At 33.0% G+C, this 144,179-nt stretch overlaps 6 protein-coding genes and 1 pseudogene across 15 annotated transcripts in view; 2 read left to right on the forward strand and 5 right to left on the reverse strand.

The window, feature by feature from the left end:
- Positions 1-12,458: 12,458 nt before the first annotated feature.
- Positions 12,459-21,970, reverse strand: LOC148606664 (transport and Golgi organization protein 2 homolog). 2 transcript variants are annotated; one of them, XM_088544166.1, is made up of 8 exons: positions 21,834-21,970; positions 20,128-20,286; positions 18,299-18,415; positions 17,593-17,707; positions 15,923-15,993; positions 15,097-15,253; positions 13,511-13,630; positions 12,459-12,983 (listed from the first exon to the last, which is right to left on the reverse strand). In XM_088544166.1, the coding sequence occupies exons 2-8, from the start codon at positions 20,264-20,266 to the stop codon at positions 12,845-12,847; spliced, it is 858 nt and encodes a 285-aa protein (XP_088400292.1). In that variant the 5' UTR covers positions 20,267-20,286; positions 21,834-21,970; the 3' UTR covers positions 12,459-12,844. The 2 variants fall into 2 exon arrangements, with proteins under 2 accessions (XP_088400292.1, XP_088400293.1); XM_088544167.1 differs by having other exon boundaries at positions 21,778-21,868.
- Positions 21,971-23,031: 1,061 nt separating this feature from the next.
- Positions 23,032-32,801, reverse strand: LOC148606665 (uncharacterized; annotated as a pseudogene). Its single transcript, XR_015914980.1, has 3 exons — positions 32,738-32,801; positions 30,882-30,918; positions 23,032-26,556 (listed from the first exon to the last, which is right to left on the reverse strand). The product of XR_015914980.1 is annotated as an uncharacterized LOC148606665 (transcript).
- A 3,742-nt stretch (positions 32,802-36,543) lies between these two features.
- LOC148606666 (large ribosomal subunit protein uL18m-like) lies at positions 36,544-44,724 on the reverse strand. 2 transcript variants are annotated; one of them, XM_088544169.1, is made up of 6 exons: positions 44,569-44,724; positions 42,578-42,665; positions 41,638-41,715; positions 40,087-40,200; positions 38,578-38,692; positions 36,544-37,001 (listed from the first exon to the last, which is right to left on the reverse strand). In XM_088544169.1, the coding sequence occupies exons 1-6, from the start codon at positions 44,633-44,635 to the stop codon at positions 36,843-36,845; spliced, it is 621 nt and encodes a 206-aa protein (XP_088400295.1). In that variant the 5' UTR covers positions 44,636-44,724; the 3' UTR covers positions 36,544-36,842. The 2 variants fall into 2 exon arrangements, with proteins under 2 accessions (XP_088400295.1, XP_088400294.1); XM_088544168.1 differs by lacking the exon at positions 44,569-44,724 and adding an exon at positions 44,377-44,506.
- Positions 44,725-44,911: 187 nt separating this feature from the next.
- Positions 44,912-91,271, forward strand: LOC148606667 (notchless protein homolog 1-like). 2 transcript variants are annotated; one of them, XM_088544156.1, is made up of 14 exons: positions 44,912-44,954; positions 45,747-45,890; positions 46,749-46,903; positions 47,521-47,821; positions 49,724-49,800; positions 50,129-50,226; positions 50,902-50,938; positions 51,465-51,620; positions 52,231-52,366; positions 81,875-81,921; positions 82,698-82,900; positions 83,664-83,823; positions 85,212-85,282; positions 91,199-91,271. In XM_088544156.1, exons 3-14 carry the CDS (start codon positions 46,751-46,753, stop codon positions 91,209-91,211), a joined length of 1,452 nt encoding a protein of 483 aa, XP_088400282.1. In that variant the 5' UTR covers positions 44,912-44,954; positions 45,747-45,890; positions 46,749-46,750; the 3' UTR covers positions 91,212-91,271. The 2 variants fall into 2 exon arrangements, with proteins under 2 accessions (XP_088400282.1, XP_088400283.1); XM_088544157.1 differs by lacking the exon at positions 45,747-45,890.
- On the reverse strand, positions 56,230-64,820 carry LOC148606668 (uncharacterized). Of its 3 annotated transcripts, XM_088544155.1 has the most exons (3): positions 62,819-62,916; positions 59,641-60,466; positions 59,186-59,345 (listed from the first exon to the last, which is right to left on the reverse strand). In XM_088544155.1, exons 1-3 carry the CDS (start codon positions 62,833-62,835, stop codon positions 59,325-59,327), a joined length of 864 nt encoding a protein of 287 aa, XP_088400281.1. In that variant the 5' UTR covers positions 62,836-62,916; the 3' UTR covers positions 59,186-59,324. The 3 variants fall into 3 exon arrangements, with proteins under 3 accessions (XP_088400280.1, XP_088400279.1, XP_088400281.1); XM_088544154.1 differs by lacking the exon at positions 62,819-62,916 and adding an exon at positions 64,700-64,820 and having other exon boundaries at positions 56,230-60,466; XM_088544153.1 differs by having other exon boundaries at positions 56,230-60,466.
- LOC148606669 (uncharacterized) lies at positions 72,442-79,857 on the reverse strand. 4 transcript variants are annotated; one of them, XM_088544159.1, is made up of 4 exons: positions 79,768-79,857; positions 78,045-78,092; positions 75,881-75,948; positions 72,442-74,471 (listed from the first exon to the last, which is right to left on the reverse strand). In XM_088544159.1, the coding sequence occupies exon 4, from the start codon at positions 74,454-74,456 to the stop codon at positions 73,155-73,157; it is 1,302 nt and encodes a 433-aa protein (XP_088400285.1). In that variant the 5' UTR covers positions 74,457-74,471; positions 75,881-75,948; positions 78,045-78,092; positions 79,768-79,857; the 3' UTR covers positions 72,442-73,154. The 4 variants fall into 4 exon arrangements, with proteins under 4 accessions (XP_088400285.1, XP_088400284.1, XP_088400287.1 ...); XM_088544158.1 differs by lacking the exon at positions 79,768-79,857 and adding an exon at positions 78,861-79,122; XM_088544161.1 differs by lacking the exon at positions 75,881-75,948 and having other exon boundaries at positions 79,768-79,851.
- A 10,297-nt stretch (positions 91,272-101,568) lies between the features above and the next one.
- LOC148606670 (uncharacterized) overlaps positions 101,569-144,179 on the forward strand; it is a 65,356-nt gene continuing 22,745 nt past the window's right edge. The window contains exons 1-2 of the mRNA XM_088544459.1: positions 101,569-101,928; positions 137,661-137,774. Of these exons, the coding sequence (XP_088400585.1) occupies positions 101,734-101,928; positions 137,661-137,774 (309 nt within the window). The 5' untranslated portion in view covers positions 101,569-101,733. The remainder of the gene's footprint in view (positions 101,929-137,660; positions 137,775-144,179) is intronic.

Raw genomic sequence — 144,179 nt, forward strand, 5'->3', positions numbered from 1 at the left:
GCAATGCTTTTGCGCAAAAACATCTATTAGTTGTACCACAAACAATATGGAGAAAACGCACAACTTTTACACCCGAGACTTACAGTTTTGTATGAGTACAAATCGTTAACGGTTACCTGAACGAAAACAAAATAATCAGTATTTAGTGCAATTGTAATATGATATTGGAAAATTGGCGCAAATGCATATAACGCCCTTTTTTTCATTTTAATTGAGATATTTAGCGATTATACTTGAAATAGATTGCCTATCATTTTTTATTCTTTATTTTCATTGGGCAGCGTTTATGTACTAGTGTACTTGGCGCAGATTATATAAAATTATGCTTTTGCATGAAATGTAAAAGAAGCATTAACTTAAAAATTGTTGCATTGATTGTTGCCCTTCGTAATTTATTTAATTTGTTTTGTCTTTCTCGTCTGAATGATTGATGCATTTAATTGGTTTATTTTTGTTTATTTTTTTCTTCCTACTTCTTATTTTAGCGATTTATGGGCACATCATTAACGTATATATATAAAGACTATATCTGACTGAACGATAAACAAAACTCGCGTCAGTTCAACCCCTTTATTGAGTTAAGCCATATTCTAATCTCGGGTATTGATAAAATTCAAGCAAGGGTTCCTATGAGTGCCTCATCCCGCAAGCAGGGTCGAAGCGTCTCCAAAATTTTTGTTGGGAGCAATGGACTGGTATCATGGACATAAAGTGAATGCTTATGCGCTACGATTTGAAGCGGGAACCAGATCAACAAAGATTTATTTTTATCAATAACTCGGCCTTGCCAGCCACACTATAAAACGTAATTTTTTCTCATTCAATTCAACTCTACACATTAACGTACTCCCAAATAGAGAAGAGAAACGCTGTCGGACCCACATGGGGTCTGGGAATAGGCCAGAGCGTCATCAAAGCAGCCCAGTCTGTAGTAGGACATACTCTGACCGAGTTCTTTGGTCAGCTACAGTTGCGATCACTTCTAACCTCTCTTCGATCCTGTCAGGATTCGCTGTCATAGAACAGTTCTAAACTGTTAGAAACTGTTCTGACCCGCGACACACCTTGTCAGAGTCTGTCAGGACTTTAGACAAGCTCTATCATAATCTGCCATGGGTCCTGACACCCTCCTGTCTGGAACTGCTCTAGGTAGAACAGATACGTGGATTAGAAGTGTTCCTGACAGATTCTGACAGTCATTAGCTCGAGAATACTTCTCTGACCGAATTACATACAGTACGTGTATGTGATTACGGAAAAAAGGCGTATTAGTACGACGTGAAGGAAGCCTTGCTATGTTTAAACTTGATTTTTTTTTTCAATTTATTACCCGATTTTTATGTATAGCATGCAGTACCAACAAAAAATATTGCCTGCCGTACGTGCTACGCCCCTGACAATTTTAAACAATTAATACAGAAATTTTAGACCTTTATGGAACTTTAAAGTGCTCACACTCATATACATTTTGTAAGAAGAAGATATTTTTTAAAGAATTCTGACTCCAACAAATGTGTCACAGCCACCCACATTGTAGTTATATTGAAAAAGATAGCATTTATGTCATTAATTTTAGACCCTCGTGGAAATAAAAAGTGTACGCACTCATACATTTGGCAAGAATATGACATTTTTTTAAAGAATTTTACTCAAATTAAATTGTCACAGCCACTATATGATAGTTAAATTGAAAACTTTAGCATTTTAGTCATTAATTTTTTACCCTCATGCTACTTTGAAGTGTGCGCACTCATACATTTTGCAGTAAAATGACATTATTAAAGAATGTTGACTCAAAATAATATGTCGCAGCCACCACATGATAGTTATATTGAAAAATTTAGCATTTTCGTCATCAATTTCAGGCCCTCATGGAAATAAAAAGTGCTTGCACTCACACATTTTACAAGAATATGACATTTTAAAAGATTTTTTTCTCAAATTAATGTGTCAGGGCCACTATATGATAGTTATAGTGAACAATTTAGCATTTTAGTCATTCATTTTAGACCCTCAAAGCAAGTGTGGGCACTCATACATATGCTGGAATATGACATTTTTGAGAACTTTTTACTGAAATAAAGATGTCACTGTCACTTATATGAAACTCACATTTTTAATTTCTACATTTTCTACATATAAGATCTAGACCATGTCGGGAAACCGGAAGTCTTCAAACTCATAGACTTAAACTTGGTCAATCTTAAACTACGTGTGAATTACCAAACATCTGAAAGTTATCTGTTATGACCTTTTCACTTAGAACAGAAACATAGACCTTTAATTTTATAGAAAAAAAATTGATTTAATTAATATCAGTTGTATGAGAGAATGTAAACAAAAATTATAAATGAAAACAATGATATTTTTGAACGATGAGCGACTGGACCGTGATCGACGAAAATTGGAACATAAACAACGACCGAGTTACTGTGCGATGATAATCACGACGAGCTCTATAAATAAAATTGGAAATTCAATGTAAATTTTGAAATAAAGATTTTTTTTTCTAATCGGGTTAGCTAATTTACATTAGTCACACGGTTTCAATAATTAAACGTGGACTTCCTGTTCTAAATTACGTCACATGGAATAGAAAGATTTAGTGTCAGGAACTGCCCTGGGCTATGACAGTTTAAAACAGCTTTTCGTAGTTTCTTTGTCATGACCCAGGACAGTTTCTGTCAGAGTCTGTCAGGCAATAGGGGAACATGTGTCCTGACCCAGGACAGCCTCTGTCAGACCCTGTCAGGATCTGTCAGGATTTCTGTTCTATCTGCTGTCGTAGAACAGAAATCCTGACAGATTCTTACAGAATTTAAGAGAGGTTAGAAGTGATCGCAACTGTATCCCTAAGGCTGGGCTCCGCTACCAACACTAGTTGGTTCTACTAGCCACAAACATCGACCATTAGAGGCCTACATTGGTATTCAAGTCGTTAAAAACCCCAATCACCACGATTTCATTCGATAGAAACATGTACATTGCTGTCGTAAAAAAGATTTTTACGAAGAAAGATTAAACATATTTGTTAAGCAATTTCTCTGAACAGTTCCATACACGACGCGGTTGTGTTGTAGGCAGAATCTGGTAGATTTATTGCGATTATTAGTCGCTTGTATGGTTTAACTGGTAAAAATGCATTGTGTACGTCCGGTGCTTGTACCACTAGCATTTATACAATGTGGTGAACTTCTTCGCTACATTATTCCATAATAATATAGATCAATGTAACATGATTAATATTTTGGTTTAGTTGCACATGAAGGTGTACGCCAGTGTACCAGAAAATTAACTTTCGAAATTCCAATTATTTCAGATATCTTACTATAACGTCTTACTGTTTTGCGATTTTACAGTGTAAACATCTTATATTTATCTTGGTATACTTAATCATTGGCTTGCGAAATACGTGTATGGTTAAATTGCACACTGCTACCGCTGTTGATTTTATATTTCCTCAAACAAATGGAATAATAGTAATACGTTACAATGCAATACCCACAAAGTTCTAATTCGGGTCGACTTACATGAATATCAAGGAATATAAATAAAGAGCATGAGAATGACTCTTTTTACTTTATTATTCGTATCGTTCATAAATACAAAAATACCAGTTTACATGTATTTATTGTAAATTTCGATATGCTGTACAAGTGTTTCAAGGAGTAACCTCTCATCAGCAGCATATCTTTCATATATACAATACAATGTACTTCGTGACTGTGTATGGATTTAAAACTATACTGATGAAATGACTTCTTAAGATTGTTTCAGTGCCCCATCAATAACTAAATACGTACATTGTTTTTATTTCAAGCAAATAAAGTGTTATTGTATTTATAATTCTGTTCGAGAAATCCCACTTAAATACGCCATTATTGTTGCTAATAGCCAAGTATTGATCAATGCTGCTCGTTATGGTTTTTTCTTGTTTCTCTGTTAAAGGAGAAGACCAAATTATTGTGCAAGTCATAAATATCGAAACTAATCTTATTCTCTACATCAGAGTTCCAAACTGTTGTATTCAGTGTGTACCTGATATGATAAGCTTTCAGATGATACCCAGTTTGCATATACTGGCTAAATCAAAAAAAATATACAATGCATCCTAAGAATTACTTTGTTTTTTACGGACTACTTTCTGGTATGTGCAGGCGACTGGTTCCCCTTAATAGTGGTATTATACCTTTACATTTAAATGATTTGTCCAAAAAACGAAGAACCCAGAATGCATTTCGGCGTTACTTCGGATATATCGGGTTTATTTTACGCGAACAACGTACAAACCGAGAAGTTGATCAAGCAGACGATTCTCACCGGAGTTCGACGGGAACTTACGAGCTTCGTTTGTAAACAAATCGTCCCGTAGAAACCAACATGGCGGATATTAGTACGAATTAAGCCAATAAGCGACTCGTTGTTACCAACACGTCATGCATATATGCGAACTGTCTTCAGATTAAATAAAAGAGAGAAAACTCTAGCGGTAAGACCCGACGGTTTAAAAAGTAGAGCATCAATTCGAAAATGTGCTGTATGTGACGTCGAGTATAATCGAGATTTATTATTTGGAAATTTGAATTGCACCAGCCTATGGGCGCCACCATGATTGGTTGAGCCGTGAGGTCACGAAGTCGGTTTGTAAAGTAAAAATAAATAGGTAATGAATTACGATGTGCGAAGGAACCGCAAATTTAGGACTTTTCCTCTATAATTTCAAATGCAAAGGTGGTCTTTCCCTTTAATAGAAATCCAAATTTCTCACGAAATTGAATATAAACAGACCTCGGGTAGGAACGACAACTTTCAAAGAATTTACACGGGAAATTGGGCGTAAATGTGATTTTTGTTCAAACTAAGCAACAATCGAAATTTGGCTTGTTTACAATATCACGACCGGTTCATTTAATGCTGAATTAAAATGATATCAGAATGGAACAATTCGAATTTTTGCCACAAGTGGAAGTCGTTTTGTAATACATTGCTACGACCGGGCCAGTCTTTATAAATACATGTGTAGCATAAACATAGATTGGAAGCAAAAATCTTGCTGTTCTATATCTATGTAACGCAGAGTATTTTTTTAGGGTAAAGTTGGCGTCATTATTACATCTTAAAAAATACCAATGATAATCTGAAAGTCACAATAAGAAGTTTTAGAGATTGTTAATCGTCAGGCTATAAAATAAAAAAAAGATTTTTGTATAGGTAGTAAAAATATATATGCTTCGTGCTTTAATTTCAAAGAAACAAACCAGCGTCTCTTTTGAAAAGAGATGAGTACATCAAAATAACATAACATATAAGACTTAATATATCTACGCACACTCCCAAAATTAAATTTTTTCCACAGTTATTTACTGCAATATTTAAAGACACCTACAGTAAATGACTTTGCATGGCACACTATTTTCAAAAACATATCCATTACAAGTTATTTTCTTTACTGCAAGATATTGCATTAAAATATTTCAGTTGTTTGTAATATGACAACTGCGCAAAAACATATCTATCATTTTATTTCCGTTTGCCACAAAAAGACCTAGTGTTTGGTTATGCAGAAGCGTCAACATCATGGACCTATTGAATTATCATTTCAGTTTTTAATTTTTATCGATATTGTACTCCACTTGCGACGGTGCCAAAATGTATCGAATTAGAACTTTCATTCATTTCTAAAAGGCTTCCTTCCCGTCGTACGAATCACGCCTTTTTTGTTTTGTTTTGTTTTGTTTTGTTTTGTTTGTTTGTTTGTTTGTTTTTTGTTGTTTTTTTTTTTTTTTTTTTTTTTGGGGGGGGGGGTTATCATTTGGTTTTTTTTCCTTTTAACAGTCATATTATGGGCATATATCTATTGACTTTAAGGATGTTTGCTGCTCTCTCTGAGAAAACAAAGATATCAAAGGGTTGTAAAATCTTTTAAATATTTCATGCTAGAACAATAAGAATTGAAAAATGATGGGTCGGTATACTCTTTACGAGATATTAGCATTTGAAAAATGTGTCGGGAAAAAGATTTCTCTTTATTTTCCATAGGTTTTGTCCATAAACCAAAAGAAGAAATTTCATAGAAAAAAAATCAAAAACATTTCAAGGCGTGTTTAATATATTAAATTAAGAAAAGAAAGTAGGGTCACTGGAAAATTATATCAATTCTATGAAACGAATAAAACCAGAGGAGTCCGAAAATCTGACAAAAAGTGATTGAACATGTGCAGCGATCATCTTAAAGTAAAGTTCCAAACATATTTTACCGTAGGCAATTTCATTCTTGAAGAACATCAGTAAACCTCGTTAATTTGTCTAGGATGTGCATTTCAATGATATTTTAAATCAATGAGCAGGGGCGTAAGTCAGGTGAATGTGGAGCTCGAGGAATTGATTCAATATAGTATCGAATTTGATCTTAGATCGGTTAGAATTGTAAAAACGTTAGGTTAAAAATGAGGATAAAAATATGGCAAAATTGGCAAATTTAGTGGGTCGGTGCAATACAACATAAATTACCAGTTAAATTGCTTCTAAGTCTGACATGTTTTCAAGCTACATCACAGCATAACGTTTCAGAGTTTGGTTTGCTAAATTCGATAAAGATATAATTTTCAATAAGACAGATAAGTAAAATTCTACTGTAATTACATCATAACATATACAAATTTATTCATGTATATCTTAAGTCTTAAAATATTTTGACTATGTACCAAACCCCACCGACCAAACGATGATTGTTCCGACGCAGTCGCCACGAGTTTGCTTTTTACCCGTTGACCTTAAAGACGCTCTTCAATGGAAGCGCAGATCACCTGATCACAATTATTTTTTTTGTATCCCGATTGGCCAAATACTGATAACTTAGTGGCGTTCGAAAAAGACTGTATCGAATATTGAAACTGTCATGTGTTATTACCTGGATGAAATGTAAAAAAATTATAAGTTAAAAAACAAATTTAACTGCGTCGGCCATCTTTTTTTTTAAGATTGTACTTGTTTCCTGTCGTTCTGTATATGTTATACGTTCTAAGTTATCTTTGTATATATATATATATATATATATAGAAACATAACACTTAACCAAATAAAAAACTCTTGCTAAGTGCCACTTTCATTCACAATCTTTTTTGTTTGAGTCTAAAAATGGAACATCAGAATAAGAAAGTAAAATTATCCGTAACTACAAGTTAATATTGAAATTGGATACGAAAGAGAGTTGTGTTGGTTTATGGCATACATAGTAACAACATATTAATATTAAAATTTGATATGAAAGTAAATATATACATTAATGATTTTTATAAAGACTGCAACATAAATGTCTACTTTTACATCTTTTTTCAGCAACTACTTCACTGTACCTGTGTATAATGTTGTTTTATGAATAGCTTCAGCCTGCCTTGTGGAGTGAGGGTTTTCTCGTCGTTCATTGAAGACGAATGGCTGGCCTCTAGCTAACAATTTTCATCGTGATGGTGTTATCTTTTTGACATACGCACAATATCCATTCTCTTCATATTTCGCTGACTTATGGTTAAATATCAAATTAACGAAGAAACACACCCTCTATACATAATTATTAATTATAAACTATATAGTCTCTGTAAGAGTCAGGCAGTGTGAAACATGATTTGAAGAAATTTATAAGTTTAATTTGACAATTCGCACCAACAGAATCAAAGAAGAGATTTTCCATACCACTTTTTAATTGAGTTATAATAGAATTGAAATGTACTGGTAATGAACTTTTCAAGTATTTTTCAATGGCAGATAAATCTGTCAAAAACCTTAATTTTCAAAGATTCTGTTGAAAATTATTTCTGACCATATCCGGTGATGCAAAGATCAAATAATGGAATTATGGTCTTTTCAATTAGAGAAAGCATTCTTGAGTGATATCATATTATCAGATTGGTTGGTTTCGACATGCATGTTTCTGATATTTCTCATTTTGTCTGATTCTTGAAAAACAACTTACATTTAGAAAATGCGCTTTGTTTTAGAAAAAAACACATGTTTTAAAACAGTCAACTCAACAACTACAATAACAGGCGAAGGTACCTTAAGTCAAGAACAATAAGATGAAAAGGATTAAAGCTTTCTGGATTTCTTGTAACATTTTCTTCTATAAACTGTTGACATGATAAACCACTAGATATGTATTGTCTGACGAATTGACCTAACAAGGAAAAGAACATACAAAAATTGTAGAAAACTTAGAGAAAGAAGAAAAATAAATTGACCATACATTCATGACTTTTAATGTACTGTGGAAGTACTATTGTTCGTGGCATAACCAGTTTTCGTCGTTTTCGTGGGTAGGCCAAACCACAAAATTTGCTTCCCAACGAAAAGGAAATTTTCATAGATGTGTTAACTGAAAATCTCGAAACCACGAATTCAAGAATCCACGAACTTGTGTTCCACGAAAATTTGTATCCATCAGTTAAAGTACTTTCAAAGTATGTGTCTTATATAGTTTGAATCTTAGTTAGTTTGCATGTAAAGTAGTATAACATTATCAATTGACATGGATGATAACTCCAACAAACATTTCATGTACTTGGTGCAGATGCTCCTATATTTTTTCTAACATGTCTAGGTACTAAACATCAATGAATCGGGTTATGGGCAGCGGATAGGAAATCCAAGCAACCCAATTCATTTTTAATGAACAGTATACTTAAGATCGAGTACCGACATCATGTTCCACTGATTTTTACTGATCGTCATCACTCAGTCCGCTTGTTTTACAGATGCATATGTAAAATTAATAGCCTTCCGTTTAAAACAGATGGTCATCGATAAAAACTTTGCAGACATCTACGTTAAATTAATAGACATTTATGTAAAATTAGTACTAGATGCCGACCAAATGTGGTCTATAGTCAAGCGACACTAAATGGCTGCAAAGACAGTTAACAATTGTGTAGGTAAGACGTTCCAATCACAGACGGATAAACACAGATACTACTGTATTTTTGTACAGGAAATTGAATATTTTTGGCCGGGTCACTAATATCATATAAAAATGCACTCGTGCTGATGTGACAGATCAATTATACTAACTAACCTCTCCCACGCCTTGTCGTATCATAATTACCAAATATATTGAGAAGAACCGCTACTTTACCGGCTTTAGAAACTCCTAACAATGTGCCCCCGTTCTGTTTCGAAAATAAATCTTGTCCTGAAACATTTAGTGGTAAATAAACCTGGTTTATCGCAGGAAAAAAAAAGTAAGACGATTCCTTAAGAAAAGTCCTATTCACACATATACGACAAATGTCCGCCAATGTTTGGTTGAAAAAAAACTACGAGAAAAAGAACTTATTATATATGACATTTGTGTTTTTTTGTTTGTTTGTCTATGGTCTTCTTTAGCTTTTTAATTCTGAGTCCAAGCTTTTTTCTGTTCTGTAAATCTTTTTTTTTATTTTATGCAACAATAACTGACAAACTTGCAAATATTATTTACTAGTATTTCTGTATTAAAAGTGCCAGAACATAAGTACCACTTAAATATACTCCATTATCTGACCATGATAGTGGTTTTGTGGGTCTACTCCAGAATTCGTCCCGATTATTGGCGATAATAATACGATATTTCCCTTCAAATCGATCATCACTTAAGTACATAAACAATAAGCACATCGGTAAGTAAACTGTAAACACTTTTATCCGTAGTCTGACTGAAAACAAAAAAAAAGTGCAATTCGTGTACTTGATTTCTTAGATTGTTCGGAATTACCGAACCCGGACCGGACTTATTTTATTGATCATGTGACTGTATCAGACAGGCCCGCAAAAATTGGCCAGAAAGAGTAATCAAGGGAACCAAGGTGATAGCGGTAATCAAAAGAATGTAATCCAGGGACAAAGACCAGACGGCATCCATAAGAACTTTAAAGTTATAATTCCAATTTATGAAGCGTGGTTCACGGACCTTTAGAAAAGGATATTACGCAGAGATTCGTTTTCGATAATGGTTAAATCTCCCGTAACGACGTGACCAGAAGGACCATATTTGAATGGAGAGATTTTGCAAGAACAGTCAGGTGGTTTAGCCTTGAAGTCCTCAATCTCCAGGTTCTGCAATAGCCTTTTATGATTGAAAATGTTGGATGCAATGAGTGAAGTATAGGAATATGAAATAATTGGTATGGATTTGTCTTTGGAATATGGGGGAATTTTGTTGGTAACGTTTTTGTGATGGAGGATGTTAGCCAAATTAATTACATCTATACCTTTGTTGACAAACGGTAATGGAAGAAATGATCGTTTTCCTTCATCTTGACTTTTCACACAAACTGGTTTAAAGAGTCTGTGGAAACCAATATCCAAAATGATGGCAACAAGTCTGTATAATGATGAGGTGGGGTCAAAAACAGGAGTGTCAAGACTTGTTTTGTAAAGGGAGTGTAGTAGAGTGTGAGGTATAGAATAAAGTTTGGTGCTAATGTGATGAAGTCCAAGAGGTTTTTGTATGAAAGGAAGGAGACCATCTATGGAGACACCATGTAACTTAGGTGATGTATGGTGGCGATGGCCATGACTCCTTTCCCGTCTTGAATTTTTGTCAAATAAATTCATCACATTTATGCTATTGTTATATTGGCTGGAAAGGTTTCCTATACTTTTGATGTTGTCATTGCATCCGTAAGGTATTGCAATACCTAGTCTGCGTATCCAGTACTCCTCTCTTTCCCTACGATAGTTTTTACTTAGAACGGGACTGTTTGTAGGATGGTAATTTTTTTTTCTAAAATACGAACTTTCATGGAGAGGATTGAATGATCTTGTTGATTAATGTGTTGATTAATCCCGAACGATGACCGCATATTCTTTTATAAAATCGTTCTTGCGTTTCTCCGACATATATTAAACCACATGAGTTGCATTCTAATCCATGTATTAAGTTTGTTGATTTGCAACTTAAGTCATCGTGACTTCTTGTATGGAAGGTTTTGTAAAGTAACTGGAGAGGTAAGGGTCGGTTATAAGAATGTTGAATGTTTTGCAATTTTTAATACCACATTTTGATATGGTACAATGTGGTTCGTCATCGTTGTAGTCAAGTATTTCGTTTAAAGTGGTGAAAAATGGTTTGATAATTTTAACTTTACAAAAAAATTTGTGTACTGGAATAGATGGTCTGCAGACTGAACGTGTGATTGGCTACTTTTATTTGAATTGGTCGGGGCAGTTTCCATACCAGATGTGAGCGTGCTAAGATTCTAAGATTCCCATCTGGGGAAACCACATACTTACAAGAAAACAGTGTCCGATCTGCTGTCAGGTTCGGACCTTTTTATACTGGATGACGTCCGAGCCAGTTATTCTTTCATTCCTCTTGTTAAAACCATTAATTTAACGATTATATTACTGGGTTGATAATACCTTCGGGGACAAAATCCACCAGCAGAAGTATCGACCCAGTGGTGTAAAAGAGTAATCAAGGGAACCAAGGTTATAGCGGTAATCAAAAGAATGTAATCCAGGGACAAAGACCAGACATGGAAAACAAACATACACAACAAAGAACATAAAGTAACTAAAACCATACATACAAAGTAACAAAAGCAAATGGACAACTCGGACTCCACTAAAAACAGGGAGCATGGACCAGGTGCACCGGTAGGGTAAGCATCCTCTGCTTTTCTAGAAACACCCGCCGAGTTGCTCATAAAAAGTCAAGTCCGGGGTAGACAAACGAGGAAAGGAAAACTATGACCCGTTGAATAAATCAGGTTACAGTATTTGTGCAAAATTGGTCGTAAGTTATGACGTCGCAATATTTTGATCAAATATGACGTCATGACTAAAGACTAATATTACACTTTCTTTGTTCACCTTACAACCATTTCAAATTTGATCAAATGATAGGGTACAATTAAAGGATCAAACACGGAGAGAAATATTTGGACAGTACTTAAGGATGCACTGTCAGTTTTCATGTTGCAGATTGATGCACCATAACGATCCACGAGTTCATGAAGACGACCATTAAACTTCTGTAGTGATGACATCAATCAGGTATATTTTATTTTTAAATATTGGCATAAATGGTGAGCCTGTGGTAAAACAATGATAAACAGGAGTTTTCATGTTTTTTTTTCGATTCATATAGGGCAATTACGGTCCTTTTTTACTTTATCGTGACCTATTTACGGTAACCTTAGACCAGTCATATTTGTCTATATTTGGCTCTATACTTTACGTTCTGTCAGTCGAAATGGTCGCTAGTTTAACTTAGTGCCTTGTATTATTTATAATGAAGAAGAGGCAAACTAAGTAAAGCGATGTTATGTATGGCAATAGTTATTGCATTATAAGGTCACAGTGTTCACACATGGACAGGTACAACCTTTCATTCATTGACAATTTAGTGTTTGTTTCCATGCATGACGACGCACGTGGTAAGTACTACCGTGTACATGTGTAAGTAACTTTATGCAATATAATAAAATATAACGTTTAATATTTTTATCAAAATACAAATTTGGTTTTCATTCACGCTACTGAAATGAATGAAAACAGCTGATACACATCGGAATGCTACGTGTGTCTATTTACATGATTTAAGGTGTGCAGTAATTTAAACACACACACACAAGCCACGTCCAGTAAGTTGCAGCAATCGAAAATCAACCGATGCTGTGGTCTCAAAATCTTGTAAGGAAAACATTAAAATCAAACAAAATTTCGATTTCTAAAATACTAGTAGTTGGAATGTCTCTACCTAAGGTTTTTGTATTGAAATCATTTCTATACTGATGATAATAATGATGAAAAATTGGAATTAAATTATTAATCACAAATGTCTACTTCTAAAGAAACACCAAAGCGTCTATCCCTCTCCAGAACTGAATTTAAACTGGAAGGAGTTTGTTTCCCACTCAATGTTGTCAGGGTCTATTGGTGTCTTCATTGTTTTCTCTATGAATTCACAATTACCATCATAATCAACTAGCACTATGGAATGTGTTCTGAAATTATAAATTGTGTTTACATGTACAAGTTAGATCTGACCACAGTATTTTTAAGTTGATATCTCATTTTGGTCAACATGGTATATGTTGAGGTATTCCATGGGGAGAATGAATGTATTATTGAGTGAATTTGATGATGTTATGTTTGTTGTTTCCATCCAATTTTTTTCCTTAAATTAAAGGAGGTGGTTACGACCTCGTTTAACTAGTTTACCCATGTATATTTCATGCGTCTATCCGTCTGTGTGTCCTTATATTTTTTTTAGTTTGATTTTGAAGAATTGTTATTGTTCTGTTATGCTGATTTTATCATAAGGCCTTCAAGAGCTTACTTTAATGTGTGTTTACACTTGCTTAAGACTTTAGCTGATATCAGAAAGTATTAACTAGTGTGTATTTAAGTTATACGCTGGTTGGTTTGTAACATTTCATCATATCTATTTTTCCAATTGTATTTTTGAGGAATACATCTATTTACAATGTATTTATTTATTGCTGTCGATCATTTAACTAGCATATTATACCTAGTCCCAAAATCAAGTTTTGGCGAGCAAACAAACGGAGAACTTCGTTCTGAAATTAAATCTTCCTCCTCCATATTTGCCAAAGCTGCCTGTTGCCGTAACTGCTTATCATCTGGATATCTGTAAAAACATCAGACAATGTTTAGACAGGTATGACACGAAAAGTTACAGTGGCTATGGTTCAAAATTATTCAGGAAGAGTAGGCAGGGTTGACATTTCAATATTAATGTGATCAACGCATTACAGGCGCGTAGCTGAGACCAAATTGAAGTGTAGGCAAAATTATGGCAGGGGGTCTGGGGCGGAGCCCTGGTAGGGAGTCCAGGGGGCCGAAGCCCCCCAAAGCTCCGGGGAGATAGCGTTTTAGAGCATCATTTATGCCTCTCCTGAATGTATTTTATCTCAAAAAAAACAAAATGGAAAATTAAGTGCAGGCAAAAGCTTTTTTGCCTAACGGCAGCTACGCGCCTCCGTTAAGCTTTAGATAAGATAGGGTTCGTTATGTTGTGTTGATGATTGTATAGTAATAAAAATTCAATGTCTTACACTTAAAACAAATCTTCAAAACTAAATATAGCATTTACGTGCTCCAAAAAATTCAAATTTCCGTAAAACAGAAAATTGATATCGAACTGACAATTGTTGAAACACACAAAATGTATGGTCCTTCGCTATGAAGGTACATATAATTAAATATAATAGAAACAGCTGGGATAACTGAGAGGGAACTGAAACCCACACACATCGTATCTAATCCCTAACGCAGATTTTATTGTTCCAATGCTGAATTCACGGTTTATTCTAACGCCGGTGTTTGTTAAAATGTAGAATTTTAAATAATTTTCCACTAAGTGAGTTTCTCGTCATAACGATTTAAGTAAAAAAATCTTTGATATTCATTTAATTTGTTTGAAGCAAGTATAATCACTGTCTGTGTGTATTTGTTTTTGTTTTTGGATGCCCCTCTTGAAAGTGAGAAAATTTACGAATTTTTTACCTATAAGATACAAATGTATATTTTTTAATCTATTAATATAAATCACGCTGATGATTTTGTTATATAAAACACCTTTGTCGTGAATATAACCGGCTAACTTAAGCCGTGCTGTATTATTAGTAATCAAAACGTCACGCCTGCAATATCTCAACATATGGATGTCAGAAAACATTGTTTAAAAGGAAGCCAAAAAAGATTGAAGTCATCACTACAGAAGATTTATGGTCATCATCATGAACTCGTAGATCGCTACGGTATATCCATCTGCGCCATGAAAACTGATTTATTCCACGTGTCATAGCTTTCTTTTCCTCTTTTGTCTACCCCAAACTCGGCCGGTGTTTCTAGAAAAGCAGAGGACGCTTACCCTACCGGTGCTCCTGGTCCATGCTCCCAGTTTTTAGTTGAGTCCAAGTTGCTCATTTGCTTTTGTTGCGTTGTATGTATGATTTTAGTTACTTTATGTTCTTTATTGTGATTGTCTGTTTTCCATGTCTGGTCTTTGTCCCTGGATTACATTCTTTTGATTACCGCTATAACCTTGGTTCCCTTGATTACTTTTTGATGCAGATATATGAATACATGTACCTTGTTTTGTCTTTAAGAAGATTGATCAGTTCCTCCACGAGTTCTGTTTTATGTTCAGTATTATTATATCGCCGTACAATGTTCTCAAATCGGTCTTTGTTCCGTTCGGACTTTTGCCAAGTTGTACCTGGTGCTGCATTATCGCAGATAAAGACGCCTATAAGATATGTACACCAAATCATTAATGTATAGACATAGAACTTCAACTTTATTTTCGATAGGGACTGGGATTATGCCATTAATTTGCGCAAAAAAAGTATTTAGCCATGATGGCCCACATGACAACCTTATCCCATCATTAAATCTTGCCCTGACCCGGGGTATAACAATGCCCATTTTGGAAGTAGTCCTAGGGTAAGGCATACAACTCTTATAAATCATTAGAACGTTTGTAATTTGTAACACCCACTCGGTGGGTGTTCAAAGAAAACATGCCCCCAGTTTTAGTGGCGTTCGAGTTGCTCTTTTACTTTTATTCTTTGTATGTATTATTTTAGTTACTGTATGTTCATTGTTGTGTTTGTCTGTTTTCCATGTCTGGTCTTTGTCTCTGAATTACATTCTTTTGATTTCCGCTAGAATCTTGGTTCCTTGATTACTCTTGTATTCAGCATTGGACATCAATCATGTAAGCATCCAAGTACAACGTTACTTGGATTGATTTCATTCTGTTTCAAATGAAAGCTTGATAGGCTTCGGTGAAATTGAATATGATACAATAATATCACTGATTTCAAGTTATATCCCTTACCCTAGGTCTACCTCCTTAAAGTCAAATATTTCTAGTATATTTGTATAATGCAACTTATTATGCAAGACAACTTACCAGCTAAATTACTTCTAAGACTGACTTGTTTCCCAGAAAAATCACAGCATAAAGATTCTGATTTCGACGAGCTAAATTACATAGATTGCAATTTTAAAAAGTTCCGTTCTTTAAAACCATGAAAAAAAGTGATTCATGCATACATCAAGCACAAATACATTTTGACTAATTAAGCATTTACAAAGGATATAGAGCAATGTGTTTTTTATTTCAATAAACCAACCCAGAAAATGAAAAATGCAATATGTCCCTTTTCATTTCTCTTGCTTTACAGTGTAACGAAATGATATTGCAGACATTATTTTAAGAACGGTTTATTTAATACAAAACAATAATCAAAACAACTTCCAACAGAAAATGCAACAACGTACAAGAAGCTTTCAAGAGCCTGAATAGCTCACCTGGTTTAATACCTTAAAAAAACTGACAGGCAAAAACCTACAAAAGGGCCAAACACCTTACACCATGACACTGAACATTTAAACATTAATCATCGCTCTACTTATGTTCACTGAATAACATGCTAAAATTTAAAATCATTAAAACCGAAATGATCATTTTTTTCCCCAAATTTACAACAATCATAAATCTTTACATAATACTTTACATATACATTTTTTTTAATTTACTAAATCATCAATCTGCTGTTGTTTTGTTCATAACATACAAAAAAAACAGGAAAAATAGCCAAAACAAGATTTTCTGGGGTCATAATTCCGAGAAATGTCAACAGATTTTTCTGAAATTTGCCCAAAAATAGTTATCGAAATACTGAACATTTTATCAATTTACAATAATCATCAATCTGATTTCGTTTTCAAAATAATAGGCAAAAACTGATAAAAACGTCAAAAATAACACTACCAAGTGCTAAAAGAGTCAACAGATTTTTTCTGACATTTGCACCAAAAAAAGATATTGAAATACTGAACATTTTATCAATTTACAATAATCACCAATTTGCAGTTGTTTTCTAAATAATAGGCAAAAAACTGTCAAAAAAGGTAGAATTAGCAAAAATGTCAGTAACTCCAAAATTTGTAAATCGATCAATTGAAATTTTCAGTGAACCAAAAAACCTAAGATGTTTCAGATTTCCTTTATCAGTTATTGTTTTTGAGATATAAACAACAATCTATGGTGATACTCCTATGTTCTATTTTTAACAACAGCGGCAATGTTGTTTGGGAAAAGAACCATGATAGCGGATACAATTCAGGGGCTGATCCAGGGTTTGAGTTTGGGGGTGCGTTAATTGAATTAAATGCCGTGCAAAGCAAGGCAAAAAATATTATGGGGGGTGAAACATGTGAATTTTTTTTTCTTACCGATTTAGCGGGGGGGCGTACGCCCGGTGCGCCAGTCCTTGGATCCGCACCTGCAATTTTAGGAGAAACCATGCCAAGGATGACTGTAAATAAGTTTTTTCAAATTATATTCAGTGGTTTCAGACGAGATTTTTAAAAGAAAAGTTAACCACGACAGACGCAAAGAGATGACAAAAGCTTGCATGGCCTTTTATGCCAGGTGAGGTAAAAAAATAATTTTGTATAGTGAAACACCATTTTTAATTAAGTAATATTTAAATCATGTTTATTTATGATCCCCATAAAATATTTTGCAACGAAAAAAATCCTTAAAATTCAAATTCTCTTCTCCTCTACCTGTACCTGAGATCTAGCAGAATGAGATGGAAAGCGTTGAAGTTTTCTGGATTTTTCACATTTTCTTCTGCAAACTGTTGACCAGATATATCATTAGATATGTATTCTCTGACGAGTGGACCTAAAAGTAAGACTATAGATTGATTGATCGTGGTTTGGAGTACTACCATGGATGATTTGTTAATTCCAGGACAAAACGTTCAATCAATCGAGCACACACTGTTTGTACAAGACCGATGCGCTGAGCCAGAAATGGGTCGTGAGCGCGTAGCTATGCAATCAATGCAGCCTGTCCTATGGTGTGAGAGTTTCCTCGTCGTTCATTCGAGATCCATGAGTGGCCTTGACCTGATATTTTTCATCCCGTTGGGTTTGTATCTTCAGTTTTTAGCAGAGTCCGAGGACGTTTACCCAACCGGTGCACCTGGTCCATGCTCCAAGTTTTTAGTGGAGTCCGAGTTGCTCATTTACTTTTGTTACTTTGTATGTATTATTTTAACTACTTTATGTTCTTTGTTGTAATTGTCAGTTTTCCATGTCTGGTGTTTGTCCCTGGATTACATTCTTTTGATTTCCACAAGAATCTTGGTTCCCTTGATTACTCTATGACATATCCACCAAGTCAATTCTATTTATGATAATATTTGTCTGTTTTTGGTATCGTAGTGTCATATGATTTCTGGGATTTGAAAGGTTAACTTTACAGTCCTACCTCTTCCCTGCCTAGTTGTGTCAAGGATGCCAAGAATATTGAGAAGGACGCCTATTTTACCGGCTTTGGAAACTCCTAACCATGTACCGCCTTCCCGTCCAGGAAACAAATCTTGTCCTGAAAGGAAAAGTGTGACGCAGGGAACTCGTAGACCCAAAACATAAAAAGTTTGCAAGAAAAACAATTCTTTGGCAAATTTCACACGAAAAGAAAACACTTGTGTTCTGCGACAAATATCTACAAATGCTTCTACTTCTGCTATGGACATTTTTTCCAATTGACCACAGGTGAGGCTTTGTTTATCTACTATTTTAAGGACGAACACTTCTTGCCAGGCCGTGTAGAATAAGGTTTTCTCAACGAAATATGATTCTTTTTTCTTAGTTATCTCCTGACAGACAAAAAAAACTTATCCTGTCATGGATGATATAAAATTACAGTCCAAGGAATAACCAAGCTCTAGCTCTTACTGAATCTTAACCAATCCAAAAAAATGTGCAAGGACCTGACCAGATCAAACCTCCTGTTCTCAAAGAACTAGCCATTGGTATACATGTACAAGCGATTCTTTGTCTTATTTATGAAAAATCTCTACATTCTGGTTAAGTACCCTCTGACTGGAATACAACACGTCTCTCCAATTTACAAGAAATCCTGAAAATTATAGACCAATATCTTTGACATGCGTTTGCTGCAAAATCTTAGGGCATTATTTAGTTAGTGCCATCATGAACAATTATGAAGACGAAAACAATATTTTATATCTATTTTAACACGGCTTATGGCGACAAAGCTCTGGTGAAACATAACTTTTATTTTAAATTTTATTGACGATGTAACTACAATTTTTGAAAATTCTTTTCAAACAGACATATAATTAAGTATAATTAATCATGGATTTCATTTAGGCATTTGATGAAGTCAGTCACAATCTACTACCTCTCAAGTAAAAAAAAACTATGGTTTACAATGCAAAACTAATAAATGGATACATAGCTTCCTATCTTATCGTACTCAAGCAGTTGTCCTCGAAGCTGTAATATCCGCCTTTGTTGGCGTCACAGTCAGTGGTACCCACATACCTCAAGATTCTGTACTGCGACCCAGTCTGTATTATTTTATATTAATGATATGCCAGTAGGCCTGAAGTCCACATAACGTTTATTCGCCGATGAAACCATCGCCTATCGGCGACTGTAAGACACTGCCAACTGATTTAGATTAACTAGGAGAATGAGAGCAAAAAAGACACATGGCATTCCACGCTGACAAATGTAATGTCTTTCGATTTCTAGTAACAAAAACCCTCATGTGAACAACCTATGCAATAAAGCCACCAATACATTAATCTTTCTTAAAATTTAAACATCCGTTCACCAAGGTAAAGGTGCAGGCATATGAATCGCTAGTCAGGTTATCACTAGAATTTGCCTGCTCTGTATGGGAGCCCATACACTGTAAATGTCATAAACAAAATAAAAATAGTACAAAGGCGTGCAGCTAGGATTGTGACCAAGAGACATCACAATACATCTATAGTGTGTCCAGAATGATACAACATCAAAATTGGTGAAGCCTAGCTCATAGAAGATCAGACAAAAGATTAATAATGTTATATAAAATCAATTACTTCCTAGTTGACATCACTAAAACTGACCGGTTAATTCCACCTCTCAGACAGTCCAGAAACATACACTCATTGTCCTCCCAAATTCCTCAGTGTCTGATATGATTTCATGTATTTCGTTTTATAAATTGTTCCAATTGGATATTTGGACAAATCTATCATTTTAAATCACTACATTACATGTATCTGCCAAAAACCGTACCACTCAAAAATACTCCATCTTCCGACCATGACAGTGGTTTTGTAGGTCTACTCCAAACTTCGTCCCGGTTATCGGCGATGATTAGACGATATTTTCCTGGAGTTCGTTCATCATTCAAATACATAAACAATAAACACATTTTTCTTTTTGGTAGATTATCTGCGATCAGAAAAAAAAAAACGATTTTTTTAAAAATGTAAATAGCGTGAACATAATTATATAAAAAGGCTTGGGCCAACTTTCCCGGTATTTAGTTCATTGAAACGTATAAGTACTAACAAGTAAATGATGTCAGAGTTTTAGAGCTAGGGTGGACTCAAAACCCTGACTTGGGAGGATGGTCTTGACTTGGTACTGGCATTTCAAACGAAATAGTGGGTTAAATCTTATCAAGCATTTAAATACGTCACGAATCAAATGATATATTTGGTTGATTTGGAAACACCTGGAAAACTGGTGTAACAACACGAACTTTTAAATACTGGTATACGAACTTTCCTGGGATAAAATATGACTAATCGATTATCGAAAGTGAGGAGTGCCGTTTTAATGATAACATTTATACCAAAAAATAAGAACATAAAAAAACATTTCCGGGTCAGACTCGAACCAAAAACCTCCGCATTATTGCAGAGTACGATTGTCAAATCAGGTAGGCTACGGACATTAGTAATATGGTCGTAATAAGAGACATAACGTTAAACTGTTTTGGTGTGTTTTTTTTTTTTTTTTTTTTTTTTTTTTTTGCCTTTTTCAGCGAAAAGCACATTTCCAACTATTTTGTGCTTATAGAAAATGTTTTTCTTATAAATCACACTACGCAAAAAATCCTAAACTGTGATGGTTGGGGAGGTGCTTCTATGGGTTGCGGATGTACATCTTTGGGAATTCCCGACTAATAGTGTTCTATTTAGACAATAAATGTCGAAAATGCATTTTCAACGATTTTTGTTGCAAATTTTTGTACTTTTCATCTATCCATATTTTCACAAATTTGCATTTCTAGGACCAATAAGAGTTTTTTCTAAAGACTCAAATAAAAATTCCGGACTTTTCGAAATTGGTCCCATTTATGGTCAGAATCCTGGGGAAAATGGCCTAGGTCATTTAATAGAATTTCCAGACTTGGTTTGAATGTGGTGGAAAGGGATTTCAACCTCTTATGTTGTATACTAAGGAGTAAACCAAAATTTATGTATCTTCCTGTATCTCCGGGAAGAGAATGGTTTTGCCATGCCCCACTTTTTTCGGAATGTTTTAACGGTCTTCTACAGGAATAACTTTATACTTATCAATGTCTATTAGTGGATCATCAAATAAAAATCAGAATTAAAACCCTGTAACTTGATTAGACAAATTTTATATCAAATAATTACAAAAGTATTTTTTTCATATCCAATTCGTTTTATAGGGAAGTCAGTAACTCGAACAAAAAATTCAGTTGGCCTCTCTGAACAACATGTTTTGGACTTTATTGTGATTTATTGTGTTCGTATTGTTTTTGGTATCTAGATGTTGTATTATGATCAGTCATATATGTATATATATATAGTAAACAACCAGTAAAAATTTAAACACAATTTAAACTTAAAAGAAATAAATAAGAGTGTATAAGCATAAGGTCTGAATAACCGAAATTAAATAACATACGTCATACGGCACATCAGCATTTTGATCATGTTCTTTACTAAATTGAGTAAACTTACTTTCACTTTCGGATAACGCAAGTACATAGTAAAGGTAAAACCAATACGGAGAAATGAAATAATTATTTCCGGATATCTCCTTAACAAGTAATATAATATACAGTTTCTTTCGGTTAGTCTTCCCCGTAAATCAAAAATCAATCGAATATATTTATTCTCTCGAAAGGGTTAACATATGGTACTAGTGTGCACATATTTATTTTTAAATAAATCGTTGAGGGGGACAATTGCCTGATCGATAGACGGAAGATCATATATAGCTAAATGACAGATACGTTCTATAAATTGTAATGTAGTGCATTCTTACGAAGTTGACTTATATTTTTAAAATTATATTTCTAATCCATGTACATTTTTTATCAGATAGGAAATTAAAATTGATGTAGTGCACCTAATATTCATTCCATAACGCATGTTTATGGACAAAAACTAATTTCCTCGAGGACTAATACTGCAAACAGCCTTGAGTTGCTTAGAAGGGTAGGGATTGTCGTCGGAGCTACACGAATATTTCTTGTACCGTTAAATTTCTTACAAACAAGCTATTGGGTCATACTACATGACATCACGTACGGCGTCACGAAATAAATGTGATGGTGGGGTCACCCTCTTCATTTGGTATCGTACATGTACATATGCGCAACTCGGCGGTATTTACCATTGGTCAGTGCACCTGGTCCATTTTAATTTCTTTTTAGTGTGTATTTCTAGTTTACTCTTCAAGGACGACGTCAAGATGCAGATTACGTTTTTTTTTACGTATGTATTTTATTGGTCTACTCACATGTTCCATACATTTGCATTTACTTTCAAACAACTTAATTTTAGATTTAGCAGTACTTTCACTGTATGTGTTTTTCTTTTAATTTCAAGTTCTGTTTTGACATTGTCTTCGTTAGTACATATATAACTCAAATTTGATACATTTTGGGATTTAGTTAATACTTCAAAAAGTTGATCCAGGCATTTCATTTTTTTTTAAATGAAAAGGAGCCGTGTACAGCACTTTCACCACCACTAAAACCACACATCCACACAATACTGATGGTTCAAAATTTCATTTAAATTTCGTTTCCATTTTTTTTTTTGGTTTCGTTTCATTTCGTTTTTATTTTGTTTCTTAAAATGTAATCTTGACAATCTACAGAATGTGTTTTAGGTTTAAACGTAGCCAATCACGTGGAACCAAAGGCATTGATACTTCTATTTATGTATTTTATTTTTTCCTTGACAATCATTTATGTAACTAAGGGTAACAACAAAATAACTGAACACTAATCTGATTCATAATCAATTCAAGTTCAAAATAAATCAGGCAAAATAGATATTACACCATTGGATCAGCTTGCAATTGTTTTGTTTGTTTGTTGGGGTTTAACGTCCGAGCAGCAATATTTCAGCTATATTCAGACAATGAACATGAAATGGATGACAAAATGAACATGAAATGAAACAAAAAGGATGGGTCACAAGGATAATAGGGTCGACAAATTTTTGATTGCCACTGGAAAAAGGGGGTATGGGTAAGTTCCGGCAATTTAGCCTCCTGTGGCGGAGCGCAAAGGTTCCTACTCCTATCGAATACCACAGCAGGATTCTTTAACGTGCGAGGAACGTGGCATCTTTCCCAACACGGTGCACCACTATGGTTTGCGGTCAGGTTTTCCGTATTATAGCCTGACAACCCCAGCATGTAACACGCCAGGGGTACCCCATTCCACCACCTGGGGCACACTTCCCAGTTGCTCTGTGGGCAGAGCGCCTAGCCCCCGGCTAGGTTTCTGAGCACTATTTAGTCGCCTTATACGACAAGCTTAGCGCTGCTGCAGGCCTATTCTTTTGACACCCGGACCTGCTCGGGGCGCTTGCAATTGTACCACAATGGTCTTGACTCATCCTCCCAAGTCAGGGTTTTAGAGCGAGGGTGGACTCAAAACCCTGACTTGGGAGGATGGTCTTGACTTGGTACAGGCATTTCAAACGAAATGGTGGGTTAAATCTAAGTTTTACAGCATTTAACCTCCCTCTTCCATTGCGGCCTGACTTTACCAGTAGAGATTAAAAAGCACGTGCATATTATTGTTATAATCGGTAAATCAGCGGTCACAGCAGCACAAAGAACAATATATAAATGTAAAATGTTATTTCAATCGCAAACTGTTAACATGGGCAGTGCTTTTATACGAAATAATCGATTTGATACATTTTAAAATCCATCCACTAGATCTCTTTAGCGATGGAAGTACTTTCAACCGGATGTCCTTTTGATCGACACGTTTGATGGTTATAAGACTCAGAATTTAAGTCACATGACTTCCGAGTAAAAATATTTTTTATGATTTTTACCCGTCGAGTAACCCAATCGTAATCCTTTAACTTTTGACACGTGAAGATGAAATGGTTGATGCGGAACAGGACAACCTTTAACATTTTCACATTTTAAATACAATGTATGTCCAATAATTCATCACAAAACTTCCGGTCCATATTTATACGCGTTCTAATGATGTCAACTCAATAAATCAACTGCATGAGACTTTTTAATCACCAGGTCGAGTGGTATAGAAATTCGTCAAAAATTGGAAAAACAAACATTCAACATCAAATTTTAAATAAAATCTATGTTACCCCTTTTGGCCCCTTTTAGCAGAATGGTGTGGACCAGTGCCCCAATTTTTGATAGTAAATATGTAACAATTATAGTATATCAAAACTTCATGACATTTAGTTCACTACAACAGTTACCACACGGAAACAAATAATTAACAACGACGGTCCACGACGATGGCAACAACATGAATATAAATACGACAGCATTTTTTCGGTATCGATGGTATAACAAATTCTGTCAAGCTTCAGTGTTCAAGGCATTACTCAGGCATACCACTAAAGTCACAATTTATAAATTAACAAATTTTGTCTATAGTCAATATATTGTTCACAATTTGTACATGCAATTTTTCTCTAAGGTCAAAATAGTCAGCAGCAGATTAACCGTTACCGGAAGTCGTCACATTGAAAATAGAAGCAGATCTGCTTTGGTTAGCGACTATCAATTGTCCCGTTGAAACATTATAATACAGGGCTTGTGGACTATCCACACCATTGATATGAGACAACACTTGAGTGATGGAAGATCCGTCTGGTGAGATCCTGACCACATTATTTGACTTCCAACCTGCTACGTACAAACTACCGGTTCCATCCACAGTGACACCTAGCGGAAAAGATAAAACTGTCTGATCCTGAATTTGCCAATGCACCTTTCCCTCGAGGTCACAGCATGTAACAGTGTGCTTGTTTTTATTTGTAAAATACATTTTCTGACCGGATATTGCAAGATATGAGCATCCTGATATCAGGTTCTGCTTACGGTTAGGCGCTAAATTGACTTTACTAAAGAGCTCTGAACAGAGGTCTAACATCAACAACCCATATTCTCTGGAGCAATACCATAGTTTGTTATTTTTGTACGCAACGCCATCGCTTGGGCCATAGTTGTTGAACTGTTTAATAAATTTCATTGTATTCAAATCTAACAACTGGATCTTTCCTCCTGTATGTCCTGACGTCAACGCTACAGTCGTTCTGTCATCTACTGACACGACATCGAATGTTGGAATTTTCGACAAAACTTGATGTTTATTTGAACCGTCACCATTCATGACAGTGATAACGCCGTCTTCATAACTTGTGAAGACAAGTCGTCCGTCAAGTAACATTGTACATCCTGTGACGTCATTGCCTTCTGTACTCACCACACGTTTCAGTTTCAGTGTTGCTCTGTCGCAATTTATTGGAGTTGGAATGCCTGGTACCTGAAGCATAATTTGGGCCTGTTTATTTTTTTTGCATGAAGTATACACTTGGCATGGATTCAACGCCACTGTTATATCTCCAAGTTCTTTAATGGACGTCTCAAAATTTGTTAATGCGGGGTTAAGTTTCCACGTCAACGATGTTTGTCTCAAATCATCAGATTTCAAGTTTGTTGACATACTGCTCCTGGTGAGAGATTTCATGTTGAAAATGCCTGAGTCCCAAAAATGTCGTAAGATTTGATGGATATTCTTTTAATATCTTCAAGTTATCTTTGATTTCCGTGACAACTGTTTCTGACTGCTTTACCTTTCCAAGTACTAAATTACATTTTGCTCTTTCTGAAATTTTGTGTGCTGCTGTCTCATGTAGTATCACCTCTTCTAATCGATCTAGATGATTGCAGATGTTCAGTTTGGCCATTTGAATGTCCTTTACAATGCTGCGTTCATTTTTGTCCAGGCTTGAAATGTTTTCCTCTCGGTCTTTCAGGATTTTAGAAATGTTTTCAGCCAGTTCCACAGCCGTCTGCTCCAGTTCAAAAAATGAAGATGAAGACTTGACATTTTTGACAACTTCGTCGAGGTCTGATAACTCTTTGCAATCCTTGTGGGCAGCTAAAATGCAACATTTGCAGCAAGGAACCTCGTGTTTGTTGCAATATAGCTGAAACATTTGACCATGTTCGTCACAATTCTGGGATATATCAGTTATAACCTTTGGTAGCTCTTTGTAGTTTTCAACAGGAACTGTCACATGATGACGCGTTGCCTTGGAAATGCTATGGTGATCGCTGCATTCATAACACATTCCTTCCTCACATTCGAAACACCATAGCGTGGAGGGTATTGATTTATTCCGAACATCGCATATTCCACAAATTCTCCAGTTGCTCGTCATAGATCTGAAATGGCATTAGGAAAGTAGAAATTAATTGTTTGATTGATCATGTGAACTCGCATGCAGCTCATTCATAAAACTTAACTTTTCGATCATTTTGCCAAAATAGAAAATGAAATATTAACTTCAGTGGGTCAATACAAACTGCATGAACCTCAACACAAAGATCGTGAACTGGAGGGTTTGGAAGCTTAAGGGCAAATATGTTATAATTTGTTTTGAAATGTTCAAAACAGATTTGGTCACTCAAACTGGCCTTTTCTGAGCTATATTTTACGATTCTGATCTGATCTTGCATAAATAAACAAAAAATGCGTAAACTATATTCCTGATTTTAAAAAATAAAAGCATCTCGCTGAATAAAATTACTTTAGTGTAAAGAACTATCGTTCCCGTGACTGTTATCTATACATATTTATAACAATTCTAATCATTGAAAGTGAAAATAGATATGGTATTTTGGCGTGGCCAGCAGTGCATTGCCATATGTGTAGGTCATGATCATGCTTAGAACCGCACGGAAACTAAACCAGGTACATGTGTACCTGTATACCTATATTCCAATTTTATTCGCTCACTCTTTACCTATGTATAGTCGGCGTCACATAAATAACATACTGTTAAAATTTGAATAAAAATATTTTCTACGACTTTATTGACACCTACCGTCGTTTAAATTGTCTTAAATGACTTGCTCATTCGTTTAGCCAAACGGCTTCTCCCTAAACATTGAATCGTTAAATTCCGGTCAGATTTTAATTCTAGGTGGCAATATTTACATTGTAAAAAGTCGGCCATGTTTACAGTGATCGGGTTGCTAGGAGATGTTGTTTACGTTTAAATGGTTTGTCCAAAAACCGAAGAACCCAGAATGCAATTCGGCGTTATTTCGGATATCTCGGATTTATTTTACGCGAACAACGTATAATACCGAGAAGTTGATCAAGCAGACGATTGTCACCGGAGTTCGACGGGAACTTACGCACTTCGTTTGTAAACAAATCGTCCCGTAAAAACCAACATGGCGGATATTAGTATGGGATTTTCCCGTAAGGATTTGTTACGCATGATTTAAGCTAATAAGCGACTTGTTTTTGAGAAGCTGTTTGGCTAAACGAATGAGCAAGTCATTTAAGACAATTTAAACGACGGTTGGTGTCAATAAAGTCGTAGAAAATATTTTTATTCAAATTTTAACAGTATGTTATTTATGTGACGCCGAGTATAGTATATATACATCACGATGTCCATCTTTACAATATGATTTCGTGAAAAATCTTAACGTTTAAATAACGTATTGTTTTAAACACCTTTTAACTCCAATACCAAGATAGCATAATATTATTATGAGTTCTTGACGTGTGCAAGTATTCTCGTCAATTACTCCAAGGCTTACCTTAATACCGCGTACAAAAGGAACAAAATGTAACCGGATATCGCTTTTTATTTATATAGCAGGATAAAATCGGTAGGTAAATATGAACTTGTACCTCAATCAATACGTGAAAAAAATATGCATCATACACACTCGCGTTAATCATTTGCTTTATGAAATTTCTTAGTTGTGCACTATATTGCTTTTTAAATATTTTTAAACGTTTGTCAACAATGCCGTATCTCCTTATCCACCTACATACATGTACATCCATATATGCAGTGCTTATAGTAGATGATATAACTCTGGAATACGAAACGAAGTAAAATTTTATCCGAGACGGAGTCGAGATTAATATATTTTTCACGGGTAGGTCCAGAAATTCATTTACATGTATACAGGAAATTCTTTCGGGCTACGACCTGCTGAATTTTGCCAAAATTTTGCATAAAGTCTGTGAAAAAAAATGTATGTTATATGACTTGTATTATATATCTCTGATAAAATAGACAAAAAAAATCAACGGAAGGGAATCCATAAGCCAGCCGAACAACAAAGTATCTCCGTGACCCCGAATTCCTTTGATCCAATCTGCACTGAACAATGGGAAGATAACCCCGATTGTGGGCGCTTTTAATACCTGCATGCCTCAGAAAATCATTTAGTTAAAGTATTAATAATGAAATAACTTAAACGGTTATTTCAAGTAAAATTTATGAAAAGAATAGTTGAAATTCATTGGACCAATGAGCGATGAGATCGAAATAAAATTACTCTCTCGGAAAACGAGATTTCCCTTGTTTACTTTTATTATCCAATGAAAAAAACTGACAGAATCGCATTTAACACGTCATAATTAAAGATAGAGGGGTTTTCTCTGTAGATTGACCAATGATCGTTGACCATCTAAGGGGATTAACTGTTTCAAAGTCGGGATCACCGTTTTATGCCAACTTTTGAGACCACCGACATGTGCATGTAGCTGTCAGTGACAAAATCAAGCGCTATCTCGCCAAAATACTTGTTGATACGCACAACAAATGGTAAAATTGAGACCAGAGCATGTTTATTGAAGGTTAGTTATGCCGCGCTAACATATCTTGTGCATTATTTTTGATGGGATTAGTCATGAAATGGTTCAAGCCCTCCCCCCATTTTCCCACGCGTATGAAAGAAACTTCTCTCTGATCATATAACACACAATCTACGTTGAAACAGCGAACATTGTGTTTGGCATGGTGTAAACACTCATTCTTATCACCAGTTTACACCACGTATACACATATATTTTCCCAAAATGCAAATTGGGTTGCCTCAACTAACTTACAAGTCATGCAGAGTGGTCCATAACTTTAGTGTCTTTATTCTTTCTGCTTACATACAGGAGTTTGAAATATACTATAAAAATCCTTGCATACATTATTTTAATGAACAAATAATGAATTATTAATTTGTGAGTGTAGCTGTATATATCTATAAAAAATAGTCATTCTAATTCTCCTTCACCAATGATTTTTTTTTAATATAGAAATGAAATTCTATGAAAATACCTATTTCTCACATTAGAGATTATGATATTTGGAAATGCAGAATCACAGGTGCAGTCATTTTTTTTATTTCACACATATACCTGTATTTTGTTCTTATTTGTACATTTATTTAATTCTGGTATCAGTTATAAAAAATATAAAAAAAATATATAAAAATCCTCCATTCTTCAAAAATATTACATATAGTATTTTGTCAAATATTTGGGTGAGTTTATTGTATAAAATTGGTTATTAATTTTCAAAGGTAAAGAAGAAGTGAAATTTGTTTTGCTAAACATCAAAATTGTGTCATATTCAAATGATACCCTCTTATAATGAAATTAGGCGTACAAGTGAAAATACAGTGTGTTATAACTTCAGGTTATGTAAATTATAATTCCTGTTCTAAATAGTAAGGTGATATGTTGGTACATTTCTTTTTGCTTTCAATCCTTTAAATTATTACAAAAACAATTTTATTTAGAATAAGTGATCTTACTGTTTTAATAATGAAATGGTGTATTTTTCATTGAAATAAAATTCATGGAAAGAACAAAGTATTTTCACTCAATATATTAAAGGTAGCAAGGATTTTTATTATCTAAAAAAATCACTGAGGAAAGAAAAATGAACACTTGTAACAATTACTATAATTTTTAAAGTTTATTTATTTATAAGATGGTAGTTCACCAATTCTTTATGTCTAAATTTATTTATTTTTTTTTTTTATTTCAATAGGCAGCAAAACATATACTTACCAAGTTTTGAAAATATATCAAATCTATCAAAACTGAACCCTAACATTATTTCAGCAACAAATCAGTAGAACTATAGATTCATCATACTTACTTTTTAGATAAATATTATTTCAAATACATGCACAGTACATGTATTTTCCAATATTTTTTATTATGTTATGGCAATGATTAAAATCTTAAGACACATGGAATGGTATGATGATAGTCTGAAGCAAGAGAGGGTGTTCTATTTTTTCCTTCAAGTACATGTAGCCATAGACATTTAATACTTACTACTGACAGATCTTTTCCTGATAACTTGTTGCCAGAAAATAATTAACATGGAATATATTTAAATTTTCTGTGTTCAAATTGCGGAAACTCAATGAATTTGACAACCATACCAGTATTTCATCTAGTTTTGTAGTGCTAGTGGGTAAAGCTACCATTAAAATAGCAACAATATTTTTTTTATTTTAGTTTGTATGAGAACAAACCTACACGTAAGTAGAACCCATTACAGTCCCATATGTACCAAATTGATTTCATGGCAGTGAATTTTGAAATAAAAAATATATTCCTACATGTTTCTGTTTATAAATTTATTTAAAATTATAGTATATATTTTTTTGTGTAATATAAAGAGGTGAGGCGTCAAAATGCAACAAGTACTTATTATTTTACTTACCAAATTTTACTGACACTTCCGAACACAGTTGCCGCCCCTGTCAAAAATGAAATTTTAAATAAGCTGACAGAATAGACCCTTTTGTGCTAACTGTGGGGTAGTCGATGAGGATGCGTAAAGCATGCTCAATATACATTTCTGCGAGGAAAATCTTTTGTTTTACACAAGCCCTACCTCGCAGAAGTGTATATTGAGCATGCTCACCAACTTACCACAAAAGGGTCTATTGCATTTTACACCACTTCGCAAGTAAAAACATTCACTGCAGCTCAGAAATACATCGGTCCTTCATTGTATGAAGATACTGTTATTTTTATTTCGCTAGGTGGCGAATTTTTGACTAGGGGTTAGTCTGGAAAAAGCTGACAGAATCTCTTCTGTGAGATATTTTGGCTTTTTTATTGTTATATTTTAATGATAAAATGAACAGAGATTCGCAGCATATCGGTTTATTTTGCCAATGTAATCGATGAAGCTCTAACGAGTTGATTTTTCTGTGCATGTATTGGCAGTGAAAAAATATCGCCATTCTCGGGTCATGTGTCACATGACTTTTGCCGATTGGTGTCGCCAATTTATTGACTTTGCTTTCCGGCTGTAAGCCATGATAAGGAATAACGTTTTATTTTTTTCAGTCTATTTGAAATAACTTCAATGCCTGTGGTGCACACTTGAAAATAACCTGCTACAGAAATGTTTTTACGTTTTATAATAATTCTAATCATAAGATTCTTAATGCTTATAGCCGTTTTTGATTGGTCGAGAACGTCTTTGCCAGAAAGTTCATACTTGCATGAACTTCACCAGATTGTTCATAAATAGTTCAAAAGAGTGTAGCAACAACCTAAAAGGCATAATATAGTCGTAGAATAGTTTATTACGTCCACATTGATTTTACCGGTACAGTTCAGGTATAAGCAGTATCACATTACATATCCCTGATGGGGTGTACGCAAAACATGGATGCTATAAAAATATAGTGCATTTTCTTTTTGCCTCTCTACAAACTAATGTTTTGTCAAAAGATATGAACAATGACTTATAAAATAGCGCAAACATCACACTGTAAGATGAAAAACTTCTCAAAAAGAAAATCTAACAAAATAACATAAAAAGGTTGGTATCATGAGTGCAAAACGAAAGTGAAAGTAGAGAAAATGGCTATTTATAGTTCAAGACTACTTTTCTGTCCGATCTTCGTGGACTCACCCTATTTTCTTTGCGGGAAATTATTTTTTCACATGTCCTTAGAAATGCTACATAAGTGACCGTTTTATTGAATAAATTTACATTTTTTTTAAATACTAAAATATGCACTTTACTATAGACGTCTAAAATAATTAATACGATACTGACTACTGAGACCTAGTTCAAGGTACCAGTATCGTATTGCATATCCCTGAGCAGGTGTACGTTAAAACATGGATGTTATAAAAATATAGTGCATTTTCTTTTTGCCTCTCTACAAACTAATATTTTGTCAAAAGATATGAACAATAACTTATAAAATAGAGCAAACATCACACTGTAAGATGAAGAACTTTTTAAAAAGAAAATCTAACATAATATCATAAAAATGTTCCACTGAAAAGGTTGGTTTGGTGAGTACAAAACGAAAGTGAAAGTAGGGAAAATAGCTATTTATAGTTCGAGACTACTTTTCTGTCCGATCTTCGTGGACTCACCCTATTTTCTTTGCGGGAAATTATTTTTTCACATGTCCTTAGAAATGCTACATAAGTGAAAGTTTTATTGAATCAATTTACATATTTTTTTAAAAATCCTAAAAATATGCACTTCACTATAGAAGTCTATGGGAAAATTAATACGATACTGAGACCTCAAGGTTTGCTTACAGAGAGTAATTTTCAGCTCGGGGAAAGAAACTTATAAATGCTTAAAATGTAACTACAGGTAAACTCGCCCCAAAATTAAATTGTCCCGGAACTAGATTCTATTAATACAGTTACCGGTACAACACATTGAAAAAAAATTTCCAAATGTCGGAATAGAATTATAAGAAATAATCAGCTATTTTAACGATGGAAAAAAGCAGTTTAATCCTGTATTAAACCATACTGCCTATGAAATACCCCAAAATAAGCACCCTGTGAATCTTACCCACTACATGGTATATGCTCTTTTAAAATGCATGCGTGTGTATGATTTAGCAAGATGACAGAAAAAAATGTTCCCTGTAGTTGGTATGATCTACTGCTTGAGTCACTGATTCTTCACAAGCTCTGCAGCTAATGACTGATTGACTCAGATAATGTGTCTCTGAGTAGTGTGCTTACCTGGTTGGTTTGTTGTTTGTGCGAGCTAGCACATTTTAAAATTGGGCTCAGCATGTCAGACTAGTACAAAACAGGTTCTGTTTGATAAATCGAAAGTTCTCATCACGAAAAGCATAACATATCCACAAAAAAAGTTTAACTACCATCAATCAATAATCCATATTGTCTTGTAAGCTGTTCATGTCCTGAATCAAATTTCCATTAAAAAAAAAAAAGGTCACCATGGTTGGAAAGTCCATTACCGTCAAACCTTTTCGTAAGTGAGCAAAATCATTGTCACATGAGACAGAGGGTCTTTATATACAGTTTAATTTCAAACATTACACTACATTAGAATATTTTAAGTACAAGTCTTTGTAAGAATCATGCAAATTCTCTAACATGTCACACACCCCCAAAAAGGCTAAACATTTTTAGTTTTGTTATTAAGTTGTTTTGTGAGTCTATATGATGAAATATATTATTATTCATTCCGATCTGTCTGCTTTTAGGAGTTAATTGAAATTTTAATAGTTTCAAATGTGTTTCAGTGTAGTTTACTGAGGTATCTCCCTTAATTATGAATTTTATAGTGCATTTTTTAATTAATATCTTCTATGAACAGAGGTTACATGAAAATCCTCATATTAACACCTGTTTACTGTAACATCTTAAACAAAATATCAAAAATAAAAATATGAAGGCTTTTCAACCATGAATCACATTTTGCATAATTCTTAGCTGGAATGCTACTTAACATGTGTGGCCAGTAATAAAACTTTGACTACATACTGTTCTCTTGCTATGCATAAGTGTATGAACCAATTGAAATGTAAAATTTCTAACAAACTGTAAGTTCCTATTGAATGCTCAAGCTTAGTCTTTTAAAATATTAAAAAATTCTACTAACAAAAGATAACCAGTAATAATATTCAATATTTCATTGTCACATTTTAGAACATAAAACCTATGACTGTACAAGTTCAAATAAAACATTTCATAGTATAATGGTAACCAAGTTTTCAGCTAGGATCTGAAAGCAAAATGGTGTCAAGGGCAAAAAAATGAAAACAGGTAGGAAACCATATATACAGTGAAACCTGCCTAAACCAGACCTAGAACAAACCTAAAACCTGCCTCAAACAACTAGAACAAACCAAAAACTGCCTAAACCAGAAATAGTACAAACCTAAAACTTGCCTAAAACAGAACTAGAAAAAACCAAAAACTGCCTAAACCAGAAATAGTACAAACCTAAAACCTTCCTAAACCAGACCTAGAACAAACCTAAAACTGCCTGAACAAGATATAGTACAAACCCAAAACCTGCCTAAACCAGACCTAGAACAAACCTAAAACCTGCCTAAAACAACTAGAACAAACCAAAAACTGCCTAAACCAGAAATAGTACAAACCTAAAACCTGCCTAAACCAGATCTAGAACAAACATAAAACCTGTCTAAACCAAACCTCGAACGAACCAAAAACCTACCTAAACCCGACCTAGTACAAACCAAAAGCCTGCCTAAACCAGACCTACAACAAACCCAAAACCTGCCTAAACCAGACCTAGAACAAACCTAAAACTGCCTAAACCAGATATAGTACAAACCAAAAACCTGCCTAAACCAGACAAATTGTGCCCCTTTACTAGCTGACCTATTCCTTCACTCTTATGAGGCTGACTTTATAGCTGATCTGATCAGAAAGAAAAAATATTGTTTAGCTAGATCCTTCAATCTTAGTTTCCGCTATATAGATGACGTGTTATCTTTAAACAATCCTAATTTCGGGGATTTGATACATCGCATCTACACAAAAGAACTTGAGATAAAGGATATTACAGACACTGTGAAGTCAGCCTCATATCTTGACCTACACTTACAAATCGATGGTAAAGGAAAACTACTGACCAAACTTTATACAAACGTGATGACTTTTCATTCAGAATTGTCAACTTTCCTTTCATCTGTGGCAACATCCCTTCAACTCCTGTGTATGGAGTGTTCATATCCAGCTCATACGTTGTGCCAGAGCTTGCCGAAACTACGCAGACTTTTTGAATCGCTAGAACTCTAACAAATAGGCTTCTGGAACAGGGTTATGTTGCTACAAGAATGAAGTCATCACTACAGAAGTTTCATGGTCGTCATCATGAACTCGTGGATCGTTATGGTGTATCCATCAGCACCATGAAAACTGATTTATTCAACGGGTCATAGTTTTCCTTTCCTCATTTGTCCACCCCGGACTTGACTTTTTATGAGCAACTCGGCGGGTGTTTCTAGAAAAGCAGAGGACGCTTACCCTACCGGTGCACCTGGTCCATGCTCCCAGTTTTTAGTGGAGTCCCAGTTGCTCATTTACTTTTGTTACTTTATATGTATGATTTTAGTTACTTTATGTTCTTTGTTGTGTATGTCTGTTTTCCATGTCTGGTCTTTGTCCCTGGATTACATTCTTTTGATTACCGCTATAACCTTGGTTCCCAAATCACACAACTTAAATGCATAGTAGACTGAATCTCTTAAATGACTTCAGGAAGTGATTGGGATTACTATGTTTCCTGCACCAATGTCAAATTTTGTCAATAAAAATGGCATATTATGGTACTAATTATGATTCAAAATCAATCCCTTACATATCAGCTATAAGATAATTGACCACCGCTTTAGTGTGTTTCTTTCATGTATGCAATTAATCAAGTGTGTGTGTGTGTGTTTGTGGCACCAGTTAATGAGGGTTTATGTTTTGCAAATATGTTCTATCATGGAACAAATGAAAAAAGTTTCACAAAAATTGGTAGCATCAATTTTGAGCTATTGTGCATGTGTAAATGACAGATAATATACCACAATATGTCTGGACTTAAAAAAAAGACAGGGGTATAAAAAAACACACCTCATTTAAAAACAATATATAGCATAGGTTTCCTTTTTACCACATTAAGCTTTAGTTATTACTTGTAGATTTTCCAAATGTCCCATTAATTTGCCTTATAAAAGGAGGCCATTGTCCGATTGTCAAAATTTTAATCCAGACACTGGGTCTATAATTTGTAGCTTAGATAGATGTTTGCCAGCTCCAAGCAGTGGCATACATTCGCTTCCTCTTACTAACCACTGCATGCAGACAGGCCATTCGAAATTCTCGGGCATAATACAAATCATATGTCGTTAAAACAATCAGATAGCATCACATAAAATTATTCAATTTTTCCTGAATTTGCAAGATTCTTGCATTTTCTGAGAGGGCTGGCTGCAGCGTCTTAGAGTGAATTTCGAATGCCTGACACTGTTCTGGAACTTGAGATGTTTGTTTTACGCATGCTCCAAACCGCGTTGTACATGTATGCGTTTAGTCTTTTCATATAAAAATACAAATAATTTTCAAATCAAATAATATTTTAATTAAGTCTAATCTTTGCATTACAATAGGCCAACATAATAAATATCCTGGATTCTAATCCCCTCCCAACCCAATTTATTAACCCTCCTAGAAAAATTTTATTTTGATTTTTATCCCAATTTACCCCATCAATTTCTTACAAAATGATAGAATTTTTTACTGAAATTGTCAATTAAAAAATAAAAGATAAAACTCGCCTTCAAACCCTAATTTTGAAATTAGGCTGGAAAAGAATCTAGGATTTTTTTTATGATGGCCATAGCTGTAACAACTGTATTCAAAATTGATAGTCATCTTTCATTGGTTGGTCTTTATTTTCATCACCAAGTCTCTTTGGATTCTCATAATCAATTCCAGGCCTGTATGGAGCCTCAATTACATCTGGTTCTTCAAGCTTAACACATCCATCTTCTATGGCCTTTAAAAAGGCTTCAACCTGTTAAGGAAAAAGGCCACATGAATAAAATTACTGGTAAATACAAAGATAATTGATATGGCTACCATAATGATATCGTGTCAAAGAGACAACAACCCAACCATGATGAAAGATGAAAGATCTATTTCAAACAAGGCTGTGGTAATCAAAATGAACAGTCAAAATCAAAAGTTTATTTTATAGTGGGATATTGAAAGGAAACACAGTAAATATCGCAGGAAGCCATAAAAGGGCAAGATATGACGGTCTGTTGAAACATTCAATACTGGCTTTATTCTGTTTATTGACGATGTACAGGTAATTTGAGGCAAACAATACACTGGAAATTGCCTTTTGTTTTAGTAACATGACAGTAGCCTGAGACGTACAACATATCATGCAGTAAGTATCATGACAGTAGCTTGAGATGAAGAATATATCATGCAGTAAGAATAATGGAAAAAGGATAAATTTACTAATAAAAACAATTCACAGCAGTAAAAAAGTCCAGTGATTGTTTAATAAGTAATCTTCATTTAGGCCAAATAAAAAAAATATGTGTGGTTCCAGTCTTCTCTTTGAATAAAATAGGGTCGGTGGTTAGGAACTTTTTATTTTTTAATTTTTTTTTTTTAAACAACTCACATGGTGGTATTGAAATGTCACTAAATTCTACAAGATGAATTCATGTGTTTAAAGAAACATCAATTACCATAGCTGTTCACTAGAACATCACAATAGACAAAAAATGAAAGATACACTGTATTGGCTGAAAAAAAAAAAAAAAAAAAAAAACTTCATTTTTCATCTTTCAAGGGCAATAACTCTTACAAGGAGTTCTCTGACAACATTGATCCCATGGAGATTTTAGTAGGCCTTACAATTATCTCAGCTATTGAAAGAATTTTTGATAAATCTAGCAATTTTGGAGATATAATATGTGAAAAACTACTGTCTGACCTCCTACGTTCTATTTTTAGTAATGGCAGCCATGTTTTTTGATGGATCAAAAATCCCCAAATCAGTTCTATGCAGAATACTCCAAGAAACTATCATACCAAGCTTGGTTCTAGTTGGTCAGGTAGTGTCAGAGGAGAAAATTTTGGAAAGCAATAACATTAAAACTGGCAAAAAAAGTCGAAAAAGTGCAATTACTCCATGGCTTAACAAATTAAAATGAATTCATACACACAGATAGATCTCATCAACACTTTTACCCAGTCAGAATTTGGCTAAACCTTTACAGTTTTGGAGATATATATGAAAAACTACTGTCTGATGGCTATGGTCCATTTTTAGTAAAGGCAGCCATGTTTTTCAATGGATCAAAAATCCCCACACCAGCTCTATGCAGGATATCCCAAGAATCATTCAAACACAGTTTGGTTCCAATTGGTCGAGTAGTGTCAGAGGAGAAGAGTTTTGAAAAATTGTTAACGACAACAACGACGAACATGATGACGAAAGACAACAAGGAAGGACACCAAGTGATGACAAAAGCTCACATGGCCTTTGACCAGGTGAGCTAAAAATACCAACCTATTTTCATTCTAATAACAATGTTTTTTGTTTTAGCCTGTATATCAATTAAATTTACCGATTCTGTCATTGAAGTGTCATTCCTGTCAAAAAACACATTGGTTATTCCTGCCTGAAGACATCTCTCAGCTAACACTGCTCCTATATTCTGGGCAGCTGATACATCTTTAGTGCTGAAATAGATTAAAAATCAAATTTTGTACTGGGTACTTAATTGCAACACATCCATATCAGTCTATCAAGATGATAATGTCTGATTTTCCTTTAACTAACAGAAAATAGTCTTTGTTAACACAGTACAGTGAAACCAGCCTTAACAGAACCAATTATGGACTTTAAAATGTGTTTGGTTAATAAGATAGGTACTTGCTTTATAACATTTGAAATTACATTTAAATTGATATATATACATTTGTATATCATTTATGCAGAACTTATGATATACAGAAAACACACTGAATACATTAACATAGATACATGATTGTTGATGAAGACAAATTAAACCACAATTAATAGTTTTGAACTATAAATATTAAGAAGATAATGAAAGTATCGAAGAATCCAGCTTATCGTTAACAACCCTGATGTACTGACACAGTTTTCAAAGTCTGGATTATATTTTTTATTCATTATAGCTTTGAATTTGATTAAATTGCAACTTTTAATCATTTTGTTATTAATATATATTCATTTCTGTCTGCATGTTAGGCAATGCGTTAAATTATGTAATGGTATTCGTCCCAAATTGATAAAGTGTCCGGTTTAGACTGGTTTCTAGTTGATAATGGTTTGGTTTATATAAGTTTCACTTTATTTAATTGTCATTGCCTGACAAACACTGCTTAGGTCATATTTTTTTTTTAAAAATATACCAATCCACCTGCCTTAAATTTTCTCAAACTGGAAAATTAATTGAAAAAAAATGTGTTCACCTCCCACCTTATTATGATATTGAATAACAGATAGTTGATGCATTAAATATGGGTAGAAAAAAAGTTGCACAAACTGTAATGTTAAAACTGCTTAGAAAGTTGGAACGATTTCCATAAAGTTTTCAGTTCAGTGTATTACATGAGGAAAATTAATGTGTCAGCCTCTGTAAGAATCAGGCAGTGGGTGAAACATGATATGAAAAAATCCATCATTTTGATTGTGTAGTTTGACTATTTGTTGGATCAAAACCAGAGAAAACAGACAAGATTTTCCATGACATATTAGTACATTGAGTCATAAGTTCATTGAAATGCACTGAAAGTGAACATTTCAAGGGCAGATAACTATGTCAAAAACCTCATTTTTCTAACATGCTATTGAAAAATTTCTAAGCAAAGCAAGTGATGCAGAGATAAAAAAATGGTCTTTTCAAATGGAGAAAGCATCTTTGAGTGAAATTACATAGTCAGATTAGTGGGGTTTTAGACAGGTTTCATTGTACAATGCAAAATATATTGACCTTGACATTTAAAGGTTATGACATAAAAATGAGTGAATTATTGATTGTTGGGGTTTTAACGCCCAAGAGCAATATTTCAGCTATATTCAGGCGAGAAAAAAAACACCAGAATACCTGTAAAGATGTCTTTTAATGGCCCATTCCTTAGTAGATGCTGACACAACTGTGACACCAGTCCAGTGGACCACTTTACCAATAATGTTCCTTTGACTTTTCTCCAAGATCAATCTGAAATAAACCAGTGAGCTTGTTGTGATTTTAGTTATTGAGTTATTGAGTTACTGTCTTCACTTGGCATCTTTTGTTACTATAAACCATAGATGATATGTAAGGTTATACTGATTAGCCGACAAAACATGGCTTTAATGTCTATTAATTGAAAAAAATTAAAAAAAAACAAGGGTAAAATAATTTACTTCAAGTCATAAAATCAAGTTATAAACTTAAAAACTAAAAACGTAAAATTAGAGGCCACATTCCATCTTTGGCTTGATGGGTACTTTAAAATTTTCTAGATCTGTTGCATCAAGTTTTTTTTTAAATCCTTGAGCCTTGCAAAGCTGAAAATAACATTTTAAATATAAAGTTTTTATTTTTGTATCTTTTGACATTAAAATCATTGGATGTATTTCTTGATATTAATTCACACTCTAGTTTTAATCAGTGCAAGTTATTATCAATCAAGACAAACTAAAACTATCTTGTTGAATTTTAACCAAGTATAAAGGGAAGAGGGGCAGAAAAAAACTCCTATACCTCCCAATCCTGGAAAAACTGGGTTAAAGTATATATTATGTACCGGTATTGAAGACTAGTATTGTCCACTTGGTCCATAATCCCAGTATATAGTGGAGCCCAAGTTGCTCATTTACTTTTGTTACTTAGTATGTATTATTTTTGTTATTTCATGTTCTTTGTTGTGTGTGTCTGTTTTCCATGTCTAGTCTTTGTCCCTGAACTACATTTTGTTTATTTGTGGTAGAATCTTGGTTCCCTTGATCACTCTTTCAAGAAATATATTCACAGCAGTTTCATTTGCATTTCAAGTCTGATTGCAAAATTAGTGAAAACAAAACTGTTGTGAAAATTTCCCCATTTACAATAAGTTTCTCACAATGCTTAGTCAGATTGACGTAAAGTTTTTTTATGCTTTCTTTAAGTTTTCTGAATAAATTGTCCATATAGGTTCAATAGCTTAGCACAGTCAGTATTAACCTTTCATATTGTGTGTACATATGTGTACATTTTCTTAAATGTAGGAATCAATTAATATTTATAAACATTTCAAGAACATAATAGTCAAATAATGGATGCTTACTGGATTTTACTCACTTACCATGCAATGGGTACTCCTGGCAAAAAGCAAGACATGTTTACCCGTCCAGAGCATCCGAGATGTCACTCTTTTTTTTTTTTTTAAATTTATTCATGGAGTACAAATTATAAGTGCTTTGGCTTATTCTGTGTTGTCTTTTTTTCTTTATCTTCAGATTTTATATACTGGGGTACATTTGTATAACTGTATTTTATTCTGTTGTCTACATTGTGTATGTAGATTGTTGCATTTTCCTGCTTTCACATTTGAATTTTGATCTCTTTGAATTGTCTTTCGGTTTTGATGTTTTGGTATTTTTTTTGCTGATAGATCAATAAATCTTTACTTACTTGTTGTAGTATTCCTTATTAGGACTCTGGAATTTCCATCCAAGTCTTTTCCTGGCTAGTCCCATTTGCTCCAAATTCCTTTAAAAAAGAAAAAGGGAGCATTTAATTGAATATTAATTAAAATACAAATTTTGATAAATTTGCAGAAGTATGGAAGATCATATAAAAGCAGTCATCTGGAAGATATTTGCTCTTGTTCAACTGTCTAAATTTATGTTCAAAATCATGACCTTTCACATTTGAACTACATGTAGAAAAAAAGCATGTAGAGAGTGTATAACTACAAGTAAACACTCCAGCAAAAACTCTAAAAAAAAAACTGGTGTAAGATTCCATGTCTTCAAGCAATGTAGTATACATGTATATAACTATATTTTTTATCTCATGGAAGTTGTCTTTTTGACATTTTCACCATATCAATTTTCATCACTGGTATTTAATCTGCAAGGTGTAAATGACCAAAGAAATAAAGGTAAATTTGTACTTTATTCTTTTCATTTATAAAACAAATTTTTTTCCATGAATATACAAATTTAGTTCAAAGGGAAAAGAAAATTATAAAAATATCATATATGTTACTTTTTAAGGAGATATATAAGTTTTTTTTTAATATGTAGGAATTGTGCATAAATTAGTGAGTAAATCAATAGAATTTTCCAGTAAAGATGGTAACATTCATGTATTTGATGGTATGAACAGTGATGTCAGATATCAGTATCATGTACATTGTACATATTCTGCAATGGTCTACATGTATACTGCATGTATATCTGCAGAATTAAAGTGATTACATGTATACTGCATGTATATCTACAGAATTAAAGTGATATATATATATATATATATATATATATATCACTTTAATATATATTTCAGTGTTAGTCTGTAAGAATTGGGCAGTAGGTGAAACATGGTATGAAGTAACAATATAATAACCTACCTTGGGTTCCTGTTTGTAAAGTCTGGGTTGACTACATAGTCTTTATTGGCATCTGAGAAACCATTGTTCGAGGAAGAAAATAGACGTCCTTGAAATAAAAGAATACCAAGATACATGTAGTATCATAACTTATATATAAAACAAGAATACACATGTAGTTACAAAGGTAAAGACCCAACTACATTTGTGTATACATGTACATTTGTATGTGAAAGACAGGGCATTCACATTTCTAGAATGTCTACAAAGACTATGACATCTGGCATACACGCATGAACATGAAGATTGAGGAAATGACATAATGATTTTCAAGGAAGCATAATTTAGAAAAATTTTAAAATAAAATTCACCAATGAAAGTTCAAGTTTATACGCAATATTCCTGATTGCACACTATCCAGTGCATTGATATGAAATACTGATCATGATAACAAATACATCAACACATAAACATGTACATTGTAAGTCATGCAATTAACGATTGCAGTCTTGCATTTTAGAATTCACAGACCATTAACAAAGTGTTGTATGATAATCAAGTGATGCCCCATATGATCATTTTCTTTTTACTAACAGTGCCTAATTCTTGCATTTTGTGAGATGACTATGGTATCTGTAGTGTTTAAAGTGAGTTTCCAATGTCAAGATGCTGTTTGAAGCTAGCTGCAAATACATGTATGTACATGTAACTCTGAAGGTAACACGCTCTCTTTTAATTAGGGCATTTTTAAGACCATTAGGTTGCACGGAATAAAAAGAGCCACCTTAGTACCAAAGATCTGTAATTCAATTTAACATACAGGTATGTGGAGTTAAATGTACATATTCATAACTACGTGTAGTATGAAGCTAGTCCAAATAATTATGCTATAGGCTTATTCTAATTTCGCATGGTTGCCCTTCATTAGTGAGGCATAAATATTAAACTAAACTAGAGGCTGAATAGTTCACCTGGTCAAAAATAGTCTTTTCCTAAGCTTTCTAAAGCTGGACTCTTGACTTTACTGTACTAGAACATCTTAGTTATCTACCCAGTTAATGTCTCTAAGTCACTTTTTGACTCCTCATGGGTACTTACTCTGACATTGGTCAACAGATCTTTTTTGAAAATTTCAATATCAGTTGGTCTAACAATGCTGATCAATTTTACTCTTCCAGTATTTAGCTCAACCCATTTATGTACAAATTATTTCCAAAAAATCTTAAATTTGACCCCCTATGGTCTATTTTAGTAACATTGGCCTTGGTTTTTGCCAGATCAAAATTCCCCATACATAAATTGTTAAGGACATTGTAAGGTACAGTGTACCTTCATGCCAAGTTTGATTACAATACATCCAGTAGAGGAGAAGATTTTCAAAGTTGGAAATACAAAATTTCTGGAAAAAAGAACATTCATCCATCAATGGATCTTTCCAAAATTTTTTAAATAGGTCCAATTCATCATTCTAAACAATTTTACTCCTTGCCAGATTTTAGCTAAACCCTATTTTTGAGTTAAAATTCTGCAATTTGACCCCTTTGATCTACAGCCCAGCCACTAGTAGGACATACTCTGAGTTCTTTGGTCAGGTATCCCGAAGGCTGGGCTACTAAAAAAACAGCTACTAACACAAATCCCATAAGGAGCAGTCATGTGAGATCTGCAAAGATAGTCAAAACTGTAAAAACCAACAATCAGAATGATGTGTCTGTCCATGTGAGACCCAACACTGGATAGTCAAGGATGTTAAAAACCCTCACTGGCCTCAGTCAATGAAATGTGTACAAGTGTAACCATATAATTGGTTATGACCATACCTATTATTGGCGTTAAAACTTTTACACGTGTGAATGTATATTCGATTTTGCACACATATTTCTTGCAATATACCAATGTATGGTCAAGCCAGTCAAGGCCCAACTCCCAAGCCATGCTCTCCCGTTTCCCGATATCAATTACTACTTAACGTTACCTCCCTTTTTTAATTTGGAGAAAAAGTTTATTCTTACCAACGCATCTGCATGTTAGAGCTTCTGAAAACAGTGGTAATCGGATTCTTAAAGCTAGGAAATTCATTTCTTTTTTGACCTAATGACAGTCAGGGTTAATTTCAGAAAGGGGAACGAAATTAACGTAAATTGTGAATAGATGTCCGAGTATTGTACGACGAATATAAAAAGAAGTAAATGTTATCTCATCTGTTCATTCTGTTATTTCTAATCTTATGTTATATCTATTTTATGTTTATTTATTCTTATTTATTCAACCAGTCAAATCATGTATATTGTAAAATCCCGGAATATGAACGTTGACCAACCATCACTCTAATTTTCTTATCGCCTTCAACACAGGAAGCACGTGTTGCAATATTTTCCAAAACAAACACATTTGACAGGTGAAAAATTTAGTTTTTTTTACATGTACACAAACGTGTGAGACAGAAGATTTCCATAAGCTTGATGATACTTATTTTTTACACACGAATGTTACTTAGACGTTTCTGCATTTAAATTGATTGATCTTTTATTTACCGATGCTACCAACATCTGCTGTTCTCTGTACTACAGTAGGCAGTTTGAAAGAGCAGATCACCACATCTGCTCTGTCACAAATTTTCTAAACAGCAAGACATGTACAAAGTTTAAAAAGAACAAAAATCAAAAACAAAATCTAACAAAATCACTTTTGATTGAAAAATATTTTCACTGTATATAAATTATAATATTAAACACTTATTGTAAAAGTTCTTTTTAAATTTATGTGGTAGCCACCCATGCAAACGTCACATATTGTCAGTATAACAATGGAGTGTGAAAATATGAAGATAAATAGATACTCATGGCATGGACACAGGGATTCATAATCCTTTTGGGATTCAGCGCTGAAAATATTTTTTTTGACCACCATCAAAACAAAAAAAAAATATCTCCAGCACCAAATATCAAAAGAGATTAAGTGATTCAGTGTCTGAAAACTGAAGTGCTGTCATTACATAATAAATCAGGAAATATCATTGGACACTGCGTCCCTAAATGGACTAGTCCTCAAGCTGCTATACAATGTATACATACTGTACATGTATGTGCATGCTGATGTTTCATATCATACATATGTAGATCTGTAATTATAGAGATGCACAACTGTAGCACAGACCTGTGGTTAAAGAGATGCACATAATTTATTTTAGATTATTTCATCAAAAGGTGGAAAAAGCCTAATGAGAAAAGTGGAAAGGTTACGGAATAAATTTGGCTAATTAACAAGTTTCTTGTCTCTTTAATCAAGTGTTAACCAACCAAATAAGGGTTAGTTTGAGAACGACGGAAATCAGGTAAAACTTGCATTGTGTAATAATTCTAATCATAAGAATTTTCATGCTTATAGCGGTTTTTGATTGGTCAAGATCATCTTTACCAGAAAGTTCATACTTGCATGTACTTTGCCAGATTGTACGTACATGCACGAACGCCGGTCAACTTGAAACCAATATGGCGGCTGTGTAATTTCAAAGAGTGTGGCAACAAACTAAATGGCATAATATAGCCATAAGAATGGTTTATTACATCCACATTGATTTTTACGGTACAGTTTGTTTACCAAGAGTAATTTTCAGCTCTGGGAAAGAAACTTATAATATCTAACTACAAGTAAATTCGCCCCAGAATTAAATTGTCCCAGAACCAGATTCTATAAATACACTTACCGGTTCAACACATTTAAAAAAAAATATAATTCTCAAGTGTTGGGATAGAATGATAAGGATTAAACAGCTATTTTCAGTCATTCATGCATGTATGAACAGATCTTGGAGCTCCCCTTTGGCTATTTTTGTAATGTTTGGGAGAGGAGAGATCCGTTCATACATGCATGAACGACCACAAATAGCTGTTTAATCCTATAGTGACAATAAAACATCCAACACTTGTTGTCCTCAGTGTTTGGACTATCCGAAAAACTACTCCTCCTGCTTGGGACGTAAGGATATAACAATATATATATTTCCTGCCTTATCCCACATTTTCATACTACATGTATATTGTGCTATGTTGTAAATCAGTCAATGTAGATTCTTTGTTATCTACTTATAATGTAAGTTCAGTGTAATGTGATATTATTTTTTTCATTCATGTTATGTATTATGCCCTCACGGGTTCATTCATATAAATAATAAAAAGTTGTTCTTCTATAGAGATGACAACTGACAGTGAACAGGAACCTGGAGACAGGAGAATCCTTGTCCAGTTCAAAAGTGAGACAGGAGAAGTTACTGGCAGTCCTTTTGATATACCAGTTGATATAAACACAGAGAAACTAGGACTGGTCTGCAATGCACTGCTATCTAATGTAGGTACATGTACATAATTACATTGAAGCTGTGGTCTGTAAAATTGTCACATACACATTTTGAATTGCTTGTTTGTTTAAGTTCAGTTTTTTATGGTAAAAACAGTATTTTAAATACTGTTTTGTTATCTAAATTTACTGAATTTTATACGTGCATATATAGTTTATAATTTAAAAGTGTAGTTTTCTCTATTAATTTTACATTTGTCTCTCTTTATATAAATATCTCAAAATGTTTAAAGAAATGTGTGTGTATTTCTGATTATCTGTTTGAGAGTCTTTCTGATTCTTGCATTGAATAAGTTTATTTCAGGATCTGTTGATAAATAAACACCAAAAAAACTTGCCATCTTTCTGAACATTAACCTTTTTATTTGGCATGTTGGTGAAAAAAAAACAGTAGATATATAATTTAAGTTTTCTTATTCACAGGTATTCCCTGTTCTCATAAAAAGAAATTTGCATGTAAATATTCAAAAATGAAAAGCAAATAGGAATATTAACTAAATGGGTGAACATATTTGGTTATTTCAGATTTTTACAATTACACTTTGCCAAATTGACGATTAATTTTGTTTTCCAGTAATATTCAATTTAAGGTACTTTCTTTTTTTCAGGAAGAATCAGTTCCTTATACTTTCTTTGTAAAAGACAATGAAATAACAGACTCTCTTCAGAAAGCCTTAGATAAAAACACATTAGAAAATACAGAGGAGGTGCTAGATATTGTGTATCAGCCACAGGCTATTTTCCGAGTAAGGCCTGTCACTCGATGTACCAGTTCTATAGAAGGACATGCAGAGGCTGTGATATCTGTTGCATTCAGTCCTGATGGACGATATTTGGCAAGTGGTTCTGGAGACACTACCGTTAGGTTTTGGGATATTTATACAGAAACACCACAGTTTACATGTAAAGGTATGAATGGCATGTTTTCTGTTTAAGTTCCTTGTACATGTATATACATTTTAAGGTGCATTAGGTGCAGTTTTTTTTTAAACTAACTAACACTTTTAACACCATGTTATTTTTTTTTCCATTTCTTGATGTACTTTTGCAGTTTCAAATTGAAGTTTGTTATTTAAATCATATTTTCCTTTGAAGAAAATACTCCACAACAGTTTTGATTTCCTTTACATGTTCTGCACTGAAAAATATGGAATGTGGAAAATAAATGCTGCAAACAATTTCATTGTTAACAGTACACAAGATTTCCCAAAATGGACTTAATACATATAAATTCTTTTATAAAGGTACCGGTACATGTATCAGCATGGATACAGTTAGTTGACATTTATATAAAAAAAGAATTATTGCAAATGACAAATCAAATACTGCAGTATAGTTTAGTTGCAAATACTATGTGTGTCTTAAAATTGTGATAATTGAAGCTTGCACTATGACAGATGTTGGATTTTTTTTCAAAATCTCCAAAAAAATTTAAATCCTGTACCGTAAGCAACTAAATTTCAATAATCAATGCTAGCAATTATTTCTGCATTTACTGTATGTAATATCGAAAATCTATCTTTTAAATGCAGTACATGCATCTGGGGAATGACATTAAAGGTTGTCCTATTGCCCAGGACAAGTGAAAGTCAAATTGTACTTGCCCCGATGACAACCATATTTTATTCAGTTTCCAACATTTATTAGCTCACCTGGCTGCTGTTATTAAAAATAGAACATAGGGGTCAGACAGTAGTTTTTCGTATATATCTCCAAAACCATTAAGTTTAGCTAAATTCTGATGCAAATAAAAATGCTCAGCATGATGAGATCTATTTGTTGTCAAATTTTCATTTTAATCCATTAAGCCATGGAGTTATTGCCCCTTTTCAACATTTCTTGCTATTTTTTATGTTATTTCTTTCAAGAATCTTCTCCTCTGACACTACTTAACCAATTGGAACCAAGCTTGTTACGAATATTCCTTGAGGTATCTTGCATAGAACTGATGTGGGGATTTTTTATCTGTCGAAAAACATGGCTGCTGTTACTAAAAATAGAACATAGGAGGGTCAGACAATAGTTTTTCTTATATATATTTCCAAAACCAATAGGTTTAGCTTAATTCTGACATAGGCAAAAGTGTTCAGCATGATGAGATCTATCTGTGGTCAAATTTTCATTTTAATCCGTTAAGCCATGTTGGAGTAATTGTCCTTTTTCAACATTTTTTGTTATTTTTTATGTTATTTCTTTCAAGAATCTTCTTCTCTGACACTACTTAACCAATTGGAACCAAACTTGGTTTGAATGTTTCTTGGGGTATCCTGCATAGAACTGATGTGGGGATTTCTGATCCATCAAAAAACATGGTGGCTGTTACTAAAAATAGATAATAGGGTCGGACAGTAGTTTTTCTCATGTATCCCCAAAACCAAATTCTTTCAGTAGCTGAAATGATCCTTATTATTAGGACTACAAAAGTTTTCAGAGAAAAAAGTTGTCAGATGATTCCTTGTGAGAGTTATTGCCCTTGAAATGGGAAAAAATGACAGTTTTTTTTTTTTACAGTTTTCAGCTAATATCTTGAAAATTATTTAAATTTACCACCCTTGAAAGACAAAATTCAACCAGGTAAGCAATTTAGGCTCCTGGGAGCCTCTTGTTTACTAAAGGACAACCTACATGTAGATTTCAGTTTTGGCAAGTAGAATTTTCATGGACTTGTCCAATGTTGTCATCATACCATGGCATTTTATAATTAGGTGAAGAGAATATGTGTAAGATGGTTCATTGGTTGGTGTTTTGTTCAGTTTAACTGGTACAGATCTTTTAAATTGTGTTTATGCTATTTTCTTTTGATCTTTTCAGCACACAAACATTGGGTCCTGTGTATAGCATGGTCTCCTGATGGCAAAAAGTTGGCTTCAGGTTGTAAAAATAGTCAGGTAGGAATTTTCAAATCTGAAATCTATCAATTTTCTTTCTTTGTCTCTGATGGAAGTCCATCAGTTCAGTATTATTTCTTCATAAGTCTGTAGCTTGATCATGATTAGTTTTTGGTTGTCTCCCTTATTTTAGATAAATCTGACCTTGTTTCTCTATAATCACTGAAAGGAATTTATAAACATGCCTTCTTAATGAAAATAGACAAAGTTTTTTTTCTTAAATTTTCAGAATACATACTTAGAAACTTGCATAAAGGATATGTGGAAAATTGAAGTACATGAAAATTTCCTAATGTTCTTACCTTGTAAATACAATGATCTGTTTCAGATATGTGTTTGGGATCCTTTATCTGGATTACAAATGGGTAAAACATTGATAGGACATAAACAGTGGATCACATGGTTGGCATGGAAGCCATTACATTTGTAAATACAATTATCTTTATGAATGGAAGCTTAGACCCTTCTCAATGTTTATATATGTTCATGAACTTTTTTGATTTGTTAATTAATTCAGGTTTTTTTTATACCTGCTTAACACGTTGAAAGCTAGTAATAGCCTCTGTCAACACCGTTTTTCCACCTAGTTCATGTAGGGGGTACCTACATTGTGTAACTCAGAAAGTATTGAACCGATATTATTCATATTTTGCACAGTGTATATTTACATACTGCAGTTATACATCATTCACAAAGAAAAAATTGACAAGTATTTTGTATGAGTTTTTACTTGTTGAACTTGAGCCACTTTTTCAGTAGCACATGCTATCATCAGTACAAATTTTAGATAATTTTCAACTTGATTAGGGTACACATGTATTGAAGATGCATTTGTAGTTATGTGCTTACAAATGTGTGGTTATTCCAGGCAGGTCCAGCCATGGTTTTGAACTTGTTTATATTACAATAAGCATGATGAAAGATAATACACACCTGCAGTCACTAAGTGTTTCAAAAATAATTGTTATAAAATTATTATAAAAATAATAAGTTATGATTTTTATTCATTTCAACAAAATGCATGTATGTAAGGATATCTGTTAATTTATTTTCACATTAATTTGAAGTCAAATATATGGGTTTTTTTTTTTTAATTTTCAGAGACCCAGAATGCAGATTTTTAGCTAGCTCATCAAAAGTAAGTTTTAAATAATATGTTCAACTGATTGCACAAGTAAACAACAATCTCAAACATCCACACATTTACACAAACCACCAATTTTACATTACATTTGTTAGTTTTTCAAAAACAACATACACATGTATGAAACCTGAAGAACCTGTGTGCTTGGATGATTAAAAAACAAATAAATAATAGATTGGTATAACGAATTTAACGTCTGAATACCACACATAATGGAATTGTCTTCCTAGGGATTTTATAGACACTCAATTTGCATGCTGATTTTCTTTTATCAGCTATTTTGTCCTTCTTTTCCTGATATTTCAAACCTCGGCTCTGTACTGTTATAATACTAAAAATATTTTCAAGTGCTTCACAGAACATAACATCTTGCCCTATTTGGCTCACTTTAAATTTTCTGTGGTAACTTAAAAATGTGGTTATTTTGTATTTACTGTTTGTCTATGTTTTGCTGTCTGTATATTTTCATTATTTGTTTTCCTATCCACTGCTACATATTTATTTCTCTATCCTTTTACAGGATGGTACTATAAGACTATGGGATACCCAGTTAAGTAGCTGTAACATTATATTATCTAGCCATTTACAGTCTGTCACTTGTGTTAAGTGGGGAGGATCAAACTTACTGTATACAGCATCACAAGATAGAACAATTAAAGTATGGAGAGCCGAGGATGTAAGTTATGGCATTGTTATTCCTAACGCAAAGGCTGGGAGGTATCAAGTGATCATGCTATCCATCTGTTGGTCTGTCTTTCTTTCCCTAGATCTTTTCTGAAATCACTATAGGGATATTGATAAATCTTTCACAAATTCTTTATCATATATTGCAAATTTTTTATTGTTTTTTCCTCATTAATGAATTTTAGAGATTCCTATATGGTATCTAGGAGGCCAGCTGGGAGTATCACCTAGTTACCTTTGTTTACAGATACTGTAGGTCTAGTTGGGGTCATTAAGACTGATCTGCCAGTCAGGATTGGTTGCAATGCAAACTGAGGTAGAAACAGCAGATAACCCTTAAAATGTAAAAATCTTTTAAAAAAAGAATTGAATGATTTTACATGATGTTTGCTTTTTGTAATTCGAAAGTTTTATTTTTGTATTTTTCAGTAATTTGGAAAAGTTGGAGTCGATAATAGGATAAGAGTTTTTAGATTACAACTTAAGCTAAAAAAATTTTAAATGGGTCTTCCATTGCTTCTGGTTTCCATTGCTTAACATGTAGTATAAACCTTCCTAATCAAAATGAACATTATAAAAAAAACACTATAATTTTATTTCAGGGTGTATTATGTCGAACACTACAAGGACATGGTCATTGGGTCAACATTTTAGCCTTAAGTACAGACTACGTTATGAGAACAGGGGCATTTGATCCTGCTACTGCGACAATAGTGCATAAAGAGGCCACAGATTCAGGTAGGTCAGAGGTCAGAAATCATATGTTGAAAGTTACAAGGACATGGTCATTGGATCAACATTTTAGCCTTAAATACAGACTATGTAATAAGAACAGGGGTAGTTCTGCTTTCTGATTTTGCTTCTGAAACCATATTGCTTAGGTCAGAGGTCTTATTCCAACTTTGTGGCTTGAATCAAAACAATAGTACATATAGACTAAATATTATATAGAGTCTAAGGCAATCCAAAGTTTATTTCTTGCTTTTTAGGTCCCTTTGTCATGAAATGTAATTAAGGAAAAACAATTTTATCTGATATTTAATTGTCCTATAAAGGTAATAATTTGTAAAAGAAATTGTTTATATACCAAGGAAGGTGGTTGTTGTGGTAGATGTGTAAACTTCGGTAAACATGGTGATGATGGTGAAAACCTTCTTTGTGATAACCCATACTGAAGAGCAATATGAAGTGTGTGAAGATCACTTGAATTCCAATAAATCACATGGCTAAATAAGGCAATTTGGCACATTTTGATTTTAACATAGCCCAAATTTGGCATTTTAAGAGTAAGAAATCTTTTGCTTGGCATTTTTTTATTGCTTTGGCCTTAATATTACAGGTAACCGAAACTATGAGGAAGTTGTAATTTTATTTATGTTTCATTGCTATTGCAGTAAATGTTGGTAATGTTGCTTCTTCATAGAACTATATGTGAAGGAGGACAAATATTTTTGGAGGTTGGTCTTATTTCCTGTTTTTACTTTAGGTTTATATTAAAGCCTTTTTAAAAAATTTAAAATGTGTATTTCATGTCACCAGGAAACATTTCATCAATGTATTGTACACAATCTTGTTTTATCTGGATAATAAATAAGATACTACATGATAACATTGACTTCTTACAGCTTGGTTATTTGCTTTTATAGTCTATTTTAGTTCTATAAATATTTGGGGAAAATACATGCTTGTTGCCTTGGTAACACCTTCTTTATTTGTCAGATCATTTCTTGAAAATTGTAGATGACATGTTGATAGACTTGGATTGGTATAAATTTCCCAATAGTCTGTTGAGGAGACCATTTCACTTGGAGGGACATGTGTTAAAAAGTAGGAGATAATGGTTGTTGCCATATTTGCCTTGTGTTTAAACAAGAATACAAGATTTGCTTTGATTATCTCCCTTTTAAAGCTTGACCATCTGCTGATAATGCTAATTAAATTCTAACCAAAAATAAAACCATGCCATTTAATCAAACTATATATTTTGAAGCCTTCCATACACGCATAAGAAAACAAATGCCAGGATAAGAATGTTTTTTTTCCCTTATTTATTGAATATGGAAGTAATAACAGGCTCCTCTAACAAATTCATGTTTTTCAATCTGAATGATTTTTTGGTTTTTGTGGACTTTGTCATTTGTCAACTAAGGAGTGACCCTCTTCTAATCCACAACTCCTCTGAAACCCTTGAATGGAACTTGAGGAAACTTTCACAGATTCTTAATATATGATATCATTGTACACCTCCTTTTTAGATGACCTGGCCATCACTTGTGTCCGTTGTCCGTAAACTTTTTCAAACATCTTCTCCTCTAAGATAGGGTTTAAATTGCAGAATTTTGCAAATAACGCAAAAATAGTACAGTTTAGCTAAAATCTGGCCGAGAGTAAAATTGTTCAGCATGATAAGATGGTCCTATGCTGAAATTTGGACAAATGAATGAGTTATTGGTCCTGAAATGGATTTTTTCCAATTCTAAAAATCTTTACCTCTGAAACTGCTGGATAGATTGAAACAAAACTTTGCATAAATGTTATTTAGAACATCTTGAACTATGTGTGGGGATTTTTGATCTTGCAAAAATATGGCCGCCATAACTAAGATTAAACCATAGGGGTCAAATTACAGATTTATGCATATAATCAAAAACAGTTGGGTTTAGCTAAATCTGACATGAGGTAAACTTGTTCAGCATGATGGGATGGACCTACTCCAAAATTTTCAGAAAGATCAGTTGACAAATGAATGAGATATGGGTCCTGAAATAGGTTTTTTACCTGAATTTTACATTTCCAGCTTTGAAAATAATCTCTGAAACTGCTGGATGAATTGGAACAAAATTTAGCATAAATGTTACTTAGAACATCTTTAACAATCTGTGCGTGGGGATTTTTGATTTTGCGGAAAACATGGTGGCTGTTAAAAAAAAAAATAGGCTATAGGGCTCAAATTGCAGAATTTTGGACGTTACTGAAAAAGAGTTGGGTTTATCTAAAATCTGGGTTGGAGTAAAATTTTTCAGCTTTTTGAGCTGGACCTATGCTGAAAATTTCAGAAAGATTCATTGACAGATGAGTTATGGTACTGAAATGGATTTTTTTTTCCAGAATTTCTGTATTTCCAACTTTGAAAATCTTATCCTAAACTACTGGATGGATTGTAACCAAACTTGGCATAAATGTACCTTACATTATCCTTAACAATCTTTGTTTGGGGATTTTTTATCTGGTGAAAACCATGGTGAATGTTGCTAAATAGACCATTGGGGTCCAATCGAAGATTAGTAAACAAATGGGTTGAGCTAAATTCTGACAGTAAAATTGATCAGCATGGTGAGACTGAACTATGTCAAAATTTTCATAAAGATCTGTTGACCAATGTCAGAGTTATTGCCCATGAAGATTAAAACAATGACTATGAGAGATTTGTTTTATAATATGAAAACCCTAAGATGCACGCTATTGATTAAATGATTCTTGTGGAATTAGCACAGTAAGGTCAAGAGTCCAGCTTTAGAAGCTAAAAAGACTATTTTGAACCATTTTGAACCAGGTGAGAAATTCAGGCACTTTAGAGCCTCTACTTTGTTTTTTTATATGAAGGACATTTTTGGTTTCCTGCTACAGAATTTGGACTTAGTCCTTTGTTAACCAAAGGGGACTTTCTGCTATTCTGAAAGTTTTCTGAAACTGCTGAATGGAATTTGATGAAACTTTCACAGATATTTTTATTACATTGTGCTGCCCTTCCAGTTTTCATCTGAATGCTTAAATTACTTATGGATAATACTATTTGGTTTCTGGGGAAGGAAACTAGGAGGTAATCACCTTGTCTTGTTTAGATTGTGACAATTGTTGTATTTTTTTGATTTTTGATCCATCAGGATAAAAGTACCTTATGTCACTGGTCCATTACTGGAACTTCCCTACTATTTCTGAACACTACACAAAAATAGTCCAAATGTAATTCCTTTTATATCATTCAATACCACTTTTATAACCAGTTAATATGTTGTTTCAATTAATCAGCTTAACAATATTCTGTTATTTCTGCAAATAAAGTAAAGATCAAGTCATCTCATATCAACTCAAGATTTGAGGGACTCCTTTTTGGCCTTGATTGATATTTAGTAATAAATTTGCATTTATTGAATTTATTTCTTGCAGTAATGTGTCTAGAAGCTTACAATGTGTTAAGCATTTTAACACAGTTATAAGTCAAATTCTCCATCCTATCATTAATATTTTACCATTTGTAAACAGGAAGTGAAGAGCAGTGATTTTGACTAAGTAAAACTGGTGTGAAAATTCAAATTATTAAAAGTCTCTAGTTTTTGAAAATCTTGTGCTAAGGATATCATTTTATGAAAATTGGTTTTGTTATACTTTAATTATACCGTAGGATAAATACTCTGTTAATAGAGCTTTTGAAGGTAAATATAAAATGCACATTAACTTTTGGTAGATTTTAAAATGTGGAAAAAAGGTGGAATAGAACAAAATTTGTAAATGTGTGTGAAGTTGGATCAGTAGTATGGATTGACTTTTAATTTATGCATATTAAACAAAGGGCAATTCTTAATAGTATTTAAAATGCAATGTATGATCATAATTTTATTCAACATCATGTGTTCTATGATATTTTGTTCATGCTACAATTCTCACAAGAATCAAAAACCTCCAGTGCTATCAGCACTTTGATTAGAGGAATATTATTCGTCTTTGGGGCTTGAGGAGAAGAATCATAAATGAATCAATTGAGTTATGGTTAAATACTTCATATTTTTGAAATCTTATTTTGAAACATGCAATTTTGAAAAGCTGTTATTCTTTTACTAACTAGAATCAACATTTCAGGATAAATAACACAATTTTTCATAAGGACATACTTATTATTAATTTAATGCCAGAAGTAACATGAAGCTAAGTATATACATGTATATTTGATTCTATTTGTCAGACTCATAGGGTATGTAAGTCTCGTTATGCGACTCAGTGGTTTCACAAGTGTGGGTCCTATAAATCTATTCAGACGCATGGAAATTTGTCATTTACAGAGCTTTTTAGTGCAGTATTAAAAACAGAACATCTATCTGTGTAAAAAAATCCCCTCCAAAAAGATAAGGATCTATTTCTACATGACAAATGTTGAAAAAAGAGAAAAATAGAAGGGAGATCATGGATGTAAACAGTAAAATGCAGATCAGTCTTCGAATTCTCTACATCAGGATTTCCGGTATGGAAAATTAAACTAGAATGATAGTACAAGACTTACAAACCCTGTACTCATATGTTTTAATGGAACAGCCTAAATATAATGTCAACACAAAAAAAGGGTGGAAAATACATGAAAAACAGTGTTTACCTTGCATTCAATTTACAATATAGTATTTTGTAAAAAAAAGTTAAATAAAGGTACATTTAGTATGATAATAAAATTACTGAACCTATAATCATGAATCTGGAAGAGAGATAGTTGATTGTATTTCAACTGGCAAAATCAAGGTCATACCTTTTAAAAACGAATAGCATCTTATGTTTGTTTAAGAAATAACACCTGTTGAAATGATATATTTTAAAGGGAGATAATCCATCATAGTTTTACATAATTAACATCAAGGGAGATGAAAATACAATGTATCTCACAGAATTTCTAATTGTTTCTTAATTAGCTGTCCGTGATCAAAATGGTTCACAAGTAATTTATGATTTTTTGTATGACTTCAGATCAAACTACATGAAAAAATGTACCTGGTAATGTTCTATCAATCAGATATCAATGTTCATTTTTGTTTTGTTTTGTTTTGATAGAATCAGCAAAAAATTACAATTGAGGCAAAGGAAAAAATGTGTGTTTAAGGTTACCGTACCTACCCTATTTTTTTCTGTCTACCCTAGCAAATTTTATTGGTATTTTTCTTGAAAGAAATGCCTCTTACTACCATTTTTAGCTCACCTGGCCAAAGTCTATGTGAGCTATTCCCGTCACTTGGCGTCCGTCGTCGTCGTTAACAATTATACAAAACTCTTCTCTTCTAAAACTACTTGACTGATTAGAACCAAACTTGGTATAAATGTTCCTTTGGGTATCCTGCATAGAACTGATGTGGGAGATGTTTGATTTGTTGAAAAACATGGCCACCATTACTAAAAATAGAACATAGGGGTCAGACAGTAGTTTTTCACATATATCTCCAAACCGTTAGGTTTAGCTCAATTCTGACAGGGTTAAAGTGTTCAGCATGATGAGATCTATCTCTGGTCAAATTTTAGTTTTAATCTGTTTAGCCATGTTGGAGTTACTGCCCTTTTTCAACGATTTTTGCTATTTTAATGTTATTTCTTTCAAAAATAATCTCCTCTGACACTGCTTGACCAATTGAAACCAAACTTGAAATGAATGTTCATTGGGTATCCTACATAGAACTGATGTGGGGATTTTTGATCCGTCGAAAAACATGGCCACTGTTACTAAAAATAGAACATAGAAGTCAGACAGCAGATTTTTGCATGTATCTTGAAAACCGTTAGGTTTAACTAAATTTTGACACAATTGAAAGTGTTCAGCATGATGAGATCTATTTCTTGTCAAATTTTGGTTTTAATCCGTTAAGCCATGTTGGAGTTATTGCCCTTTTTCAATGATTTTTGCTATTTTTAATGTTATTTCTTTTAAAACATCTTCTCCTCTAATACTACTTAACCAATTGAAACCAAACTGGGTATGAATGTTCCTTGGGGTATCCTGCATAGAACTGGTGCAGGGATTTTTTTATTCGTCGAAAAACATGGCCACCATTACTAAAAATAGAACATAGGAGTCAGACAGTACTTTTTCGCATATATCTCCAAACCCTTTAGGTTTAGGCAAGTTCTTTCACTAGCTGAAATGATCTGTGTTATTAAGACTACAAAAGTCCTTAGGAATAAAAGTTGTCAGATGACTCCTTGTAAGAGTTATTGTCCTTGAAAGGGGAAAAATGACTTTTTTTAAGTTTTTGGTCAATATCTTGAAAACTATGATAGATTAAAAAAAACTTTCAATTGTTGAAATGATCCTTATGATAAGCCTTACCAAAGACTTCTGAGTCAAAATTGTTGGACATCTTCTTGTTAAATTTATAGCCTTTGAAAGGCAAAATTCAACCAGGTGGGCGATTCAGGCTCTTGTTAGTTGAACACCCTCCCTTAGGTGTCTATATGAAACAGATTTAAAAAATAAAATGATTTTACCTACCTACCTACCCTATGTTTTCATCTAATGTAACCTTAAACAGACATTTTTGTCTTGGCCTTATGAGGAATTCATTCTTTGGTGTGTGTTTGGTATGATTTTGGAATCTAACATTAATTTGACAAAATTGAAATTGGAGAATTCACACTGAACAGTCCACTTTTATATTAGATTTCTGGTGTGGTGCCAAACTTCCCGAACTCTTACATGATCCAAATCCTGTTTTCCAAACAGAAGTTATGTCTATTAGGTCTGTATCTTTGAAAAAACGGGTTGACGCTGTTTCCCATACAGTGTGATGGGTTTGTGTGACGGCTGACTTGGTGCGATAGTAATGTATTACAGGATGAACTATACTGCCAATGTTACGATTTCTGACATCGTTGACAATTCTTGCCACTGGATCATTGCAGGGTTTTCCTTGTTTGTGCACTTTTGTGTTGAACTCTATATCACCAAATATTAAGTATGGAATGTCAGTTTCTATAAATTTAAATTTAAAGATAATTTTTATTTTGTTTCCAGTAATATGATTGGATGTACATGTTCCACTATTGGTTAATGTTTTAGCTGTTTTATCGATTGTGTAACATTCCTTCAAATCTAGCATATTGGAATTGCCAGTCTGTGAGATTGTGAATTTTGTTTTTGTAGCATCATCTAATTCTATTTTGAAAGTCTCTGATTTCTTTTCACGGACATCATATATTGTGATCAAACGAAGCCAGTTAGGGTTGGAGTCGTAATCGATATATGGGTGGTTGAAATATATACTCACATTATCAAAGTATCTTTCATCATCAAATTTCCCTTCAAATATTGTATGTGGAATGTTAAATTTTATTTTGCCATCTATGTCCCTTTCAAATTGTGTACAGAAGAATATTGTTGCTGATCCAACAAAAATGATTATCAATCCAAACATTATTAGTACCCTGTAGGCAACATGTCTACGGGCCCATGCTGTTTTCTTATTTGCTTTTGCCAAATTCTCTTTACTGCAGTACCGTACAAGAGAGACAATGATTCGAATACAAATACCAAGGATCATGACACTTGCCTTTACTAGCTGTAGGTAACTGATGGCTTCTTCACGGCAAAGAACAATTATAACGTTAAGAATAATTTGTGGAACATCTTCAATCCATATGGTTAAGGCAGAGGCTAAGTCTGAATCAACCCAAGGATTTTGACGGAAAACTTCCCACCACAAATTTGCAATTTCAAAAACAAATGTTACTGTTCCAAGAACAGAAAATGCAAGGAGACACCATATGATCACCTTTGATGGTGGCCCATATACAAGTCCCTCCTCTGTCATGAAGACATCTTTAAATAACCACCAATCACAGACAAGGTCTATGGCATCCAGACCAAAGACCAGCAGGAAGACACAGCATTTAAACCACATTTTATGCTTAATTTTTTTGACACATGGGCAGCATTTCTCCACTGCTTCTGTTTCTGCATTTTCTTCCACTTGTTTTAATTGTCCATTTGAGTTTGTTTTGCCCTCTTTGCTTTTGGTATTGACTTCGACATCTGGTAAAGCATCTGTATCAATGCCTACTTTGTTAGACATGGTGTTAGAGTCCTGGTGAAGTCTGAAATAATGAAAATATACTACTACCTTTATTACCTCTATCGGTGCAACTTCATGCTTGTAGTTTTTAGTTGAGTACTGGTTTCTGATTTAATTTTGTTTCTTTGTTCTTGTTATTTAATTTTTCATGTTCATTGCTGTGTTTGTGTCTGTTGTCCTTGTCTAGTCTTAATCCTTGGAATATCCTCTTTTGAACATCGTATAAATCTTGGTTGCCTTGGTTACTCTTGTACTGTTATTTACTTGTACAATGTACAAAAATTCTATTTTTTCTTTGTAGAAGGACATTTTTTTGGTCATGAATGGCTGTCTGTCCATCTGTTGGGTTTTTTCTATGCTCTCTACCTCTTATGTTGTTTTTTTTTGTATTGGTATGAAACCCTAGAGATGTAGTTACAATCCCTGGACCGATCTGGCCCCGTGCAGGTCCGGGTGTTAAAAGAATATGCCTGCAGCAGCACTAAGCTTGTCGTAAAAGGCGACTAAATAGTGCTCAGAACCCCAGCCGGGGGTAGGGCGCTCTGCCTACAGAGCAACTGGGATGTGTGCCCCAGGTGGTGAAATGGGGTACTCCTGGCGTGTTACATGCTGGGCTATAATACGGAAAACCTGACGGCAAACCATAGTGGTGCACCGTGTGGGGAAAGATGCCACGTTCCTCGCACGTTAAAGAACCCTACTGTGGTATTCTCCCGGAGTAAGAACCTTAGGGCTCCGCCACAGGTGGCTAAATTGCCCGACCCTACCCACCTCTCCCAATTTCCAGTGGCAATCAAAATTTGTCGACCCTATTGTCCTTGTGTCCCATCCCTTTTTCATTTCATCATCATTTCATGTTCATTTTATCATCAATTTCATGTTCATCGTCTGAATATAGCTGAAATATTGCTGCTCGGACGTTAAACCCCAACAAACAAACAAACATGGACCGATCTGTGCAACAGTTTTTTGGATCGATGACCGCAGACTGGTTGATCACTGACGGATTGACAACCGATGACCTGTAACCAATCTAATCACAGTTTTGTTATGTAAAATGACGGATGATCTGTTAAAAATAAAACAAGGGAATCTCTAAAATATATTGACAGCTCTGTGATCACTTGATGTGATCACCGGTTTAAAGGATTGGTTTGACTGATCGAAAACTGATCAGTGATCGATGACTGATCACAATTTTTGTTGCCCGGACTGATTCATTCAGTAGATTTTCATGAAATTAAATTTAGAGGTATTACTGAGATAAATGTTTGTAAATAACAAATATTGTTGGTTCCCCAAACCTCTTTGGGTCAGGTTTCAGGTGCTCGGTCATTTAAACATTTTACTATTTTCAAACAAATAATATGAAAATTTGACCAGATGGACCCTATCTGAGCACTAGGCTTAAATATATATTGCCTTATTAATCTTAAATTTAATTTCAGTTACTTAAAATAGAAATTAAAATAATGAAATAAACATACAGCTGGTTAAATTTCATTTTATCAATTGAAAATAAAAAAAAATAAAAATAAAAAATAAATAAATAATTTTTGTGCTTGCCAAAATAACTCTATGTTAGGAGAAACCAACAAAAAAATTTGTTTGGCTTATCTTTTGAAGGGTGAATAAAACAAAACTAGAACCTGTGTAAGTAATTTTTTGGAGCTAATGCTATTTGTATGCATTTTTGTTGCTCAATCTAAGTGTTTCAAATACAGAGTGTTTTAAATGGGATAAAATAAGAAAAGGTTGTTTTTGATCAGTATGTTAGGTTTTAGATATCTCATTTATTAGATAATATCAGATTTCTTGAAAAATGTACTAAGTTTTAAAATCCTATTGCAGGTAACCTACAAAATGTATTTAATCAGAGTTAAAATAAAGCTTGTCTACTTTCTTAATTAAAAAGAGCAAAATGTGTTGAATTTTGATGCATTTCCTTTTTATATTTGAAATTTTAATGTTACCAAAATTTAATTATAAGGCCTACTTAGAATTGAATAAACTACTCAGATGGTCGTAGGGTAGCATCCTGAAGTCGATCAAGGGAGGCCAAGAGGTTGTGTCTGGCCAAGTCACACCAATGATTTTAAAATAGTTACTGCTTCTCTGTTAAGCATGCAGTATTGAAGGGGATGAAGTGGTAACTGATTTGCCTAGTCAGAATAAAGTGTCTGAGTGGAATTGCATGCCTATCTGCAGGCTGTTGCATCTGTGATCTGGCTCAGCTTGTTTGGTTAGGGCAAAGCAGAGCATGTTCAATTGTTTAGTCTAGCATGGAATATTTGTTACAAGACATTAAAGCATAATTATCAATCAATCAATAAACTGGATAAAATTTTATGTTTGAAATAAAAAGAAGCTTTACCTTGGGTATAGAGGCATGATCCAATTTTTTCAACACTAGATATAAAGTATAGATATTTAAAGGTGGAGATTTTAACTGACATTTAATCAAAGTGTTCCGATAAGCGATGTTTGTTGTCATGCAGGACCCAATATTAGTATGCTGTGCCAGATTTGATTTAAATCAATAGAAAGAGAAACTTTGACTGACATGCAGACTGTAATTAGCCCCTCTCTATATAGATACATTTGTTTGAAATATTAAGGGTCAGATTAGGTGAAGGTTGCATATTTTATGCTGTAAATAGGACAAACTGGTATTTTGATGTACATTTTCATGTCTGTCCATCTGTGCATTCATTATAATGTCACCATTGAAGCTTGTGGTTAATTGTCGTCCATACACTTTTCATGTCCACACAGTAACTTGAGTTGAGATCTTTATGAAATTGTAACACAAGGTTTCATACCATAAAAGGAAGTTGCTCATGATTGTCTTAATTGTTTCCACACTTCTTGTCCAGAAAATAACTTAATTATACTTTTATAGATATTAATAAAATTGTACTATAAAGAGTCATGCCATAAAAGGAAGGATGGAATTGATTATGGGGTTGTGACTTATACCTAACCCCATTTTGTTAGTTTTTTTTTTATTTACTGTTTACTTTGTGACAATTACTTAGGCTTCCAATATATGAATTGATTTTAAATTTGGTGTGTAGCTTCATATAGATGGGGCATTGTTGTAAGCCATTTTGGTGCTGTTGAATATCAACTTTTTGCTTTGTAGAACTTAGCCTCACTTCACTATATGAATGATAGAGAAAATTTTCGGCACAAAAATCTTTGCTTCCAATGAACAGATTGATTTCAAATTCAGAATGTGGCTTCATATATGTGGGCTATATGTTGTTAGTGATTTTGGTTACTCTACAATGTCATCTTCCTGTACAAGTTGAGGTATGCTTAGGATGACAATTGGTGCATTAAACGTTTTGTTCTTGTTTTTATATGTATTATTTAATTCTGCAACTAAACCTGTAAAAAATTGTTTTTATTCTAACCAGATTGAACTTTCAGTAGCATGCTTATACTTAAAACAAAGAGGAAATTACAAGGAAACTTGTTTAAACTGAATTCTTTTTGGATATTGAAATTGGATTGGTTCAAACAGGTGTATGGTTTATAAAGGCTCAAAATATATTTAAAGTGATGTGAAGGGACTTCAAAAACTGTCTTTTTTAGACAGGGTTTCTGATCTGTTTAGACCAGTTTTACCATGTTGGAAAACCTGTGCAAGCGTAATCAAGGGAAGCAAGCTTCTAACGGTAATCAAAAGAAAATAATCCAGGGACAAAGACCAGACATGGAAAACAGACAAATACAACAAAGAACAAAGAGAAAAGTTAATGAATTCATGTTAAATGGTCTTCATTGAAGACCCATAGGTGGCCTCGAGCTGACTTGTTTCATCTCGGTTGTTTACTTTGACATATTCACCACATCCATTGTCCTTATATTTTTATGAAAATTCAAAAATTAGGCCCCAGTATGCCCATGACTTTATCAGTATATATTTTAGCAGCTGTGCACAGATTTCATACAGTATAATTTCTATAATAAATATATTTATTAACTTCTGTTTTGATGATACACTTATTCCTTGTTAAAAGGGGGGTCTAATATTTATTGTCTGCACTTTACCTAGTCAGGGAAGAAATGTTACTTTTCTACTAAAAGATGGCTTTCAAAACAAGTTTAACAGTATTTTGTCTAAAAAAAATTACTACATTTTTAGGCAAATTTTTCGGGGCAAATGCATTTCTAGCCAGTGATTAAATTGGTACAATGTACATGTAATAACAACCTAAAGTATTTTCACACTTTTTAAGACACTTACCCTTTTTTAACAGACTTTAATCATCTTAATCAATTTATCTTGGGAGTCCTGTATGTCTTTCGTAATTGGGTCACATACAGGCAATGATAGTGCCTTGGGAGATATCAATCAAAATATTATGTTGGACAGAAGAGAGGATTTAATTTTTCTTCTATTTGACAACTTGTAAACATTTCCAATAGATTTTTGAGTTGCCAAGATAAGTGGTTGATAACGGAGAACTTGGTAAGGTGCTTGTATTATTTATTTTTATATGGGTCGTGCAAGCACTATTGATGATATAAGTCCATAAGCTATCTTTATTTTTGTCTAAAGCATCGTTGGAAATGCCTTGGGACAATAAGCTCTTTTTCTTGCCCCTGTGTTAACTATTTACTTTTTTACTGGTACAATTTGGTTTTCTCAGCAAGCTTAAGTCTGTAACAGTCATTTGTAAATCAAATCATATTCAGGTCTATGTTTCAAACCACTTCTGACATTGGACCAACACATTAAACTCTATTTTTCCAATGTGCTTAGAACTAATTAAGTAGCAGTCTTTATAAAAATCAGACAGAAGGTGATTCATGCATGTCAAAAACCCACTGAAATCACTTTTATTTCTTGTTCAGAGACAGTTAGTGATCACATAACCCATCTTTAATTTGGTTGTTGCGCTTTTGGGAAAAAAATATATATAGATAATGCATGAAATTGGAACTTTGCAAGAGTTATCATTCTTGATTTTGTTAGATTTGGTTGATTATAGTAGGAGATGAATGTATGATTTTCTAAAAAAATACAGATCTGAATACAGAAAGGGCTATTGTTATGTAAAATGTATAGCATGTGTAGACTGAAAAAGCATTGTTTTTGGTGGATTTTTCTACTCCATGAATCACTTTACTATTGGCAGTTTCTGGATTTTATATGGACTGGTACTTTAGTCAATGGTACAACTTACCAGGTGATCAAAATAAAGAATTACTTCTCAAGACAGGCACTCTATCACAAAACAACTTAAGCAGTAATGGTAGAAGTGACCATAAAAATTAAGACCTGAAAAAAGACTTGTCATACAGTGTCCTTATATTTAAAGAAATTAAGTCCAGTTTTATTTTTTGTCTTTATGTACATTATGTGTAATATATACAGGTTCCAATATTCAATTTAAGGAGTTCTTCAAAATTATGCAATCAACTTTAGAATCCATTAAGATTTGATATATCTGTTTGAAAATCTTATTTGTTTTGTTATCTTTTTCTCAATGCAGTGGGTATTGAGTTTACTTTGACATAAATATGACACCAATGATGCCTAACTATGACATTGTGATCATTGGAACTTACAACCTCACATTTCATTGGACAAAAGTGATGGCAACTGTAAATTCAATACACTATTGAGGGCATTTCAGTCTGAAATATTTTCATTCACTTTCATATCTTGATTGATTGAAAATAGTTAAATTGTTGAACCAATTAGAACATTTATTGAAATAAGAAAAGAAACAAAGCACACAGTTCACCGTATAAAATCTAAATCAGATTTAGTATTTTAATTATTGTTCTTACAGATGGGGGAAATGGGTTGGGTATCTGATTTACATATTCACCATAGCAATTCTTGTTATGCTTATTTTCTTTTTCTTACAAATTTCATATTGATTCTTTTCAGGAAAAGTTTGTAATAATGATGATGGAAAATTGCTTTACATTTGCTTAAGACAAGTTACTTTGCCATAAAATGTTTATAGTGTAACAGAAAGCCTCAAGAAAATAAAGCTGAGAAAAAAATACCTGTAGTTATGCTTACATAAATTGCTGTGAAAAAAACTAGGGTTGGTAGATAACTATATTTTTATATGCCTGTCTAAGATGGGACGTATTATGGTATACTGTTGTCCTTCCATCGTCAACACCTCGGACAAAAACTCAAAAACACTTTCACATACTTTATGAAACTTTCATGAATTGTTCATATCTATTGACGTAAGCTCCGCTTTGATTTTTATCACAAAGGCCTTGTGAGCTATTGCCATCATTTTTCGTCCATCGTCATCGTCGTTAACAATTTTTCAAAACTCTTCTCCTCTAATACTACTTGACCAATTGGAACCAATCTTAGTATGACTGTTCCATGGGGTATCCTGCATAGAACTGATATGGGGATTTTTGATCAGTCGAAAAACATGGCCCCCGAACATAGGGGTCATACAGTAGTTTTTCGCATATATCTCCTAAACCGTTAGGTTTAGCCAAAGTTTGACAGGGTTGAAAGTGTTCAACATGATGAAATCTATCTGTGGTCAAATTTTCATTTTTATCTGTTAAGCCATGTTGGAGTTATTGCCCTTTTTAAACATTTATTTTTTGTTGTTTTTAATGTTGTCTCTTTCAAAAATCTTCTCCTCTGTCACTGCTTGACCAATTGGAAGCAAACTTAGTATGAATGTTTCTTGGTGTATCTTGCATAGAAATTATGTGGGGATTTTGATCCGTCAAAATACATAATCCCTGTTAATTAAAATAGAACATAGGGGTCATACAGTAGTTTTTCGCATATATCTCCAAAACCGTTGGGTTTAGCAAAATTATTTCGGTAACTGAAATGACCCTTATTATAAGGCCTTCAAAAGTCTTCAGCGATCAAAGTTGTCAGGTTACTCCTTGTAAGAGTTATTGCCCTTGAAAGATGAAAAATGGTTTTTTATACAGTTTTCAGCCAATATCTTGAAAGCTATAATAGATAGAAAGGAACTTTCTATCGCAGAAATTATCCTTATGAAAGTCCTACCAAAGTCTTCTTGAGTCAAAATTGTTGGACAACTCCTTGTTAAATTTACTGCTCTGAAAAACTTGAACCAGGTGAACGATTCAGGCTCTTGTTCATTTCTGTGTTATGAAATTTTGTCCTAAAAGAAAGATAGATTTTCATGTTTTCAGACAATAACTCAGAAACACTTTCACCTATTTTTATGAAACTTTGGTGAATTATTCATATTTATTGAAGTAAGCTCCTTTTTGATTTGTATAAATATCAAACTTTACGTTTTGTGTCATGAAGTTTTCCTCTTTAAAAGACAGCAGAAACGGCCAAGGAAATTTATTTGTTGAAAAATCATTGAATACAGACCATTTGTTATGATAGTGCCAAATTTTTTGAGCATTTATTATTTACTTTTTTTTTAGCTGGATCTGTAAAATGTACCACCAAACCTCTTTCAAAACTTTTAACTTCTATACTCACAACTGTCAAAGAGGGTCTACAGTCCTACCACAACACTTGTTACTCCCTTAGTGGTATTAATTCAATGTGGATCTTGAAAAATTCGAAAGATCTTTTGGAGACAATCAGTTCAAGACTATTATCTGAATATAATTGCATTAAAACCTATGATTTTTCAACACTGTATACTTCTATTCCCCATACTCAGTTAAAATCCCGACTTAAAAACATTATACATCGTTGTTTTTCCAAAAAAGATGGTACACCTAGATACAGATATATAGTTCTTGGTAGAGATTCCTCATACTTTGTAAGAAATAATTCCAAATCATCTTTCAAATATACAGAGGAAAATGTTTACAAAATGCTGGAATTTTTAATCGAGAACATATTTGTCCAATGTGGTTGACGTGTTTTTCAACAAACGGTCGGCATTCCAATGGGAACAAATTGTGCCCGTTTACTAGCTGACCTATTCCTTCACTCTTATGAGGCTGACTTTATAGCTGATCTGATCAGAAAGAAAGAATATTGTTTAGCTAGATCCTTCAATCTCAGTTTCCGCTATATAGATGATGTGTTATCTTTAAACAATCCTAATTTCGAGGATTTGATACATCGCATCTACCCAAAAGAACTTGGGATAAAGGATACTACAGACACTGTGAAGTCAGCCTCATATCTTGACCTACACTTAGAAATCGATGGTAAAGGAAAACTATTGACCAAACTTTACGACAAACGTGATGACTTTTCATTCAAAATCGTCAACTTTCCTTTCATCTGTGGCAACATCCCATCGGCTCCTGCGTATGGAGTGTTCATATCACAACTCATACGTTATGCCAGAGCTTGCCGAAACTACGCAGACTTTTTGTATCGCGCTAGAACTCTACAAATAGGCTTTATGGTCGTCATCATGAACTGGTGGATCATTATGGTGGATCCATCAGCACCATTAAAACTGATTTATTCAATGGGTCATAGTTTTCCTTTTCTCGTTTGTCTACCCCGGACTTGACTTTTTATGAGCAACTCGACGGGTGTTTCTAGAAACGCAGAGGACGCTTACCCTACCGGTGCACCTGGTCCATGCTCCCAGTTTTAAGTGGAGTCCGAGTTGCTCATTTACTTTTGTTACTTTGTATGTATGATTTTAGTTACTTTATGTTCTTTGTTGTGTATGTCTGTTTACCATGTCTGGTCTTTGTCCCTGGATTACATTCTTTTGATTACCACTATAACCTTGGTTCCCTTGATTACTCTTTTATGGGTGGGAGGGTATTTGACAGGGCTCACAGTATTTCTAGTTGATCATATAACTTCATTAAAAGCATAAGGACAAGTTAAAAGTGCAACGGGTGAATCATGCACTTAAAACGCATCTCTTTATTTGATAAATCTTTGACAGTTTTTTTTTTTTTTTTTTTTTTGGAGACCCCTTCTGACTTGAAATCTTGCCAAAGTACTTTAACCTCACTGCATTTTTTGTGCCTGTCCGAAGTTTGGAATTTCTGGTCTCTTTTTGTCTTGTTTCATTTTCACCTTTAATTTTATGTTACTTGAGTATATAGGAGCAAATAATGATGTTTTTGGGCCAGTTGCAGCCTGCTTTCTGGTGTGAATGTTTCCTTGTTGTTCACTGAAGATGCATCCAGGTCAGCTTGTTGTCTCTTTGACATATTCATCATACCTATTCTGGATTTTGCTCCACTAAGCAGGCAAACAAACTTAGTGTAGGCACACAAAAAATGAGTTGGTAGGGTTAGCAGAAATATAGGTATTCATTAATGTTCTAAAATATGTGTATTTATATATATGTATTTATGTTTATTTATGTATATTTAGTTCACAATGTTGTCAAATTTTGCAAAAATCTATAACAAACAAATTGAAAATAATGTCTCAGAGACTTTGTATCATTCTCAACAGAATTTTCAGTTATTATATTGAATCTCTGGTTGTTTCTAAGATTAATCAGTTTTTGACCTTTAAACAAGAAGCTTCTATAGGTACCAAGGAAGACAACTCTACATTCAATGATTTTCAAGTCCTTATATGTAATGGGAAAAAAATCTGTAGACCAATAGGAGAGTTAGCTGTTAAAGAAACTTTGAAGCAATTCATATTCTTTAAAAGCACCAGAGTTTTGGGGAAATGACTACAAAGTTAATTATATTCCTGAATACTACATTTTTTTAAAATGAGAATTTCTATTTTAACATATATTGTTTGGTTTTCAAGACTATTACTGTGTTGTGTTTGAGAAAAAAACCTAAATATTTAAAATAAATGATGATTATAGATGTGGTTAAAATATGGTCTTTTTTAAAGTGGTGTGTTTATTTTATTGTTTTGGCATGTTCCTTACTGCAAATTTTAGCTTAACAACTAATAGACTTACTGGTATACCCCCTCCAAAGGAGAATAGGGTATACTGTTTTATCCTTGTCTGTATTAACTTGTTTTTGTGTGTCTAATAATTTTTTCTGTCACTGTTTTCTCAGCAACTACTAATCACAGTGGCTTGAAATTTTAACACTTTCTACCAGTGCACCTGGTCCATTCTCCCAGTTTTTAGTGGAGTCGGATGTGATCATTTGCTTTTGTTATTTTGTATGTATGATTTTAATAACTTTATGTTCTTTGTTGTGTATGTCTGTTTTTCATGTCTGGTCTTTGTCCCTGAATTGCATTCTTTTGATTACCACTATAACTTTGGTTCCCTTGATTATTCTTCCTGTAGATATATATGGTGGGATCCATTTTTAGGAAAAATTCACATATAACTTTCTGTTTACCGAGGACTTTGTCTATTACCTTATATTGTGATTGAAAGTAGTGGCATCACTATCAAGCTATCGCTCACAGATTTTTTATTGATATTTTTTTATGCTGAAAAGGTGACTTTGCCTATTGAGAAAAAAATTTTGAGCTGTAACCACATTTATGTGTAACAATTTCTACAGCTCCTGAATTTTGAAGATTCTGTCAAGTGACACATATTTGTGTGTATTAATTTTGGCTCCATTTTGCATTAAGGTTTCCATTGTATGAAACTGCAAAAGGGTTTTGATTGACTTTGGTTTATTTTAAAGCTAAATTTTATATAAAGTGAACAAACCCTTTCGTGAATCAAAACCTTTCCCCCTAAATACACAGGACCATTTTTATTTAAGTAAAGCATTTTATTATTTTTAGGGCTTTATTTTATATAAACTGACATAGCCCTTTGTGGAAGATAAAAGACATCCTCTACATGCACATGGCCATTTTAAAAACATTTTAGAATATGTTATTGGCACATTTTGGAAGGCAATAGCAATAAATGTTGAAAGAACAAATAATTTAGTGGGGTAATCTCTAACATAAGAAATATAAACCATTTTCCCTAACATCTTGTTTTCTCCAGTGAGAGTTGTTTTCCGGTGAATGATTGTAATAGTTAATAAAGTCTAAAGAAGGCTTTTAGTGACCATCTTTGTTCAATTGAGGAAGAAAAATAAAACTATATGTTATTGATTTTTGTTATGAATTTTACCATTTTGAGACATTTAGAAAGTATTTTCAATCAGTTAGAATTTTAATATTTGATAATATGTTGTTGTCTGGCATCTGTAGATAATATTTGGTTTCTGGACAATATCTTGAATAATTTTTGGATTTCAACAAAATTTTACCGCAGTGTGACATGTTATTTCTAAAATAGTGAGGGGACAAAAAAGGATTCTGTTAGATGCATTTTTCTGGTTTCTGGACAATGACTTGAGTGAAAGTGTATGGATCTCAATGTGTCATACTACAGTAGAAAGGTAGGGAATGAATTTGGAGGTGAGGGCTTGAACTGTCTATGATTTAGTGGCCAAAAAGTTGAACAATGCAAGCTTTTTTCTAGTTTTCAGACAATATCTTAAGTGAAAGTGTATGAATCTCAATGAAAATATACCCCATTGTATTCGTAACCTCATAGTATGGTTCATATCTTTAATTTGGAGGAAGAAAATTTCAAATCTTAGAAGTGAATTTCTTATGATCTGAGATATGTCATTTGTCACAGGTCAATAGGTCAACCTTGTTTTTTTATTTCCGGTCCAATTTTTTCACGAATATGGCAAAGTGATATGCAAACATCATTCTGAATGGTATAACATTCAACGGTTATGTATGCTGGTTCCTTTATAAGAATCATAAATTTTTTACAAAAAGTTGATTTAAGACTCTCTTGGACTGGTACTTTTAAATTAAATCAAGTTGCAATCTCTTTTAAGGGTAAAGTATTTTTTTTTTATTTTTTTTGAGAAATTTCTGAAAAAATAAGTTTTACAGGTGAAAAAATACCTATTAATCAAGATAAGCACTTCTAGTCTGCAGTGGATTGTGTTCCATGCTACATGAGAATTGTTGTTACAGGAGAAAGTGCGGTAAGGACCCTTTTTTGACCTCTTTATTTGTGCATTTTTAAAAATTTGATTAAAGCTGATTTTTTTTTAGGTTGTTGTAGTATATTAAATTGGACACAAACACCAAGTAAAAGCTGTTTTTGACAATATTTATTACAGAAATAACAGTATGCATTAATGTAACTTTTACGAAAACCTTAAACTTTTGAAACATGTATTTCTGCAATTTTTAAGTTAGTTTTTGAGTGGAACAGAAGTGGCCACATATTTGTTCACTCAAGATATTTTCACTAGAGTTGTAATTGACAACTATTCACAAAATATGTTAAGCATGAGAATGAATAGGTATGCGGCCATTGTTAAAGGGTGAAAAAAAAATCACAAAAACTGGTGTTTTCCAGCATTTTTAATAGATTCTTCCAATTTCAGCCAAGTTTTAATGGCATATATAACTGTATTTGTTCACATGATAACCATAAACCGATTAAATCAACTACAGAATGCATTAAAGAGTTGGAGAAACATCATTAAATTGTCTTCAGATAGACTTCGAATTTGTGGCCAAATTTTGCCCTCACCGGACCAACACCTTTAAGTTTCAACTTTGATGATCCTCTTTGATCATGCTCAAAATGATTTTTTTAAAATTTTACAAGATTCTGGATTTCCCAGATATACCTGTATTTCTTCATTATTTAACTGGAGAACTGGTACAAAAAAATTTATAAATTGTTATAAATTAAATTAAGTTTGTTAAATCTTTAACAAATCATACATTCAAGTGATTTTGCAGTTAAAGGTTTATGGATTTCCTTGATTGAGTACATGAGTACCGAGTAACTTTAAGTTTATGAGTTGAAACATTTAACTTTGATAGAAGTGTCCCAGTGTGGAGCATCACTGCCTGAGCTTTCACAACTTAAAAATCCAGTTTTCCATGCAGACTTGATGGGAATAAGATTTTCTAATGTATAGAATTTGAACAAAGTTTTGAACACTTTGCCATTGGGTAAAAGTAAATGGTATCTATCTTCAGTGTCTTCCACTGTCTTAAAGTATTTCAAATCCAGCTTGCTATTATTAATGCTTGGATCATTGTAGCATTCACCATTTAATGTGTATCTCGTGTTATACTTGACATCTCCCATTATCAGGTGAGTGGATTGTGATTCAAAATTGAAATAAATGACTGTCTCTGCAGTGGCCTCATTTGTACCAAATAGATTTTGGCAGACAGTGGTGTTTGATACAAACCACCCATTTGTTTCATTATAGCACTCTGTTCTGAGAGTCTGTTTCGTTGCTGGGCCATAATCTTGGCTCAAAGATGTTGTTATCTGAATTTTCATGTTTCCACTCTTTGAGTATCTGATTTTTTGAGCTGGTCGTGGACTCTTCTCCAAGCCTGTAAGGCTCATTAATTTGATCCATTGATCTCTCTGAAAAACTTGATCTAAACCATTGCGCAAGTCGTTACTGTTGAGGAATATTCCAACGTGAGGATAATATTTAGATGTGTCCCTCTGATTAAGAATGAACTCTTTTGGCTTCTGGAGTGTGATTTCACTACCATCTCGGACAATGTGTGAGAAGACGAAAACAAGAGATGATCCAATCAAAGATAGAATTAAGCCAAACAGAAGGAACCCAGAACAACACTTAAATGATTGCTTGCTGTGGTATTCTCCCCTTCTCTTCCGTAAACAGAACCTGATGATGGCTATAAAAAGCCGACCTAAACATCCAACTATGACAATTGATGCCTTTGATATTTGAAATATGCTAACTCCTTCCTCACGACATGCTGCTATGATGACACTTATTGCAATTTGTGGAATTTCCTCAAACCACACAACTACTGTAGATAAGTAATCTACATCAATCCATCCTTCTTCATCAGGTTGAAATATCTCACGTCCAAAATTTAGAATTTCTACGAAAAATGTTATAACTCCCACACAAGAAAATGCCAATAGAACATAAAGGAGCTTCTTCTCAATAGGTCCAAAGACAAGGCCTTTTTCTTGTAGACGCATATCATTAAAAAACAACCAATCACTGAGCAGGTCGGCAAAGTCTACAATGAATATGATTAAGAAGACAAAAACTTGAACACAAAGGTTCCGCTTCAATGTTGACATGCAGCCCATCTTCGTCCGTATGATCTGAAACAGCAAAGAAAATGATTTAATTTTGGCTGCATCAGCTGATTTAGTTTTCCATGCCAAAGCTCATGTCTTTTGATGTGCACCTTTTAGATAACGGATTTGACAGAGATGAAGGTCCAACATGTTATCAGTCTTCTTTGGTTTTGTTTGTGTGCATCTCAAACATTCCAACCTTAAAAAGGAAGGTTCATTCTGTTTCATATTAATTAAATTTTCCTTACAGTGACCCCTCCCTTAATCAGAAATCCACTGTAACTGAAGGAATTATGATGCTCAGGGTCACAATGTAATATATGGACTGGTTGGTTGCCTCCAATAATGCCAAACTCTACAAATACAATACATGTATATTGCCGAAAAATATCAAATTTATTTGACGAGCATTAGAAATAGTCATATCAGGAGGGTTACTGAGCTGACTAGTGAGTACATATTAATATATTGATGACAATGTTCATGTATTGTTTTTTTATCCTGCAACCACATTTTGTAAATAAAACATGCAAATTTGTCCAAAATAGTTGACTTTTTTTCAGCAATCTTTTGAGTGTGGTGGTCAGCGAGGGCACTTTCAAATTTGTTACCTGTTTCCTGTTTTTGACGTTACTCATAAATGAAAAGTGAACCAGGAGAGGATGTTATGCAGTAGAGTATTCAACATCTTTTATTTCTATAGTAGAAAGCTTAGCTGTAGGCTAATTTTCATTTCTACTTAACCTGCAGTATCATAAACTATTTCATCCGTTATATTTTTCAAATATAGCTTACACTGAAGTACTCGTGGAAGAAGAGAGATTGATAAATCATTTTTTCAAATTATCCATATAATATTTTGGGTACACAGATATATATAGATAAACATACAAATGAAAATCTGTAATGTTTAATCTTTTCTATTTATTCCTTTCAGATTTTTATTCTTCTTTTTTTTCAAATAGCAAAATCACTTTAATATCCATCCATGTTAGAATCAGGCAATCAGTGAAACATGGTATGAAAAAAAAAACCATCATTTTGATAGTGTAATTTGACTATTTGTACCATCAGAATTGAGGGAAACAAACAAGGTTTTCCATATCATGCTGGACCACTAAATTTCATTGAAAAGCACTGAAAATGAACATTTCAAGGGTAAATAACTTTGTCAAAAACCTCATTTTTCTAACATTCTATTGAAAAATTTCTGAGCATAGACTGTGATGCAGAGATCAAATGATGGTCTTTTCAAATATAGAAAGTATTTTTTTCAAAAAGAGTATCTTTGAGTGATATCACATTATCAGATCGGTGGGGTTTTGATATGCATGTTTCTGATTTTTCCCATTTTGCCTGATTCTTACAAACATTTATACTTAATGATTTCATTCATTCTAATTTCTTCAAATGGTGACAATTAGGTAACATACATTTCTATCTTTGTTTCTGTTATAATGTTTATTTGTGCATCCAAATAATGCTTTTGATGTTCCTCTCTCTGTAAAAACAAAAGCTCTTTAAAAACTTTCAAGTTGAATAGGAAACACAGACTTGTGTGCTATGGATTTTATCATATGTATCACTTCCTTTTATATTTATAGAAGATTTGTATCCATTGTCCTGTGGATGCTACTTAGTAGGAGAAGTGACCCAACAATGACATGTATTATTATTTTGGTCAACCATAGAGTACATGTAAATGTTTTGTATCCGTGGCTATAAAACAGCAAGACATATTTAATGGTCGCTTATCTATTATAATTTTAAGTTTGTTAGACAATATGTGTGTTTAAGGTGAGAACAAATTTTATAATAATAGTGGAATTCAAATTAAAAATTATATTGAAGCACTCAGAAGTGTAGACTGATGTTTCATTAATGAACCAGCAACTTAAGGCATATTGGTATACCATTGCCTGCCTTCCTTCAGTCCCATAGGTGTTTGCACATTCACTTAAAATGCTTGGTCAACTGATAAACATCAGAATTTTTGTGTTGATTTTGATCCAAAGAAGCATAGTGAATTTCAAATACAGTTAAACTTGCCTAAAGAAAATCCTGAATAATCCGAAAACTTGCCTAAATCAGACACTTGTAAATATCTGTTCATATCAGTTTATATGTAATTTGAACCTTGGAAAACTGAACACTTGTCTAAACCAGACTAAACGTTACTATTGAAATCAGTGATATTTTGTATCATATTCAATTTCACCAAATCCATTTCATGTTCATCACCGAATATAGCTGAAATATTGCTGCTCAGGCTTTAAACCCCAACAATCAATCAATCAATTTCACCAGAGCCTATCAAGCTTTCATATTAAACAGAATTGAGTCCAAGTTACTTTGATGCTTACATGAGAATGATATAAAATGCTGAATAAAATAGGTCCAATGATTTGTAAGAGTTGTGTTCCTTACTCTAGGTCTATCTCAGGGATTCAGGTGTAGAAAGGTTGGGCTGTATAACACTTACAGAAATATTTTCATCTGTATGTGTTCTTCATGTATGTGCATATGTTTTTGAAGGTTTGATCAGAAAACCTACTATACAGTTTAGCAGTTCAGTGAGAAGTTGTTAATGTATTGTGTTGCCTTATTTGTCAGTAGGCAAATCTTTCATGAAGGGGAGGGGGAAGAAAATTTGCATCTAGGATAGCTCTACTTAAAGTGTTTTGGCTGAAAAATTATGTCTATATGGAGTGCAGGTGCATCAATTTATCTAGTCTGACTTTTGCATTGGTGGGGGGGGTCCTTTTCTTCTTGTCAGTTAGTTGTCATTAAGATAGCATTGCTGTTGTCAATATTTGTGTACCATCTGTTATCAGTGTATTCATTATTTTTACATTCAAGGAAGTAGACCTAAGGTAAGGGGCATAACTCTTGAAATCAGTGATGTGTTTGTATCATAATCAATTTCACCAAAATCTTTCAAGCTTTCATTTGAAAAAGAATTAAATAAATCCAAGTTACTTTGATGCTTACATGATATTGAAAAAAAAAAACCCTGAATACACGTTTCAATGATTATTAAGAGTTTTGTCCCTTACCCTAGTTCTACCTGGGACTAATTATCATATTCGGTTATGCACTCTAGACAGGTAGCTAACCTGTAATTCTAATTTGACATGGTTCAAAGCTTTTTAGACCAAAGCTAAGATTAACATATGACCGAAGTCATAAAAGTACAACAGTCTTATTTCCTACATCATAGGTAAGTTTCATCTACTTTTACTAATGTCACAACAGTATTGTGGTCCATTCCATAACGATCACCATTTCGTACATTATCTTCTTAAAAAATATAAAGAAACCTGCAGTCCTATAAGAATTGAAATAAATCATGGAAACTTCATTGTTTTACCATGGGCTGCCCATGTATGTTGATATTTTTACCACTTGCTATCAATTGGGTGAAATAACACAACATAAGTGGCAAGTTTGTGGTAAATCTGTCAAAAATGGAGTTTCAATGGTTTATTTCTTAATTATTCTGAAAACTTGAATATGAAGTCTTACTTGACATTGATACAAATGAAGGCTCTCTGTTTTTGGTCGTTTAAATTATAAGATATAGTCAAATTATCCTACCTTCTGTGTATGTCAAAAACTTGGCTTTAATGACATAAAATAGATATCCTGTAAAAAGGAAAGTATAACATTAAATGTTAATTAACTAACAGTATTATTGTTGTTAACAATGACAGGAATTTATAAATAGCAACAGGTACTTTAATTTTACAAAACATCAGTTGATTGTTCATTGTATTGTACAATACCTAATTTGGTATTATTACATATATACATGTATGTACAATGGCAGATACAGAGAACCATCTAAGTGGGGGCACCAAAGGGCCCCCAAAACAAATCCATGGTAAGCACATTTTAATGCATGGATTTACACCCAAAAATACGCTATTTTCATTTTTGCAAATTGATAAGAGGGCCAGCCTCCTGGATACACCTAATGTATGATGCATGGATGTAAATATAAAGAACATCATGTTATATGAAATTTAAATATTGACCAAGACATTTTTTTTATTTTTGTTGTTTTCTTTTTGTGGGGTAGTGGGATGGTTTGTTTGTTCATCCTAACATTGTGAATTCTATTTTCAATAAGGAATTATTCTGGTTAAAAAATCAGTTTAATATGTGATCTTATTAGGTGACATTTTATTGTAAGTATGTAAATTTTAACATTATCAAATTAAATTTTTTTTCCCCCTTTTTTTGATGGGGGGTGCCAGTTCATCCAAACACTAGCCCTTTGTCTTCAATAAGGATATTTTATGGTTCCTTTTTATCACTGAAAAAACTTCTAAAAAATAAAATCGTTGTTAGAGGAATTACAAAGGGACCTTTAGGCTACTTTTTACCTAAAAGTAATGAAAAGCCTCTTACCTTGGATGTTATAAATCACATGTTATCTAGCAGGAAACTCACTAGATTATTTATTCTGGATAAAATCTAATAAAAACCATCTCTCCCTAGCTATCTATTTAAAACCAGATTGCAGGAATGTGTGAACACTGTTGATTAACTGTTTAATATGTTTCCAAGCAATCAATAATATATACAAGGTGGAATAATTACTATCTGTCTATAAATTTTAGATTATTTTTGATGATTTTTTCATAGTATGTAAACTTTTGTACGTTATGCAACATTGCAACTGTTTAGTGAGGTAATTCAGATATTTGGCAAGTTTTGAATGTTGGTTGGTTAATGATGAGAAATTCTTTTTGATCTGCTTTTGTTGATCACAAATTGTAATGGAAAATTTTGGGATAAATCCAGATTATGAGCTAATTGGTTCATTGTGGTACTTTTCATTTAGAAAATACATCTGTGTAATAAATTGAGTGAGGGAGGGACGGACGCTTGATTAAAATTTTGAATTTTTTGCCTTTATTTTATTTTTATTTTTATTCCATTCTGAAAATTAGCTGTAAAAATTACTTGTAAATATTTAGAACTCAACAATTGTGTCCAGTTAATTGTCCTTGTCCAATACCTTGTGAAAATAGTGTTTGGTGTTTTATACTGACATTGTCTATCCTAATTACTCAACCATTTCACTTAAGCATTTTACAAATTTCATAGATTTTTTATCCATCATTTTTTTCCCTGTTTACAATTTTGTATTGATTTCAGTCATGTTATAAGATGATGCCCTTTTAACATAATGTTTTCCAATTTAAAAACTAAATATTGAAGTTGACTAAAACATGTTCTAATACCTCTACATTAGGTTTAAAAAAGCAGTACATTTCAAATAGAAAAATCAAAAGAAAACTTGAAGATTTACCTTATTTTGGTATGGACATCATTATATATGATCTCGTAAATATTCCATACAAGATAATCATTCTTCTAAAAGTTAATGATGACAAATTATTACTCAGGGGGGAAATTGGGGAAAATAATTATCCAGTAATTAGTCATTGTATTTCATGCAAGTATTTTTTTTCCTAATGAATAGGTAAATTTTAAAACATATTAGATATAACAGTAAAAGGGAGACCAGGGGGCATTAATTGGCAAATTAATTCATGAGTAACCCTCCTGAGGGCCTCTTGTTTGTGTTCATATCATATGATTGACATGTCCACTAATGATGTATATTTCTGTTCTAATAGTCATAAAACATGATAATTTATTTCCTTTTTTGTGTAATATGGTCTACCCTCCCCCTATATTATTGACCAATTCAGTGATTAGGACATTCCTATTTCTGTAAACAAAATAAGCTCTATACAGTTGCTTTGGAAATTTTTCAGAAAATATTAATTGATCTGGTTTTTTATGCCCCCACCACAAACTGTCGGGGGGGGGGGGGGGGGCATATTAATTTACATCTGTCTGTCTATCCTTCATGATTACACATGATCGTTGCTTGTACAGCTATCTCCTCATACAGTTTTTGAACTACATCTAAAATATTTTACAGGATATTTCTACTTATAATGAAGGTGTGCGGGGCCAAAGGATTTTGATTTTTGTGAAATTTTACGGAAATTGGTGATAGTTACACTTTGTCATTTTACTCAGAAATATATGGATCTTGGCCTGTCGGCCTATCTCCTCATACAGTTTTTTAACTACGTCTAAAATATTTTACAGGATATTTCTACACATGATGAAAGTGTGCAGGGTCAAAGGATTTGATTTTCATGAAATATTACAGATATTGGTGAAAGTTAAACTTACTTATTGTCATCAGAAACAGGGCTATACGGCTTGTATGGCTATCTCTTTCTGTAGTTTTTGAACTATATCTAAATATTTTTTGCAGGATGTTTCTTCACATAATGATGGTGTGCAAGGTCATAGGATCTTGATTTTCATGAAATATTATGGAACTGGGTGATAGTTAAACTATGTTATTTTTGTCAGAAATATATCCCAAGTAACAAAGTTAGGGATTTGTTATGGGGGGTATTAACATTTTTTATGTGTCCATTAATACGTCCATCGCTCCTCTTTTTCTCATCACATTTAGCCTTGACACTACCAAACAGAATTTCATGTCACTATTTGGCCAGGATACAATATGTAGATATGCATATATTTAGGAATTCCTGATCCCCTAATTGATCCTCAGACCATGAGTAACATAAGTCTCGGAAGGATTTCTGAATCTGCAAACCATGTCTTCATACAAAAATAAACATGTTCCTAATTTGGCAAATCTAGCGAGTGGGGGCATCATTAGTGTCTTACAGACACATTTGATTTACTTAAAAAAAAATCACTACTAACAAATGAGGAGGGGGCTCCTGTGATAAACAGGGCTTCTAGTTTGTGTCTACAATATTACTTTATAGCCAAAACTTCTGTAAAAGAAACATGGAAATGTTTCAAAGTAAAATAGCAATATGACTTGAGTCATTGAGAGTGAAAATGTCAGCCCAAGGCCGCCCATTGGTCTTTAATGAATGACCAGGAATTCCTCAGTGTAGAAGGGTTTCTTTTTATTTAATTTTAATTTTGTGAATTTTCTGCTGTATCTTGGCCAAAAATATTTAACAAAACGAAAACAAACCTCTTCTTTCTTGCATGATAAATTTAGTCTTACCCCCACCCAACCCCCAAAACATCTGCCAATCTGTCTGAACTATAGCCAACACCTCCTTTTCTAAAATTCCATTAGCTGCACTTGTGTCTGGTTTATTTTAGGTTTGGTTGTTACAGCTTTTACTGTATCTATACAAGGGTGAAATGGCGGGGGTCAACTAGCCAGTGGCCATAAAACTTGATGTGGGCTACTAGAATTTCTACTGTGATTTTAAAGAACTTTATATATTGGCCACCAGAAATTTAAGCTGTGAGCTACCAAGCCAAAAGTTAAGGTTAAAACTCTGTACTGACATGCCAGTGAATATTATGTACTAGTATACATTTTTTCATTTCAGTTGAGGAATTAAAGAAACGGGCACAGGAGAGATATGATACAGTTAAGGTATACAACTTAAACATTTTTGTCCTGATCCATGTTTATTTCTGCACCTAAGGCACACTAGGTTATCTCCCTTTGAACATTTTATAAACAGTTTAGGGGTACAACTGTATATAGGAATCATCCTGTTTTTTTTCCCTCTGAACACATTTTATATTTGTGCAACTGCTCCAAGGATTTTTATGAAAACATTATGGGAAGGTTAGGCATCACATGTAGATGTGCATGAAGGAATATAGTGACTGTCAGAGGACTTTAAGGGAGATAAGTCAACTTATGTTTTACATGTTAAAACCTCATCAGCCCAACTCCTCTAAAATTGTTCTCAAGATTTTGATAAAATTTTATGCAAAGGTTGGCATCATATGAAGATGTGCATGAAGGAATGTAATTACTGTCAGAGGACTTAAAAAGAAAGAATATCCATTTGAGGTTTTTTCATGTTAAACATTGTCATCACAACTCCTGCACTAAAGGGATTTTGATGAAATTTTATAGAAAGGTTGGGTAATTTGCATAAAAAATACAGTAACTGTCAGAGGACTCCAAATGGAGGTAATAAAACTGAAGGACCTTTATAAGGGCAACTGCTCCAGAGAACTTTATGAAATTTCTATAGGAAGGTTGGATACAATATGTAGAAGTGCATGACGGAATATAGCTTCTGTGGAAGGACTCCTAATGGGAGATAATTAACTTCCAGGTTGTATTTTTAAGTCATATTTGAAGTGAGGATTATTCTCTTTGTGAGCTGCTTGCAGTATCTCTAGTTCTTTTAGGGATCATTACCAGAGAGAATGGTATCTGGTTCTGATGACTTCACCTTATACCTGTGGAATCCAGAGGATGATAAGAAACCAGTCTGTAGAATGACAGGGCACCAGCAGCTTATAAATGACGTCAGATTTTCTCCTGACACACGACTGATTGCCAGCGCATCTTTTGATAAATCTGTGAAAATATGGGATGGAAAGACTGGGAAGTGAGTTGACATACAGACATTTTTATCTGTAGATTTTATTTAGACTTAGTTAGACATATTTATTGAAACATTGTTGCTGTGTTACATGATACCAACAGGATTAGGTAATTTCATGTCTTGTAGGTCTTTAAATTAGTGTGTGTATATGGTGTAAGGGAGATAATTCAACAAAGTATGTTGGAATATGTATGTTTTGTAGTCTTCTTAGTGCAATTGAATTTCTATTGTAGTAAAAAAATAAAAAATGGATAACTGATAATAATTTAAGATTTTTTTCACTTTGCTATAGAAATATTCTGTAAACTTATTAACTTATTTGCTATTTTTGCCAATTCTGTAAAGTGAACATATTGACAGCTATCAATTTTTGTAGTTTTAAAAAATGATTAGCATTATTTAGTGTTAAATGTCAATTTAACACCACATTTTTTTCAAGCTTTTCTGTCTGTGGGGAAAATAATGAAAGTGAGTACATGAACACAAAAAAAAAATGAATACATTTACAGTATTGACATACTGTGGAAGTACTATTATTCTCGAGGCACTAATTTTCGTGGTTTTCATGGGTAAGCAAAGCCAAAAAATTAGGTTCCCTATGAAAAGGAGGTTCCTTTTGAATGTGTACACTTAAAAAAAAAAAATAATTCAGGAATCCATAAATTTGGGTTTCTTCCATAATCCACAAAAATTAGTATCCACAAATAAAATTACTTTCTCAGTATAATAATATAGCAAAGCATGACCTATATTTTGTTTTTTTTAGATTTTTATCCACATTACGAGGTCATGTGAACAGAGTTTACCAGGTAGCATGGTCTGCTGACAGTCGATTGTTATGCAGTGGGAGCTCTGATTCTACACTAAAACTCTGGGATATTGTAAAACGAACAATATTGCATGATTTGCCAGGCCATGCTGATGAGGTATGAAATGTAAATTTATTGGAATTTGTTTAGAAATACATTTTAAACCTCCCACAGAACCAATAAAAAATAAGAATCTCCCAATTGAAGATATAAAATTTGTGGGGCTTATGGTTAAAATTACTATATTTTCTGAGAAAAATATGAAATGATCGAATATTTACATAAAAACATTTGCTTTTGTATAAAAAATTCTCCCACATGAGACAGTGTCAATGGGGGAGAATCTCTCATATTTACTGTTCCAAACAGGTATACTAAAGATGTTCTTATTGTTTCTATATTAGCCAAAACATTTTGTATTAACCATAAATTTCAACCATATTTCTATACTCATATTTTATCAGACAAAGTAGGTATATTCTTTATTTTACTTACAAATGGTATATACATATATGTTAATAGACAGTATCTTAATTTAATAACTCTTTAACATTATTAGAAAACTTATCTATCCCGGTATTCTCTTTTTTCAGATAATGTTGTAATGCAGTGCTTCTAGAAGAGTCATATTCTTCTGTTTTTTTTTTTCACCCCCCAAAAAAAATTTTTTTTTGGTCGTATAATGGTATCACCCTGTTGTCAGTGTTGTAAGTGTCCATTAACTTTCATTTATTTGTGATAACTTGAGTAAAACTTATCTGATTTTTCTGAAATTGTAACATATTTTTCCTAGTTCACACTTTCTTAAACTTTCTCAGCCTCATATCTTGACGTACACTTAGAGATAGATTGTAAAGGGAAAACTATTGACCAAACTATATGACAAACACAATGACTTTTCATTCCATATTGTCAACTTTCCTTTCATCTGTGGCATCATCCCTTCAGCACCTACGTATGGAGTTTTCATATCACAACTCATGCATTATACCAGAGCTTGCCGTAACTACACGGACTTTTCGTATCATGCTAGACATCTTACAATTACTCTTCTGGAACAGGGTTATGTTGCTACAAGATTGAAGTCATCACTACAAAAGTTATATCATCATTGTCATGAACTCGTGGATCATTACGGTGTATCTCTACAATGAAAACTGATTTGTTCAATGTGTCATAGTTTTCTTTCCCTCTTTAGTCTACCAGGACTTGACTTTTGAGCAACTTGGCATGTGTTTCTACAATAGCAGTGGACTTTTACCCTACCAGTGCACCTGGTCCATGCTCCCAGTTTTTAGAAGAGTCCGAGTTACTCATTTACTCTTGTTACTTTGTATGTATTGTTTTACTTACTTTATGTTCTTTGTTGTGTTTGTCTGTTTCCCATGTCTGGTTTTTGTCCCTGGATTACATTCCTTTTATTTCTGCTAGAATCTTGGTCCCTTGATTACTCTTTCTTAGGCATGATGATTATTAGTGTAACTTTATACCCATATATGTTTTAGGTATATGCAGTAGATTGGAGTCCAGATGGACAAAGGGTTGCAAGTGGTGGTAAAGATAAAGTTCTTAAAATGTAAGTTATCTTCTTCAGGGTTTGACACTAACTTAATTTGTTTGGTGGTCAAAGGGATTACTTCATAGGTAAAACAGGTAGTCCATAGGGGGTTATGATGGTTCTGGTCTTAGATCTTATGAAAAATAAGGCAAAATTTAGATAGCCTATAGGACTACCATGTAAATTTTTCAGGTAGTCCTCTCCAAAATTAGGGTGGCACAGGACTACCAGACTACTGTTAGTGTCAATCCCTGTTCTTGTCTGTGTTGTATTGCCTAACATATTTTTTACTGTGCTTTGATACAGTTTTTTTTTCAGTCAAGAGCATATTTAGGAGTCTTTGATCATGTTAAGGTGAAAGTACATTTACTGGTGAAATTGGCCCCCTTAATTTTTTATGTATAGTATAATCTACCATACAGCAGGGTTTGTACTTGGAGTAGAAAAGTGACATGCAGATAATTTAAGTACCAGTCCATATAAAATTCAGGCCCTGCCAATTGCACTTGTTGAAGACAAACCCATCAAAGAAACAATGCTATTTTGGGTCAACATATGCTATATTTTTACATACAATAGTCCTTAGATCTGTATTTTTAAAAAAAAAACGTGTATTCGTCTCCTACTTTAGTCAATCAAATTAAAAACAATAACTCTTGCAATCACCATCTATTTTAGGAATGTTTCTATAGTTTTTTAACTTGTTACACAAATTAACATTACATGTTTATCATTTTAGTTAAGTTGAAGTTGGATATCCTCTTTCATGAGATTCCTCACAATATTTCTAGGTCAGAATGATTATTAAAATCTTGTTTTGTCATATTTTCAATTTACAGCATGAGGTTCCCAACAGATTGTCATCATTTCATTACTATATTAAGAAATTTCAACTCAGCGGCCAAACCGGATACTTAATATATCTTGCCCTTTCCAACAAAAACTTCATCAAAGTCCTTTTCACTGACTTTGATAAAGTTTTTATCAATCTGAGTTTTCAAAAAACTTGAACAACCTATGACCAATCAGATGCCTTCTTTCAATGCTGATATTGATGTAACATGAAAGAAATGTGAACAGGATGCAATGATTCAGAAAATAAACTTAATAAACTATGTTAACAGGAAATTTGTCAGACTTCTGTCAAAAAACTTTGACCAAGTACTTTAACTTGGATTAGATTATATAAATATACCTTTAAAGGCTATTGAAGGACTGGAACTGCCAACCATACAAAAGGGTAGATTCACAAACACTATAGACTATAATTTTGTAAAATATTTTGTAAAAAAAATAACTACTTTCTGAAAAGTTTGTTCTAATATTTTAAAGTTAAACTTAACCTGGCCTGCAACCATTATTTTCTTTTTTATTTTAACAAAATTTTCCCTACTTTTAATTGTATTTCACCAGTTTAAATCTCTTTTTATACCACTGACAAAAAATGTATGATCCTATAATTATATCATGTTGTCTTTGTCATAGTCAGTGTATTGATCTTTATGAAATTATACCAGAAGATGCCATACTAAATATATAAAAGGAAGGCTTGGATTAAAATGTGACGTGAATCACTTAGGAATTCAGGCCACTGACAAACATTTTCATGATGTCCAGACAATAATTTGCCTACAGAAGAATGGATTGATTGTTGGTGTTTAACACCCAAGCAGCAATATTTCAGCTATATCTGGGCAGTAAACATGAAATGGATGATAAAAGGAACATGAAATGAAAAATTGGATAGGACACCAGGATAATAGGAATGACAAGTTTGAACCTTTATAAATAACATCACAATGATGTATCTAGGATGATCCTACTGTGGGTGTTGTGTCCGTGTGTATTGCAGGGGAATGACTGTGTCTTGTTTTTCTTATCTTATTTGCTGATAAGAATCATTTAGGCAACTTAGAGCATCCTGTTTAAAGTGCCAAAATCGTGAATATATGTAACAGACTTCAATTTTTCATTCTAGAAAATTTAACAAAAATATGATAAATTTTTCATAAGTTTCTCTATAATACAAAAAGGCTCTATGCAGTTGTTGTTATTGAAGTATATCTTTTAAGTATATACATGAAAGTAGCTTAATTTTTATTATTCTGACAATGTCACTTTTTCTCCCTCGATGTGTCATTTCTTTTGAAGTCCTTTTCTCCAATGAATTATTTCTTTTTTATAACAGACTTGAAGTAAACAAATCTGAGTGATCAAAGATGGTTAAGATATATAGTTTCTTCTATTAACTCTTAGAAGTTTCTTATTTCCACTTTTGCCCTTTTGATGGGTTAGGTATTAATCCTTTTAAAGATCTGGCAGGGGAGAAATATTTGGTAACAAAGTTGGGAACTAAGTTTTTATTTTTGTTGCCTTTTACCAGGCTAAATGTTCAAAATTAGATAAGATGATTTGACTCATCTCATTGTCCACTTGACATTTTATTCTTCAATTATCATCTTCATAGAAACAACTGAATTCTTAATTTGTCCTGTACTTTTTAATAAGACAGTGATTGAAATTTCCTGTAGTTTTTATGGCTGGTCCTTATTTTATTATGAACATGTCTTAATGTTTTGGTCTTTGGTCAGTAGACGAAGTGACAGTGTCTGTCTTATAATGTAAGTTTACTGCTATGCACTATATAACGACCCTTACTTTGATGTTTTGTTGTAAAAATTGACCTTTTTTTTTTGTTTGAATACAAAGCTATTATATGACCTCCTTTGATTTAAGGAGGTTGACCTAGGGTAAGGGACATCACTCTTCAAATCAGTCATATATTTGTATCATATTCAATATCACCAATGGAAGTTGGCCATGTTCCATATTTGCATCTTTTTCTTGTTCTTTGGAGCATAAAAGAGCTGTTGAGTTTGAGTTCATCTGCATTTTGAAGGATGCATGGACAATGACTTCATGTACTTATGTCTTCTTGTTGAGCCCAGCTCTAATTTTAAGGCTGGGGATAGTGTAGTCAGATGTCTGACAATATTTATGGTCTTGAACAGTGTTGTTTTATTGTTTATATGAGCTCCATATTGAAAGCTGAACAGCATATTCATTATGCATTGTTTGCATCTACCCCAAAGAACTTAAGATAAAGGATACTACAGACACTGGGAAGTCAGCCTCATATTTTGACCTACACCTAGAAATTGGTGGTAAAGGAAAACTGTTGACCAAACTTAAAGACAAACATGATGACTTTTCATTCAAAATTGTCAACTTTCCTTTCATCTGTGGCAACATCCCTTCAGCATCTGCGTATGGAGTGTTCATATCACAAATCAAACGTTATGCCAGAGCTAGCCGAGACTACACAGACTTTTTGTATCGCACTAGAATTCTAACAAATTGGCTTCTGGTGCAGGGTTATGTTGCTACAAGATTTAAGCCATCACTACAAAAATTTTATGGTCACATCATGAACTCGTGGATTGCTACAGTGTATCCATCTGCGCCATGAAAACTGATTTGTTCAACATGTCATAGTTTTCCTTTCCTCTTTCATCTACCCCAGACTTGACTTTTAATGAGCAACTCAGTGGGTGTTTCTAGAAAAGCAGAGGACACTTACCGTACCGGTGTATCCGGTCCATGCTCCCAATTTTTAGTGGAGTCCAAGTTGCTCATTTGCTTTTGTTACTTTATATGATTTTAGTTTTTTTATGTTCTTTGTACCTGGATTACATTCTTTTGATTATTGCTATAACCTTGGTTCCCATGATTACTCTTTTGCAAATCCTCAGTGACTTGCAGGATTTTTCAGTCATATTCTGTTATTGTGTTGTCAACAACAACAAAAAAGTACTGGCTGCAGTTTGGAGTTGGGTATTTTAGAAATGGCAGCAAATTGTGTGTCAAAAAAATTGTGTTCAATATGAACAGTATGTCCACATTGATACCCAAATGTACAGGGCTCAACAGGCTGCAGTGGTATTAGACCGGTTAGGGGCAATGTCTTGTTAATGTTGACTTGTTCTCATAACAATTTTCACTGCACTTTCTTTTTACTCATTTTCACTTAATGTCATAAATATGATGGAAAAACTATGATGATCAAAATAATGTTCCCTTTTCCAATCTCTGACCTATTTGGTCAATGGCGAGGCCAGGCGTGTTATTAAAACTCTTTGAAGCCTCAGATTTTATGTTAAAATGAAACAAATGTTTTACAGTCTAAAAATATGTATTAGTTTTTAATGAGATAATTTGAAAAAGAAAGGTGTGACTTTTTTACGATGTATGTATTGCTTTTTGATGACATAGCTACAGAGTTGCAACATGAAGACATAATTAATGATCCGAAATTGTCGTATTAGTTTTTAATGGGATATTAACCCATGTTGACAGTGTTAAGCCAGGAGTGAAATCGATAAAGATCTTTTTATAGGTTATTAGTCTTTCATCATCTGAAATGAGTTGTAAATCATCGTAAGATAGCACATATTTACTTGTGTTTTATATTATAGAGCACCTTATTATTGCTGTTACTGCATTCTGATTCTCTGCAATTAAGCAGCAATATACAGGGATTGGGAAGCCCATGCACCATGTGCAATTAGCACATCCAAACTTATTCAGGCACATTCAAGTCTGTCATATACATGCACCTATGTGCCCGTTGTGTATTCTGTTGTTCACTTTTCCGCCAGGCCAGGGAAATTTATCAAAATGGCACATTATCCACTTAAATGTCCCATTCAGGTAGTCAAATAAACAGGCATAGCCTCTGTCTTCTCAATTCCTGAACGTTGGAAGTTATTGGGTCAATTAACCGTTAGATATAGTAGGGGTGTACTGGCAATTAATTCTTTTCAGGTCTATATACATGTATATTAATTTTCCATACTCTGTCGAATTATTTTACTTTTCTAGTCGCAGAAGGCCAGTCGAGGCTACTTGGTTATTTCTATTGTACAGAATAATAATCTTACATGCAGAAAGAAGAATTTTTTTTATATTGTTTGTTGGAAACTGAAAAAAATGGGGACATTGTACATGTTGTTATTTCCTCAGGGTGGGGCTAAAAATAACTTTAAATCAAGAACAGCAGCTCTCCCAAGAATGTTGATACATACAGAGGAGGTTGAAAAGTAATCATGAAAAAAATTAATCAGTCCAGTCATAATTCATTTATAATATTAGAATTGTATCAGACAAAATTCTAGACAGAATTTAGGTTGTATTTTTCCGTTGTCGTTGAAATCAGTTAACTTAAATTAATTTACATGAACTTTAAGAAAATGTATTTGATATTTTTGAAATTTTAATTCATCATCCTTACAGACATGACTGGGGCCCAATAAATAGTTTTTCAAGATTTTTTCCCCATTCCTTCAGAAGAAACGGGCTGATAGGGGGAAAATGGATGTTATCATTAAAATTGATGACAAAAATTTAATGTTGATAGGATTTTAATGATTTAGAAGTCAATGTGTTCCTTTTGAAATTATGGAGTTAAAGGGATACAAAATTGTGCAACACCCCAAAAAATCAGACTTTTTTTTATTTTTAGTCCACTTTTTCACCTGTAATTGAATTTCAAATTATGTGCTATGTCGTGTCCAAACCCGTCGTTATATCTGTTATGAACTGTAAGTCTCTATACTTAAGTGTGTTGAAAACTAATATTGTGTCCCTATTTGCTCAAAGTGAAGAGAGCAGGCTACTGTCATATCACATATGCTCCGTGAAGCTCCGTATTCAGCCTTGTACCTATAAGTTTGTCTTTTTTTTCAAACTGAGTGTTCCAGCTGCTAAAAAAAAACAGGACTAGAACAATTATACAAATATCACAGCCTCTTTTGGGTATTGGTTGTCCCATAATATTGTCACATTAGCACTTAATTTACCATTTTTTTTAAATGTACTTAAACACTTTGTACAGCTGCTGTCTTTTTATTTATATCTTATTTTTTATTCTTGCAGGTGGAGAAAGTGAAGAGATAAACAATAGAGGAATAAAAAGTGCAGATCTAAAATAAATTTTAAGATTCTGTCATTTGTCTCTGAAAGCAAGGCTTCTAGAAGCCACAATATTATTTCTATGCCCAGCTATACAAAGTGGCGAAGTTTTTGAAGGCTTCTCAGTCGAACAAGATCTATCATACCTGCAAATTTCGAGTAAATCTTACAACCTTTTTAAGAGTTATTCCCCTTTTATGCTCCCCTCTTTATGCCATTTTTAACATTTTTTTATAGCAGTTAGCTTCAAGAGGTTAATTCACCATCATAAAATGGACATGACCTTTCATCAGTTACAGTTTTAGAAAGATCTATTTTGTTATATGGATTTGTCATATGACCCCCCAGAAAAAATCTGTTGTGTTATATGGAGTTATCATATGACCCCCCGAAGAAATCAATGGTGTTATACGGAGTTATCATATGACCCCCCGAAAAAATCTATCGTGTTATATGGAGTTATAATATGACCCCCGTAAAAATCTAAATTGTGTTATATGGAGTTATCATATGACCCCCTGAAAAAATCTATTGTGTTATATGGAGTTATATAGGGACTTAGGTAATAGTATTCAGCATGATGTAACCGTGGAGATATTTTCGTATAAATCTGTTGATAATTGTAAGAGTTACTGTCCATTTAAAGTTTCTTTTTTTTTCTTTTTATAATTTTTCTACTTTTAAAGATAGACTCTTCTGAAACGTCAAACAGCAATGTTTGGAAACTTTGTAGGACTGTTAACATCGATGGTCTTCTGAAACGTCAAATATCAATGTTTGGAAACTTTGTAGGACTGTTAACATCGATGGTCTTAAAATGATACAATAGCTGGAATAATTTAAGTATAAGACCTTCTTTAACTGGTTTACTTTTTCTTCAAAATGATATAAAATAATTTAATTTCAGAAGTAACACGATTTCTGATTGGATAAAAAAATTTGTTCATCATCTCATAGACCAAATTTTGTTATGTGAATATGACGTCATCAACTTCAACCATTTTAATGACTTACTCCTTGAATTTTGATATTAAAATTAAAAAAATGATTGTTATTATTATTTTTTGGTTTTGTTTTGTGTGTTTTTTTTTATGTATTTGAAATAACCTCAATGCCCGTGATGCACTGCTACGCAAGTTATTTAGTGTGCACCACGTGATTGTGGTTATTTCTTCAAAGACCGAAAAAATATAACAGTCATTCCTTAAGTGATTTCCACTCTTAGTCTCTTTAGAGTCTCTAGTCAATGGACAAAACATAGATAGTGAACTCTTATCATGGTCTTCAACATATTTTTAACACACAAAACACAAGTCACTGCCTTACAAGCAAAAAAAACAATTACATATATACATATAATTTCATTATATATATATATAATTGTATAAATATACAATTGTATAAAGTAATGTACGTCTCGTTGAGATATAAATACGTCATGATCTTTAAAAATGTGCATCGATACAAAATGAAAGTCTTAAAAAAAAACAGTGAAAACATTTTTTTTACTTTGAGTTCTAGTTTTCATGCATTTGACAGTCCAGGAATTCCTTTTCCACAACTGCACATGTTTTACCGCAGTTAATTTTAGATTATCGTAACTGTCGAACATAGCATTCGTTTCTATTTTTTCTGCAATGAATTGCCGTGTATTCATTTTCAACGTACGAGCTATATCAAAGAGTTAAACATGTATAAATCCTTGACTATATGAACGTTTTCTGTATTGAAGGAAGTTCACCATAGGGAATAAACCAAACCGGAAAAGAAAGGTCCCAAAAGATAATGGACAAATTATGGCCAATAATAAAATATTTATTTTTTTTTTTAATTATTATAACTGTCATACTTACCGAAAAATGTATTCTTATTTAAAATGCATTTTTTAATAAACTCTTAAAAATATTTTAAAGTTAATGCCGGCAAAATAACACAATTTATAAGATCCACTATTTTCTCCGAAGACCGCAAAATGGCACAGCCTATAGGATCCACTATTTTTCCCGGAACCGGCAAAATGACACAGTCTGTAGGATCCACTATTTCCCTCGGAACCGAAAAAATGACACAGCCTACAGGATCCACTATTTTCCTCGGAACCGGCAAAATGATGCAGCCTATAGGAACTACAATGTTCCCCGGAACCGGCAAAATAACACAGCCTAAAGTTTCCCTGGAGACGGCAAAATGACACAACCTATAGAATCCACTATTGTCCAGGGAGTCGGCAAATGACACAGCTTATTGGATCCACTTTATTCCTGGAGACGACAAAATAACACAGCCTATAGGATCCACTATTTTCCCGGGAGACGGCAAAATAACAACTTGAAGGATTCACTGTTTTCCCGGAAGCCGGCAAAATAGCCACTGCCTTAAAACAACGTCACTACCAGATTGGCATACATCAAATCAATAAGCAAATAATGTCTATTGAACTTATTTCCTCATGTAGATTTATCATAAACAAAAAGCAAGGGATCAGCCTTAATTGTGGTCTTCCGTTTTATTGAGCTCAACAGAATTACATTTATTCTCGGGACTAACTTGTCATAAAATGTAGAGATAATCGGTAAAATCAAGATCAAATCGTGTACTTTTTAACCTGGTCCATTATTCACACTTTTTGAATTGGTTTCATAAAGAAAAGATAACATCAGTAAAAAATCCGAATTCTGTAATTACAATTCTAGAAAGATTTTATCAGTGTTTTAATAAAAGGGTAAAATTTGATTCATTTTAATCAAATCCCTTTTTGAAAAAATCGAATACACACTCATTACAGCAGATTGATATGTCTCAGAATTGAAGGGTTAAGTCTTGTTCTAATGTCAAGGGAACTGCGATTAGAACGAAATATAGGACTAGGAATAATATGGACAAAAGTAGGAGAACGAAACAATTTGCAAATGCATATTCAGGGGAAGCGGAAGATAACTTCAAGCAAACGACTCTAGAAAAAAACTGAACAATTGGCTTTAGTTTGCTTTGGTGCGTTAGATGCTCTCTTGCTATTGAAGAAGGGCAAACGGAAGTCGTTTCTTATTTTCTTGCGAGTACATGCTTTCTTAATTCTAGCTTACATCCTCCAAGTGAGTATATAAGCGTATACTTATAATTTGCCAAGTTAACTCACTGTTAAAAAGACCAGACAGGGAAAATACACATAAAAACAACAACATAAAATAACCAATATCAAACATCAAAAAAAAAACAAAATTAAATGTTGAACCCGGACTCCACATGAAACTGTGACCGTTAACTAAGTATCATGCCAAATTTATGAAAGTTTCTTGTTCCAACTTGAATCAAATTGATCTCATATTAAATTTTATGCCCAAAGAATGGTTACCATAGTTTCTTTTTATCCAAATTGTAATATCTGAACAGAACAATACTTTAAGTTGGTATACTTTAACTGCATCTAAATGCATAATCAACGGTAACAGTTTTTTTTATTTTGTTTTACACAATAGTTCAAGATGCTGCACAGTATTGTGTATTATTTTGGTGCACTGTACTTCATACTACTGTATATCACTACGCTGTACTGTACTTCATGATACTCCCAAGGTACTGTGTATTACTGTGCTGTACTTTACTTCATGATACTGTATATCACTACGCTGTATTGTACTTCATGATGATCCATGGTACTGTGTATTACTGTGATGTACTGTACTTCGTGGTACTCTATTACTGTGTTGCACTGTGCTCTGGTACTGCATAGTACTGTGTATTACTGCACTCCATGATACTGCATGGTACTGTTGTATTACTGTGCTGTACTTTACTTCATAATACTGTACATCACTACGCTGTATTGTACTTCATGATGATTCATGGTACTGTGTATTACTGTGCTGTACTGTACTTCATGATACTGTATTACTGTGTTGCACTGTACTCTGATACTGCATAGTACTGTGTATTTCTGTGCTCTACAGTACTCCATGATACTGCATGGTACTGTTGTATTACTGTGCTGCACTTTACTTCATGATACTGTATATCACTATGTTGTATTGTACTTCATGATGATCCATGGTAGTGTTATATTTCTGCGCTCTACTGTAATTCATGATACTACATGATACTTGTATTACTGTGCTGTACTGCGCTCTACTGTCATCATGATACTGCATGGTACTGTGTATTACTGCACTCTACTGTATTCAATGATACTGCATGGTACTTTGTATTACTGTGTTGTAATTTACTTCGTGATTCTGGATTGTACTTTATATTTTTGTTCTGTTTTGTATTTTTCTTTACTAGACAGTACCAACATGCTGTGATGTGTTATGTTGTTTTGTATTACAATGATCTTATCGTCAATTGTTCCACGGTTATGGCAAATAAAATCCATAAAAAAACATACAATTGAGCTTAAGTGCGAAACCAGGGGATGCTCAAAATACAAGTCAATAAAATTACTCATAGTTGGGGAATATCTTTGTTTCTGTTTCCTGGGCTCATACCCAAATAATGTAAATGCTTAACTTACCTTTGCATGACAGAAAACTATTGTTCCTTCTTGTAAACAGTGGAGCAGTGGGTGCACTTTGTAATTGAATATTAATACTGCGCATTCGACAGTTTCAGTAGCGGCTTAGATCGTGCTGCCTGATTAAAACAAAAAGGTCAATATTTTATACAATTGTGATCGTAATCGAACTTTTGCACTGACCTGAACTTTAAAGAAAAATCTGATAGTGCATAAAAAGTTCTGTAATAGATTGTATTAAGAGATGCGATTACTTCTGTGTTGCGAACAGCAATTAATTTTTTAAAAAAAAATATGAAAAGCATGTACGATTTTTGCACTATTGTATTCTAATAAAGGTATATAGACTATAATTATATTTTGAGTAAAATCTATGTATCTACGTTGTAGGAATTTTCGGTTGTCCCTGCTTTACATGTTTATGTAATATCTGTTTTCAGTACAGCTCTGCCTGAAAACCAGGCCAGAAGCTTATAAAGGATGGTTTAATACCAAATATTTTTATATAAACGTCTCAGAATGTGACGACATCCAGGGGCGGATCCAGGATTTTAGATTAGCACAATTAAAATTTTCCGAGCGACGCGAGGCCAAAACTTTCAGGTTAATTTTTTTAAATATTTTTCTATTGTAGGTGCAATGTAGATATCTTTTGTGGTAAAATTAAAGTTTCAACATAAAATCACCTAAATCTACCCCTGACAACCCATGGTTTGCAATTTCTTTTTGGGGGGCACGCCCGCCTGAATCCGCCTCTGGACTCTATTCGCTACACTGCTCCGTCGGATCAAATTGCTACAGAGAAGATACTGAAAGCACAGAAGGGTCTGAAAATCCCCAACGATGTTAGAAGTTACAACCCTGGATTAATCCTACTAGGAAGAGTGCCCGACCAGCGGAAGCCACATTTTATATAGCCTAGCTGGCCAAGTATGCTAGGGCGCGGGACTTAGTGCAAAATTGACAGTTCTAACATCGTTGGGAACTTTTCAGACCCTTCTAAAAGTTTACGTTATCTTCCCTGTATCAATTTGATCCGATGGAGCAGTGTATCGAATATATATATAAATTCTGAAGGAATCTGTCAACCAGCAAACTTAATGGGTATCGGATCATCCAGTCATGACGATGCAGCACAACCAAATAATTATTGTAAGTCTAAAGGATTGTACAACGATACCGATAAAGATGTTAATACACTGTAATAGTATTATATATTTTATTATAGTGTATTAACATCTCTGTCGGTATCGTTGTAGAATCCTTTAGACATTTACATATTAGAGGCACTGAAGGTCATTTGTTGAATGAAAATTTTGCTCATTATATATTTTATTGTAGTGTATTAACATCTTTAACGGTATCGTTGTACAATCTTTTGACACCTTTTATGTGTGTGTGTGAGTATGTGAAATATAATTGCTAATAAAAGTAGTCCACGGGAGATATTAAAACTTAAATTGTGGTTATGTTCTACTACTAAAAAAGTACGGAAAAATTTCCCGCCAGAATTTTTACACAATGACCAGTCAAAATATTTCAAGATACATAAAAAAACCCGAATACGTTTTGATTGGAAATCCTTCAATAGGCCTCATAGATACTGTAATAAAAACTAAAAGTGCAAATGAAAGTTGCTCATTGGAGATATTAAGACTTAGATTCTGGTTATGTTCTACTACAGAAAAAGTACAGGAAAACTTCCGGTCAGAATTTTTACACTACAACCAGTCAAAAAAAAAATCACGATAAGTAGCAGATCCGAGGACATCAATATAGGTCGAGTTGTTTTTAGGACCAAGCAAATGTACTTATACAGTTTTATTGATTATCTGAAGATATGATGAATTACCACCTGCCTGGTTTTTAGGCAGAACCATACTTCAAAGAGTACGTAAAATAGATGCGTGAGGGTCATTAAAAAACCTTGAAATTACGGTGGTCTCACGATATCTGAAAGAGACACTCTCAAAAAGACCAAGGCACAAATAAAGCGTGAAATACACATGCATTTGAAAACAAACACATGAGCAAGCTTAATTTGTGGAAGTCAAGTTATAATCAGCAGACTCCTACAAACATTGCATGGGTTTTACCATTTTAAAACCTCACTTTACTAGAGTATTTCAATTATTGTTTCATGATGTCCGTGCATTCCTCTCTGGTGATGTTAACAGTCGGTTTCCTCAGAACATGTCCATTCCATCGCCAGTGATATTTCTTAAATATGGTCCGGAGTTTGTTCTCTCGTGCAATTTTTTGTTTGAAATTCGTGTATGCCAGAATATCTTCAAGATCTTTCTTAGGCATCAGCTAAGAAAATTGGAGTATTAACCAACTACGTTAAATATTATAGTGTTATTAAATAGGTATTTTAATATTAATCCTAAACAAAGTTCAAGTACAGTCGTATTGGGTTGAGAACATCTGTATTGTCCCGAGGGCCACTACAAGTGATCGAAACCCAATAAGACTGTACGAGGACTTTATATAAGATTGATATGAAAATATCCACTTTATGACACCTATATTAACTAACGTGTTTAAATACTGTATGGAGACTCATATTAGTTAAATAGACAAAATATTCGTATTAGACCAGTAAATCCGTACGAAATGTTCACTTCATATAAATCTCAGCATTTTCAGTATGGGTGATCTTATACAATGCTAATCACATTCTGCCAATACAAAAACGGTTTAATAAAAGTTTGGTCATATCACTGAAATTGAATAACTTGCATATAGCTACATGTAAATTGAATCTATGAAAAGTAGGCAGATCTACATATTTGAACTAATTTCGTCAGCAATTAGTTTTTCTCTCCTGTGATCTTCTTTTTGCCTTGCTGACCATTTAACTTTTGATTGTGATTTTTTTCCTTTTATGCTATTAGAGGTAAAACTGTATCTTAATTCTTTTATTAGATTATTCTTTTTTTATTTGATATGTAAATGCCAAAAATATTTTGTTCTAATTTTTGTTTAGCTTGCTGGGTGTTTTCTGTTTATAATCAATCATGTTGTACATTTGGCGCAATTACTTTAGTGTATTTCGAAACCTTTGTTAATCAACATCTAAATATAGGATTATAATATCTCTAAAGCAACATTCGTAAAGAAACATTTATTCTTTGTCTTTTGTACTTTTTTAAAAAACATATATATATTTCGAACCTGTCAACCTTTATTCAAATATTGAAGTATTTTTAAGTTATGTTTCATGGATCAGAAGTTAAAAAAGAAAGTGTTGCAACATTTGATAATTTTTACAGCCAACATATAATTTACTCTTCTGGTCAACCCCTTAAGACTTGTGAGATCAATATCAAACAGCGATCGATGTGTTTTATCTAATCGTTGAACGAAGTAATTAAAACTATATGAGCTAGTATGTATATGCACTGAAGCACTCGACAACACTAGCAGGGTGCACTTTATATAATTTACTTTCTCGATCGATTCCGTCTTCAACCATCGTTTGATTTCACTCCCTCGGCTTTTCATACAGTCTATGTGAATCGCATAAGGATTACCATTTATACACAGATCAAACGATTTCGTACCTTTTCTTTTCATTTCAGCGCCTTTGATCTATAAAATGTTAACATTCAATTTTTACGAATCAATTAATAATGTGGTGTGAAACAACATTCAGGTATTTGCAGAACATATCGAAATTACAACGAAGGGATTGCAGAGATAAAAAAAACAGGGGGTCCGATAGGGCAATAACCGCCCGTCACAGACTGCATGGGTACGCGCCAAACCGTAAGCGGTGAACAGAGATTCCAACCCAAGAAGTTAGAAGGTTGGTCAGCTACACGTATGTATCATTTGCTCCTTTTTGCATAATTTGCACACAAATTTGCAAAATGTTCCAAAAAAAATGGAAGGGCCCATTCCCGCAGCCGTGAATATCACGACCCCATCCCACCCTGAATTCGGCACTGTGTAAACCACATTTTTAAAAATAATTTTAATATTTAATTCGGTGGCGGATCCAGGGGGTCCGGAGGCCCGGGGCCGCCTTGGAAAACTGGAATTTTTAATTTTTTTTTGAAAAACTGTTCAAGATACCCTCAGAATGCAGGATTTCAGGTTTGATATTTCAAAATTTTCTGGGGGTGCATGCCCCCCAAACCCCCTAGCAAGTTCAGATCACTTCGTGATCCTCACCGGTGATTCTGTCAAGAAATTGTTTGGGGCCCCCTTTCTTAAAACTCTGGATCCGCCACTGGAATTCGAAATGACTTCACAGTACAATGAAATCTAGGCTTTAAGAATCCGTAGCTAAGTTGGACCAACGGTACATTCAGTTATTCTTTAGACACTGGCAGTGCTACAGGCTACAGCAAAGATTAAGACGCCTTCCATTGAATCGTATCCGTCACTGGAATTCGAAATGACTTAACAGTACAATGAAATATAGGCTACACTCTGCACGAAAGATTAAGATGTTTTCCATTAAAGCCGCGAGCAGATCCGGGTGTCAAAAGAATAGGCCTGCAGCAGCGCTAAGCTTGTCGTAAAAGGCGACTAAACAGTGCTCAGAAACATAGCCGGGGGCTAGGCGCTCTGCCCATAGAGCAACTGGGATGTGTGCCTAGGTGGTGAAATGGGATACCCCTGGCGTGTTACATTCTGGGGTTGTCAGGCTATTATACGGAAAACCTAAAACCTGGCCGCAAACCATAGCGGTGTACCGTGTTGGGAATGATGCCACGTTCCTCGCATGTTAAAGAACCCTGCTGTGGTTTTCGATAGTAGCAGGAACCTTTGCGCTCCGCCACAGGAGGCTACATTGCCCATACCCTACCCATCTCTCTCTTTTATCTTGTGGCAATCAAAATTTGTCGATCCTATTATCCTTGTGTCCCATTTTTTTTCATTTCATCATCATTTCATGTTCATTTCATCATCTCTTTCATGTTCATCGCCTGATTGTAGCTGAAATATTGCTGCTCGGGCGTTAAACCCCAATAATCAATCAATCCATTGAATCCGAGAATTTTTCTCATCTAATATTTCTCTGGAAAGCATTATTATTAAATATTATCATTTACAAAGCTTATTGTTAGATTTTTTTACCATGAAATCTGAACAATTTATCACGAGAAACATATCCTGAATTAGTATAGATTCCGCACACAATGTTACAAATATAACCGATGTTAATCTTGTATGTTTTGGACTTTTCTTCTACGTAGATGAGGCAATTTGAAGTAGTCTAATTTAGCCCAGCAAAAATACTTTTCAATGTTCTTACTCAGTTGTCGGGGAGTTTAAAGTCTTGTACATGTACCAAATAGTATCTAAAATTCGTCAGGTGTTATGATATGTAATTGTATGGATTTTTTCACATAATTCCTCTCAAAATATACTTTTACTGTCAGGATCAATTCATTAGATTTCTACTTTCATTCTACCTGCGATCTCCTTTTCTAATAACATCGTTCAACAACAAAATAAAAAAATACGAACAGAGAACTGAAAAAAAAAAACAAACAAGCAAACAAACAAACAAAACACTGCAAACGTAGCAAACAAAACAAAAACGTGACACCCTTTCCCCACAAAAAAATCATTTATCACAGACCAGGCCAAGGGATTAACTATAGTTAATGTAATTACATCTAGTTCTGTGCATTTATTCGGCATTGTAGCATTTTGCTGTGACAATTTCATTTACAATAATAAACAGTTTTAAGAGGAGCTATGAAAGAAAAAGATATTTATTAATTGTGGACGTCCGAGAAAGCACCTACCCGCTCTGTGATAAAAATAACCCAGTGGGCGGAGATTCCCTTTTGTCACGTGATATTACTGTAAACTCTTTGATGCATGCCGCCATAACCTTTACAATTGTGAAAATATTGGAGTTGAATAGTTGTAAAGTTTTTCATTTTTCTTCATTTTACGTATTTTACTTTCAGTGCTTGGGATTTAACATCTGAAATATGTCTCGGCGAAAGAAGGAAAGGATTTCAAGATGATATTTTGGAGTTTGTTGTTCATGCATTTTCTCTTGTCCTTCGTTTTATGCAATGTAAAAGAAAAAGCTGTATTGGAAATAGTTATGCACAAAATAACAAAGAATGGAGAATATAAAGTCGAAAAAGAGAAAATAGTTGGACATTTCAGTGCAGCAGGGTCAACGGTTAGCGCAGAGGGCGACATACTTCAGGTAAGGGTTGTACCTGTCTTAATTGTGTATTCCCCTCTCTTCACCTGGTGTATATTTCGGCGTGTTGATTTCACCGCGTACTGTTATTTTTGCTTTGAGGATGTTGTTTATCTTCTTATATCAGGTTAATTACGGGTTTGTCTTGTTATTGCGGAAACAGATTGATCAAAGAAGTGATGTGTATTGAGATTTTAATTAGGCAGGTGTGCATTGTTTACTATAAACACGTGCCTATTTTACTACTTGCCCCAGGCTACATTTCAGTAATAATTGTTATGTAAATTTGAGTAATTAATTATAATGACCCTTTACAGCTTTTTCTTGAACAAGACGAACATTTAAAGTAAACACTTTTTGTTTGAATTTTTTAAATTGTTGAATTTTTCTTCTGAAATAACGGATTTCTCAGATAATAATTTTTTTTCAAATTTACTCTTTCACATTACTTTAAAAACATTAAATATTTATTGACAATGTAAACCTGAAAGAGGTTGAAAATAGGATTTCAGTGTCTGGTAAAAACGATATGGGCCAGTTTAATGAAAATTTTATGGAGAAGTTTTTCTTTCTGATTCATCGTGAACATGTATTAATGCACCTTTCTTGTATAATACATGTATACTGTACATTTGGTATTAATTCATTAATCAGTTCATTTTTTCATAAAAGTAAATGTATATCCATAAATTTGAAGCATTTAAAGTAGAAAGATGTTAAAAAATTGAACAAGATAAAGATATATAAAATGTTGAAACAGTAGTAAAATCTGTTATAAAATTATTTGACAAAAGCACTATTTATTTTACTATGTCAATATTAATACATCATTCTGTCCAACTTTATGAGTTATAGGTTTTGACACCATAAAACTTTATGGTTATTTCATTTACGTGTATATAGTCATTGTACTGGCCCTAGTACTCTACAGATTTTATTTTAAGTTTACAGCAATTGAAAATAGTTATACCTTCTAACCATGCCAGATATTGGTTAATGTTTTGAATTTGGGCGACAGAATTCTGAAAAAGTGGCATTGTTCAAAGATCATTGATTTTGCACTGTTTACAGACTCAGATACATGTACATGTACAGTACAGTACTTATAAGGGGTAAAAAATATTGAATTTTAGTAGAAATTAAAATTCTGTATTATTTATACACCTAAATCTACACATATATAAAGACTACAGTTAATATATGCAATGTTTTTAAACAATCTGAGCTTAAGTGCTGATGGGCGATGTATTGACGGAGGTTTTTTTTACTTCTGCTTAAAAACTGATCAAAAGCTACATGGTAAATATACTTTCATGTACACTGTTGAAGGACAGAAAATTGACAAAATAGTGAAAGTTCTGCTAAATTATTCACTTATGTGTCTAATTCTCTGAAATCCCACATCATTTAAAATCTTTAAAAGTCTTTCATTTAAAACTGACCAAATTCTTACTGGAAAATTGAATAGGGACAAAAATGGGGCAATTTTAAAGTGATATAAAAGATTTTACGATACAAAGTTCATAACCCAAGACTTCGTTAAATGGTTTATCATATCAGTAATGTACACCTTCCCCTATCTTTGTATATGATTAAATGTCTTTGATGTAAGATTAGAGATTTGTGTATACAAAATCTCTCCCGGGCTTGTACCAAATCGTTCAATGCGTTACCAAGTCTTAATGCATATTTTCATACATATTTATTTCTTATTGTACTGACAGTTTTTAATGTCTAAGTTATGTGCTGATTAAACCTTTTACATGTTAGACTTTTACAAATCACAATAAAAGTCACACTGTGTGACACAGAAATGTTCTGTTAATGGGCATTTTTTATTGTCAGAATTAATATTGAATTATTCCAATCAAGCTTTTTTTGGGTAACTGGCATGATCTGATTTTTCTACAAGTTTAATTAAAAATTGTGCATAAGTACAGTGTAGAATTTTCTCTATTGACATTTTACATGTACAATGTACATGTACATTTTGTTGGTGAAATATACTTTTTAAGAATTTCATGTAATTTACATGCACATGTACATGTACAAGAATCTCAAGTTGGTGTGCATGTATAGAAATGATGGTTATAAATATTTATGTACATAATAGAAAATTACCAGTATTTGAATCTATTGACAATTTTGAGAAAATAACAAAATGTCAAGAGGGAATGAGAAGGGACATAATGATGCACTGGAAACTCAACTGACGGGGATTGAATTTCAGAATTTTTTCCACCAGACAAAATTATCAAATAATGAAAATTTACACTTGCTTTTTTTGGGCTATTTCTGGACTTTCCTATATGACACTAGCAAATTTCAGCAACTGGAAAGAATTTCAACTTGCATTAAACAGGTATTTCCCCTTAAATTTGATCACTAACTGACAAAGGAAATGATAGTCAAGATATGAATGGACCTACATGAAATTGAAATATTCAGGTAATATACACATTCTTGTTATGCAGTAAAAGTACTTTTATTTGTGGGCACCAATTTTTGTGGGTTAGGGAAACATCAGTTTGTAGATTCTTGAATTAGTGGCTTTAACAACTCTATCATTCAAATGAATGTGAAATATTCTTTTTGTTTAGGAACCAAATTTTATGGTTTACCAAATCCACGAAATCATGAAAATTTGTACCCAAGAACAATACTGTCACAGTATTGCTTCATGTATCTGTATGTTCTCTTCTATATTTTCTTATTTTTGGATAATTTATAAGATAGTTCAGACCACTCAAGTTTAGTTCAGACCACCTGAATTACCAAGTGTTTTCTTGTAAAAAAATTTTGTTTTGTCTCTTGTTCGGTGGCTAGAAGCTATAGAAAAAGATCCAACTACATTGTACATTTAAATAACTTTTCTGGTATTCAATGACAAAGGAAGAGGTTGTATAAATTACTAGTTGATCAGCCTTGTACCTTCTATGTTCAGCATTTTTACAAACGGTGCATGGAGGTGTGTTAGTTGACAAAACCAGGTTGAATCTATGCAGTTACCTATCTAAGTGAAGGTTGAGAAGGGTTGGATCCCCACCGTATGTTAGAATTTTAATTTTAATGTTAATTTTGTGCAAAAATGAGCAAATAATACCCTAGAACCCCTCTGGATTTGGATCCCCTCTTATATAATATCTGGATTTTAAAGGCCCCTTTAATGAATAAATGGATTTGAATCCCCTCTTTTATGAATACCTGAATTTTAATCTCCCCTTTTATAAATATCCCAATTCAAGTCTCCCCTTTTATAAATATCTGGATGTATATATATATATATATATATATATATATATATATATTTGGATTTTAATCTCTCCTTTTGTAAATATCTGGATTTGAATCTCTCCTTTTATAAATATGTGGATTTGAATCTGCCCTCTTACACATTGTAGATATCCATTATTCATTGTATATATCCACTACCATAATTTAACAAGTTCTTCTGGCCAATGGGCAATGGAAGAGTAATCAAGGGAACCAAGGTTATAGTGGTAATCAAAAGAATGTAATCCAGGGACAAAGACCAGACATGGAAAACAGACATACACAACAAAGAACATATAGTAACTAAAATCATACATACAATGTAACAAAAGTAAATGAGCAACTCGGACTCCACTAAAAACTGGGAGCATGGACCAGGTACACCAAGTATCTAGCTTCAGATTCCCATGGTTTGTGCACATACTGTACCATTTTGAAGTTATCAGTTAAATCAGCCATTAATTATTAAAAGTCAAGGCTGAGGTGATACATTGGTCAATAGCTTTGAACTTTAAATGGCCACTTTAAAATTGTCTGGGGCATCTTAACCCTGCATCACATTTTACAAACTGCTTTGGGCATCTACATTGTCATTTGCTGTTAGTCCTAAAAATATTGGAATTTGCTGTATATGAACATGTTCATGCATAATGTACATGCATAGTGTACATTTATATGTAGGTTTTTTACATGTGCATGTACATTGCATTTAGATATCAAATTACAGGTGCAAATATATAAAGGTATATAACACTTGTACATCTTATTTACATGTGCATTGTTTGTACATGTACATGCATGTCTGTTCATCTGTACATTCAGGTAGTTTATGAAAGAAAATTTTAAAAAGTACTGCCCAACCACATCTTTTCAGGCTTTAAAGTAACAAATACATGAATATGTACTATACATGCTGATCAAGAACGTGTGTAATGCTTTATGAGTTATGGCCCTTTTCTAACAACAAATATTTATATATTGCGACATCTACTGTATTCTAGTCGTTTTGTCAAGATAAAAAAAGTTAACTCTTATTAGATCATTTTGATATACATGTAGAACTTTATATAGAATTTGAAACAGAGCTTTGGAAAACAGCCTGTATAATGGTGATCCAAAGTCTAAATTTCTGACACTTCTCTTAAATTGTAAATACAAATACATATAGGTATAGGACTTTTAACTGTATTTATTGATACATTTGTATAAATTTGACGAGGTCTAAAGTTTTCTTTAGGTTCACCATTCATTTGAAACTTGAGAAAGTTCATGTCTTTCCACATTTGGAGGTGAATTTGGACCCCTGTGTAAATTGGATTTTACTATTCTCTTTACACATGCATGTATAAACATTACAAGAGGCAGTAAAATTTTCTGCATATATTCATGTATTTTAAGTTATATATTATACTTGTACATACATGTAAGATAAAAATTGAACCCCCATCAAAACAGTTAAGAGAGTAACATTGAACATTAAACTTCATAACACAGAATGTAGCAGCACAGCAATTTATGTGTCTTATAATTACATCCCATAACAAAGTATAGTGTCAATTTCAGTGGAATATTTGCATGTAATTGACTTCAGAAACATAAATATTGCCTTTTCTTCTCAAATACGAGTACATGTATCTGATTCATGTAAATGAGTTCATATATGGTTGAGATTACAAGCATTCTTATACATATTAATTTGCATGATGGATTTATAATTATGGATAATTTAAATTAGAATAACACAGGCTGTCTTGTGAACGTTACCCATCAAAATTTTGCAAATTTTATTCCAACTTCCTCAAAATATTGAGTACCTTTACAAGCCTATGTTTATGTGATGCTTAAAGAAAATGTTAGTTAAACAATTTTGAAAATATGTTTATAATTACATGAAATACATGTACATGTAAATAAATGTGAATGAAGAATTTAAAGGATGACATTTTTGCATCAATCCCAAATTTTACCCCAAATGAATATTTTGTAAGCATAATTTTGCAAATGTAAATTAGACATACATATACAAGTGTATGATTATAGATGTTACATAATTAATACATGTAGTTGTAGCCTGAAAATAACATTGTTCATTTATAATACAAAGTACAGAGAAATAAAGATAACTTATTTTTTTTATTTAATGACTCTATCTCCATGGTGCATAATGGAATCATATTTTTGAACATTTTATTTCCCCCGAAACTCATTATTATACATTTGTACTGAGGACTACTCAGCTACTACTCAGCGTGCTCTTAGAGATTCAATTAAATTAACTCTTCACCTAGAATTTCCTAATCTTCTCCAAGTCTTAAGTACCACTCAAAATAAGATTCAGACACTGCCTATGTTAGAGGTTGTTCATGGTGTAGAAAAACCCAGTGAACAATGTTTTGTATTTTTTTTACATAAATAAAGTCTCATTGTTTGTTTGGATCTGCATTGTTTTTTTTTATAAAACCATGCAGACATCTCCCACTTAAATCAATCAAAACAAGAATAGTAATTCTTGTAAACTGCCAATTTCATACACAAAATGTATAATTTTTATCTTTAAAGTGCAACTACCCAATGCTAATCTAAGGCCTTCTATGAGGTCTGTAACAGTTTCTATGACTATGGTGGATTTTTGACATGCCTGAATCACCTCCTGCCAGATGTTTATAAAGAGTGCTTCTAAACAGTTAGACAAGCGGATATTATAATCATAATTTTCATTTTATTTCATGTAATTCTTCCCGTTTATTCAATGACCTTCTACAAAAAGGAAGAATGCACAGAAGGTATACATAAGTAGGATTTGTAATGAATTGTTATGCCAAGTTTCATGTAAAATTATTGTTTTTACTGTAATCAGTTTATATTCACAACAGTTCTAGGCTAATGGGTTTGTTCTCCACATCTCAATTGCTTGAAATGGTGAGTGCAGTTTTCCTTTTATATAATCTTTTTTTTTTAGGGGCGGATCCAAATACTTTGTGAAAAGAGGGAATTCCAGAAGGGTTCTTGGAAAAAAGGGTAGAAATGCAGGCAATTACTTGCTCATTTATGTCCAGTTAACAAAATTTTCCAACGAAGTTTTGTGGGGGGATCAACACACCTAGAACCTCCTGTTCCACCATGGGGTGGTATAAATATGTATTTATTCTGTAAACATGTGACGGTGATGGATATGAGTGTGTGTGACTGAGTAATTACCTATTAGATCATTAGACTTTAAATCATAAGTCATATTGTTCTGATTTCATATGTCAGAACTTCCAATGGATAAAAGAATTATGTTCCCTTCCTTCAATACTATGAAGTCGATCTTTTGTTTGTTGTTTTCAATTACATGTGTCATGGTTTCTCATAATTTTGTTACTCTTTGAGTAGACTTCATAGATTTCAATACAATCTATCATTTTCTATGTTTGTGGTCTGTCTTTTTCTTGCTGTTCCAGCATATTGGCTTCAGTACAAGCAGACCATTCAATCAAGGTTAAATATATGGGACAATAAACTTGCAGTCTTATTTCGGAATTCACATTTTATACATATTTATTCAAAAATTTTCTCGTATGGCCGCCTCTTGCAGACCCCCTTGGTGTGCATAAAAATATATAAGTCTAGGAATTATTTTTAGATCTGATAGGATCGAAATACTGGAATTATACAAAATTATACTGAAGGGCTTAATATTTGGCTGTTGTTTGTTTAGTGTGGCTGTCTTTTCATCTTTCCCTTTAAACTTTAGATCAAGTGTTTGCCTTTTTTTAAGCCAGGTCAAGTCAAACTTTATCCAGTATTTAAGTTTACCAACATGATAATGCAATATACAAAAACATTTTGGTGTTGGTATAATATCAAGGAAAAATTGGACCCGGTATGTGCTGCATCAATGATATAACCTCCCACTGGGATAAAGACGTGGCCCATTTGTTTACATGACTTTGATCAACAAAAGAAGGACTCATATTTAGAATATAATGACTCTTCTTGAAATAGATTTGGTATCAATTTCATATCTGTATATATCATATTTTGAGGAGATACTGCAACCAAGTTTATCGCCTCCAATTCCTTATGTAAACATGATAACATTCTAGTGATAGGCGTCTTTGTTCGTAAAATGTTTCCCAACCCTAGACGAGCATCTTCGTCAACTTGCATTCAAGTATCTCCTTGAACATCACAAGACTCTCGAACTAATGTTTGTACACATGGTCAAATACGTTTTTTTAAATTTGCTTATCTAAATTCTGCTTTGTCATTCTCCTCCCATATACTGCCCTTAGAAATGGAATTAAGCAAAGCTTTATTCATTTTTAACATTTACATTATGTTAATATGTGATCCTTGTAGGGTTTATAAGCAGATTTTTTTTACCAATACCATGTAGAGTTACTGAATGAATGTCGAAAGTAGGACATTTGATCAAAATATCTCTTATTTGATCTGTTTGTGCGGTAAGGATTAGCTGATCATACATGCATGTACCTGATACATGTATGTGCATTGAAGCTGTTAATTAATTTCAACAAGTTGACGATGTTTAACATGGGAAGTGAATTGAAGAATGCTTAATTTCCATATTATGCTTTTATTTGGTATAACGGTGCATAATTGCATTGAATGCTTTGATGTACTTCAATTGAAGCTGTAAAATACAGTGGGAATATATGTACTTTCTTTGCTAGTGTGCTCGCCTTGACTGTGGAGGTCGTGGATAAGGTCCCCAGCCAGGTCATTCCAAAGTCTTTTATCATAAATACTCAAATTTAGTACTTTACAGTCTTTAAACCAATCCATGCAACTATTTTAAAGATTGAAAGAATGCTTATGGATGGAGAACTGATGACCAGTGACCGATCTGATCACAGTTTTGTTATGTAAAATGACTGATGATCAGTTCATGTAAAATTCAGAATTTTAATTGAATCAAAGAATGTGCCGTGTTGAATTTACTTTGTGCTTAAAATAATAAATCAACATTTTGTATTCCATTAAAGATAGTAAATTTAAAAGACAAGTAAATTACTTTATGTCTGAATTCATATAATTTTGCAAATTTGTATAAAAATCAAAAAACTGAAACAAATAGATCTAAAATATATGAATGGATCATCAGTCATGTGATGTAAAAAGAAAGTGATCACCACTTTAACGGATTGGTTTCATAGATCGGTGACTGATCCCAAACTGATTGGTGATCAGTGAACGATCGCGATTATAGTTACATGGATTGGTTCAGGTACTGTAGCACTACTCTGCTAAACTTGACATATAGGAGAAGTGATGACTGTTTTGTTTAGACTGAATAGGGTTATATATCCTACTGTTGGCTGCTGCTTCTGCCAGGTGTGTTGGGCTTGTGCAAACAGAGTATACAAGGGAACCAAGATTTTAATGGAAATCAAAAGAATGTAATCCAGGGACAAAGACCAGGTAGGGAAAACAGATACACACAACAAGGAACATAAAATAACCAAAATAGTACATACAAGGCAACCAAAAAAAAAGAGCAACTCAGACTCCACTGAAAAAAAGGAACATGGACCAAGTGTACTGGTAGGGTAGAGATGAAATACCTGCCATAGGATGTTAAACTATAATTCAATCAGTTTTGCATATATACGTTTGTTTGTGAGGTTTAGAAAATGGAATAATTTTTGTGAGGTCTTCCAATGGCAGCTACAATTTGAAAGTACTATCTATATTGTTAGAGATAAAGGCTTCTGAAAAATTTTGTCTGCAGGGCAACTTTTGGCAAAATGTTATACTGTAACCCTTCATGAGTAGCATATTGCTGAAGGTAATTCTGTGCTTACAAAATCTACATAGAGAGCAGACATGGATTGGCTATATTATGTTTTATTTATAAGCCTAACAATGCCTTAAGGACAGTTGTCACCTCAACATTAAAAACCTCTTGACCAAGATAGGAAAAAAGACCTACCTTTACTAAATTAGATTGACCGACTTTCAGCCACTGTGTCTAGATCATAGATGCCCTAAAGATTAGTAAAATTCCTGAATGACTATCCTAATTCTTTTTTACATACTATACTGCAATTTATACTGTATAATCCTCTTGGAAAAGACAAAAATAGTCTGTGTCATATTTTTCTTTTCTCCTTAATTTTAGCCACTGTGTACTCTGGTTGTAAATACCTTCCTTAACAGTGTTGATAAAATTTAAACAAATGATTGTGGATTGCCAATTATACATTTATAGGGTACATGTATTTCTAGTGACGTCTGTTGTTACCAGTAGAAGATAGCCTTTTACTGGCCAAATGCTAATTGAGCTAGAATGTAGGTAAAAGGCCCATTTAAATTTGTAGGACATTAGCCACTATTTTTTCTGTGCTTTTATTCACAGAAAAATCTTGGATTGTCTGATTTTTACTTTTCCTCAATTTTTCTAGGTTGTATAACTATGTTCTAGTTTTGAGTAGCCGCGGATGAATATTTACATGTAACAATATATTTCAAATGCAGTTCCTGTATAATGCATGTACATTTGAACGTAAATATCTTTGTTCACTGAAGGGTTTGACCAAATTCCAACTACAGTGTACCAATTCAACAACTTCACTACTCTGACCTATGATGGTAATGCTGTTCGTGATCAAGACTTGATTTTTCATGCTCACCGATTTTTATTTCACCCATGAATGAACAGAATTCAAATTGTATTATTAATATGATTCAAATACCTTTTCATCTCTGCTGTTTTCTGCAAACTATCGTTTTATTCAAATCCCTCATTTTCGTTTCATTTGCTAACATAAATCATTTTAATGTAGATTTGGTCGCGATCAGGATTTATAGAAGTTTGAATGTTATTAATCCCTCGTTTAGGTTTGTTCAAGAATGGCTATGTTAGCAATTTTAGTGTGTGAAAACACAAAGTTGAAAATTCTCTAGCTTTTGCAAAGAGTTGTTTTTGTTGCCATGAAAGAAAGATGGATGGAGGTTGTATACAATGCATAGCATGATAGTTTGTTACCATGATTTTTATATTGTGACTTTTGTATATATTTACTTTGAAGCATGACCCACTTAAAAATTTTCAAATGAAAGATAAAGAAGAAAAGCAGCATTTAGTCCTTTGTGACTTCCACAGATGCATTATTTTGGCTCAAGAAAATATAAAATGTCTGTTTTCTACTACCTTATGTACCCAATTATTGTTTGTGCCTACCCAAAACATTTTATGGCCATCTTGGCTCAAGCACCATTCAAATCTAGATTGTTTCCCCATTAATTTGATGTAAGATATTAAAAAAAAAAAATAATTTCCCAACCTACCTACCATATTTCTTTTCTTGTTGGTAACAGGAAACAAGACTATTCTTTGTTTTGGCCTTATATGTCTGTAAATGGAGTTTGGATGAGTTATAAAGGTGACATATTTGTCACATATACATGCGTGGGAGTTACGTGAAGCATTGGAGTTATTTCACACTAAAATATACTTAAGCAATCCCATAATTCCTTCATCATTTTACATGTACCTGCATGTAGTTAGCACTACATGTATATAATTATGCTATTGCAGATGACATATTTACATTTGCATGGAAGATTTTTAAAGGGGAAGGCTTGTGATAGCGCCAAATCCACCACATTTTTTTTGGGCCTGTCCCAAGTCAGGAAATTCTGACCTCTGTATGGCTTTCTTTCATTTTCACCGTTAGTTTAATTTTATGTTACTTGAATATAAAGGGGCAACTATTTCACAGTACCTGTGTATAATGATGTTTTGGGGCCAGCTGAAGCCTTCCCTGTGGTATAAGGGTTTCCTCATCATTCATTCAGGACCAATGGGTGGCCTTGGGCAGACATTTTCATCCCAATGGATTGTTCTCTTTGACATAAACACCATACATATTATTGTTAAACCTCTATACAAACATGAGAAACAGGGATTACTTTTAAGTGCAAGTGTTAGTAAGTATCAGGCAAAATTGGAAAAATCAAAATTCCACCGATCTGACAATCTAATATAACTCAAGGGTACTTTCTCCATATGAAAAGATCATTACTTGATCTCTGCATCACTGGCTTTGTTCAGAAATTTTTCAATAGAATATTAGAAAAATGAGGTTTTTGACAGTGTTATCTGCTCTTTAAATGTTAATTTTCAGTGCATTTCAATGAAATTATAGCTCAATTTGCCAAAACGATACAGAAAATATTGTCTTTTTTCCATGATTCTGTTGTTGCAAATAGCCAATTTACACTATCAAAATGATGGTTTTTTTTTCATACCATGTTTCACCCACTGCCTGATTTTTACTGTTACTTAAGATGGTTATAGTTATTTGAATTGGTGACTGTGGAACACTAATATATTTCATACATGTGCATGTACAACTGTTCTATTAATACTCATAATTTGTAAAAATATGTGCCTTGAACTGGCAATTGGATAAGTATCTGAGGTACTCTTTGATGTTATAAATGCAGTAAATTAAAGAAGAGAGAATGCAACATAAATATCTAACCTTTACCTCATAGACAGATGTCAGACGATTTATCGACTGGGACCTTTTTAGCCGATTAATGTTGAAATCATTTAGTTAACTATGCAATAAAAACACCTCTTCATTTCTCAATTCGTTTGATGTCGCGCTAGGACGTTTGAATATTAAGTTGTCAGCTTGCTGCGGAATTGATTTGTAGAAATGAGTATTTAGAGAAATTGGTATGCTTTTGTACACAGAGATTAAATAATACTTAACAAATAGAAATGGGATCAAAGAAGTAAATATTCAATATTTCTTTTGTATCGAGAGGCCTGAATCTGTAATACACATAAATGGCTTCGTTTGATGTCTGCATACTAGATATGTTCCAGCTTAAGTATGTGAGAAGGACTAGACTCTCTAGTAATGTCACTCTAATTTATTCTCACAGATATTTTATTTTACGCTTCACAATACATGTATTAATTATAATTCAATTCCTTTGTCTTTCATTACTTACATTGGGTTTAACATTTAATTCATGGTAAAAGGACTGATTTTTTTTTCGCCCAAAATTTTACAAAAATAAATGTCTGCCAAAATCAGTTGGTTAACAGTTTATACATGTACATGTAGCCATGAAACAAATGTTTTCTATACTATAAACCAACATATTTTTGCAAGTGATTTCTTCTTGATGATTTCATGAAATTAAATCTGTGTGAAAATGTTGGCAAAAAATGATTTTCCTTGTGAAAATATATATATTTTTATTTATATTTACAAAAATATGTTGTCGAGAACTTGCGCTTCACTTTGTATTCAGGGAATAAAGTACAAGTAAATTGTTTTACAGCAGGCCTGTGGCTTATTTTCAATTTAAAAAAGGCAAATATTATGTATTTTAGTGGTTCATTCACTAATGATACAGTCTGTTTTTTGTTTGTTTTTTTTTATAGCAAGACATTTGAGGAACCTTTCCCTCTATGTCTACTGAATTTTTAAAAATGTAGATGTTTTTAAACAAGATATGAAGTTTTGGAAAGTTATCAAAACATCAAAGAGTGAAAAGGTTGATGATTTATCTGTCAAAAAGATTAATGTCTACCACACAAGGAGTACCAAATATAGAAAAAAAGTATGTTAAAAATGACGAACTGAAAGTGTATCAGTATAGACATTGTAGTGTTCACAAATCTCATCATAACCTGTCTCAACTGAATGTGTTAGCTTTAGACAGGTGATTGATTTAACAAGGTACAAGTTAATTTAAACCTCAATAAATGTCTGGTTTAGACAGGTTTTTGGTTTATTCGGTGATTGGTTTAGTCAGGTCTTCAGTTTATTCAGGTTTGGTTTACCTAGATGTTCAGTTTATTCAGGGTTTTGGTTTAGACTGATTTTCATTTTATTCAGGGTTTGCTTCAGTCAGGTTTTACTGTATATTAACCCGTTGCTATGGCCACTTCCAAGGAGAGAATACATGCCCACAATTCAGACTTTCATTTAACATGCTTAAAGACCATTAAGCATTCACGAAATTCCAGGAAGCAAATAATAATTATCAACACATGGCTGTACATACTTGTATGAATAAAGACAAATGGACTTCCTTTCTCCTGGTTGTTCTTTGACTTTAAAGGTTTATTTTATATTTGTATGTTTTTTGGGGGGAGAGGTCTTTTGTTTTTGTTTTTTCTGTCACCATTTTCTATTTATCCAGTTTTGTTTTTTCTTTACTTTCAATTATATCTATTAAATACTGCCAAAATCATGTTTCTCTAAAAAAAAAATTTGGGGGAAAATTTTGTCTTTGTAGTAATGCCTTTCTGGTTTGTTTTTTCCCTTGATTAATTCTTTTTCAAGTGCATTTTGTTACTTATTGATTACTTGTTGGTAATTTCCACAATAGGCTTCTCTGGACTCTCCATTAGCTGACTGAATAATATGTTTTGATGTGCAGTTAAAACAACAACATTGTAGTCAAGAATTTTATTGGTTTTAGTTTCATGACTTTATTTAATCCTAGGAATAGAACTTACAGAGAAAAAAGGGTCATCATAAACTTAGTCTGAATTTTGAGGCAGTTACCAGTTATGGAATGATTAAATGACTAAGTGTGAATGAGGAACATGCAGTGCTCATTGCTGTTAACATGTACATGTATGTCAAATAAATTATATTCTATGTATTAGGTATTTGAACATTTGGTGAACATTCTCTTGATGAGGCAATAAGTCATTGTCAACAGGCATTGTATGAATACAGATTTCTTTAAAAGAGAAGACATGAATCAGTCAAAAATATAATTAGTGCAATTAGAACATATTAAATTTTCTTTATATTATCTGGCACATTTCCAAATGAAATGTGCACTTTTGAGTTTAAAAAAAAATAACAAATGCTGCATGCAACAATTTTCTGTAATTTGTGTCAGCCTGTTTGTCTGTTTTTGGCAAGTGGACACTATTTTTAGAAAAGTAAGGGGAGGCTAACGGAAATGTGTTTTATAACTACTACCAAATGTATGGTATATTTGGATGTTGTTTAAGACAGGTACTAATATTCATTTGTTTTTTGTTTTTTTTTCATGCCCTCATATCTTCTTGTGGGATACAGTATATTAGGGTGTCGTACTGTCCATCTGTTAGTCTATCTATCTTTTTCTTTATCCAATTATTCTTCCATACATTTCTTAGCTTCACAAATCTATGTAAGAATCTGGAAAATTGAGAAAAATCTGAAACATTCATCGTGAACAAATCTGGCATTAATATCACTTCACTCATAGAAGTCTTCTTTATATCTTGATCTCTGTACCACTAAACTTTTGACACTTTTCATTAGGACGTTATGGAATTGAGGTTTTTGACGGAGTTATCTGTTCTTAAAATGTTCATTTGCTGAGCATTTTAATGAAATTTATAACTCCTTGTACAAAAATGATTTGGAAAATCTTTTGATTTTTCCTTGATTCTAATGGTACACAAAGTCAAATTGCAATGTCAAAGCTATGACTTGTTTGCACGATTCTTACAGAGACTGACACTTCATTAGAGAAGACTTAATTAAATCTTATTGAATGTCTATATTTTCTGAGGAAAAACATTAACTTGCTGTTTTTAGTCAACATCTTTCAGACATTATTAATATTATAATTTTTTTTTTTTTTGGGAAAGTTCAATGCCTTTTAGTAATTACTGTTATGCGATTTAATTATTGCAATTTATCTATAAAAACTGATATCTATTACGATAAAAACATCATAATAAATTAACAGTACTTTGAATATCTGTTGAACCACTGTCTCTAACTAGCTATGAAAGTAAACATTGTATGTCTAGGGAGACTTATAAACTACGAAAACATATTTACTTTTATGATTACGGGAGCTGAAGTAGAGTGTTTGATTTTTTACCGTTATCTGTATGTGCTAACCTCCGAGTTGTGATACTGTTGCAGTATTTTGAAATTTGTATTTACTCGCCCTTGACTTTGTTTGAATAGAACGTTAATAGTATTTTAAACGCACGATTTATTAAAAAGCGGGAGTGACGACTTCAATTGATTTTTTTTCTTGTATCTGCGCTTTACATATCATTAGCAAACCTTGATAAATATGTACTTCATGCTCTATTGAAACAAGATTCAGTCGTGGTGTAATCTGTTCTCTAGATTGGAAATAAGCTTTTTTTTTTCAGAAAAAGGATCAGAGTGTAAAAATTGAAAACCAAACACACTTTTTAAAGGAACTACTTTTGCTATTTTAACGACAGTCTAGTCTTTTGACTTATATATATGGTCATGTGACTATTCCTTAAGTTTTAATCCATGTTTATCTTAAAAATCGGTCTTGTTTAATTTTGATATAGGGACTCGTTGTCAATTGCTGTGCTATCTTTTATCAAGTTTTCATTACTTTTTGAGTGTTTGCAAAGTTCATAGAGATCAAGGATTCACAAACCTAATTTATATAATCATGATAATTATGAGCTCAGGGTGGGAAAGAGAATTGAAAACGTTTTTTGTCCCACGTTTCCTGACATAAAGAAATCTTGTAATTATTTTTGTCGAGGAATGTAAAAAATCTTCTTCATTAAAAGTGTTCAGTATTGTTGTTCATTGGACCACCTGGGATATTGTCTCGTAACTTGAAAGAAACCTTACTTATAGCAATTATGAGAGGATTTGGACCAGTTTCAAATCATGTATATTGCTTAAACTCTCTTTCTGAAATTGCATGTACTTACACAATGAAGAGTCCCCACTTTTCATGACATCAGCGAAATGTATTCCTGATTGTAAAGTGAATGCATACAGTTGAAAAAAAAATTTTGAAAAGATTATTATTTTTATGTACATGATCCTAATGGCAAGTTTGCTTGTACTGCATCTTCATATTAGCAGTCCTTTTCTTTAAAATTCTCAACTAGCCTGAATAATAGAGGACTGTATAGGATTCAACTAGCCCAAATTAATTTTTACTGGCCCTGGGCTTCGGGCTAGTGGCTGAAGGCAAGCACTGTATTAGTCCATCTTGCTTGAGGTTATAGTTGTTATACCAAGTTAGCTTGTACTGCCATCTCCATGTCTGGCTTGAGGTTATAGTTGTTATACCAAGTTAGCTTGTACTGCCATCTCCATGTCTGGCTTGAGGTTATAGTTGCAATACCAAATTAGCTTGTACTGCCATCTCCATAATAGTTGTCTGGCTTGAGGTCATAGTTGTAATACAAAGCTTGTACTGCCATACTATTTGAAGTTTAAAAAATTCACTTTGCTTTACTTGAATTATTTTTTTTCTCACAGAGGAGATATTTGCATCGTATGGGTATTGATTGTGCTTAGTGGATACTTTATCAATGAGGCCATACTTTGAAGGAGTTAATGAGCAATGATTTTTTTAAGTAGTTTCTGAGAATGAAAATGAGATCCAGGGTTACTTTTGATTGATGGACATATAATCTTTGAATAACCATTACTTTTATAGAAAGATGACAAGATACAACCATACTGATAGAGCTGATGATGTCCATTTGAAGTAGTAGTCAGTTTTCCTGTAGTACATGTACACTGCTGTCAACACAAATTTTAATTTCTCCAATCTCCATAGTGGAGATACTGAGTGGAGTCACAGTGTCTCCACTCTCCATAGTGGAGTCACCATTTCAAAAATTATGTGTAGTTTACTACTCCTGTCTTTATATCAAGGTATATTTAATGGTTATAGCAGTTCAATAACATTTCTCAGTTATGAACAGAAAAGAATATTGAAAAGCAATTGAGAATTGGAGCACTTTTATCCTAGTTTTACTTTGGTGGAGTCACAGTGGAGGACATGAGTGACTCTGCTGTGAAGAGTAGAGAAATTAAAATTTTGGTTGACGGTAGTGTACTTGTTTTTGTTATGTGGCAATAAGATTCATAGGATATCTAAGTTTTCAATAGGTTACGTTTCACACAGAATTTATTTCAGGCAGAACCAGGTATACATTTTGTTCCAAGTTTGTCATCCATAATGTTTATTTTACCTAACTGGCATAATATTGCATTGGTAGAAAAGAAAGCTGACCTAACATGACAGATTTTGCTAAAATGGTGTATCTTTATAGCATGTTTGATTGTAAAACTTTCATTTCATTCATAGATTTAAACGTGCATACTTGTACAAAGTTGTTCATTGATAAATTGTGAATTAAAATTTAGAACTGGTTGAGAGTGTGCCATTTATTGTGTTAAGATAAGCCTATTTGATTGGATGACTTGGTTGCTGGGTAAGGTGGTTAGACCAATGATATGCTTTGTAACATGGAGGTGATAGGTAACTTGTAGCCAAACATAAGTGATAACCCTATCACAAGATTTTTTGTTTACATTACAAAGAACTCATTAATCATAAAGTTTGCCTAAGACTGATGAGGTCATATAGGGTCACGAGTCATGACCTCTTCCTCTTTCCATTCTGTTGAAAGAGACTGCTTCACTGTGTACATGAAAGTTGATAAACTTCAATGTACCAGTACCAACTGTTAATTGAACAAATTTTATGAGGATGGAAAAATAGTAGATTAAATTCTGCACATATATGTGAATTGCAGTTAATATCCCAGAAAAGCATGTAACAATAATCAGAAAATGTAGAAGTAAGTTACCACCAAAAATTGGTTGGTTATCAAAATAACCTACATTTTAGTGAAAAGGGAAGCCTGATGAAATTATTTCTAGCCTACTTATTGACCTGAAATTTGCAAAGAATGTTGTCACAAATTAAGGTGGGTTTCATTTCCTGTGACCTACTTCTGTTATTATTATAAGAAAAGACAAGAAAGGTGTGTTTGATTTCTTGCGACTTACTTTTATTTCTATTATTATAAAAAAAAGACAAAAAAAAAGAATTGATATAGTATTGATTCAAATATCCCCCCCATTTCTGACTTTCATGCATCAAGCATCCTTAATTCAGACATTGAGGGTGAGGGGTTGGATGTTTGTGGTTTTACAAATGTGTTATCTAATATACAAATACAAATAAAAGATAATGTGTTGACTTAAATTGATAATAGTACCATTTTTAATGAATATGTGATAAAATTGTATGGGAATGTTTAAAGTAGGTCAATATACTTCTGCTGCCATTTACCCATTGTTTGTTTCTCATGAAAAAAGACTAATTATACAAGTATTCAAGATGTGAATGAATTAAAACTATATGGTGAAGATGTAGAATATCTTTTTTTAACTTTTATAATGAAGAAATATCTATTAAAAGCTGAGCACCAAACACAATTCTGCTTCTGGCTAGTTATCTACACCAAACTTGAATTTTCACTGGTGTAATCTTAAGCTTATGAATCAGAAAAAGACACTTTTGAGTAAAAAGCAACAAATTTGGATTGTTCGATTTTTGACAAAATCGAGTAAAGGGATTCAATATAATGTCTTTTACTTTAATACATTTGTGTACCTGTGTATCTATCAACTCTAAATCTACCAAGTCAAGGATATGATGAAGATACACTGATGTGGAGCATCATCAATAGAATTCATTCATAAATTTACCCACATACTACCTTGAATTTTCTTCAAAAACCTCTCATTATTATCAGTAAAAGTGTTAAATGGCCCATTTGAATAATCAAAATTGTGTTACGGAAATTTAATTTAGAAGGTTGGCACCATCAGTTTATGGCCAGGGTAAAATTTGACAGTCTCATCTTACTATTTGTCCCGTCAACCAAAACACAATGTTAATAACGTATCGATTCATGAATGGACCTTGTTTATCTTCTTACGATTAGTCTACAGTGAAGGAATCAGCTAGAAAGAGATAATCGTCAGTAAACTTAAAATGGAAATTAAATGTCGTTGCTTTCTTACGTTCTACTTCAATAACAGGCCGATCGGATGGGGAATCTTTGAATCAGAAACTTCTTTCACCGTTTTATGGGATGTAAATGAGTAATTTGTAACGATTGAACGATTTTTGTAGCTTTTTTTGTAATGAACTTCATGTTCAACTATAAATAGGGATTAAAATAATCCAAGCACATCTTTCCACTATTTACACTCTTTGAAAGTTTACTGTGAAGTGACAATTTATTACTTGAAAATTTTAATTTAACAATTTATGTAAGTATACCCCATTTATAGTATGAGAATCTTAAACATTTATTAATCTTTGTGGCTTGCAAGCTTTTCAATATGTTAGGATTTTTTTTAACCCTTTTTATTCAAAAAAATTTTGTGGTTTTCATTGAAGATGAATGAGAAATCTTTACATCAGACCCACCCTGAAGTAATGTTTGTCAGTGTCATTAGATGTACATGTGTAGATTTTTCTGTTCCAAATTTGATACAAGGACTTTTAGTGTGGAAGGTCCTGCACTTTTCCAAGTTTCAAATTCATGGTCCACATGAGGAAAAGTCCGAAATAAAATGTTAATGAAAAAGGTCGAAGGTCGCGCACGGACAGACTAATATCTATATATACATTTGTAGGTAAAGTCAGAGGTAAAAGCTTGAATGTTTAAGGTTACCCTACCTATCCTATTTTTACTGCCTACCCTAGCACTTTTTATCAGTATTTTTTTACTAAATGCCACTAAACTAACATTATTTTAGTTGAGCAATAGCTATTAAAGAAATCCTCCCATAAGTATCTATTTAAAATAATTTTGATAAAATAAAATTAATTTCACCTACCTATCCCCCCTATTTTTTCATCCAGTATACCTTTATACAGACATATACAGACATATACACACTTCAAAGTATGGATACATGAAACTTTCTGTTGACTACTGACCCACTTTTTTATGCTCTAAGTACCCCAGTATAACACCTCCTTTCTCTATTGTTCCTTTGCATGTTTTAAATGTGCCATCTTCTATCATGAAAAATGAAAATGGAATTGTCATCTTATGATGTAAGAATTAATTCACTGAAGAAATGGCTTACAGAAAGATATATAACCATGCTCAAACACTTTTGGACTCACAGCAACACAAGAAGTGTTTGTACAATTGTATCCCCAACATAAAAATGTTTACCAATTATGATACTGAAATTTTTAAATATATTATTTAAGGAGGTAGACCTAGGGTAAGGGACCAATGAAATCAATGATATGTTTGCATCATATTCATTTTCATCAAAGCGTATCAAGCTTTCATTTGAAATAGAATAAAATCAATCCAAGTTACTTTGATGCTTAGAAGAGATTAATGTAAAATGTTTTACACAAACGTTCCAATGATTTGTAAGAGTCTGAATTTGTCTGGAAGCCTGTTTAAACCAGACACTTTTTTAAATCCCTTGTACATCAATTGAAATGTATTTTTAACCTTGGTAAACTGAAAACCTGTCTAAATCAAACCAATTTCAGAGCTGGAAAAGGGTTTGTTATAGACAATTTTCATTGCACAAGACAAAAAAAATGTTTGATTCTTCCTACCCTTCCTACTATATTTTTTTATGCCTTGCCTAAGCATTTTATGACCTTTTTGGCTCGAACACTGTTAAAACTGCTGTCTAGATTGTTTCCACATCAACTCAGTGTAAAATGCTTTTTGAAAAATGAAACAATTTCCTACGTACCTACCCTATTTTTTTCTTGCTGGTATTTTTTTGGCCTAAGAACAATATTGACTACAGTCAGGTTTTCTTTATACAATGTATTTGTTATACAAAGAAATAATATTGTTATGTTTTTATTGAATTATTTTGTTCAATGCTTAAGTGGTATCCAATTTTTTCACCAAATATTTGACAAAATGAACATTAAAGGGTATAGAAGGTATTGTATATTTGAACTTCTATTTATTTTCTAGATCTATAATTAGACAAGAATAGGTGGCTTGTATTAAATATCATTGGGACAATTTATTATGTGGGGATTTCAACTTTAGTCCCTTATTGAACAACCTGTGTTAGTAATGAAATAATTTAAAAGTCCTAGGGTAATTTAGTTGTACAAAAACACTGATAAATTGACACTTTAGTCTAAATAAACAGTTGTTGACATTGGTGGTATCGGAATGCTTTAACATTTTTGTTAATTCATAAATTTTATGTTCAAACTGAAGTTATCTTCCCCTGTATTTGCCCCGTGGAGATGTTGGAACATTAAATCTTTTATTTGACAGGGTCTTGACACAGTAGCTTACTGTTAAATAAAAGGAATGGATGGGTACCTTTGATATAAATACTGTAATTTATGAATAACTAGTTACTGTGCTATTGCAGTAGTTGTGTCCTTAAATATCTTAAAATATTTTAACAGTGTTCCAAGTAAATGTCATTGTAGAATGGGCTTGTCTTGAGTATTTTGAACATTCAAAGTTTGTGTTGTTATATTTTGGTAAGCAATTTATCTATTAGGCCTCCATGTCTAGAACTTTTTCTTCTATGGAAAGATTTAGTTTATGACTTTGGTCAGTCACATGCACAAATCAAGTGTTAAATTGGTTACAATGCTCGTTTGCTATTCTCCACTTCTAGTTTTTAAAAATATATCAGTACAATCTAGACTGACTGACATTTATATGGAATGCCATAGATGACTGACACAATGTAATGTTGTGCAGTGAAATTAACAGTTGAAACTTCATGATGTTGAGTCCAACTTATTATAAAGATGGTTAGCTGAATCAATTTAAGATATGTTATGTTAACACAATTTGTAAACTCATCGGTCACTAATAAATGACAGTTACGGCATTCCATACATTTGACAGTGAATGGTTTGATCTCTTCAAGCAGGTATATAGCTAACACAGGTTGAAATGCATTAGGATGAAGGGATACTTTCGAGAAGTTTTGCCATTATTTTTTACGGAGTTAGAATGGCATGTTCCATTTTTCATTTGGAGTAAAATTGGGTGTACTAACTAAGTTACAGCTCTTACAAGAAAGTTGAGGAAGGTATTTGCCATGTTCTTTTAAAAAACAGTTCTCACTATGAAGTTACTTATCTTGCCATGTTCTTCAGAAGAACAGCTCTCACTAGGAAGTTACTAGTCCTTGCCATGTTCTTCTTTAGAAGTTCTCACTAGGAAGTTTCTAGTTCTTGCAATCTTCTTCAGGAGAAGTTCTTACTTGGATGTTACTAGTACTTGCCATGTACTTCAGAAGAACAGTTATCACTAGAAAGTTACTAGTACTTGCCATGTTCTTCTGAAGAACAGCTCTTACTAGTAAGTTACAAGTACTTGCCATGTTCTTCAGAAGAACAGTTATCACTAGAAAGTTACTAGTACTTGCCATGTACTTCAGAAGAACAGTTATCACTAGAAAGTTACAAGTACTTGCCATGTTCTTCTGAAGAACAGCTCTTACTAGTAAGTTACTAGTACTTGCCGTGTTCTTCAGAAGAACAGTTATCACTAGAAAGTTACTAGTACTTGCCATGTACTTCAGAAGAACAGTTATCACTAGAAAGTTACTAGTACTTGCCATGTTCTTCTGAAGAACAGCTCTTACTAGTAAGTTACAAGTACTTGCCATGTTCTTCTGAAGAACAGTTATCACTAGAAAGTTACTAGTACTTGCCATGTTCTTCAGAAGAACAGTTCTTACTAGGTAGTTATTATTACTGAACACTTCTTTCATGAAAAAGCATAATCAAACTTAATGATATGATTGTATCCACATCTCACACTTAGGATTTGAACAAATATTTTAACATAATATTTGTTTCAAAATTGACATGTACTGCTACATGTATGTGTCATAATAAATTGATATGAATTGTGCAAGGTTAAATTTTGATTTGTATGTAAATTACAATAAGTTTGATTTTCTCTATGTGTGGGTTTTTTTCTTGTTAAAACATTAGGTTTGACTTCTTTTTGAAGTCAGATAGCAGTAAGTGCAAGAGGTTGATGGACGAATTGTTACTGAAAAAAAAGATCTAGAGATTCAAAAGCCTGCACTCACATATTTGGTCACTGGATGACATGTTGGAGTGCGTGTGTATTATGGCAAAATCAGAGTTTGGTAAACTTTCAATAAGATTTAGGAGTTAGAATTGATCATTTACTGATGATGGATTTCTTCCCATTCAGAAATTTATGAAAAATAACAAAAAAGTGACATTGATAGGTTATGTAATATTTATCTTGCACCATTTTTTGTTTTGACATTTTATTTTCCAAGTAACGCTTGCACTCAAGTTCCTGTCTAAAATCCATCTGACAACTCTTGAAATAATACTTGTTTTATGTTCAAGCCAATATTTATATGACATTTAGAGTAAAATGTGCCTAAATTACCCAGTTCAAAGCTAAAGAAATCTGCTACTAAGACTAATTATGATGGTAAATTACATAATTATGACCAGATGGTTTTGGCTATGTTATACACACTCGTGACTTAACAGCATGTGGTATGCTAAATTGATAGACTCTTTAACATCATTAAACGGCAATAAGAAATAATTACTATTGTTCCTCCTCCTTCAGAACTATTTGTCTCAATAAGAATAACTACTTACACTAAAAGTGTTTGCAATGAACAATTATTCAATTATTGTGGGATCAACTTGGGGATGTTTGGGATGGGGTTGTGGCCACTGTTGCCAGTTTCCATTATCCTTTTTCGTTCCTTCATTTCATTACAACTTTCTTCCACTTAACTAAAAATTCCCTCCCTTGATTGGTAAAGGAGCAAATAAAATAAATTGCCTTGTTTTCTGCCCCTATAGTTCCCAAATTACTCTTACTTAAAGCCACCCTGACAATGATTGTTTGATGTACATGTACATGTAATATTCAATAGTTCAGTTGTTAGAAGATTTTTTATGTTGAATAAGCAAGTTTCACAGCAAAACTGCTCTTTATTGAGAGAACACGATCATATTTAAATATTTTGTTATCTGGATTGAAATTTAATTTAATTGTTTTCACTTGAATCTATTTTCATTGAAATTCTTTCAAGAGTCAGATGTCTTCAAGTTAGATGGTCGTCATCATGAACTCATAGATCATTGCTATGTGTCCATCCATCTGCATCATGAAAACTGATTTGTTCAACCTGTCTTAGTTTTCCTTTCCTCATTCGTCTACCCTGGACTTGACTTTTTATGGGCAACTCTGCAGGTGTTTCTTGAAAAGCATAAGAAGCTTACCCTACCGATGCACCTGGTCCATGCTCCCAGTTTTTAGCCGGGTTGCTCATGTCTGGTCTTTGTCCCCGGATTACATTCTTTTGATTTCCTTAGAATCTTGGTTCCCTTGATTACTCTTACAGATACATGGTCCCCTTGAATGATCTATAAAAAAAAAAGGGCTATTTAGTGCCAATGAAAATGGTTGAAGGTTGTTGTAAGTAAATGAAATTACAGGGTTCCAAGGTTAGAAATTGAGGGTTTCTGCCCTTGGTCAGAACCACACTAATTTGAAAACCCCTGATTCATTGTTATCTCTGACAGACTTCGTAGCTGAACCAGGCAGTGAATGTCATGAACCTCCTCTTGGTTTCTTTTCAACATAGATATTAGTTATTTTTTCTCTTCTTTATTTGCCCATCCTCTCTTTTCTTTATTCTTGTTGCAAACATTTCTACAACAATTTTGCTGACAAAAAGATGTTAATTCATAAACATGAAGTAACATATAAGTGAGATACAAAATGTGGTCTTTTACCTGTGCGGTTTTGACGAAAGATCAAAAGCAAATCATACCTGAGACAAAACGCTTAACCGTGATTTAGTGCTCAATAAAGGGATCATTAACTTGTGGTAAATGAATTTATCTCAAATATTGTGGTAACGTACAACTTTAAATATAAAGGAATACGTTGACCCACGTAGTGACGGAGAATACTAATATCAATAGAAGGAAATTACTGCATTACCATTAATGCCACATTGAAGTAGAGGTTGAATTTTCAAAAGAGATTTTGCCTTATTTATGTGAATTAAAAATCTTTTTACATGTATTTGATGGACCTTTATGTAAGTTTCTGTCTAAAAATAGACATGACTTTTGGAAGGTACAAAAGAAATATTTGTTAAGAATGTTGTGAATTTTATTGTTATTCTTTCTTATATATTTATAGATTTTTTTTATGAAGAAATATTTGGGTAATTTGAAGTATGGAACTAGCTTGTACTTTTCAAGTACGTGTGATACCATTCTGAAATAAACTTAACCATGAAATAAATGTCTGATTTGACCAATAAGATTTTTAAATGTTCCGTTTACAAATATCTCAAGAAAGATTTGGTTGAGTTAGCTTTTAATATCTTTTGGCACCAAAAATTGAAAAAAAAGATTGAATTCTTTTATCAGATTCACCTGCAATAATTACTTTTTACGATATCAGAAAAAAGATTTTGTTCTACATTTAAAAATGTTATATAAGTAATTATTGCAATTTCAATCCATTTGAAACATTTTCTAAATTTACAGAAATGTGACTTTCTGTATTCAACTTATGCGTTCAGTTACTACATTTCAGCTTTTAGGATCATAAATGGTATTTTAATTGAGAGTGAGTGTCTCATACTCATCACTGGGATCATTAGGAGAAATATATTAAGTCATTAAACTTACCTGTCTCAAAGAAAAATGAAAGTGATTATTTTCATAAATGAGGTAATTAAGGTGGGATGATGAATCCTTTTACACAATATGGCCAAAAAATAATAATGGTTTTGTTTCCTGCTACCAGCAAGAAAAATTATGATAGGTAGGTAGGGAAATTATTTTATTTTTCTAAAACATTTTACATTGAGGTTATGGGGAAATAATCTAGGCTTTAACATTGCCTGAGCCAAAAAGGCCATAAAATGTTTAGTGTAGGTAAAAAAAAAACTAGGGTTGGTAGCAGGAAACAAACATATTATTTTTTTGGCCTGACGTAATTCTGGGTCATTTTGATGAATAGAAGACATATAAATATATCTGGAACAACAACTTGAACAGAAATTGAAGTCTTGTAAAAATTCAGTGGTTTGTATTTTTTTAATATCTTTAAAGTTCAACTACCCAATGACAATCTAAGGCCTTCAATGAGGTCTGTAACTGTTACTGAATTAGAAATAAAAGTGAATATGGTGGATTTTTGACATGCTTGAATCACCTCCTGCCTGATTTTTGTAAAGACTTCTACCTAAAATCTCCTATATTGGTGTATATTAATAGTTTAACGGTGATAACACAAATCTCCTAAATGACATCCTGTAAGTGTACTAATTTTCGCGGTGTATTAATTTTCACTATTTTCGATGTGGACAGAAATGTGTGAAAAATAGTACATGCGAAAATGATTTATAACGCAAATCCTTTTTTTAATCAATGAAAATTGATACCCGAGATTATGCTTACTTGACAGAATCTGTGAAATTAATATGTTTTACAGTATTTCTATTAGATATAATTGTTGAACAACTTCACTTCATTTTTTTTGCTCAAAATTGAGAAAAACAATCTTTGTGAAGAAAAACGATTTTCTTGCTTGGGTTGGCACAGTGAAAGTCAGAAAGCAAACTGAGTGAAGATGACCTATATAGGGTATGCAAGTCTCATTCTAGCTTCATTTTCTTTCCTGGAATTTCTGATATAGAACGTGTTGAAAACTGAAGACCAATCTGCATTTTATTGTTTACTTCCGGGTACTCGAAATGCTGTATAACATTGCAAAATGATTTTCATTTTGTTCCACTGCACTTATGATGGTCATGGAATTTGATTCTGGTAGTTTAAGCACATTTTTTCCAAAAACAATTTTTAGGAAAAAGTTAAGAATCGTCCTTCTTTTCTTGATGTTTTTAATGAAACATTGACTATTTTATCATGTTGGTATTGTATGCTAATCCAACAAATGTTTAGATTTCACTTTGGTCTATAATTCTCATGTAGAATCTGCAATAATATTAGTTTTCTAAGTGCTCCTTAGCCTAAATACATATCATAAATATTAAATTTTATAGCCTTTTTAAAGATTTCATTCATAAATTGGAAATAGATATCTTGGTATGATTTATGACGATATATCTTGATCTTTTTTGTGTAGAAGGCTTTTTTCGACCTAATTGTTCAATTGCTCTAAAATGGAATTATTTTTTCCCCTGCGATCATGAATAACATAATTGGCTCCTGTCCCAAAGGCTGATGAGCAAGGTTATTTCTCACTTTGAGATTTAAATCCCCAGAATTGATAAATCGTGTTGTGCATTTAACGATTTTATTTCCTGCAGATTTCATTAAAATTGACTTAGATCAAAAGTATTTACAAACATTTAATACATCAAAGCAGTAAATGGCATTAAGTTACATCAATTAAAAGGGTATCAAATCTCATATAATGCAGGAGGGTTAGAGAGGACAGCTTAGTATAAACATGGCTACATCAAATCCTGAGAATATAAAACTATAAACTGCAGGTTTCTTCACATGGGGATTGTGGTTGGTGCATATTTCTCAATTTTCTAAGGGTTTTATGTAAACAAATCAAATTCACCCAGATGACCTCAAGTTATTATAAAATTAGTCACACCCTTATATCCATGTGTACACTGATAGAAAGTTTATTAGTGAGAATGAGTCACAAACTTTTTAACCCTTTTGGAATATATGTACATGTATCACTTATTCTGAATAAGTTCAGTATTGGTAAAAGAGATGTGCTGTAATAGGTCTGTATATGGGGTAAAGGTCATTAAGGTCAAGGAAAAATTGATATATCTCTAAAAAGCTATACTTGTTAGCATACATGTCCTGTACTTCTTAAAGATTTAGGTACGACAAAGTTCCGTCCTGAGTTTCATGAAAAGCCCAATTGAGGAATATCCTTAAATCCTTTTGGTTTGTTTTTTTTTTTTTCAAAATGTTAACATTGCATGACCTAATTGGTATAAATTATAGTTTAGGAGTGATTTGAGAAAAATGTTGGTGAAACCAGGTCCCAGTGCAATAAAGTATGTGTTTGAAGCTGTCCTTGCTGTTTTGGTAAAGTTTTAAGCTCATAGCTGTTGCCTCTCCTATATAATTGGGGAGACACCCATAAAATCTACGAAAAAATTAAAATATAAGGTTTGTGGGATTTTTGTTTAAAATTTTTATATTTTTTGTGAAAATGCTAAAAAATTGAATTTGTACATATAAATTATCTTAACCCTTCAAAATCTCCCATATAAGAAATTGTATATGGAAGTAATGAACTGTTCCAGAGGTCAACAGGTATGCAGACTATGAACAAAATGAGATCTAGAAACTTGGCATACAACACGTGTGTACTTCCTATACTCTTGCTGTGTTTACCTTCAAAACTATTTTAATTTAGCAAAAAAGTGAAGTTTTATCACCTTTTAATTACAAACAAATTCACCCTTGGAACAAAACACTCTCAGTTATTGCCTTTGAACGTTTTTAAAATACAGTTCTGTAGAGAAGCCTTTAGAATTGTGTAATTACTTAAGTGATAAATCTCAAAAAATAAAAATTCCCCCACGATTTTCTAGAATCTTACTTAGAAATAGTGTGAAGATTAAGTGCCGCCTGTGGTTTTTTAACTTGCACTCTCTTTGTACGTTTCCATCATTCCTATGTAAATCTCCTCTCATAAAACTTTTGAAGTCGTAATAAAAGCACTATGATAAATTGAGCTTAACTTCTAAAGGTAACAGGATTGTTTGTTAGAAGTTACCTTGAGAAGACTTTTTGTCAACTTTTTTCATGAAACGGAACATTATAATTAATAATTGTGCTTTGTAATGGAGGAATGATGAAAAAGAATGCATTATACTTGCTTGAATTGATGTCTTCATTACGTATAATGATGGTAAAAGGACATTTCTTTTATTAAGTAACATTTCTATCATAGTTATTATAAAAGATGTATACACTGTAGAGGTAGATCTAAGATTTCAGGTTAGGGGTGGCTAGATAAAGAATTAAATGTTCTTGAAAAGCAAGGCTAGAAAATTTGGGTGGGGTGGAGGTAGAATTTGTGAAGATCAAGATTTCATGAAAAGAAACAATTTTAAATTCCCTCTTTAGGTGGGTGTATGCCCTGGGTTTTCACCAGCCACTCACTCGAGTTTATAGCCTCTACATTAGTAGTAAGTAGCTTGGTCCCTTTTCCTCCTTTTTTTTAAATTTGTCTTTCTGTTAATGTAGCTGGTTTTGAATAAAAGTTCATTGTTTTTTCGTATTTCATTTTTGCTTGCAGCTTTTTGTAAATAAAAGCAATAAGGAATTTGTATACTGCTTACTTTCTTTGTTTTTTTTTCTTTTCTTTAATTGTATTATTTATTTGATAAATTTAAGCTGTTAATTTTTTTACTGCTATCTAATGTTGGGTTTTGTTATGGTTTCTTTAATTGTATGCAGCTTTTAATTAACCAAATAAAACTTTAATTGCTATTTCAGCATGATGAATTATTGTTGTGAAGGCCTCAGATAAATCTGTATACTAATTAAACAAGGCTGTAGTATGTTAACAAAATGTTTTGAATGTGATTTCTTCCCAAAATGAGTCAGTGCTACATTGTGTATATATATGTATATAGCTTATAAAAACAATGAAAAATTTAGGATCTTCCACATGAAAGTGTTAGATTTAATTGTGGGAGGTTTTTGGCTAAAATTACTTTATTTTTATGTGATTTCAAAATTTGATTTTAAGTATAAATCTCCCCCAAATAGGATGGTGTCAGTGTGGGAGAATCAACCTCATGATTATCAGGTATGGTATAGTCAGTTTTTTCCTGACCCCACAGCTCTTTTATGTTTTTTTAACACGAAAATGTGGAGTTGGGTTGAATTTGTAAATCAGTATTCACAGGAGATGAATTTGTCGAAAGGTCAAATATAAGTTTATCATGATTTCAAGACCTGTAATAGGAATTTGAAGACTTCTCATGCAGTTATGAACAGAAAATCTATCATATAGGTGTAGGATCTATCATATAGGTGTAGGTCTCTAAATGTATTGCTCATTGGTATTGATGAAGATCCATATCTTTGGAACTTTTCATGTTGGAGATGTTTCTCTTTAACATGCCTTGGATTGAAGGTTTATTTGTAAAAGGAAATTTATGTAAAATTTTTAAAGTACTTTTAACAGAAAATATAGTATTTTCAACCAAAAACCTTTCACAAATCTTACATTTTTTATGTGGGAGATTCTAAATTTTTCATTGAATTTGTGGTAGCCCCTCCCCCCTTTTATGTGGGAAGGATAACATTTATTGAAGTTAAGACTTATGCCTGACCAGAAAACAACTGCAGGAGTATATATGTTTCTATAAGTAAATTAGATATCAACAACAGCTATCTAAGATATTTTGGCATTATCTCCAATCTGGGAAGTATGATTTTCTGACTGTTTTTCACAAATGATATTTCACTTTTCATTTTTCTTTATAGATAATTTTTTACCCACTTTTTGACAATGGTCATACTTATACTAGTACCTCTTAATTGCAGTTAAGAAAAAAATAATGAAATAAAAATGAAATTTAAGATAGTAAATTATTATTTTTTTACAAATGTTAGCTCATTTTAAAACAGTTTTTTTTTACAAATACATCTTTGCATATATTGTACCAATTAATTCTTCTGTTTTTATCTCAGAAAGGTGGTTTAGTCACCTAAGGACTATAACTTGTTTCTATATTGAAGTATTCACAGTACAATTAACAGTAGGTCATAAGTATAGGATGCCCATGATATTTATCTCTTCCTTTATTCATATTTCATGGCAGTAACATGTTTATTGGTGATGTACATCATTATATCCTGACATGTAAATAATACCTCACTGTTTCAATGGCCTTTGTTATTGTTTTTTTAATATCTTCATGATGAACATATCATACTCTGAATCTTCCTTTGTCCTTTTCTTGGTATGGAAATAGTTCATTTTTTCTCTTTTGAAATGTGTCACTGATATGCTATTTGTTACAGTCCTATCTTGACTGTACTGTAGGATTGACCTATATGGCTCAGTTACTATAGATCTTTCTTTCAATCATATAAAATAACTAATAAAAAAGATGACATTGTCATGCCATTCACAGGAGTCTACATATAAAATAGTGGTAGACCCAATGGGGTTCTGGGTATGGAAACCCTCCTTTTGCTGACAGATTTTGTTCATTGTGAGCAAAATTTGGTGAAATGAGCAAGTATCAGTCTTGAATTTCTATAATCTCTGAATCTCTGAATAAGTAACTCAATTGACCATGATAGGTTGTTCTGTGGTGGCTAATTATTCATACAAATTTCTCATATTTGTAATAGCCAGGTAGATAATGCAATCTTTAGGAGTCAGGCATAATTGAAAAAATAATGAATCATGCTTAAAAAAACACACAAATTTGAAAATGTGGGCACATATATGTAGTTTATTGTTTATTGAAGATGTATTGACAGTGTATTGGTCTTAGATATGTCAGAGGATTCAGAAAAGCATATTTAAATTTACAATAGAATTATTAGGGGAAAGTGAGTTATCTCCCTTTGATGATAAAATTGCAATGCATTTTCATATCATTTATAGGTCAAATTACTGGCACTTTAAAATCTCGTCCTTTTTTTAATTGGGAAAATATGTGTCATAGGTATATTTGAATTTTGGAATAATATTACAAAACCTTGAATTTGTGAAATCATTAATTTTATAGAGAATGTTTAGAAAAAGAAAAGTCAATACCATTTAATCAGTGTAGTTTTGAACAGAAACACCCTTCCTACCCTTCAATTACCACTTAGGAAGTAATTATCTTGGATGGGATTAATATTTAGATATGTTTTAATTTAATATGATGCAAGTATATCACTGATTTCAAGTCTTATGTCCCTTACCCTAGTCTACTTCCTTAAGTATGCATGATTTAATTAAATCACTCCAAGTCATTTCAGCAAATTTTGAGTACATTGTTCAATCTAGTTTCTTTTTAATTTGTTTGTTTTCTCAATTTTTGTTTCTTGGCATTAAAAAAGGGTGATGGGTGTATTATATGCACCTGTTTTATGTTTTAATTATTGTAAAGGCAAAAAGTTCATCTGAAAGTTCTTAGAAGGTTATCATTGTCTGAAAAAAAAAGCAAATTACAAAAAAAATTCAATTTACAGAGTGTAGAGGATGCTCAATTGCTGGTAAACATGAAACCATTTTGTGCATGCTGACTTTTTTCAATGACCCTCCTTGTTAAATACTTGAAATAACTTTGTAGGTAGTTTTGTCCCCAATTTAATCCTATTGCATATGGACTAAATCCTTGAGTTTATGTATAGATATAATCCAAATCTTGTTTACAAATGTTTAACAGACTTGACTAGAAATAATTTTGAATTCCCGGTTGTGACCCAGAACACTACCTACCATTCACTAGTAAAATTATGCCCCCACTCAACAGGTGGGTTGTAAATTGGAATCATGTAGTAAGTCTGTCATTCGGTCCATCCTAATTTGGTTGCAATTATCTCAGCTCCCAATGGAAGGATTGATTTTGAATTTGGTGTGTAGCTTCTTATAGACAAGAGCATACATTGTAAGCCATTATGGGTGCTATCAGATATCAGGTTCCTGTTACGTGGGACCAATTTTCCCTATATGGAATGATAAAGAAAATTATCACAAAAATCTCAGCTACCAATTGATGGATCAGTTTCTAATTTGCGATAGGTGTATTTTGTTAGTGATTTTGGTCGCTCTATGATATCAACTTCCTGTTTGAGTTATGGTACGCCTAGCACAACAATACGTGGAACTTGAATGTTGGGTTTTTCACTTAGGGCCCAATATGAAATTCTGATGAATGGACTAAATTTAGGACATGATGCAGTACCATGCTAAATAGTTCTACGGAAATCTTTAGTATACATACATTGTATCATGGTCTTAGCAAAACCTGAATAATGTTTAATTAGGTAACTGTCACCGTTAAAAAATTGAATTAGGATAACTGCCTTCTTACTTAATTTCTTAAAATGGGAATGGCAAAACTGTAGTATGTATCTTTGAAGGATGAATATTGAAATTTGAGAAATACTTAGCAATAATTCAGTTAAGATACTTTTGTAATCCATGGTGCAGTTTACTCTATAGGATATTGAAAATGAATTTTATGAAGAATTTATAGAGATTCCTGTAAATCTGAATGACTTAATGTGAGCATTTTATGTAAGCTCCTATGATATTCATTTAAATTGAATGCACTCAAATTTAATTTTGTTTTCCATCCCTGAGATTACTTACTGAGCAGATGCAATAAGGATAAAAAATTTGGTAAAGTCCATGGATATACAAAATTTACCTAGTACTTAATTATAAAGAAAACTGAATAGAATTCAAAGGCATATTTGCTTAAACTAGAAAAAATGTAGACACCTCATGTACTGAAGGTGCTTATATCAAACATAATTGTTTTCGTTTTATACCACCAACTATGTTTTGAAACCTGCAATGATACATGTAGACATTCAAACTTAGACTGTTTCTTTCCTTCATGGTCACTATCTGAACCTCCTCCCCCAAATACATATAGGAATTGCTCTGTGTGTGTATGTGTATCTGTTCACCTGTCTACATTTCTTGTAGGCAAAACTCCTCCTAAATCATTCAAGGGATTTGGGGTTGAACTGATACCGGATACATAGACTCCAAAGGGAGATAATTCAAATAATGAAATACTGTACATTTGTTTCTAGGGGTAACCTCTCATCAGGGTAACCTCTCATCAGGGTAACGTATCATCAGGGTAACCTCTCATCAGCAGCATTAGAAACCAAATATGTAGGAAGTTCAAGACACGAAAGTAAAAAATAGTCCACACATTTAACTGCTGAAATAGAATGGTAATTGTATAATTCACATTTTGTGGATGGATTAGTCTAGAAAATGGGAGTGTCTGAGGAACCAACATACCAGACATGCAATGAATAAATGCATATCATTAGATTTTTTTTGTTAAAATGTACTTTTAAAAGGAAGATAGATATTGTAAAAAGTCTGATATTAGGAACAAACATTTTGGGGATTTTTGATATGCAAGAGGCTATTTACAGATTCATGTGTGACATGTATATAAGTACACTGATACTGGCTGATTGTACATGTACTTTGTTGAACCAGTGGTTGGCTGGCAGTATATAATGATTTTCTGCATATTTATAATGGTGCATTGTCCTAAGCATATTGGTTTCCAAGCCAAGAACCATATTTATGCTGAGATGTGCTATTTTCTGCTACTTGGAAAAGTTACAGCAAGTAAAGTAGTTTACTTCATGAGATAGAGTTGGTCTTCTCTGTATTGAATGACTATTTTTATACCTGATGAAACTGTATATTTACTTCTGAATTTGCCAATTTCCGCTTCGTAAAATCTTCCCTGTATAAAGCAGTAATTTCTGATCGAAGTATTATACTTGTGTCCATTCTACGTTTTGTGTGATAAATGAAGATATTTTTACAGGTTGGAAACAACGCTGAAAATTAGAGTTAATCCCCCCCTTTGGGGCACTACCATGTAATATGGTTGTTTTTTTTCTATTAGAAAAATTAAAAGTTCTAAAATTGTCATATTTTATTTAAAAGTGGGAATATTTAATGTATTTCAAGTATATTTTATGAAGAAGTATGCTTTTCATTCTACGGTAATGTGTGAATAATTGTGGGCATTGAAATGTTGCATTTTACTTGGGTCTGTAACTTTGAAATAATGAAAATAAAAATTTACTTTCTTTACCAAAGTTGTACTGGTACCTAAAATTACACCAATATTCTAAGTTTTTAACAATATTTCATCTTTAGAAAACTTCAAATTTCTAGAATGGAGAAAAAAAACTCTATATGACGGGTAGTATCCCAAACAGGGGGGCTAACCCTAATTTGAGGTCTTGTTCCAAACCTTTTAAAAGGTTATATAATGTTATAGTAGTTTGTTGGTATAGTTGGAAGAATTTAGTTCCACTTTTGTCATAATTATCATTATTTTTTGGGGGAGCTTCTACTTAAGCTTAGCAATTTATTCAAAACCTACTGAATTTTTCAACAGACTTGGTCAGGTCAATGCCTCTTTGTTTGCTGTTTTATTAAAGAGTAATCAAGGGAACCAAGGTTATAGTGGTAATCAAAAGAATGTAATCCAGGGACAAAGATTAGACATGGAAAACAAACATACACAACAAAGAACATGAAGAAACTAAAATCATACATACAAAGTAACAAAAGCAAATGAGCAACTCAGACTCCACTAAAAACTGGGAGTATGGACCAGGTGCACCGCTAGGGTAAACATCTTCTGCTTTTCTAGAAACATCCGCCGAGTTGCTCATAAAAAGTAAAGTCCATGGTAGATTAAAGAGGAAAAGAAAACTATGACACATTGAATAAATCAGTTTTCATGGCGCAGATGGATACACCATAACGATCCATGAGTTCATGATGACGACCGTAAAACTTCTGTAGTGATTACTTCAGTCTTGTAGCAACATAACCCTGTTCTAGAAGCCTATTTGTTAGAATTCATATAAATCGATATCTATTGTTATTTTAGATTCATCCAATGAGTATCTGTAGCCAAGACGTTGCTGAACAATTAGTATATGGTTGGGTTGGTGTGATGAGGTTGGAACAGATTCAAGCCCATTGTATGAGTCTTTATGAACAGGTAAAGATCACATGTTTAAATAAACAAAAGAAAAGTCATCTCTGCTCCACCAGTGGTCTATTTGCACAGTGTAGATGCTATACCAAATTGATTCCAAATTTCATCTAACCAACCACTTAATTTCTAGACAGTAAGATTTTGATATACATGTGCTTACATATGTGTGCAAAAACAGTACGTATTGACAATATTCATTATCCTAAAACATGCATATGTTTATGTAAGAATAATGAATAAGTGAACTATAGCCAGATGTAAAATGTAAAAGGGAACTAAATACAAATAAAATGCATAACAACATATAAAGTGAGGCCCTAATTTTCAGCCTTACTGCCGTCGTCAGGGACATATAGTTCTAAAAGGATTTTTTTTCATATGTATACATACCTTATCAAAATTTGCTGCTACAGGCATGTTGACATATCACACTAATGTTAGTCTTTGTAGTAATTGCTGAGTAAAAGTGGAACCTGTCTAAACAAAACCCTAAATATTCCAAAGACCTGTCTAAAACAAACCCTATATAATCCGAAAACCTGTCTGAACCAGACATTACTGTTAAAGTGTATTGTTTGTGGGGTACCAATTTTCATGGTTTTCATAGGTAGGCCAAACCTATGAAATTTGATTTGTAAGAGTTATGTCCCTTACCCTAGGTCTACCTCTTTAAATCTGAGAAAATTCTTTACTGTTTGTTATGTCATCAATTTCGAAGACCTTGAACTTAAGAATATTCTCTTAAGACTTTTTTTTTATTTTAACCAAACCCCTGTATAAACTGAACCAGTCTTAAAGAGTGGTTTTGTTTAGACAGATTTCACTGTACCTAAATGACATATTTCTAAAACTTTTTTTAATCTTGAATATCCACATTGTGGTTAAAAGTTTGAATTTTGTTTTTGAAACTTGTCTTAAATGACCTTCAAATGGAGAGCAATATCATCGTCACATAAGACAGGTGGTCTTTATAAACAGGCTGAATTTACATAGAATGTAATGCACAGGGATATTTTAATCGTTGTCTTTTTTAGACAGGCCATTGCTGAATACAGGCAGGGTTACTACAGGTTTGACTGTTCTTGATCTGGCCAAAATCATTACATAGAAAATTTTATTTAAAAAATAGATAGGATGTAGTTTTAACTGCATGTACACTAAAGCCACCCCCACCCCCCAAAAAAAAATATTTAGGAGTCTATAATATAGTCTCCCTCTTTATATACTTCTTACACTGTTTTACTTTTTGGAGAATGTCACAGTGTGCATCTAATATTTATATTCATTACCGGTATTAGTACATTACCTTACTTCAACAATCCATGTGAAAGCCATCACAGGTGTTTCATTTTCACCTGCGGCATCTTCCCCTTTGATGTGACATCATAAGAGATTGTATGATGATTAACATTTAATTTAATTATTAGGTAAAAAATGCCTTTTGTTTTTTAACTGTCACTTCTCTATTTATTTTATGACATGACAAATTTCAACATACATTCCTGTTGTTTTTTTTTTTCACAAAGAATTGAAAAATGATTTTTGTTAAAATATTTGATGAAAATTTTTCTAACAGTCCTTTGTGCTTTTTATCATGGTAAAAGATCGCTTAATATATGTCAACCAAACTTAGTCCTTAAGTAGTACTTAAGCTAAGAATCATGCAAAATGTGATTCATGGGTGAAAGGCCTACTTATTTTTGTTTTTGATATTTTGTTTGAAATGCTATAGTAAACAGAAATAAACATTTGGTTTTTTATTTCACCCATATTCTTAAGAGATAAAAATTATATAGAATGCACAGTAGATTTCAAAATTAAGGGAGATAACTATGTAAAAGACACTCAAATACAGTAGAATCTATTGGATTTTCAATGTTGATCATCTAATAAGAACAGGCAGATTTGAATGAATAATTACAAATTTCATAGTATAGACCCATAAAACAACTTAATTACAAAAATAAAAATATGTAGCCTTTTTTTGGGTGTACATGTATCACATTTTTCAGATTTTGCATGATTTTTACAAAGACAGCTACTTAAGCTCTTAAATCTGGGACCATATTAGTGTTTTGACATCAGGAAATTGTGATGGGGATTTTTTACAGATTTTTTCTATTGAACATACTGTTAAATCAGTTGTAGTATTTTTAGAAGTTTTTAGAAGTCTATTAAAGTACAAAGTAAAAATTAATTCCAGTATTTGAAAGGAAATAATCCAATTAATTAAGTTTGTTGTCCTGTTATATATGAATTTAAGGAGTTAGACCTAGGGTAAGGGACACAACTCTTAGAAATCATTGAAACGTTTGTATTCAGCATTTTACATCAATCTCATTTAAGCATCAAAGTACTTAGACTGATTTCATTCGGTTTCAAATGAAAGCTTGATAGGCTCTGGTGTAATTGAATATGATACAAACATATCGCTGATTTCGAGAGTTATTTCCCTTACCTTATGTCTACCTCCTCAAATAAAAAGTTATCCAAATCCCATAATTATTTGAAACCAGTTAGTACTTATTGGGCTAGACTATGGAATAAAGGAGACAAATATTGCTGGGATATCAGTGATTCTTGAATCTTCATGTTCCACTATCAGCTTTATTTGGGACAAAAAAGTAATTTACAGTATTTTTTGTACATTTTTTATTCCAAAATATTATCATGCATCCTGGAAAAAACTGTTCAGTTAAAGTTAGAATTCCTTCTAGGTAAAAATGATGTTGGCGAAAACATAAAAGAGTCTAAAGATTGGATATGTCAAGGGTGTGGAAACTCTCTGCCCAGTTTGTTAAACGTTTAGCGTCAGTTTGCCACACATGTACATTTTTGTCTATGGAAAAATGAAAAAAGAAATTATATATAAGTAACCGTTTTGAAATAAATTTGTTTTGTGAAATTTATAAGAGACCAATATTACCAACTTCTCATTTTTCAAACTCATCCTCACCTGAGTTGAGCATCAGAACCCAACATAATGATAAACAGATGAATCTAGCTAGAATCAAATATTTAGTTTTAAAAGAAAGCATGGGCAAGCAATGTTTTTTTTTTTTTTTTGGTTGACAAGTAAAATTTTCATTCTGGCTTGCCTAGGGACATTTGAAGTAATATTGCAACATAGATGCTGGTTGATTTGGGTAATCAAGGGAACCAAGAATGTAGCAGACATAAAAAAAAATGTAATCCAGGGACAAAGATATGGAAAACAGGCACACACAACAAAGAACATAAAATATCCTAAATGATAGACTGTCGGACTACATTTGTGATCTTGGGTGGTGGATAGATCAAGGTGTATATGTTTGTCGAGACATATTTGATCTCTGATGTATCAGAAGGCAAGAGAAGTGAATAGTTATTGTCTATGAAGTGTGAGGACAGTATGCCAAGTGTGAGGACAGTATGCCAAGTGTGAGGACAGTATGCCAAGTGTTTCAAACTCCAGTACCAAGTAATAAATACAGCTGATTCTAGGAATAATGAATAAATTTCTATCTTTCCTTAAAAAAATTGATTCTTGTGTTGCTATTTTGATTGTAATTTGACTGTTAACTTCTCATTTTACTTAATTTCATTTTTTCTTTTAGAAGTAAAATTTGATAAATTCTTCTTACCAGTAAAATTTACTGTTGTCTTTTCATTTTACTTAATTTTATTGTTTTCTTTGCAAATAAAATTTTATGTTGTTTTTGACAATTGAAATTATTGTTATTTAAAAAAAATGTATTTTAATTAATTTCATTGTCTTTTTTATGTTATCTGTTCACCTGTATAATTTATTGTTTTGTCTTTTCACAATTTAGTTTATTTACAAATTAGTTATTTTATTATTTTTTTAAATTTTATTTTACTGATAAGAACACTTCTGCTGACATTTATCATGAGGATTTAACCACATTTTTCAACATTTTTTGTAAATTTTTGCATAAAGTTTGTAGTTTCGATTTTTTTTGACATTTTTGTCGCTTAGCTACACTCCACAAATTTACTTTTTTTTTTTACTTATACAATAAACCATAAACATCAATTGAAATATACTTGACGCATCAATCTAACGATTTTCTTTGTATAAAACATTTGACTGAGATAACCCAAGTCCAAAAATACATCTTATGGACAACTAATTAACATACCGTTGGATTGCCGATAAATTGACTTGACAGATGAAAGAGAATAGGACAATTTTGTTTGTTGTGTTGTCTTTGATGTGATTGTTTTTATTTTTTAATTTCTTCTGATCACAAAATAAGCAGACGTAAAGGGCCTCTTATATCATAATGAAATGGGTTGTAAAAGGGAAGAAGTGGTCCTCTTAACAACCTGAAGAGTGTTTCAAGTATTCTCTATTGTTTTATGAAAGTCTCTCTGCCTCCAACTTCTGATCTGACGGGCCAGTTCAAATATAGCGCAAAATGCTGAGTCTTGAACCTTAATATTGTACTGTGAAAGTACAGTTGTTGGTGGGATACCAGTTTTCATGGTTTTCGTGGGTAGGTCACACCATAAAGTATTTGATTCTTCCCAAATCCATGAAATTTGTTATTGATTAATTAAAGTACTTTCACAGTATGTGGACATCACATCGATGCACTTTCTAGCCATGTATATTGATTTAAATGTATTTGAAATGTCCCATTATTTACACTTTGGTATTTTTGTGCCAATATTTTTTGCTGTGTTCAATCTATAAATAAAATTCACAGTATCAATAGATTGAGATGGTGAAAAAAAAGATGGTTCTTTGACAATCCATGGAAATTTATAACCACATTTTTAAGTACTTTTTATTTCTTTTTTTGTTCACTTTCGATTTGAATATTACATGTACATGTATGATTCATCATTCAGAATTTAAATAAAAATATTTACATGTACATGATGTTGGTGGATACCAGTAAATGTATGATACTCATCATAGAAATGTGCTATTACACAGGCAAATGTGTCACATATGAGAATCATGTGGTTTGCATAATATGATAATCATATGACTATTATATGTTAATTATCATATGATTTTTATAGATTATCATGAATTGAGCATCATATGATTATGTGTAGCCCATTTAGCTGTGAAGTCCATATAAATGTAGACATTTTTTGACTGGAGGAAAATTGTTTTGCTTACAGTTATTTTAGAATTAGAATGTCCATAATGTTCATTATTGTAGAAAATACATGGACCTAGTTTCTTCTCAGTATCAGTATTATGCATTGCCATTTAAATATTGCCTGTTCAAATCATATTTATTCAAAAACAGTTCATCTCATTTCTGATCTTTTAACTTGAAAGGTACTAAAATATGTATTAGCTGTCTTAAATTTCATCAAATTAGTTTTATATTTATATTAATTTTGACACAACGTGTGTGCATTGGACTTAACTTGTCGTGCTGCATGAATTTATAAAATATTATATTCAGACATTTTCATCAGTGTTTTTATACCCTTAATTAATTTAGTGACACAACTTAGTAACACTACTCACACTTCTTAAACAGAGGTACATGCATCATTTTGAAGTGGGTTTTTTTTTTACAGGAACTATTCTGCAGCTATTCATACCATTAACTTGAGGGAATAGGGCTGAACTTCACCATTAACTTCAGGGATTAGGGCTGAACTTCACCATTAACTTCAGGGAATAGGGCTGAACTTCACCATTAACTTGAGGGAATAGGGCTGAACTTCACCATTAACTTCAGGGAATAGGGCTGAACTTCACCATTAACTTCAGGGATTAGGGCTGAACTTCACCATTAACTTCAGGGATTAGGGCTGAACTTCACCATTAACTTGAGGGATTAGGGCTGAACTTCACCATTAACTTGAGGGAATAGGGCTGAACTTCACCATTAACTTGAGGGAATAGGGCTGAACTTCACCATTAACTTGAGGGAATAGGGCTGAACTTCACCATTAACTTGAGGGATTAGGGCTGAACTTCACCATTAACTTCAGGGATTAGGGCTGAACTTCACCATTAAATTGAGGGAATGGGGCTGAACTTCACCATTAACTTTAGGGAATGGGGCTGAACTTCACCATTAACTTGAGGGATTAGGGCTGAACTTCACCATTAACTTCAGGGAATAGGGCTGAACTTCACCATTAACTTGAGGGATTAGGGCTGAACTTCACCATTAACTTCAGGGATTAGGGCTGAACTTCACCATTAACTTCAGGGAATAGGGCTGAACTTCCTTGATTAATAGACCATTATCTAATGAACATCCCTAAATGGTAAACTAAACAATTGACCAAGAGACTTCCTACTACAATTAAATTAAAATAACTATGAATTGAAAGTTTTAATCTCCTTGTCAATTATCCAATTAAATACCTGAGATATTTCATCAGATAATGGTCTTTCAATCAATCCATTCCCTGATTAATTGT

Source organism: Perna viridis, chromosome 9, assembly GCF_037379345.1.
Source record: "Perna viridis isolate PV_CMFRI_1.1 ecotype Kerala chromosome 9, ASM3737934v1, whole genome shotgun sequence".
NCBI classification, from domain to species: domain Eukaryota; kingdom Metazoa; phylum Mollusca; class Bivalvia; order Mytilida; family Mytilidae; genus Perna; species Perna viridis.

Bases quoted from the DNA above. Each gene is read 5' to 3' on its own strand.
- LOC148606664 (XM_088544166.1), bottom strand. From the start codon at position 20,266: ATGTGTTTATTGTTTATGTATTTGAATGATGAACGAACTCCAGGAAAA. The intron at 18,416-20,127 runs GTACGGTTTTTG...TTTTCCTTTCAG, and splicing joins AGATGGAGTATTTTTGAGTG to GACAAGATTTGTTTCCTGGA. The intron at 12,984-13,510 runs GTATAATATGCT...TTATAATTTCAG, and splicing joins AAACTTGATTTTGGGACTAG to AACACATTCCATAGTGCTAG.
- LOC148606666 (XM_088544168.1), bottom strand. From the start codon at position 44,491: ATGGCTTGGGAGTTGGGCCTTGACTGGCTTGACCATACATTGGTATAT. The intron at 42,666-44,376 runs GTATGGTCATAA...TTTTATTTCAAG, and splicing joins AGTTTTAACGCCAATAATAG to GACGTCTATTTTCTTCCTCG. The intron at 41,716-42,577 runs GTAGGTTATTAT...TCTTTTTTAAAG, and splicing joins TTTACAAACAGGAACCCAAG to GAATTTGGAGCAAATGGGAC.
- LOC148606667 (XM_088544156.1), top strand. From the start codon at position 46,751: ATGACAACTGACAGTGAACAGGAACCTGGAGACAGGAGAATCCTTGTC. The intron at 50,939-51,464 runs GTAAGTTTTAAA...ATCCTTTTACAG, and splicing joins TTTTAGCTAGCTCATCAAAA to GATGGTACTATAAGACTATG. The intron at 51,621-52,230 runs GTAAGTTATGGC...ATTTTATTTCAG, and splicing joins AAGTATGGAGAGCCGAGGAT to GGTGTATTATGTCGAACACT.
- LOC148606669 (XM_088544159.1), bottom strand. From the start codon at position 74,456: ATGGGCTGCATGTCAACATTGAAGCGGAACCTTTGTGTTCAAGTTTTT.